Genomic DNA, 144179 nt, shown 5'->3' on the forward strand with positions numbered 1-144179 from the left:
CTACATTGTTTCACTCAGTAGACTTTACATCAATTAGTAACAATTCGTGTCCTCTCCTCTCACTACAGATTCCCTTCTCTCTAAGGATAAAACTAGAGGTGGTAAAATAGGCGGGATGGGCGGGATTTGCTTGAGTTTGAGATAGAATCGAATCATTGTGTTTGGGCCAACCTTACCTATATGTGTTTTGGGACTAATTTGGGCGGGATCACTTTGGAATGGGTTTAGATTGATCCCGTCCAATACCCAAATCTATTTTCTACATATTTTTTTGCTTTAATTCATTTTTTATTTTTTAAATAACTTTAATATTTTTGATTTATTAAATTTCTTTTAGTCTTATTGTGAATTTATATTTTCATGAATTCATTTTACACTTTAGAATGATTTCCCACCTAATACCCAAATCTATTTTCTACATATTTTTCTTCCTTTAATTCATTTTTTATTTTTTAAATAACTTTAATATTTTTATTTATTAAATTTCTTTTAGTCTTATTGTGAATTTATATTTTCATGAATTCATTTTACACTCTAGAATGATTTACACTCTAGAACGATCAACAATTACTTCAAAAAGACGTAACATTTTGATAAGAATGAATATATCTTCTCCCTGGACAAAACCAAAAGAAAAGTTGAGAGGGCTTAGAATGAATATTTTAATCTTTTCTACTTTTTGTAGCCCAAATGACAAAAGAAAAAGGAAAAGTTGAGAGGGCTTAGAGACCACTCTATCAAATGATAAGAATGAATATATAAGAAGAGCAAATTGCGCGAAATGTCACTTAACTATTTCGAAATGCCGGTTCTGATCACTAAACTTTTTTATTAGCCAAAAATGTCACTGAACTAGTAAATTTGTACCATTTTAGTCATTCCGTGTATTTATGCCGTTAGGAGAGACGGAAAATCACTTTTTTAGGGGCAATTTCGTCTACACCTGTTAAAAAATTTAGACCCTCCTTCTTCTTCGTCCTCATCTTCTTCCTCAAAGTCACAGCAAAAATTAGACCCACCTGAATTTCTCTGCCCAATTTCTGGGTCTTTGATGTCTAAAAATCAAAGACCCAGACTCCCTGGGCAGCCCTCTGAACCTCAGACTCCCGTGACTTAGTTAGTACAAAGCTGCCACACAATTCTCACGTGTTGATTCGGACGAGTCAGACTCAATTCCATCCCGCAAAATTGCCACCAGGCTGGCCACCGCGCCGCCATCCAACAACGCCGACCGCCCCTCCAGTGACACCGCCAAATTGCATGAAAAACATTCCCTTTTCTCTTTTCTTCTTTTTCCTTCTTTTCTTTTTTTCTTTCCTTCTCTTCTTTCTTCCTTCTTCCTGCTGTCCGCCGCCGCCCCCATCGCGTCACTGCCCGCCGCTCGATCTCCACCAGCCGCGCGCCACTCCAGTCGCGCGACCAGCGCGCCACGCTGCCTCCCTCCAGCTCCAACCCTCCGCGCGCCCATCCTATACGCCAGCGGGCAGCGCGCAGTAGCCGGCCACCTGGTCGCGCGCCGCCGCGGCTATCAGCACTCACACGCCGCACGCCAGCCGTGCGTCTCTTCCGCGGCCAGCGCGCGACGTCTCCCTCTCTGCGCAGCCAGCGCGTGCGAGCTCCAGTACCAGCAGCCATCAGCAGCTTTCTGCGCAACTCCACCGTGCGCAGATCCTCGCCGTGCGCAGACCCTCGCCGCCGCGCCTCCAACCGAGCAGAAAACAAAAATGGAGGGTTATTCTCTAGCCCTCTCAGCAGCTCCGTTTCAGAAACTGAAGGTTCCTGTTGAGAGGCCGTTTTTGCTTGAACAATGGTGGTTTCCATGGAAGAATAATCAGGTGGGGAGGGGATTTCGACACGGGATTGTCGACACCGGTTGATAATTGAAGATTTAAGAGCTAAATTAGGAATTACAGCGAAAAAATCAGGGGTTGAGCCATCGGATAAATTTGGGATAACCCCTAAATCCTTGCAAACTTGAACAGCAACCCGCTCTAAAGTTTGGCCAGAAGAAATCACCACAGGATCAGACATCAAAGACCCAGAAATTGGGCAGAATAATTCAGCAAGTGGGTCTAATTTTTGCTGTGATTTTGAGGAAGAAGATGAGGACGAAAAAGAATGAGGGTCTAAATTTTTTAACAAATGTGTAGACAAAATTGCCCCCAAAAAAGTGATTTTCCGTCTCTCCCAACGGCACAAATACACGGAGTGATCAAAATGGTACAGATTTACGAGTTCAGTGACATTTCGCGCTAATAAAAAAATTTAGTGACCAGAACCGGCACTTTGAAATAGTTTAGTGACATTTCGTGCAATTCGCTCATATAAGAATGAATATATCTTCTCCCTGGACAAAACCAAAAGAAAAGTTGAGAGGGCTTAGAATGAATATTTTAATCTTTTCTACTTTTTGTAGCCCAAATGACAAAAGAAAAAGGAAAAGTTGAGAGGGCTTAGAGACCACTCTATCAAAGGCCGAGCTCATTGGGTGCTGACTATTGAAGTTTGCTTAAAATTTTTGGATTTTAAAATTTTTTGGGAAGATATTTGGGCCCAATGGGTACCCAAGTATTTCCCAACATTTCTCATCAATTAATGGGTACAATTGGGATATGTTCCATTTTAAATCCAATATCAAATTACAATACCTATTCCGCCCAAAGTCCCTTTGGGTATGGGTAGCTCATTGGGACTCGGGACAAATTGTCACCTTTAGATAAAACAATAATTAATGTACTCCATTGGGCCAATTTCATCGGCCTAATCAATTCATGTACAGTACAAAGGGGTCTGGCTCACACCCCTAAAGCAGCATGGGGGCCACAGTTCGCTTGGGTGGTAAAAAATTCGCTTCATGAACTATAAACCTGCGAACTGTTTGCGATGTGCTGCTAATATTACTGCCAGAACTCTTTCTGAGCTCTCTCAAACTTTTACCGAAGCACAAGCTTAGTCAAAGATAGTCTGCAACATGACAATGACATCACATACTATCTCCAATGAAGATGCTTTACTTCTCACTGCGCTCAAGCTTACTGAGAGTCCAACAAAGAAATTTCACACAACAAATATCAAGTAAGATGCTTGAGCCAACATCTAGGATAAATCTCTACCTTTTGATATTCCTGAAATTTAGCAGGAAATATAAATATGCATCAAAGCTACTGACAAAACTTATCCAATAGGTATTTTTAACAGATAATGGATCCAGCATTCTTCACAACTAACAAGTTGCTTGGAATATGATCTATTAGATTTTGACCACCCAGACTCGATGCAGGAAATGTACATATTTCAACTTCTATAGGGCTACTTTTGGCTGGAATTCAATCCAACGGCATCTTGACAATCCTGACTTTATGTAGGAAATGTAAATATTTCACATTACATAACTTTACTTTTTACACAAACATACTTTTCATAAATTCTTACCTTAATAAACGAATAAACAAAACTCATAACAACTTTACTAGAAACTTCAATAACAAATTTACTACACATTTTGAATAAACGGTCCCTGACTCACGTTAGTACAAATCTCATAGAAAGATTAACAACAATCAACAACCACAATTAATAATAAACTAGCTATAAATCAAGTTTTCCTATTCCCACTTAAATCATGACTCGTAACACTTTGAATAGCCTTTTCTCTTCTTCAACTTCAACTTCCATCCATCAAGCAATTATTTGAAGAAATGGAAGCTCCCCAACATCTCCTAAAGCATTTTCCAACATAGCACTCTATTCAATAGTTCAATGGAAATGCTTGAACAGCTCACAAATCTCATTTCTAAGCGAAATACTATTTACAGAAGCTCAATCACTACCACAAAGATTGCCTTTAACACCAATATGGTGAGATAGATTACCTATAACACTAGCAAGTGAAACTCTGTTAAGCATCACTTGAACATTAGGATGAATATCTCACAAAACACCAAGACAACCTTGATTATAATTCATCTATACACCAAATATGGATGCAACTAATTAAAGAATAGAATGATACTAAAAAAAATACAAGCACAAGTTGTAAATATATAAGCAAAAGATATAACTGTATACATGTGAACCTATTACTTAACCTAGGGGTGCAACAATCGTGCAACTTGACTCGAGCTTGCCAGAAGCTCGGTCAACTGCTTGACTTGCACTCGATCAATGCCGAGTTCAAGTCAAGCTCAAGCTACTCGATTGAGGTTTCGAGTCAAGCTCAATTATATATATCATATACTCGAGAGCTTGTCGATCTCTATCGAGTACTCGGTGTAATATTTAATTAATATATTATGAATAATTAAATTGCCTTTTTAGGTTGATTATTTGCAATATTTATGACCCTAACCATTTGTCGAGCTCGAGTACTAGAGTTTGATATTGAGCTCGCCAACTTCTCGAGCTCTATTGGGTAGAATTTGAGCCTTTCCAATATTACGTCGAGTCAAACTCAAGCTTTGTTCAAACAACTCACTCAAGCTCGACCTCGAGTTTGAATACTACTACTAGGCATCGAGTTCGAGCTCAAGGATTGTGATATTCGAACTCAACTCGACTCAATATCACTCCTAACTTAACCTGCAATACAATCTAACTCACAACCACCACTCTTAATTATTTTGACTATCAAAGAAGGTGATCTAGACCAAAGAATAATTTCCTCCAAAACTTCCAATCTCATTTTTTTAGCAATAAAATCTAGCATAGGTAGGCTTCGTCCACCTCTCAAGACATTTTTCAAAGCATAGCCACCATCTTCTTGCCTATAAAACTCTTTAAAGAGATCATAAATTTCATTTTTCAACAACATAGTTAGCATGCATGTGAGCAACTAGCTCAGCAGCGTGATTTAGACAGCTATCTCCAGTAGGATAAGATGCAGTAGCACCAATCATTAACCTATGTTTTCAGACTCGGACCATATAGCAACTTGATCAAACTCAGGGGTCAATGAGTTCGATCGAGTTTAACCAGAGGTCGAATCGGATGACATTATAAATATATTAATTATATATAATTTAAATAATATATAAAAGTTTCCCCTAAATTAGTGGTTTACAGCTTTGCATAGTTATTTGATGAGTTTAGATTTAGTCTAAAAGGACTCTACTTAAATTGTTTTAAAAGCCATAAGCAAAAATGTAATTTGGAAAATATGATGGGTTAATTTTATATTCTAATAAAATGGTAAAAGGTTGAAACACACAATTATCAAAAAGTCCTAGGGCACTCAAAAGCAAATAAATGTTAAACCTATCTCCTAGTTGTTGTTTTCTTTGTTGCGTCGTCACTATAGGATGATGTATCCTTCAGTCGCTTGTTCTCCCAACGAAGACTTTTTCTCTCAAGTCCTGACAAAGTCTTTTGGTTGTTATAAGTTAATTTTGATTCATGGCTTCTGAGAAGGAAACTCACGTGGAAGAATAGCAAAGGAATAAGGAGGACGAGGATTTGGATGATAAGGCAGCAGCAACCATCGCTCTCTTTTCTTTTTTTTTTTCTTTATCTTCTTCATCTTTCCTCTAAACTACACCATAACTCTCTCTTTTCTTTTATTACAAAATAAACTCACATGGAAGCTCTTTCTTCTCTTTCCATTTTTGTTTTTTTTTCCCCTTCGTTCTCCTGTTTGATTGCAAATGTTTAACAACTTAGTTGCATGAGAAACGGGTTTAAAGAATTTAGATAATGAAAATTTTCTCCAAATCTAGTTTTGTAATATCATTTTAGATTAGTTTTTAGCCTCCAACCAAAGATTAAAAGAAGGGAAGAGAAGGTGAAAAAAAGTCACCAAAATACAAAAGTGGAAAAATCGGGTTTTATCCGGTTTCTCTGGTTCCCAGTCAAAAAACCCAGTTTCTGTGGTTCCCAGTCAAACCCAATTTTTGACCGAGTTTGACCGTATTTTTGAAATGAGGTTTTTTAAGTTGACTCGGACCGAATACTTGACCGATTTTTTATTCAACCGGTTGGTCCAATCTGAGTTTAAAAACATGGACAATAACCTATTCATTTGCTCCTCCAACTCTAAATAATAGTCTTGCACATTAGGAAATCGCAATGCGTGGTGTAATTTTCAGACTTGCCCAGAAATGCGTCGTAGGATTTCATATTATTCCCCATTTATGCCCAGCATGCAAATGCAAATGGAAAATTACTGTACATCGGAAGGTGAAAAAATATTTGCAAATGCTACCAAATATTCTCACTCATCCATTAACCTTGTGTAATCATGCCTATTCAAGCAACAACATGAAAGAATACAACTGCAAATTGGAACAATGAAGAACATCTCGCAAAAGTGCAGGTCTGGTCTGAACATTAGGATTGGACTCACAATCTCATCTTCGAGTATAGTCTATTAATGAGACTCGCCCAATGTAGTGCTCTTCTTCTCCCACTATTAGTTTAAATACCTAATATTCACAATTCATAAATTGCATCCAAATTAATTGACTATATAAGAATTATATCCGAATCCACAGCAATCATCATCAAAAATAATTATAACTACATAATTTTGGAATAGTTTTGGAAATTACATCTCATTCTAAAACCACTCAGGCCACGCTTTTCTCAATTGGATGCAAAGTCTACAAACTCACCAACAAACTATATTACAACCCTCGACAAAATTCACAAAGAAGTCCCGAATTACAAATGCTTGTAAAACTCAAGAGGACAGTCTTGCATGGTTCGTTTGGACATTTTATTGAACACTTGTATGAGATGAAAGTGGCATAACAAAATATGCATGATGAATCGCCCAATCTTTCTCAATTTTCATATATATATATATATATATATATATATATATATATATATATATATTTAAGCACTAACATCATTTTCCCCCAAAACTATACAGTTTCAATTTCAACACCAGGCAGTAAAAATAAAATTTCTTGACCACAAGGTAAAACATCAATGAAAAGAAAGTACCCAAACAAAAAGGAGAAAAAAGAAACTGTTAATAGAATACTGCTTGTAATTGCACCGATAGGAAGACATATTGATCAAGAAATAGTGAGAAGAATAGATGCAACTTACAAGTGGGTAGAGTATAGTCATAACTCCATAGCTAACCAGAGGAGAAAAAGAATACAGCTAGAATACAAGGGGATCCTAAAAGACAATTATAAAAATACAAACGAATAATCAATAATGCATCTCAAAAAAACAACAAAAGACTAAAATAAATGTATTCTAATTGCTTTGAATTTCAAAGCATCCCTCACAAATTAAAAAATTTTCTTCTGCCAAAAGGCTTCAGCTCCGTGTATTCATCAAATAAAATCTTCCTTGTTTGCTATGAGAGACTGCATAGTGGCTTCAGTGACTAAGAGCATTAGTACTTTCACATCTTTTGTCAATAAAAAAAACTTTCATTTAATAGAAACTATTCGCATAAAAGTTTGACAACCTCAACCATTCAGCCGTGTACAAACCAAACTACCAATGCAGGCGAAGGATATAGAAAACAAAAAACAATGATCATCCATATGACGCAGGTAATAATTTACTTAATCACCAACAAATCTGACTGAGAAATCCAAATTACCGTGCAAGCATTAGAAAGGGAAGAACACACACCAAGACCTATTTATACACAAAGACAGAGAATCAACGCCTAAAGCCCCACTACCTTTAATAATATTTTGTCTAGGAATATCATCCGGAATTAGACTTCTTATAGCATATCACAAAATAAAAGAGGCGTGCAGGGGAATTTTTTATTGGGGGCGGGAAAGGGGAGAGGAAAAAGAGGAACAAGCTGGGGCAACAGGAATGCGGTAGTTTCAAGTTGAAAATACACAGTTCAATGACATTCTAGTAATTGTAAACATGTTAATAGTATCATCAAATAAACTATATGTAGTTTTCTGGAGTGAAATTTCTAAAGGAGAATTTGAACTCCAATTAGATTTTAGCAATATGTATTGAAACAAAAGGAAAATAAAAAACAAAATTTTACCAAAACCAGCAAAAGAATCCAGTTTGATTCAAAAAGTCCAGCCTCTAGTCCAAACTCAAATCCGAAAGATTCCATTCATATCTAAGAAACATAATATTAAGGACACGATCTTTTATCTAAATTACAGCAGATAGGACACAACAAATAAATATTAAAATTCCACCACGTACTCAAAACAATAGTAAGCATACATCCACGAAAGTCGCAAAAAATTTACTGCCTTTCCAATATAGGGAATAAATCCAATAACATAAACTTGTAGGCAACCTAGAAGGCAAGAGCTAATTATCATTAAATCACAAGAATTGAGAACTTTATCTTCTTGAAATATTAAAATCTATTTCACCTGGAAGAAGAAACTTAATAGGAGTACTGAGCAGACAAAATCTTCATCATTTGCACTTGCAAAACCAGAAAAATACATTTTTAACAAAAATAAATTCATAAAAGAATAGAAAAGAAGAAAATTTGAAAAATAGAAACCCAAGGCTAAGAAATATGTGCATGTCACCATTTAATTTGAGAGCAAGAAGAAGAAACACCAACATCATAACAATCCCTAAATGTTCCGGAACACTTGACTCACATTTCATGTTCAGTCAACCTCTCTTGGTCCTAGCAGTATGCAACAAAATTAGCGAAGGCTACAACAACACATTAAGGATCTTACCAGGAGTGAACAAGGGACAACTTAATTCAAATTTTAGGTTGTCTATGATGTGGTGATTGACATGACGATATGCCCCTTGTATCCAATGCTCTTTGCAATTAGGAACACCTAAGAAAGTGCTTAAAATGTTAAATTTGCACCTAAAAAAAAAGGACTTGGGAAAGTGCAACACTCACAAGTGTGTCCGCAGGGAAATTATCTTGTGTAAGATGAAACAATAAGACACATGGCGCCTATTTAGCACAAAAGTTTATTAAATCCATCGACAAACACCAGTCCACATAATTATTTCTTGAAAGGTTTGGATTACGAGCTATATTATAAACCAAGTACTTTTATACCATTATGGTCCATTTTTCTCCACAAATTCGAGTTCTATGGACCTTACGGGTGAATACACAACTTCACAAGCACATCTTTGTTCAAAATCCATTAGTTCTAAGAAGAAGAGACATTATCACTTGTAGAGCAGCATGAACCGCATCATTAGTATATGCCTTCTTCTTACCTTTATAGCTTATAATAGTTGATAAAGTATATAACTTTTAGCTATCCACTTGAAAAACAGAGGGACTTGCTTAGGGAAACAAAAAACATATATAACAAAATTAAAGAAAAATACATGGCTGACAGCTAAAATCTAATTAAATTAGACAAAGGAGAGAGAGATCAAAAGACCCCAAATATCCCAATATGCACACAATAAAATGCAGTATAGCCCCAATCTTCTAGACTCGTGGGAAAGTATCATAACTCCTAAAATAAGATTTCGACATCTTTTTTGTTATTTTGGCTTCAAAAAATTCTGTAAAAAAATTTCACCATTTTAACAGATGAAGAAACTGTAAAGATCAACAAACAATTAAATTGCAAAATGAACTAACTGTAATTTCTCGTGACCCCTCTCTCTTTCTGGACCCAGCACAATCACAAAAAACAACCGGTAAAATCAAAATAACCATCAAGTGATAATTGGAGACTAAAACTATAAGGAAAAAAAATAAAGAATCACAGCCAAGAAAAATATACACAATAATAGAAAACAAAACCTTAGAAGTCACCTGATTACCATGCACAAGTTTGATTTAGTCAAAGTGAGTGCGTCAGTGAAAGCTCAACTGCAAAGGAAAACAAAAAATTTTAGAGAAAGAAAAATCAACCAATAAGTTTGCTGATATTCTCTTGAGAGCTTTAGCTCATAGAGAGGGCATTTAGAAAAAAAAAAAAAAAGGAATAGATTTGCAGGTGCCTGAAAAAAAGAGAAAAAAAAAAGAGTAGCAAATGTTGGGTGTTCGAGTGTTGTTTATCTGTTCTAAAATGATTCTTTAGAGAGGACAAAACTAATTACATAGTAAGAGAAAAGAACACAAAAGTTCAAGAAAATAACATGCCTTCAATCGAATTTCTAATATCTGGGCATAGCGAATTTTGATGCAGACCATCTATATTAAAATTGGGGGTGTAAAGAAGATGTCTTTGGGACGAGTATTAGAGCAGATGGGTTCGAGGAATCATGCGCGGAAAGGGGAAAGAAAGGATTTTTAATATGGTTGAGTAATCTGAAGAAAAAATTATAATTGATTAACTTGAAGTAAAATAAATGTTTGCCTCCCATTCACTGTTATCACCTTGATCAATGGAGAGTAATGGAGCTGGAGAGCCACGAAGAGGAAGATCTGGACAGCAGCGAATCAAGGAAAGGGAAGAAGTAAAAATGAGAGAGAAGGAAAGGAGAAAGAAACCGAGAAGAAGGATTAGATAGGAAGGCGCAGAAGAGATTTTCGGGCAGCAGTTTCAGAAACCCTATCTATTGAATGCGGAGGTGAGATTTCAATTTTGTCCTCAATTCAATTCATCATCTCAATCAGTTGAGGACTACCATCAATCAGTCAAGTCAATGGAAGAGTGCCACGTCAGCAATTGAAAATCAATTGAAACTTCTTGCATTCCCACGTAGACTTATGTTTGGATAGTGTATTATTTGAAATATTATTTGAAATAATTACTGTAGCACTTTTTGTGATGTGATGTATGTGAGATAAAAAGGTGATTGGGAATATAAAAAGGTAGGTTGGAAAATGTGTTTGTGATGCAAGCAAAATATTATTTGAAATAATGGAGGTATCCAAAGGCCTCCTCCGAGCTTAATAAATATACTGGAAGATTCCCTCAAACTTAATAAAGCTTCTAAACCAAAGGATACTACAAAATAAATCAGATCTTGAATCATACCATACACACATGAACTTCTAACTCAGTCGAAATAGAATAATATGGCAAATAATCATGCACAGGTACCTGCATCTCGCGCATCGCGAGGAAAGCTTTTACTCGGATAAAAAATACTCCCTCCGTCCCGTTTTGTTAGTTTTGGCTTTTTTTTCACACAGATTAAGAAAAGTGTAATTAATTTGGTTGGAAACATAAATTTAGATTAATAATTTCCTAAAATACCCTTATGCTAATCACGAAGAGTGCCAATTAATATCAGTTACAGCTAATGGGTTAGTATTGGAAAAGCTCAATGTATTCAATGTAGTGGGTTAGTATTTAATAACAATGTATTAATAACAAGATATTTAATAAGGGTATTTTAGATAATTTGAAATATTACTACATTTCTTAATGGGAAAGTGGACTACAATTTGGGACAGACGAAAAAGGAAAACAAGACTATCAAAGTGGGACGGAGGGAGTATGAAACAAAGTTGAAGAAAGATAATCCAACAAAAAAGGAAAGGACCTCCTCCTAATCCAAATCCCGGTAGAACATTCACGTTTTTTGGTGAAGGGTCACGCATTTTTGTGAAGTACGTATTTTTTTGGTTCCCCCGTTCGTGGAAAGTTAATGAAACAAGAGCCAAAAGCAAACTCAGCTACATCCTCGTCCACGTGGATATACCCAACAACGCGCGTGGAAGACACTCACTACACCGTCCTCTAGAATCCTCAACTCTAAACCACGCGTCCACGCGCCACGCCATAATTTATAAAACTCCAAAATTCTTTACTTTATATCGTCTCCTTGCTCTCGCCGGCCGTTACCGCAAATCAACCCCCGCCCTCCAAAAAAAATTAAAAAAAAAAAAATAAATAGAAAAATTCCCCAAAATAAGAGGAAAAAATAAGAAGAGAAAATATACAGGAGAAGATCAGCGATTCTTTTATTTCTTTGATTAATCGTTTATTTGATTTTGATAGTATTTTGGATTCTCCGGCGATGGTGCGAACGATGGAGATGGTGGGGCCACCAGTGGTGACAGTGGCGCACAGCCTTACAGATGCGATGAGTTGGTGGGACCAAATTAACGAATCGCCTACTTGGCAAGACCGTACTTTCCATGTTCTTGCTGCTCTTTACGGAATCGTGGCCGTCGTTGCTCTTGTAATTTTGCCTCTTCCTTTTTCGTTTTTGGTTAATTAATCCTACAATTTGTATTGGATTTAGCGAGAAATTGAGATTTGATTGTTAATCTCAGTCGGATTCTTGTTAGTTTTTTGGTATATATTCTCTCAGCTTTTGGGGATTTGTGAACGAGGGTTTTTTTTTTTTATTGATTAATTTTCTGTTTCATTCGATTCGCTGTCTATTCTTGTGTGTTAAGATTGTGGATTTTTTTAATGTATTTCTGCTGAAGAATTTGAATGTGATTGAGATGCGTGAGTTGGTATTGGCTAATTTACAACGTGGATTTGAGAAAATTTCTGTTGGGTTTATGATAATTTATATTGCTTTGGGATTTATGGTATGTATAATGTAGACTTGAGGTTGTTGTTTCTGAATTAGAAATTTTTTTATGCGGGTCATCATTTTGCATTCAAACTACTTAAAAGAGGACATAATGCACTTTGTTTTGGTGCCGGTAACGTAAATGCATTGTTTTTATTACCCGGAAATAGTGTGATTTGCAATTTATGTGTACATTTGACTATTGGTGGATTCTTAGATGATATTGTGATCTTGGTCATTGTAGGTGCAATTGGTTCGTATTCAACTGAGAGTACCTGAGTATGGTTGGACCACTCAGAAAGTCTTCCACTTCCTCAATTTCTTCGTCAATGGGGGTTCGTCATTTGTACCATTCTCTATCGTTCCCTGAATAAGTAGCATGTGCATTTCGCATGAATGGTTTGATATCCTTGTTATGGTAAAACAATGCACAATTGTTTATTCTTTTTGGCTCTCTCTTTTCTGTTATGAAAATGTTCCTCTCTGTGGCATTATCGTCATGCAATATCTGTGTTTGTTTGCAATTCCGTTTTACCAATTTCTCTAGTTGCTTTGTGTATTGAATTTGTATTTTCCACTGTTCAGTTCGATGCTTGGTTTTTGTTTTTCGTCGGGACGTTCAAAGTTTGCACCCAGAGGTTAGAATCCAACATGGGAATCTTATCTTGTCTGCCTACCTTTGTTGAGTTGTTTCTTACTCCTATGTCCTGTTCATCTCATGAACTCGTGTTTGCCAGATTGTACAACATATTTTGCTTGATATGCCAAGTCTTCTGTTCTTTACAACCTATGCACTTCTAGTACTGTTCTGGGCTGAAATATACTACCAGGTTAGTGATTTTCGTTTCCGTGGAATTATGAATTTCTTTTTCTGTTGAATTTCTTCTTTTAATTTGAGCAGTATGTGGTTAAGACTGTCTGATGATGAGCTTCTGGCATGGAATTTCGGTAGGCGCGTGCTGTATCTACTGATGGTTTGAGACCTAGTTTCTTCACCATAAATGGGGTGGTGTATGTTGTTCAGGTGAAAATTTATATCCCTTTTTATGTTTATCAAAGCTGAAGATTTTAGCTAGCATATTGGTATGTGAGGATATGTTCTGTTTCATCACTATATTGCTTGTAGTTCATCATCTAACGTCCACTTTTGGTTTATTGCTTATTTTCTCCCACCTTGATAATTATTTTTATAACCTTGAGGTGTCCGGGAATTCATATTTTGCAGAAATTAAATTCTGTTGATTTACTTTATACGACTGACAAAATTATGAGCAAAATCTGAACTTGATAAGAACTACCTGATTCTGTTGACTTACTAATGTCCTACTCGTCACTGGTATGTTCGTAGGCTGCTCTGCTTGTGAAAAATATGCATTACTGAAATCTACCTGAGCAGTCCTTTGTGGTGTCTTTTCATGCCTATGTGCTATTCTATTACATATTTGGGTCTTCTATTTTGACTTTAAGAAAACATGATCTTAAACATGTTTTCCACCTAATTACACATTCCAAGTCCTGTGTACTAACATTCTGAACTTCTGATCATGGAAGGCAGAATGCATCATTAAGTTTGATGTGGGTTCTATATATGAATTTTTCTCTGGATAAGAGGTTGATAGTTATTTTGGTTTTCAATTTTCAGTTTGTAGGAGAATTCATATTGTAGTAGTGGAGATTCAGTAACTTGGTATTCTTGAACTTATTAATGAAGTGTATATGTTTATCTTGAAATTTTTGTGTACGATGCTTTGTCCAAGGGTGTGGTAAAATTGAAGCAGACAACAGGTGATTGATTCCCAATAGTGTATAGAGTCTAACATAAGAATCAAGTTATAAAAGGTAGAATATGGTTATCAACTATAAAATTTGCATCTATTGCTGGCTAAGGACAAGGTGTTCCACACTAATTCTGAGCTTGTTAGTTATAGCATTCCACTGTATTTTCCTCAAAAAATGTTATTGGCTAGTATGTCTCAGATTATTTCACTGACTATTTTTTCAAATTCTTGCAGATCATCTTGTGGCTTATCATATGGTGGAAGCCTGTCCGAGTTCTGATCATCTTGTCTAAGATGTTCTTTGCAGGTTTTTGTAATTTATCTTTAAGTTGAAATGGGAGCTTCTGTGTTATCAAAACTAACTTCTTCAATATGGTAATTTGTGTTTTGCTAGGCGTATCTTTGTTTGCCGCTCTGGGGTTTCTTGTGTATGGCGGAAGGTATATAATTGTCTGTTTTGGTGATTGATTCCTATCCCATATCTGTGAGTGTTTGTCCAAAGTGAATGCATGCAACTCAGCTAGCATTCACGTATAAATTGTCTGTTTTGGTGACTGATCCTTATCCATATCTGCAAGTGTTTGTCTAAAGTGAGAGGATGCAACTCAGCTAGCATTCATGTTGAGCTAGCATCTGCTTGAGTTTCATGTTTGTACAAGTGTTAGGTATTCACATTGACAAGTGTTTGTTCATTTTGCAAAGTAAAATAAGTTGTCTTAGTTGCTTCCCCCAGAAAAAACATCTTTTTGTTGTTGTTATTATTATTATCATTATCATTATCTTACCCAGAGAAGTATGATAAACAACTTCATTCTGGTGTCTCAATATATCAAGAAGCCCAAAGGCCTTACTTTCAACATTTCAAGTGTGAATTCAACTGTGTGTTTTGTCTATTGTGGAACATTATTATTATTATTATTTTTTGGTGTGGAACATTATTGTTATTGTTTCATATCTGGACTTTTGCTATTATATAATTGGCTTTTGCATATGTTTTTATTTTTCCCCCTTAGATTAGGCTCCGTGTCTTATGCCATGGTTTTAGCTATTTGGAATCTGATACTTGTTTTGTCATGGTGTCAGTTGTGACTCTGAATATGTCATTGTGTAGCCTAGGAGACAGTTTAGATCTACCACTTATAAGTCTTGTAGTCAATGACGTGAGGATGTTCATCTTGGACTGCTTTTCCATGAGCAAATTATGACTAAAATTGTGGAAGAGTTTGATCCCTTACACATCAGCTCATACCAGATTTCTGGGTGGAAAATTTTGTTGTGGAAGGTGAGAATCATGCGGGTTGTTGGACAGGTCATTGTGCAGGGATGGATACTTGATTTAGATGGCTGAACACAATATAAAGTTAAGAATAATTGATGGAAAATAATCTTTATTGGGGAAGTGTGAATAAAATGGGCATTTAACTTGGTTCCAAGTTCTATAAGATGAAACTGGCATTCCATGGAGGAATCTCAGGATTATCCTTGGATAAAGATTTGAGCTCAGGTGTTAAGGTAATTTTGTTGGTACAGCAACAAAGTCATTCAATGTGTTGTGACATGCTTGCAAATGCCAAAGAGATAAAGAACCTTAAAGCAAGTAGAAGTGGCACATAAGTGGTGCATCCAATTGTTAATGATAAGAAGAGGCAACTACTTCAAAAGCTTCATGCAATTTATATCATGCAATTTATATATGGGTGAAAGGTGGTTCTTAATTGGTGACAAGAGGGGCTGCCGGGGAGTGGGAGTGAAAGGAGAGAGAGATGTGTTTTCAAAAGGACTGTTTCAGTAGATACCTCTGAAAGGCTTAGTTTGCAATTCAGTTTATCAAATTGCGGAGTGTAGGTAATGTGGCATCCAAAGTTACTAGCTGATTAATCCTTTTGGCAGTGATTAATTTAATGCTGCTCTTCTCTTACCTAGATTGAGCATAGAGGTTGCATGTCATGATCATAAGGGTTGAAATTGTCTGTATTAAGCTTTAACAGGATCTCCATCTGATATTATTTTCACTGGCACACTCTTCCCTCTTCATTATGTGAATGATAGCAGGTCAATTTTGGTAGTTGACTGTTTGTCTGCTTTTTCTTGGTTCCTGATACATAATGATTAACATCTTGGAGGAGCGCTAATTTTTGGACGAATCTCGACTTTTTTTTTAATTGATATCTCCCTACTTTTCTCTTAAGCTTTCTTGTCATCCATATCCTTGCTTTCGACTTTTCGATAATCAGTGCTCTCATTCATTATTGAAGTATCAGTTGAACCTTTATTCTTGATTTCAGCTTTAAAAACTCTTTTGGCTGCTCTTCAGAGTGATTCCAACCATAGAGCCAGATAACACCAAACAATGTCATCTTTTAATTGTCTAAACCCTACCCAATTGATATTTTGTCTTTAAATATCAGCCTTGAACAGTTGGACTGAATCGCTAATATATCTGCAGACATTGGCTTCTGGAGCTTTATCCTTCATCACTTTCCCCCTCTTTCCATTCTCTACCTTTTTTTTTTTCTAAATTTTTACAAGTATTGTGTCCGACATGCTGTGTTTTTTCCCTGTACTCGGATGAAGATTTTGTAATGCATGTTTTGGTTGAAATAGGTATCTGATACTTTCCAAATTGTAGAAATGGAGGGGTCAGCTGCAATTTTTGATAAAAGTTTGTTAAAACTGATATTTTAGATTGGTGGATTTTCAGATTTTCTTACTGATACATAGGTGGGATGGGATTGTCTCTGATTTTCTTTCTGATATTTTAGATTGATGGTTTTTCTTTGATAACTGTTGGAGAGAATTAATTTTATGCAAAGGTGGGATGGGGTTGTCTCTGATTGTAGGCCCTAGTATTTTGTATTTCAGAATGCATTGATTATTCACGTGAGATTCCATTTTATTTTATTTGTATTGGACCTTTCATTTGCATTGAACCCTGAACTTTCTTCTTCATGCAGGCTCTTTTTAATGTTGCAGCGGTTCCCTGTTGAATCAAAGGGCAGGCGTAAAAAGTTACAGGAGGTAGGTCATCAGGAAATTTGTTTGTTCTGGTACTTCCTATGTTTTGGTTACTAAATGCTACATTTAATCTCATTCATTCAGGTTGGCTATGTAACCACTATATGCTTTTCCTGTTTCCTCATCAGATGTATCATGGTAAGTCCACTCTATAACTTACAATTCTAAACAGCTAAGATGAGTCATGGTTTCATGAACTCCTATGACATGATTTTGGATTGTGTAATGTGGTGAACAAATTCTTAGTACTTAAAGGAATAAGCTCCCTGAATAATTTCTTAGTCCCAGGATCATTTTATTCTGGTATTAGTCCTATGATATTTTTCACTGTTGAACCACTTACAGTTTTTTAATTGTTTTGTTCAATTACTGAAGCAGTCTAATTGGTGCAATCCTGGTGTTGGTCTATGTTTCTATATTCATATAACATCTCCTATTGCCTTGTTGGGTACTACAGATGTGTTTTGATGCATTTGATGAGGCTGCAGATCTTGATGTTTTGGATCATCCAATTCTGAACTTCATTTATTACCTCGTAAGTCTCCGTCCATAGCTGGAGTGATTGATGTTTTGCACTTGTGTTTGTGTCTGTATTTTGAACTCCTGTGTGTTGTCAAGTAAATGCCAGTAGCATTTCTCCTGCTTAAGCTTTTTAACTTATTCAGAACTTGTATTTTTCTAAATTTGCTTGTTGGTTGTGAAAGTAAATGGTTGCTTTTATCACGTCTTACCAATTTGGCACCTGATTTTTAAATTAGGCATATCGCTAAATGCTATGCAGTTCTTATCTGAATTTATACGATTATATGGAATTTGATAATTTTCATATCTAAAAATGTTTGAATTCTATGAATAACAAATACTGGAAAAGTAATTGGAGTTCAGTTTGTGATTTTCTTTGTTGTGGCTTAACTAAGTTTTTCTGGTGATTAAATCTTGTCACTATTAGTTTTAAGAAAATATAGATGTTTCTTGGTCTTGAACTATATGCCTTTGAGAATAATCCTATAAATATAAAAATACAATGATTGATAATGTTCCTTTCTTGAGAATATTAGGAGATTGCTCTCAATTATTGTTATTGCATAATATTGAATAATGCCTTTAATATTGGGCATGAAATATTGTTGCTAATAATTCCTACAAATATAAAAATTTAGTGTTAATTGATTAGATTGCTTTCTTATAGCTAGCTTGTTTGGATGGAAAGATTTGAACAGAAAAGATAAGAAAGGAGGAAAAGTTGACTTGTTAGATGTTCGGGAGATTTTCATGAGATAGAAAAGAAAGGAACGGAACGGAAGGATAAAACCTGTGCCTACAGTTTAAAAAATTTTTCCGACCAAATTCAGTGCAGAAAATGAAAGAAACTCGTTGAAAGCCTACTAATACTCTTTAAATACCCAGCTATTGCATGAATTTGTATTGACTTATGTGCCCAAAATCATTCCATTTCTTTTCAAAACTCCCAAACAACATTAGATTCACTTCTATTCTCTTTTCTTTTCTTTTCTCTCATAATTTTAGGTTTCTCATCCTTACCTTTCTGTTCTAAGCTCACAAACTAGTCATTAAGAATATTTGAGACGATTCTGTGTTATAGTGCTGAATAGTCTTGAACAATGTTTTTCATAACGGGCAAAAGATTTTTGCTATAGGTGTATTTTGGTGTTCTTTTGGTATTTTATCTGCTTGTTTTTTGTTTGTAATTCTAGAAATTTTTTTTTTTGGCAATGACTATTATTCTTTTTTGTTTTTGCTATACAGTTAGTGGAAATAGTGCCTTCTTCGCTTGTTCTTTTCATTTTGAGGAAGTTACCCCCAAAACGTGGGATTACACAGTATCATCCTATCCGCTAACGGAAGAGACCTGATAAACAGTTGAAACAAATGGATGAAATCCGGTAGTGCAGTTGACTCGTGGTACTTTCTGGCTCAAAGATGTGAAAGCAAAAGGGTTGCAAAATGATCATGTGTATGAAGTTTGGGATGGTTAGTAATTCTGAAATACTGGCCTCTCTTCTTACTTAGCAGATTGTAGATCTGTTTTGAACTGGTAGCTACTGGGGCAAGTTATATATGTTGTGATTTGGCAGTGCAATCATCTTGCTGTTGTGCCTATGGACGTGATCACTACTTACTGTTTTTTTTTTTTTTTCTTTCATTATTTTGGTGCAGCTTTATGAATGATAATTGTAAACAGCACTTATATTATTGCTAGAAATGATTTGGCTCGATATCAATTTTTCAAAAAATGAACCTCTGTGCATCGTTATGGTTTGCTTTTCAGGCTGCACTTTGCCCGGCTCCTATACTTCAGAAATTGTTAATTTGTTTTCAGTCCCCTCAAGTGAATGTATAGTTATTATGCAAAGCAAAACAAAAGGAAAGCAGCGATTAACTAAATCAAGAAAAAAGGGGCGAAAAACACAAAGCAGCGATTAACCAGTCAAGAAAAAAAAGGGAAGAAAAATAAAGTTCTTCCCAGATGATACTTCTCATCCGGTTGTGTGATTAACACAAGAAAGCAGCTCATACATGAGATTTGATGAATATTATCAGAAAAAAAGCGTTTCAAAATAAAAGGTCGAAAGAAATGTGTACCTGTTTACTCTGCGGCGGAGCTTTGTCCGGTTGAGATGCCGTTCAAAGAAAAATACATTATAGGCTCTGTGGTACAGAAGTTTTGCTCTTTGGTGGAATGGATGGTTGGTAGCTCTTTGGCTTGGTGAAGGCATATTTGAGCTATGATGAGTCGGCTGTTTTGGTGCTGGAGAAGTTGAATTGTTGGTGTCTAACGGCCATTCTTCATTGAGCTGGTCTTGTTTTCTTAACTACTAGTAATTAAAAAAACTACTAGTAATTTCATAAGTTTGAAAAAGTGGGAGTTTTGAACATTTAAGTCATCAGATAAGAAGAGGTTTGAACAAATGCAAATGTGCAATCCAATTGACCGTGATTGCAAATGTGACTGCTGTATCAGTTAATTAGGAGATTTTCTCCAAATATTGATTGCATCCATCTATAACACTATGCTGGACTAATTTTGTTGGCCAAACACCGAGTCCACAGAAAATTATGAGATTTTCAGTCTATATGCTTAAGGTCTGTTTGATAATATAAAAAAGTGCTGAATCTGAATTTTTTCAAACATTCAGATGTTTTGAGTGTTTAATAAATGAAAATTCATTTGCTGAACTTGTTAAGTAGTGCTGAACTTGTGTGTATTTTTTTTCAGCACACGAATCCTAGCTGAATGCTTAATTCTGATAAGAATCAATAGAATTACTTCAACTACCTTATTTTATCTACCAAATCTACCCTTGTTTATTAATTATGTTCAAAATTCTTATATAATTAAACAACCTAATATTCTCTATCTAATAATTTTCTATTTCTCTTTTCTCCCTTTTGAATTACTTTCACTCCTTCTCCATACTCCTTATATAATATAATTCATCTTTTATATTAATTTGATTTAAAAATAAATATTATCATTTTCATACCTAACATTTTTAGCTAATTAAAACATAGGTTCTATTTCTTTTTTGGATGAAAAGATATGAGGGCAAAATTGTCAAATTTAACTTATTAAGCATTCAGTTATAAATGTTTATCAAACAGTATAAATAGGTTTAGCATTAAAATTCAGACATTCATATATTTCTTTTCAGTGCTTAAAATTCAGTAAATTAATTGTTTCATTATTCAGATTCAGTATTATCAAACAGAATCTTAGTCAGAAATCAAGAATGAAGAATTATCTTCCATGTTAAAAAGATGAGTTTTTTTTTTTTTTTTGGTTATCACTGTAGGCATTCGGGTCTACACTCAACTAATCCCACAGCAGCAGCGGCTAGGTAGAGTGGGCCGGACCAATACCCAGGATGGTAACAACTGGAACTCGAACAAGAGACTTTGAAGTAAGATTCTGAGTGAAAATCAGTCAAGCCACTCCTAGCGCAGGCCCTTGTTCAAAAGACAAGTGATCGTTGCGATTGATGATGGCTCAAGTGCGGCTTATTTCAAATTAAAATCTTCCAAAGCTGAGTCCATTGGAAGAGTTTTAAGCATACAAACCATCATTTAGATCAACATTAGGTGATCTACAATAAGTTTAGGCAAATGATATTGACACTCACAAAAAAGTCTCGAACACTGGTCATTTCTCTGTTTAGTGCAAAATGACGATATTGTTCATCAATTAATTTTCTTTGTTCTTTTACCATCGCAATTGTTCTTAGGCTTTCCAAAAAAAAGCTTTTCATTAGAAAGCTTTTCATTTTTCCCCCTGAACTTCGGATGCAATTCCTTTGTCATTCTCTTCACTACCAAAGCCAGTGATCTTCATGCCCTAATAATTTTTATACAGATAAAATAAATATATATATGTGCTCATAAATAATCTGATAATAACTTTTTCGTAAACAAATCAAGTAAAAAATCACAATTCACCACTCTTATGATGACAACAAGTACAAGTCCAACGCTATTAGTATGGGTTCATCCACTAGTGAGTTTCCTAATACGAAATTATTCTACTTTGATAATTTGTAACATATTAGTGAGATTTTTGCACCATGTTATGTTATTAAATACATACTTTATATCTATCTACTTGCTATTACTAGCCGATGTTATTGTCATGTTATATTAGTAGAATTAAAACGAATTTATTTTGTTTTGTGCCCCTACTATAAAAATATGCTGGCTCTGCCACTAATTCAAATGGTTGAAACTTCTTTGAAAGTGCTAATATAAAATGCTTGGGTTTTACGATCAACCATCCATATAAGCTATAGGGCAACACTTTTTATACTGTTTTGTCGTTCCCTAATTTAAGTCTATAGGGCAACACTTTTTGTACTGTTTTGTCCTTCCCTAATTTAAGTCCATGTTGTTGAAGCAGATTCTGAGTCTACATTCATCAAAGGTCAAATCTAAAAAATAATAAGAAAACTTAGAATATTTTTCAACAAAATTAAAAGATTAACCAAGGTACTCAACACTCAAATTGAACACAACTTGACAGTAGCTCGTTTGAGTTTAGTTTGCCAACTACTAAAACTAAACACGATCAACATTCTATGTGTCGTAATTCTAGTTTTGCTTGATTAGCATAAAATCTGAAATTTACATGTAAAGTTCATGCTCGACTCAATAAAAATTTGTCTAAATTCGATTTGGTACATAAAAAAGCCACACTTGAACATCATTTTAAATTTGTTAAACTAAGCAAACAAGCCTGAAGACTTGGTGTTTTTTCCTTCTAATTTTTCCAAGTAAATATCATAAAAAAGTACCTCCTATAATATTGTAAAGAAAATCAAAGGCTTTTGACATGTAACAGGCAGCAATAAAACTTATACATAATGAACAAAAGTAAGAAAACTAACATGCTACATTATCAATTGACTTATACACAACACAATGAACAAATGTTTGAACTTGTTAACTGATTGATTGTTCCACTAAAAGCGATGGGTATGCAAATTAACAACAGTTCATCTAAAAATGCCAATACTTGTGAGCATACGTTTTGATGTAGTACGAGTAATTGTTTTTCCTTCTTGCCAATAATAAAGCAAAATTCAGTTAAACATATCCGTATAGATTTTACTGATAATGATATTCTTCTTTGATTTACTTATACTTCAATAGAATATTTGACACTGATTAACTCAAAGCGGCAGATCTGCATGATTGATCATTTCCAAGTAACTAGACAACTGGCTACCCACCCAAATCACACAATATGCATAATTAATGGGTTCTGCACCCGAATGTATCATTTATATTTAAGGGAAGAAACTACCTAACAAAATTTGACTTAAAGCAATTTTATTGTCATTTGTTCTTGCTTAAAGGACATTGATCATTCGTTTTCAATGCAATCTCCTTTTTTTTTTTTTTAACTTAGAGATATCTCAACCTTTCCACTAGACTAATCCTCTAAGACTATGTACAGCTTGATCTCCATGTTTTTTAGATTTGCCTTTTTTGACGCAAGAACTCACAGTTACAGCAACAAGAGCTACCTGTTTTTGTCAATACGATGCCAAAGTAGACATAGCACACAGAGCTGCCTTTTATTCTATCAACACAATGCCAAATTTTTTTAGGGTTGATATAGAATGTTTAAGTGAGACAAAAGTATGGAAGAAAAATCATTTCCACCCAAGTAGGCATATTTGTAGAAGTGTGAGGCCTTATATTGCCAGTGGCGGATCCAAGTGGGCACATTGGGGCGCAGGCTCCACTGCCCCGCTTAAATTCTATAGTACTTATAAAATTTTGATATAATTTCAAATGTGTTTTTGAAGCTTTCTTATGAAGGATATGAAAGAATTATAAATTTGTAGAAGTGTGAGGTGACGCCGCATACGGCACGTGGTAGAATGCATGTGGAGGCTATGTTTAAACATAATCACACTTCCAAACACGTTCTCTTTCTTGTCCAGTAGAATACATGAGGACTATGACATACAAGATTCAAATATTTTTAATTAATGGTTATTTGATAATTCACATTTTTTTAAAGTTATAAAATCTTTTGATGAGAAATCAATGATAAAATCAAGACGTTTAACAAAAATTAAATTTAATATTAGGCAGTAAAATTGATTTTGCCAATAGCTCCTTGGGTGATTCAATATGAATATGCTGACCACTTCAAATGAAACAGCTTTCCCATCTCATTTGTACATTTACAACATTATGTTGTATATGTCAAAAAATCATTAGTACTCGAAATCTTTGTTTATTTTTTATTTCTAAAGCAAATAGGTATTCAAGAACCATCATTGAATATTTGAAGTCTTTCATGTCAATGAAGATCTCACTACGAAGTATACATGCGTGGTGGTCTAACTTCAAAATACAAGCATTCGTGTAGAAGATTAATGGTATAGATAACGTAGATAGTACATAATTTCAAGTCAAAAAAATTAGACATCAATATCAAACTTAATCGTTAAATTATTACTATAATGCACGTATATAAAGGTTGTCTAATTTAAGCATATGTACTTGAATCATCATAGTCTCCTAAAAATTTAATAAAGATGATATTGCAAATTTGTTGAGAATACTTAAAACTAATCTTGTTTCGCTATAATACTATTAAACCATCTAAACAGCATTACGATGAAAAGCCTTTAATTCTTAGGTATTGGATCTTCCCTGATATACCTTTTTTCCCCATTTTACGTCAAGACACAATTAGATATTTGACATACGAACAATTTGGTTATGCATGGTCTAGAATTTTATTCCTTTTAACTTGAATAAACACTTAAAATATTTTATTTCTCAGTGAAGTCTTATTACAGAATGTTGCTAAATCTTGTCCCCCTTTTTTGGTTCAGTAAATTCTTATTTTGTGTGGTTTTGATTTTTTTTACTTATTCAACATTCTCTTGGGGGAGGCATGGATTAGGTGGCACAGAAGAAAGGAACTAAAAAAAAAAACACATTCCCCTTGTTCGTTCCATGAAGTTGTTCAACATCTTAGAGTACTCGTATATGCAACCTCATTTCTGTCAAACATGTAAATCTTATAGCTCGTATTTTTTTTTTCCTATGTTCCTGCTATATGAGAAATATACAAATTATCAAGCCCATAAATGAAGTTTAAAAATATTAGTGCAATGACACATATTATAAACTTAATTTTAATTCTAAAACCTAATGGTGCGTTAATTTTTTTCCTCTCCAAAATCGTCTCTTAAGTTAATTGAATTCATAATATAAAGTGGATAAAGAAAAATAAACCTAAGCATAATAAAACATGTTGATGTCTAATTACAACTAATATGCATTTATTTGCTGTTTGTGTCCAAATATGTTGTGTTTGTATGTGTCATGTGAGCCAACACACAAAGTTTATTTATTTGTTTATTTATTTTTTGTGCTCTGATAAGTGTGGAAAAGTTTATATTGTTTGTTCTTTCACAACGTTTTTTTGATAAGACTCAAGGAAGTTTTTTTTTTTGTACGTTTCTTTCACACTTGAACCGATTAGGGTTTATTATCAATCAAGTTGCCTGCCACAGCTGGCAAGAGGGGCAGTCAGGTTAAATAAATTAGGTCTTCCCTCTCTCCGATTTCTTAAAAAACCGTCTGCGTAACTGGCCTAGGCTCCGTTTATTGTAGTAGAACAATCAGGAAAGGGCAATTCCAAGACAGATGCGAGGGGAAATTCGCATGGACAGGAGATGGTGCACTCGTACCAGTTGCTTGATAGCATGTGATATTTTTCTTGAATTTGGGTTTGGTAGCAGGGAGATTCGTCTATTTATAAGGGGAAACTCTAATAAAATACTTATTTTTAAAAAAAAGTTGAATTTACTAGAGATGTAACCAAGGATCCACCGTTCAATTTACAATAATAGTCTTCAATTAACAGGAAGAAGTAAGAGATTTTTCTGATTATTGTACAAATATATATATATATACCTTTATTTGTATGCCTTGAATACATAGAGAGACAAAAGGAAACATTAGAAGAAAGAAGCCTATTAATGAGGCAAAACTTACTTCCCAAGCAAACATTTCAATGAAAATTTATTAACTGTATGCCATCTTTATAAAAATATCATGTTTAAGAAGTCAATTTAAGTGCCAAACTAATATTTTAAAATGTGTCTAACTTCCTAAATATGCTAATTAATAGTTGTCCAAATGCACTAATCAATCTCAATCTTGTTGGAATATAAATAACAAAGCACTCCATAAAGCATTTCTCATTGGACTGTTTTGCTAATTCAGTTTGCAAAAGTCAAATTATAATGAAAAGGAAGAGCCTAATTCGGTTGCTTAAGGAATTATATGGAAAAGACTCGTCTAAATTAGAAGGGTGTGGGCTTGAACACTTGCACACAAGTATAAAGACTCAACCAACAGCTTAGGAAGGAAATTTAAGTTCTACATGGTGCTCAACTTGCCCGTAAATTATTTAGTTTTGTAAATTGTCATTCTTTAATTTCTGGATATAACGACTCCTGTGCCAAACGAGCTCACATCTCAAAACCAACAAAACAATTTGTTCCCGGGATGAAATGGTCCTTCAGAAAGAAATCTGATGAAAATAGACCACATTTCCACTGTGTGTCCCTCTTTGGCCAAAATTTAATTATCTATATATTTAATCTGCTTGTGTTGTGCGCACAATATCAGTTCACATGGGGCTATTTCTGCTAAATAACAAGGAAAGATTAGTCACAGAACTTTTCAACATAACCTTGTTTTAGGATTTTTCTTTCCTCACAATACTCAAAACAACCATCTATAAAATGGGGAAGCACTCCTATATGTGGCAGATGCTTAAGCAACCATTTAAAGCTATCTACCTTGCTTTCAAATAGTTTGGCGTGCATGGTAAATATAACTTGGGGATAATCTCAGAAACCTCCCTTGACGTATCTGACAATTTCACAATTTCACGAAGTTTCCTTCTAATTTTTTAAAATTACACACACCTCTCTTATTGGTGCAAAAGTACTCTACTACACCTCCAAAAATACCTAGCAACATTTACTAAAAATGAAAACTGACGAATCAAAATAAAAACTAATTCTTTCTCTTACATGCCGCTCTCTCCCTCCTCATGCCCTCCCAGCTCCTCCTCTTGCGTCCCCTCCCTTCTTCCCTTCTTCTATGTCAAACTTCCTTCCACCATCCCTCTACCTCTAATCTTTTGGTGTTTACTAGTGTCTTTCTTGACTCCATTGCTCTCTTTCCCTCTCCTTTATTATCTTCCCTCTGCGTCTCTCCCTCTCTCCCTCTCTCTCAAATTTTGGGTCATGTTGATTGTGGGCGGATTTGGTTGGAGATTGTTCATTTTCTTTTCTTTCTTGAGGTCAAATCCTAGCACCACTGATGCTGCATTAGCAGTTTTTTTTGGTTGAGTATATATGATTGAATGGGGTGCTGTAAAAGATCAAGTGTTGGGTCCTTTATGAGGTGGATAATAGGCATTAAGAATTGGGTTTAAAAAGAAAGAAAAGGAGGTCGTACGCATGCCAATTGATTGTGGATTCAGAGAGAAAGATAAGAGGATATAGGATGTGGAATTGGTTTATCTATTGATGTTACTTCTTGCCTTGTAGGCAAGCATTGAAAGTTGAACTTTGATGAAGTTTCGGTGCAAGATTGGAGGAGTAAAGAAGGAAGAGATAATAGATTTAGGCTGCCACAATTACTTGGACTGGCGTGTTTTTGGGAGAAAAATTGGATTGGGTTAGAAAATTTGGTTGCCTAATGGTAATAGTCTCTTTGCTATGTAGGCAAGTTGAAGAAAGCACTCAATAGAATCTTTTTTTTTTCTTCTTTTTTCATTTTACAAAAAGGGTAATTTAAGTTTTTTACAAAAAAATTTAGCCTAGCCAGCCGAATATGTTATGAATGTAGTTCAAGTAAGAGAGGCAGTTGTAATTTCTAAAATTAAAGTGGAGCATCCTGTAATTGTCGAAAACCTTAAAGGAGGTTTATGAAATTATCCCTATAACTTATCAATTCATTTAACAACTTATTTTTGAGATAAATCTTTTATATACTTATAATGTATGTACTATTGTATCTAGATAGATGCTACACTACATATGCGTAATTTGATATTCAAATTCAAATTAAGATAATATATACATTGATAGTGTAAGAAACATGAATCCATAATTATAATAAAAAGTACTGCTACACTTTATAAATGGTGTCCCATTTCATCTATATAGACATCCTCGATACATTGGAGTCAAGTAGTCAGAACCAGCGTTCTCACGACAGGCTTGAGGTGTGCCTGAAATAGGAACAAGACAAAGTCCTCGATTCTTTAAATCCAGCTTTGCCTCTCCACTATCATTTCTGTCCAATCCTCCCCAAAGGTCCTGCAGAATGATAAATATAAAAGAACAAAGATTATTGCTTTTTCTGGTATATATTAGTTTCAGATGAGCTAAACCCATATTCATAATACATGTAAACAAAGGGCATTTGACATCGTTCTATGACTCCTGCGACATAAATTTAGTTTTTTTTTTTTTTTGCTTTTGTCTGCCTACTGAAATTTCTGTGCGTTCAGTGTAAAATTATTTTTCTTAAGGTTGCTTAGAAATTCAGTATGCAGATTTTTATTTTGTTGATTTGTATAGAAAGACAAGAATAGCCCTTTATCAAATGTCTAAAAGATTTTAAAAGAAAAAGACACAATCTTCCCAAAGTGGGAAAAAAATGGAGATTAATGATAAAGTAATACGTTTCCACTTAGAACTGCACTGTTTATTGACTTGACTATAAGTACAAAATGCAGTTCTCTTTATATTTCTAGAACTAGAGGATTCTTCTTTGACACTTTTAGTTTTTTTTTTTTTTTTTTTATATATGATTCTTTTCAGCATATATGTCAAAATATAATCACCAGAATTGCTAATACCTTTATCAAAATCGTTGTTGACAATTAAAGTTTATTGGTCTTGTTAGAAATAATCATGTATATACTTCCCGTATAAAATGAAACAAGCACATGAAATATAGTGCCCATAAACAAAATAAAATTGGAAAACCAGTAATTAAATTTCTTAGAAAGTTCGAAATATTAAAATCGGTTCTTTTACTAACCTTACTTGAATTGCCCTTCATATAAGGACTGCTCAACAGCTGCACAGAACAACATTGTTTTAAAGGAAAATTCTAATAAAAAATAAAAATACGTAATTTATACAACACAGAACATCTTTCTTCATTTTATTTTTTCTAACTCCTAGAAACCATGAATTCATTCTAATAGTTTTTTTCTTAAAAAAAATTATTCCAACAATATGCTTAAAAAATAAGTAAAGTTCACGAAATCTTCTTCTTTTAAAGCATCAGAATATCCGTAAGGGCGAGGTCTTACCTGTATTTGCTCCTGAAGAAACCTTATATATCCAATTGCTTCCCATAGTACGGATGCTGTGTCAGTCTAACGATTAACAGAAAAAAAAAAAAAGTTATCTTAGAAGATGTATTACATGTAATATTCCATGTTTTGTGATTCATAAAGACTTAGCTATGCTGTAAGTTCTCAATTTTTGGAAGACATTCCTATTTTTATTAGATATATATTTTCCTAAAATATCCAATTGGGCTTTAAAATAATCCTATATCAGGATTCCAATCAGATTTTAATGGGGTGCTATCCCTTCGGTGCATATGGTACACTCGAGAAGTGTTGTTGACTAAATAAGCATGCTTCAAAACGTTCAAGAACTCAATGAAAAGGAACAAGTTTACTCATTGTGACTGTAATTAACAACAATGTTGGTACTAAACAGTATATTTATTCAGCTCGTACAGCAGATCTAATACTTAACCACCAAAAAATGCTAGTGTCACTTTTTGCTGAGAATATTGATAAAAACCATTTAAACAAACTTGAACCAATTAAACAATTTAAACGTCAATTAAACAATTTTAAGGACTGTATAGTTGAAATGTAACATTTAAAAAAACAAAAACAAACTTGAACCAAAATTTCAACAGAGTTGTACCCCTTGTAAATCTTAAGTAAATTATGTTTCTAACCTTTCCAAATGGTGATACAATTTGTTGGAGGGCAGTGATCTTATCTGCCAGCTTTGCTTTTGGAACCTGCAACTGTACGAATACAAGTTTGTGAGTGTTAAGGAATTAAACTCCAAGTTCTCTTACCCGACCAAATAAACATTTAAACCTTTTGGTCATTTACTTGTACCTTTGTGGTTGAGATTGTACTGCCTTCCTGTTTAGCCTTCTTCATGACTGTCTCCGGATTCTCTTCGGATCTTTTCTTCTTTCCTCCACTCAGCAGTGCCTGTGTCCTTCTATTGTTTCTTGCAAGTGTGCTGATTGTTGATATTGGAGTTGGGAACTTTGTAATTGAAAAGAAAAAGATTGAAAACAAATGAGGCGACTAAGAAGTCAGTAGATAGCCAAGTAGACATCAAACCCATTTGTGTACATGGTTTCTATACTTTTTAATCATCTTTTTATTTCACAAATATATTTGTCAAAAAGAGTGATAAAAAAGTATTTAAATTGCACTAAACTATCACAGCTACAAAATTTGCAAAAAAGGTCAAAATCCTGTCAATTTTGAACGTAGTGTCTAAATTAAAAATGAAGAAAATTCAAGTACAAAAGAGATAGAGAGATCAACTTACTGGAGAAGTTTGGAAGACCTGCTTCTTGAAGCCTGATAAGTCTAGGGTTTTAAGGATGGGCTTAGATAGGTTAGTATCAAGCAGTGGCCTGCTTAGATGACCAACAGGGGAAAGAGCTTCAGTTAAACTTCTTGAATTGGAGCAAGGACGAATATTTGGCAATTCAAGAGAGTATTTGCGCTTATCTCCCAAAATTGTGCTACCCAAAGCATTAGGGTTCCCAACCTTGTAACTGTCAAATGACCTTCCATATTCCTCCACCATTTTCATATCATGACCAAAACATGAGATTGAACCCATAATTCTATCCATACTTCGCTTCCCCGGACCAAGATCAGAAAAGGGTTCCTTAATCATGGAGTTAAGGGTTCCTATATCGCTCTGCCGGGGCTCAAACTGTTGATTCATGTGCTCATCTTGGGATGGTATAGACCAGTTTCCAACAAAGTTTGACAACTTAGGGGTATTGAGTTGTTTCTCAAAGTTGAAAGGTCCCATACTTGAGGATAGCCAACTATTGTCAATCTTTTTGGTGTAGTCACATGCAGGATCAAACATTCCATTTGAAATGCTCTTTGGTGGCAAATCATTGAGTAATTGTTCTCCAAAATTTTGACTGTTAGGCAAGTCTCCGTTGTTGCCGCCACCTCTGCAAAAATTTATTTGAACAATTATAGTTGAAATTGAGACTTGTGAAAGGAAGCATTCCAAAATAAATAAAAGTTAATATATAAAACCCCACGAATTAAATTCCCACTTTGGATCAAAAAGAAGTTTAGCATGAATATTTGGATGGTGCAAAGTGATATTAGTTCATATTTATTGCTTTAATTAATTACAGGATCTGATAATTATTTTACCCTTTAATTCAACTCACACAAAATATACTAATAAAAGCATTAATGTGGTGTTGGGATCTATTTAAATTTCAAGTTCTTTTTTTTTTAATTACATCTTGCGTGTGTAGTAATCTACCCTAATTGCTCATCTTTTGTACGGCTTAAGTAATATTTATTTCCTAACAAATTTGCGAATTCCAACTCAAAAATTGGATCATTCAAAGCTGATTGTCTCCAAAAAAATTCTGACCAGCAATAAAACTTTTTCAAAAAAGTTCGGATATATAAAGTCACTTTGTGTGCTTATGAAGAGAGCACAAGAAAATTAAAGAGACAAAATAATAATAAAAGAAAAGCAGCCCCTAAGTGTGCCAACTTTGAAAAAGAAACATTATCTACCTTCTTTGATACAAATTTTTTTTTTGGAACTAGTGCCACTGAAATCTAACAAACTAGATTCGATTGTCAGGATCGATATCGAGCTACTTGGTGCTCACCACGAAATTAACATTTTTACACAGACAAAAGAAAAAAAATAGATGCTAGCCATGGCAAAGGGACGTGATAGACACATAGTTGAACACATAAACTTACATGAGAACATGGTTCCAGAGATGACCATCAGGAACTGTTTCTCCAACGAATTCATGGGCTGAAGCACCATCAACCAGTACTATTCTTGAGGATTCGACAGTCAAACCGGAATGATTAGAAGCATTGGTGAAAGATGTGGAAATGGAAACACTTTCGTCTCCAGAGGACTCAGAATTGTTGTTAAGTTCAGAGTACTGCCAATTAGGATAGTTATTGGTGCTCCAAGAAGATACAGAAGAACCATGAAGATGATGCTGAGGCCACCAATTATGTATAGAGGAAGTGGTAGCTAAAGGGGTTGTTTCAGTGCATTCTCCAGCCATATCTCCACTGATGAAAATTCTGGTAGTTGGGGTTTTGCTTTCTTTCTTGTATAGCCTTTGTTGGAGTTTAGAATTTATGGCCTAGCTTGTTGGTAGTGACGTACCAAAGTAGGTTGAAGAAATTCTAGGGCAGACAATAAAATATGCAACATGAAGGCTTTCCACTAAGTTTGTGCGCAATTATTTTAGGTGATAGATGGGCCACATGATTTTTGTTTAGGGTTAAAATTTGTTGTTTCGACGATAAAGAAGAAACCACTTGCTAACTCATCCTTCCCCCTCCACAAGTTAGAAAATTAAGGTAAAAAGCAATGATGCTTTAACCATTTTGATATTACTTGGAAAGATTGGTTTGATGTGACAAAATACAAAGTATGTCAATGTATCATGATAGAAGAGCTGGTAATAGAAACTTCCTTTACCAACCAACGTACAAAACTAAGAATTGTCTTTGTGGATGGTTAATTTGTGAATTATAGAAGTATTTCACTAATTTTGAAAGTTACAAATATACACACGAATTCGAATAGTTACTCGCCATGGCATGAAATTTTATACAGTCGTACAAGTGTTTATATAATAAGGGCTTGATATACCTAAATTTCAGGGGTAATAAAAAGAAAAAAATAATAATGTTATATTTTTTTTAGGTTAACTATTTATTTGACTCATTTCTATAGTATGATTAATGGTTGAAAAGCTTCTACAACTTCCACAATCACAGGGTTTGCTATTTTCCTTACCTTAATAAAAAACAATCCATGGTGTGGCTGGATGCTTAATGTGGTCAATACTTAACTGGACTTGTGAATCCTCTCAGACAAAATGTTGGTTTCATGTCTGTGATACATTGTCTCACAGGGTTGGTGGCACGAGTCAGCTGAAGATTTTGCCGGATTAATGATGCCATTGAACTAAAATTTTGGCTTGATAACACTTTTAGTTTTCAAATTTTTGGTTGTTCTTATAATGTCCTTTACTTCCTTAATTTTTTTTTTCTCAATAGTCTCATACTCCATGTCCAATATTGGTAATTTTCACATTGGCACCTGTGAAATTCTGCTTGACCTCAATCTTGTGCCCTTGAACTAAACCATTATGAAAATTTACAAGTAAAGTTAAGACTCTTGGTTAATAAGTGAAAGAGGAATGAAAAATAAAAAAAATAAAAAAAAGGTGAAAGAGGAGTAAGTAAAATATAGAATGAACACATACAAAAGAAAATAAAGAAGGGGAAATATGAGTAAAAAGTAGGTAGTTATTTTACACTCGCAATAACCCATTTTCCAAGGTTTATTTCTTGTTAATTTATTGTTTTTTACAACTAAAGTGGCCTTCAAACATGGAGGATGTTGGCATTTTAGTTATTATCACTTTTTCTTCTAGAGCTATAAGAAATATTTGAACACATGTAAGAGAAAACTTATTTTGATTTATTGGTTGCCTCTGAAATCTAATTTATGTGGTAATTTACAAAGTATAATAAAAAGATAAGAAAAAAATTTCTAAGCCAACTAATAAAATAATCTCTTATTCTTTTATCTTTGAATATATTCTCTAAAATTTTAGACTTTTTTTTTTATTGAGAAATAAATTTCACATTACATCAGCAGATGCCAAACAGAGGTGCAAAAACATCCAAAACAGCAAAAAGAGAGAATTGCTCAACCGGAGAGCGAAACAACAACAGCAGCAACAGCGCTGCAACTGAAGAAATGATAAGCATGGGAAAAAGGTAATGACAAAGAAATGGAAGTAAATTTTCATTTGAATTGGTATAAATTTTTTCATGTTATTTTGGCTTCTTTTATGTAGTTTTTATGTTGAATATGCTTCTTTTAAACTTAATTTGTAATTAAAACCAAGACATCGTAATTATATGATAATTGGAGGATAATGTACTGACGGGTTTTTACTTTAAGTGCAAGTTTAATTCCGAATTTACACCCGTTGGACTGCAAGTATACAGGTCGCAATTGTAGTACAAGATGTGTATCGGGTCGATCCCACGAGGAGCAATTAAAACAATTATTAGATACTAATTTACTCTATTATTTAGACTTACAATTAATTTGAGCAGAAACTTCAGATTTTAATTCAACTACAAAAATTCTTAAATAGATACATGCAATTTCACAATAGGAGTAGAATTCACTAAATATTAAGATCTAGGGATGTAGATTCCACATATAACACAAAAGATCTAAAACGAATGAATTTAACACTTGTTACTATTCTTGTTTAACCAAGGATTCATTTCCAGCAATACCAAAATCACATTTTCATGATAATAATGGGTTAAAACAGATTAGTTTTTCCTAATCTCTTGGAAAATACTAAATCTGTTTTGTGCATACCTGAAATATAGATTTTATCCACTTGAATGTATTTCTATTCTCATGAATATACTACTCAAGCTCTACTTATGTCATTCCATTATTTTTACCATTTCTCAATGAGTAAAAACAACTATAAACTTGCTATTGGTGATCAAGCAACAACAAGTAATCCAACATACACAAGTAGATAAGTTAATACAAGACATAACAAGCATAAATCACAATCACTTCATATCATTTGGCCATAAGCTTCATCTACTCCCTAGATAAAGGAAATTAGCTACTCATGAATGATTTAACAATCAAACTCACAAGTTTATTAATGCAAAACATCATGAAGTACAAGTATAAGAAAGGTAAAAGAAAGCTTAGCCAATTGAAGGTAAAGCTCTCCAATTCCTGCTATGTTCTTGTACAAGATGGTTACAAGTGAAAAACCAAATGCTTCTCTAAGAACTCTAGAGAGAAAACTTGTTGCAAGAAGGAAAACTAGCTACGTATGGTGATGCCAGGCTTCTCCCCTGTGTTTCTGCATAAAAGGTGGTAGAAATTCCATTCCTCTCACTTCATAATTTCCTCCACTCAGATTTTGTAAAAAGAAGTCAAAGATATGATGTTTCCTTTTTGTCCACACTCATTTGGTCTTCTCTTTTATTGCAGAAACATGTGCACCAAATTCCCTTGCTTCTTATAGCTGGAAAGTGGTATGAACACAAGAGAATTGACTGAGTCAAATTGCAGAATTTCGGCTATAAAACGCGCCTACACAAAACGCGGCATAAACTCGCGTTTTGTCTACTCGCGTTTTCACTCTGGCCTTATTTCAACTGCGATTTTCTCCATGATAAAGGCCAAACTAGCTTTTGTGCAAAACACAAAAGTTGTAGCCCTTTGAGCTAGCTTTCCAATGAAGAATCATCCAAATCGGAGCTTTGTAGCCTGAGATATGATCGAAATACTGTCACCTGTTCAAATCTCTGTTTTAACTTCCGACCACAGAATGCAGCTTCTGTATTCCAACGTTTTGCCCATGAAGATGGCAGAAATGGATTTCGATGTCTTCATACGAATTGTAGGTCTCTTTCTTAGCTTTAAAATGGTATAAAGATCACCTCAATCCGATAAGTGTAGCTCCAAATATAGTCAAAATACTGAAGAGTGTCAAAACTGACTTGTATTGCATTTCCTCACTTGAACGTTTTTCACTTCATTCTTCTTGTTGCCACTTGAATTCATCACCAAATCTTTATTTTTTACCTCATTTGACATCCTTTGGTGATTGAATCATCATTCCTGCATAAAAATGAAGTTTTTACCATTAAAATCAATAGAAATGCAATATTATCCACTTTTACCAAAAATATATAATTTTACCAAAAACCTCTTTATTTTATTTATAAAACTAAATAATCACCTCAAAATTAACTAATAAAATGCACTTAAAAATACGTAAAATAAACTCTTATCATGTACTTCTAAATTTGTGTGATTAAAGTCATCCTTTAGGGGAACAAAGTGAAAATAACGATGGATGTGAGGTACATTTAAGCATAGCTCAAATGAAAATGAATAAATTATTTGCTTTGTTGTACCTATTAAAAAACATCTCATAACGTTAAAGGATCCAATCATAGGTAGAATGAAAAGCTTATATATAGACCAAATGATGACACGTAAAAAGTTTAGAAACAATTGGCAACATTAATCTAGCATTGTAGAAATTTTCTGAATGGTTGCAATTATATAAATAGCAATAGGGCATAATTTTACGGCATATGTATTATATATGGATTGATCAATGTATCTGAACCTGATTATATAATAAAGTTTATACAGAGCTCGAAAAAGGGAAAAAAATAAAGTCTATACAAAATTTAGTGGGTAAAAGAATAATGCCTTTCTCCCTCTAACATTCATCAACATTTGATATAGGGTATTTCTATCTAGTGCCGATTGAAAACACTTATTGGTGTATTTGTTTTTACACACAAATTATCATATAAATATACACATTCACATTTATTGGCTCTCCTTGCACTTATACATTGTCTTATTAGCTTCGACTTTTCAAAATTTTAATACTTGAGATTTCTTTTGGCGAGTTTTCATTAAATACGGTGAGACAAACCATATAATGTATTAGAGCGGTCAAGTTTGGGATAATGGTCTCAGAGAAATTTTCCCTCTTGTTTCAAAGATACGTAATGACCCATGATTCATTTAAATTAAATCAGTTGGCTCTCGATCCTATTTCATTCTTATGTCCAAAAAAATTGTTAATAGATTCAGGAAACATGTAATTTGTTGTTGATTTCATATTCAGACAAATACTATACTTCAATATTTTCCATATGAGATTTCACATAGTAGAAAATTCAACACAAATAGGCAAACCCTACTCATCATTGTTAATTGAATAATTTGATACCTTATATGTCCAATTTTCTAGTGGTGCTTTCGCAATGAAAATGACATGCTGCATATATGTAGTCTCATAGGCTTCCCATCCAGCATGCAAAGGAAACCTTTAGTCAGTGGGTTGCTGACATGCTTGTTCTTTCTCATATTTTTTTGTCGTCGCCACTAGCATGAGAATGGCAGCATTAACCAGAAAATATAGTTGAGGTTAATTTATTTTAGGGTAGGTTACTTCAGATTAATTTCTTGGTCTATTTTCAGTAAAAAGCAAATCCAAAATTTAGATATGCTTGAATTTCTTGAATTTTAAAATTAATTTCGATACTAACATAACATTCATGTTTGTTTCCATTCTACCCATGGCTTTGAAGGTCCTTAAATATCTGCAAAAAGTACTCAGTGAATCTTAGTCCACAAACTTAGTCCATTTAGTTAGAGAATGATTATCATAAAAGGGCTCATGAATATAAATATGTTTTTGCAATGAAACAATTGAAGTCTAAAAAAAAATTTGTAGATTATTTTTCTTTTATTTCCTTATAAAAAATGTAAAGGCAGATAGCTACTAGCTTTTTGAACTTTGAAATTGCCTCAAATGGTTTTGATGCTAAATTGTATTCCAGTATTTGAGTATTTCAACCATGGCCTAAAAGATTTTTGAAATATTTTTTAGGCAAGCAACCATATATGCAAAATCATATTACTTACAAGTCAACAAAGACTATAGGATTATGAGAAAATTAAGTTGAGCGAAAAAAATGTATTGATAAAACTAGTTAAGTTTTATTTAATTGCCACAGTAGCTTGCTAATTGTTATTTTGCAATCACATGCAACTTGGCAAAAGACATTTTGAATTTCCATGTTCTGCAAGAAATTCATAGAAAAATAAGTAAAAAAGTGAACAAATTCAAGAAATCAAAGTAGACGAATTCAGGACAAATTTTGATATGGGAAAATTTATTTGGTGAATTATTTTACCAATGTTAATTGATAATGCTAACTAACTAAAGTTAAAGGTGCTCTATAAGATGTTTATGAGGTCTTAGAGTTGCTAAATGAGAAATTTACAAATTAAAATTGCTCCCGGTAATTGATACTCTGTTAAGTTATTCCAGAAATAAGTAGATGAAGATACTTTAATCAATTTGAATTAAATGGCCTTCGCATCTGCAATCCTTGTAGATTAAACTAATTGAAAACATGAATATCATCTCAAACATCTTGTAGTACCCAACCTAAAAGTTGTGATTTTAACGAACATCAACTATCAACACATTAACGTGGGAAATTCTGGCTTGAAATTTTAGGCAGTATGATTTAATGAACTTTGTCAATTATCTATTTAATTGCATATTATAGTATGAGATCTTTCTTCGTACTAATTTCAGATTTACTATACCAAAAATTTGCATTCCCATTCTGCTAATGGGCTTTTGAGAAAAATTACAATTGCTTGGCCTCAAAAAAGTACTTGGATGTCAGGTATAGATTTAAAATAGTCCAAAAAAAGAGAAAAACCCAAATACAAATATTATCTTCATCTAAGAAACAATAGACAAAGGAATTAGTACATAGATTGTATCTTTAATCCTCATAGGAAATCATTGAGAAGTTCATTGTAAGGAACCTAACAACTTAGCTTCTGCTATTAAAGCAACTTTCCATGAATGAAATTGCTAAAAGTTTGAAATTCATGAATGCAACAGGTTTAAATAAAGTACCATGCAATTGTATTAGGTTTCTACAAACAAATATCCACACTATTTCTATATAGGACCATGCTGCCATAATTTTGATACAGAACAAGAAACCCATGGTTGTTCAACCTATCGTTCTGTATCGTTAGGGCTACCATAGGTTAGTTACAATTGAATAATTGCCGTAGTTGTAATAGTTTTAGTACTATTTTTATTGGTTGTCTTAGAGTTTTATTATTATTACTAGCATAGAACGAATTTGATATTTAGGAATAATGGACAAATGATATTGGACCCTCTGACTGGTCTTATATTAGGTGTCAAATATCATCCCAGCCAAATACGTAGGTTTGTTCATTTAGGGTTCTCAGTATGTTTTGTTTCCTTTTTACAATAGGATACTCATTGTAGCCTATAAATTGTTAAAGTTTGGGCTTTTGTAATCAGGCTTTTCCTTCAATTAACATATATCATTTGTTGGTTTTACAAATTGTAAGAGTTTTCTCTCGTTTTCATGAGTTTTTGATTCATGGCTGGATTTCGTTCGTGCAACGATTCTGGTTTGGAGAGTATTCATGAAATCCCTTCTATTCCTATGCTTTTGATACTGCACCAAGTGGTAGCAAAGCAAGCTTCTTCTATGATAAACCTTGGTGCATCCCACCTTAGCCTAGAGGGCCTTGATGCTACCCTAGATCATTTTGAATGTCTTTTTCATGATCTAGGCAGATGGTTTGAAGCAAAAGATTACTTCAAGAGATCTACATGCCAAAGATGCACAAGCAGGAGATTCGCTCTTAACAACTCCGATGTTCGTGCAGTCTCTCCGAGATCTCATGGTTATTAGATTTATAAGGATCGTCGATATGGAATCACTCAATATCAACATCTGATCCGTGAAACTACAAATACCAGTTGTTGTGGGAAATTTTGAGGCTGTTGAAGTATTGGAGCCTGAGGTTGAGGATGAGTAGGAATATATTTGTGAACCCAAAGGTGAAAAGGATGAGTTTGTCTGTGACGTTGATGGTTAAGAGGCCAAGTTTGTTCCATCTTTCTCATCTGACAAACCCAAGTCAAGTTCGAATCTACAACCATAAGGCTTGAGGGATTGGATGAATTCTTAGATATCGAGATTGATGAAATCTTCATTGATCCATCACCAGATTTATCTTCCATCCAATTTGTTGTCTCTGTCAGTATCCTAGACCAAGAAATTTTTAGCATTGGTGAGAAAGTTATTTTTGAGATGCCTTTATCTATTAATAATTTTCGCACCAAGGATAGGCAGGTGGAGTACTATATCCTCCAGGAAAGTTTGTCTTACTTGTACTGACAAAGGTAGATGATGGGATTGTTGGGTTTGAGATCTTTTGACGAGCACGGGGCATGTATATAACATTTAAACTCATTCCATAGTCAAGTTTTATATTATAAAATTCTAAATACCCCACACGTGATTTTTTGCAAGTATACAGGTCGAGATTGAGTAAGGTATTAAGGGTCGAACCCACAGGGAAGAATGTTAATTACCGATGATTTTCAAACTTCTTTATTATTTATACTATCACAAGTAAAAGAAATTAAATCTACACTATAACATGAGATAAAAGTAATGAAAATAACAATAGAAAACTCCTAGAGGTATGGAATTCCTTACTACTCTTGCAAATGAAATTATCGGTTTAGTGCATGCTATTATCTTGGATAGTTATGGCATAATTTCCTTATGTATGTGAAACTTGCTCTCGTATTGAATCAACTATACTTGTAGCTAAACTATACATACTCTCGTGGTTATAAAATAAACTACAAACTCATTTCTTCTATGAAATTACCTGAAACAAGTCACTAAAGCCTCAAAGTGCACATCTACTCTCGTGAATGAACTCTCAAGGTTTATCACTTCCTTAAACTAGTGTTAACTTCCACTTCTCATTGCAAACTTAACACCTTAAAATTATCACAATTAATGGCCAGTTAATCATGATTATAAAAGCAAAAGTGATCAATAACTTAAAATAATATCACCAAATAACCAAGTAAACATAAAAAACAAGATATAGAAAATTCATCCATAACTCTAGGCATAAACTTTAGCAAAACATGAAAGAAAACACCAAACTTGTATTATAGCTAAACATGAAGTTAAATACAAAAGAGAAAGTGATAGGAGAGAAGTCACCCTTCATTCAAATCTAACTATAAATACAAAAAGGATAAACTACATTAACTATACTAATTTAAAATTTTTGAGCTAAAAATTACTTTTTAGAGTTTTTCTCTCCCTTCTCTCTAAAATCTTTCCTCCTTTGTTTTTTCTGCTAAAACATCTTTGTTGGTTCTAAATTGAATGGCTGCCCTTCAGCCATCGGCTGAGGGGCAAGGATCTCCTACAAAAAAAAAATCTTTCTCCCAACTCTTTTCACGGCCTTCAACATCTCCAATCCAAATTCGGCAGGCGACTTCTTATAAAGGTGAAGCGGCAGTCATTTTCTCCAGAGCAGATGCGGAAAAACTTGCGGCGCCGTTTCGATGGACTTTGGTTGGAAAATTTTCTCATGGGAGACCTTCGTTAGAGGATATTCGAAAGTTCTTTGCTTCGTTAAATCTAAAAGATCACATTTCCATTGGATTGATGGACTATAGACATGTGTTGATCAAGTGCTCTGCTGAAGAAGATTTTAACAGGATTTGGACGAGAGGAGTTTGGCATTTGAGCAAATATCCAATGCGTGTATTTCGTTGGACCAGGGATTTTCATGTGCATATAGAGAATCATCTCTAGTACCGGTTTGGGTTGAGTTTCCAAATTTACCTATTCATTATTTTGATAAACACTCTTTGTTCTCCATTTTATCTCCAGCAGGAAGACCATTGTTCCTAGATTCAGCAACAGCCGCTGGAACGCGTCCTAGTGTGGCCAGGGTATGTGTTGAGATTGATGTAGCGAAGCCTGTTCTGCAGAGGATCTGGGTGGCTGTTGAAGAAGAATCAGGTTTTTGGCAAAAAATTGTTCCACAGAACATGCCACCATATTGCTCATCTTGCTGGAGATTGGGTCATTTGTCTGATAATTGCAAGAAGAACTTCACCGACGATGGATATCGCCAGCAAACTAATCAAACCAAACGGCTGCAACATGGTTCAAAGTTACTTGCGAATAATCAGCATGGGGTAGTTATTACACCTGTGTGCAACCCAAAAGCTAAAGGGAAAGTTACAATGGATGTCATTACAGCTCCTGAACATACACGACTTCCTGGTACGCTTGAAGGCGAAGGTACGTCAACAGGTGCAATGGAGATTTCTGCTGGACAAGCTCGACTAGTCGAGGAACAGGAAACAATACTATCCCAAGAGGATAAACTCACCTACGTTGCTGCCGAACATCAAGTAGTCAAGGAGACAAAAGCTTCCGCTGCTGATGCGCATGGACAGTCGGATATTCCTACCGATGTTGAGGAGGAAAGAAAAACAAAAGCTTCTGCTGCTGATCATGGACAGTTTGTTGCTGACGATGACAAGGAGGGACCATTGCATAATGAGCATACGGGAATTGCAACCCAATTGGAGGTTGTCCATGGTGATGGGTCCCAAACGGAAGTGGAGAAAATTGTGGGAGAAGTTCAGCAGCAAATGTCCGACACCAATGAATTGATAACCGACAATATCAATGGCAATGTAATTAAGGGGTCCCAGACTATTGAGCAGCAGAATTTGGGAAGTGCACACCTACAAAAGGCCGACACTAATGAGTTCGATACTCTCTATGTCGAATTGTGTGGGGCTGATGTAGAAGATTCCACATCCAAGGCGTCTGCTGAAGTAGCTTTGCCAACTATCGCGGGAAACTTATCTCCAAGATTGGTTGAACCAAGTGAGCCGTCAGTGGAGCCATTAATAAACACTTTGAACATTGACCAATCTGTAGTTGATGAGAGGAATTGCCGACAAGAAAGGGTAAAGGGTGTGCGAGCATGTATCCCATCCGACAGACAGTTACGTTCAGCAACATCATCACACAGCTCTATCCAGGTTTTTTCTCATGATTAGTGGTCTATTTTGGAATATTAGAGGGGTATCTAAAGCCCCTAATTTAAGAAGATTGATTAAATTAGTACGTATTCACCAGTTCAAGTTTGTTGCGATTTGTGAACCTAAGCTACACCTGACCAAAATTGAGTCCATTCGTCTACGACTATTATTTGATTCTACCTGTGTTAATTGCTCGGGTGATATTTGGATATTCTATAGTAGTTCTTTTGTATGTTCCATTGTTGGTAGTTCGGATCAGCATATTTCTATACATGTTCAAAGTCAATTGCTTTCTACTCCAATAGTCATGTCTTTTGTCCATGCGAAGTGTTCAGTGGAGGAGCGTCGTGTCTTATGGTGTTCCTTATTAAATGATAAGCCAAATTCTCTTCCTTGGTGTATTGGAGGTGACTTTAATGTTATATTAGCTCCTCATGAAAAACGGGGGGGTCGTCCATTTGCTATAGCGGAGGGGGCGGATTTCATGTCCTTTATGGAAGAAGCAGGGATATTTGATGTAGGATTTTCAGGAGCTAGCTTCACGTGGTCTAACAATAGGAGAGGGAGAGCTCGGGTTTCAAAGAGGTTGGATAGATTTTTAGTCAATGGGGCTTGTTTGGATTTCTCCGACGTAATTTCTGTGCTTCACCTGGCAAGACATCCCTCGGATCATGCACCCTTGAAAATTTCATTTGAGAATCGATCAGAAAATAAGCCGCGGCCTTTCAGATTTTTGAATGTCTGGACGACTAGACATGACCTCTTGGAGGTGATTCGCCAGGCTTGGAATCAAGATGTGGGTGGATCTCCGTTGCGTGTTTTGTGTTCTAAATTATTGGCAACGAGGAGGGCTATTCAGACATGGAACAAGCAACACTTTGGGAATATATTTGATGCAGTTCATTCTGCGGAATTGGAGGTCCAACGTGCAGAGGAAGCTATGGATCAATATGTATCGGAGGAATGTCAAATTGAGCTTAGCAAGGCTCAGGCAGAGCTGCGCCATGCATTGTCAATTGAAGAACAATTTTGGAGGCAAAAATCCAGGGTAAAATGGCTCAAACAAGGAGATCGTAATTCAAGGTATTTCCATGCGGTAGTCAGGCAAAGACGGGTTCAAGGAATGATACACCGCATCAAAAAGTCAAATGGGGTCTGGGTGGATACAAATGCTGATATAGCAACTGAGGCAATATCATATTTCTCTAACCTCTTCACGGGCTCTTTGCAATCAGCTTCTGATATGCAGCACTTAATTTCGCCCATGATCTCGGAAGAGGATAATGCAAAATTGGAGGAAGTGCCTTCGATTGACGAGGTTTATCGAGTAGTGCGATCAATGGATGGGGATAGTGCTGCTGGCCCAGATGGTTTCACAGGTAAATTTTTTACATTCGCCTGGGAAGTTGTCGCCCAAGATGTCTATAATGCGATACTTAGCTTTTTCTGTGGGGCAGAGTTACCTCGTTTCATCACCTCTACCTCCATTGTGTTAATTCCAAAGAAGCCAAATCCTCAGGAGTTTTCTCAATTTAGGCCCATCAGCTTATGTAATTTCTTCAACAAGTTGTTATCCAGGATTTTAGCTGATAGAGTGGCTTATGTTTTGCCAAAAATCATTTCACCCCAGCAGACAGGCTTTGTGAAGGGCCGTAATATAACAGATAACTTTCTGCTAGCTCAGGAAGTAGTATCGGGTATTGCAAAAAAGAATAGAGGTGGGAATGTTGTATTGAAGCTAGATATGTCTAAGGCATATGATCGGGTAGCATGGCATCATATTATTGGTGTTCTTAGGAGATTTGGCTTCGGGGAAATATTTATTGACCTGGTATGGCGATTGATCTCTAATATCTGGTTTTCGGTTATTATAAATGGGGCTTCACATGGTTTCTTTAAGTCAACGAGAGGACTACGTCAGGGTGACCCATTATCGCCTGCATTATTCATTATTGGGGCTGAGGTATTATCTAGAGGCTTATCTAACCTTTCTATGCAATCAGGTTTTGTCAATTTCAAAGTCCCATATGCATGTCCCTCTATAACTCATTTGGCGTTTGCGGATGATATTCTCATTTTTGCAAACGGATCGTCCTACTCTCTGAAAGCTATCATGCATGTGCTTGAGGAGTACCAAAGATGTTCAGGACAGCTGATAAATGTGCTAAAAAGTTGTTACTTGGTTCATCCATCTTTACCACCGACAAGACGAAGGGTGATTGAACGTATCACAAATTTTACCTGGCAATCATTTCCGATTCGGTATTTGGGATTTCCACTTTACTTTGGGAGATGTAAATCGTCATATTTTGGGGAAGTGTGTCAGTCTATTCTAGGGAAAATAATGTCATGGAAATCAAGGATGCTTTCCTTTGGAGGCAAGATAGTTCTAATCAAACATGTGCTAGCATCGATGCCACTACATCTGTTGTCAGCTGCAGTTATCCCGAATAAGGTATTTAGAACTATAGAAAAGGCCTTCTCGACCTTCCTTTGGGGGTCATCATCTGAAGAATCGAAATTTCACTGGATAAAGTGGTCTCAGATGTGTTATCCGGTAAATGAGGGAGGCGTTGGCTTCCGGAGGCTAAAGGACATCTATAAAGCCTTCTCATTCAAGCTTTGGTGGAACTTCAGAAAGGGTTTGTCGTTGTGGGCTGCATTCATGAAAGCAAAGTACTGCAGACTGCTACATCCTTGTCAGGTAGAAATCAGGACAACAGACTCGGCACTCTGGCGGAGAATGGTCAATGTTAGTCGACAAGTGGAGCTCTCTATGCTATGGGTTGTCAAAAACGGAGCTTGTCACTTTTGGTACGATAATTGGTTGGGGAGTGGTGCTTTGTTCCTCCGAGCGACGGTTGTCCCTAATCTATCATTTGATAATGTTTTCATCAATGGATATTGGGATGTGAATAAGTTATATCAGACACTGCCAAGGGAAATGGTGCCCTCCATTTTAGAGCATCCGGTTCCGGAAGAAGGGGGTGAAGCCGAAGTCATTTGGATGCCCACGACATCTGGAAATTTCTCTCTAGCATCTGCATTTTCGGAAATTAGGCAAACCCGCAATAAGTCTATGGTTTTTGACAGAATTTGGCATCCTCAACTCCCTTTGAAAGTTTCATTCTTCATGTTACGATTGTTGTTGGGGAGGCTGCCCCTACCGGACAGGTTATGTAAACTTGGCTTTCACTTACCGTCAAAATGTTTTTGCTGCTATTCGGCATCTGAGGAGTCAATTGAGCATTTATTTTCCAATGGCCATATAGCATCCACAGTTTGGAATTATTTTGGAGCTGCATGTGGACTGGCCTTTCCAGGGTCATCTTTACGGCCCCGCATAGTGGGTTGGTGGTTGAGTTCACAGCATTCTGAGATACGACGATATATTGGAAGCATTCTTCCCAGTGTAGTTTGTTGGAATATTTGGAAATCAAGAAATAAAGCAATGTTTGAGAATGTCCACATGAGTTCGCCTGCCATTTGTTTTGCCATTTTCTCGGATATCCAAAACATGGTTGAAATTCATTTCAAACAAGTTTTCCGAGTACAGTCATTTTATGATTTGTATGATTGGCCGTATTCAGCTAATATTGAGTTTATATACAAACTTGTTCGTTGGGAAACGAAGGAATCCGGTCGGTTCATACTAAATACGGACGGTTGTTCTAAGGGTAATCCAGGATTGGGTGGAGGTGGTGGAGTTCTTCGAGATTCAAATGGCATACCTTTGATTGGTTTTTCGGCATATTTTGGGGAAACTACATGTCTATGTGCAGAGGTTCGAGCCCTCCTTATTGGTCTTCAAACATGTGTGCATAGAGGGTTTGGGAATCTCTGTGTCCAGTCGGATTCTTTGGTATTAATTGGAATTCTTCAGCATCGCATTCAATGTCCCTGGAAGATTCGACGTGACATTAGGCAGATTTGGCAGTTTGTTAAAGACCCACATCGTTTTTCGCATTGTTACAGGGAAGCTAACAAAGTAGCTGATGCATTGTCCAATGTGGGAGTATCTCATCCAGAGCATCAAGTCAAGCTATACGAGTCCTTTAATACATTCCCAACTATGGCTCGTGGGGCAATTCGCCTTGATAGATTAGGGATGCCATCAATTCGGAAAATTAAGCGTATGAAGGGCTGAGTAAAAAGGAGATTTGAAGTGAGTTGGCTATGAAATGGGGCAAGGAGGTTTGTCTTTGATTTATTGTCTTTAGTGTTGTCTGTTGTACTTTGAAATGGTCTTTTTCCGTTTGTAAAATTTGTTTCTATTAATAAAAGTGATACGAAGTTGTTGAAAAAAAAAAAAAAAAAAAAAAAAAACTATACTAATTTACCCTAACTAATGACCTAAGGAAATTCTAGTGAAAGTCTACATTTTTGTGTAGTTCTCTAGACTTCCAAAGTTGTCAAAAATGCTCTCCAAAGGCCTCTATTTATAGATAATTTAAGGTCCAACTGAGTTGTTTCTAGTTGGCAAAGTTGGCTCTTGAAACTCCCAAAAGTTGTTTCTACAAGATTCTATACTTGTTTGCTCATATCTAGCCGGAATTCTTGCAGAAAAGTTGGTCAAAAAGCTTGTATGAATAGAGCACAAGTTGTAGAGCAAGTTGCAGTCACAATTGAAGAATACGCGCCCTTGAAAACGCGACCTACATCACGTATTGACCACCTGTTTTGCTTTTTTTTTTTGCAGGTTTGCTCAATCCTGGTTAATTTTCATCCTTGCTCTGTTTTTGCACCAATTTCAACTGATATTTCTAGATGATGAAGGCTGAACTAACTCTTGTGAAAAACATAAAATTTATAACCCTTTGAGTTAGCTTTCCAATGCTTCCAAAATCATCCAATTTGGAATTCTATAAAATGATAAATGACCAAAAATACCCTTGACTGGTCAATCCACTATTTCAGTTTTTGACAACAAAATTGTACTTATGTATTTTGATATTTTAACTAGGAACACTCATAAAATGGTTTCTAATGTCTCTATAAGAAATGTAGAGCTATGTGCTAGCTTCAAAATGGTTCAAGAATCACCTCAATTGGATGCTTGTAGATCAAGATATAGCCGAAATACCGACAGGTGTAAAAACTGAAAAACTCCTTTTCTTTATTCTTGATTGCATTTCCATTTTTTTGCACTTCATATTCTCTTTTAAAATCTTTTAAATCATCAAAATCATTCACTTGTATTCTCAACTCACTCCAATTGATGATTGAATTCTTAAACCTACAAACACTTTTCACCATTAAAATCCATAGAAATGCAATTGTTCACACTTAAACCATAAAATGCATATTTTCACTAGAAACCTAGTTCATTAGCTATAAAAGTGAATAAAACATACCAAAACTAAATAATAAAACACATTTAAAATACTCAAAATACACACTTATCATCTTCTCAGGATTTTGTAGTGTTTGTGGTGAGATGCAATGTCCATGATATTATTTAGGTCCTACAAAATTTGTGGGAAGATCATCAGCTTGTTATCCCATGCTTGTGTTGGAATTCCCTATAGAATTCGAAAGCGAGATCTTATTAAGTGGGGAGTTTGATACAAAATAAGAAACTTCTAGTTGTTCAATTTATTGTTCTATATCGTTAGGGCTACCCGAAAGTTAGTCAGGACTGAATAAATTGGGTAGTCGTAATAGCTTTAGTACTATTTTATTAGTTTTCTTAGAGTTTTATTATTGTTACTAGCATGGAATGAATTTGATATTTAGGAATAATGGATAGACAACATCGGCCCTGATAAGTGAATATTTAACGTATATTTTGTACAAAGTTTGGCATGAATTTTTGGTATGTTTTGAAAAGATTAAAGCCATATTTGAACTCTTTTGGTGATAATTGATTAAATATTGTTTAAGTGTTCAAAATTTGATAAGTAAGTAGATTAATGTGTTAATTTTGTGAAATTATGAAGGATATTGATATATGGAATTCATGCACGAGATGAAGGAATTGTAAGAATTGTCCTGAGGATAAAGTACAAGAGAAACTAGGAGCAAACATGAAGAGAAAAGAGAAGAAGTAAAAAACTAGAAATTCATCAGCACAGATCCGACCTCGGATCCGTGTGAGTAAAGGGTGATCCGAGGGCTCGTCTGTACTTCTGAAGCAGTGTATCCGAGGTCATACGATCTGAGCTTGGATCCATCAGAGAAAGTCCTCGGATCGATCTTCACCCCTCGGATCCAAGGCTCAGATTTGCCTCTCTCTTCAGCAAGTAGCACAACCATTTTTTCTCACTTTTCACACAACTTTCCTGCTATCTTGGGAGAGAAAATTCGGTGGCACATGCTTCTGCAACAAAAGAGAAGACCAAATGAATTATTGACTAGTCAAAACAACATATCTTTTGACTTCCTTTACAAAATCTGAGTGGTTGAAATCATGAAGAAGAAAAAATATGCCTTTCTACCACCTTTTATGCAGAAACACAAGGGAGAAGCCAGTCATCACCTTACATAGCTAGTTTTTCTTCTTGTAACTAGTTTCTCTCTAGCTAGGAGTTTTTTGAGAAGCATTTGGAGTTTTCACTTGTAATCATCTTGTACAAGAATATAGCAGAAATTGGAGGGTTTCACCATCAATTGGCTAAGCTTTCTTTTATCTTTCTTGTACTTATACTTTATGATGTTTTGCATTAATAAACTTGTGAGTTTGATTGTTAAATCATTCATGAGTAACTAAACTTCTTAATCTAGGGAGTAGATAAAACTTATGGCTAAATGAGATAAATTGAATGTGATTTACACTTGTTATATCTTGTATTAACTTGTCTATTTGTGCATGTAGTAATTACTTGTTATTGCTTGATTACCAATAGCATGTTTATAGTTGTTATTGTTCAATGAGAATTGGTAGTAACAATGAAAACATATGAGTAGAGCTTAAGTTGTATGTTCATGAAAATAGAGATACACTTAAGTGGATTACTTAGCATTTCATGAAAGAAAACAGAGTAGTAGTAGTATTTCACCATGAAAATAGGGAAAACTAGACTACTCTAAGCCATTTTATCATGAGAATGAAGTTTGGTAATATAAGAAATGAATCCCTGGTTAAACAAGAATAATAACAAGAGGTAAATCCATTTATTTGTGTTGTTTATGCCATAAGTGGAATCTACATCCCTAGATTTATCCTAGAGTGAAAATTCTCCATTTGCATTTAGCATTTGCTAAACTAGATTTGTAGATCAGATTTGTAGAAAATAGCAATATGATTTCTCTGCTCAAATTCATTCATAAGTCTAAATAATAGAGAAAACAAGGACCTAGTAATTGGTTAATTTGCTCCTTGTGGGATCGACTCGATACATGCCCTACATTACAATTTTGGCTTGTATACTTGCAGTTAAACGGGTATAAGATCGGATTTAAACTTGTATTGATATAAAAATCCCATCAGGCCCTATGACTGGTCCTATGTCCGGGAGTTAGACATCATCCCAACCAAATAAATAGCTTTGTTTGTTTAGGGGTTTAAGTGTGCTTTGTTTCATTTTAGAGTAGGAAAGATTGTGGCTTATAAATAGGTATAGCTAGGGTTTTTGCAATCAGATTTTTTCTCTAACTAGTAATGGAGAACGTGTTTTGCACATGAATGTGATGCTTTTAGATGTTTTCCTTTAAAATTTTAGAAAATCAATTATTTTGAAGAAACAAATGTAATTGAGACAAACAAATGTGGTATTAAATATTGATATTATTTTATATATTTTTTGAACTTAGTTTGTCCTAGCCAATATAAATGCACAAGCAATAAATCATTCTTTGTTGCAAGAACACTTTTATTTTGTAACAGTATCAATATTTTTGTCTTTCAATTAAATTTAGATGGCCTAAATGTTCTTTTTTTATGCTATTTCAGTTTAATTTTTAAAATTTTTTGAATAATTTGTTGCTCCCTTTTAAGTCATTCTATGAATTGTTTATTTGTTTTAGTGAGATTTTCTAATTATTGTTACCTTTTTGCCAACGATGTATTGTAAAATGATCTATAGTACTATTGCAATTATAATAGTATCTAAATATATTGAAATCCCACCGTTCAAATTTAAATAGCTACACTTTGAAGAGAAATGTTTTGATTCAGAGAAACTTATTTTGTATTTCTCACTGATGACATACTTTATGATTATAGAGTTTATATGATTAAAATTATAAGATGTTAAGATTATTTATTACATAATAGTCAAACTAAACTTGGATATATTTTTATTCACCTTTGAAGTACTCCTTGAAATTGATATTTTATATAAAAAAAATATTTTTTGGCTTAATTTGCCATAAATCAAAGGGATGTTCACTTTTGTAATTGTTATTTTAATTGGATTGTAACTTAATACTATTATTTGTTAGAAGAATATGATTGATAAAGTTCATTAAATTTAATCTTTATTGCAATTTAAAAAATTAAATTCCCAGCATAAAATTCTATGCCTACCTTGGTACTCCATTTCCCATTATATTTTGTATTAAAGGTTTTCTACTCAATACTAATATAAACATATTAAAAATGTACTTTTAAGGCTTAATTTACTTGTATCCAAAAAATAAAAAGATTTGTGGTACTTTTAAGAAACTCATAGTACCAATTTATTATGTTTTGTTTCATGTTTGTAGTACTCTCAAAACTTGGATTTGTAAATAAAATTTGTTCTTCTTTCTTCTGGTAAATAAAAAAAAGTAAGGAATCTTTCATTGTTGTCATTTGCTAGCATGTTTGATATTATTTATTAATGATGAAATACAATGCAATTTTTCCATTTATTAGAGAGGAATGTAATTTTGGCATCACAAAAACTAATATCGTTTTTGGTTTATGCTATTAACCACTAAATTTCACTATATTTTTTATAATTTATAAATAAAATTTATTCTTCTTTTTCGATTTAATTCACTATAACTCAAGGGAATTCTTTTCATTCTTGTAGTTGTTAGCATAGTTGATATTAATTATTGATGAAATGTAATGAATTGGTTGTTCTTTTTTGGTTTAATTCACAAGAATCACCACAATTTAAGGGATGTTTCTTTGTAATTGTTAGCATAATTCTTATTAATTATTGGTTGTTCTTATTTTCTTTGTAACGACACTTCGCCTGAAGAGCCCATTAGCGCGGGCTGTTTGTCTCCTCGATTGCTAAGACCACAGGCTGCTGTACCAGAGTGCTCGCAGACTTTGAGCGACCACCTAAATGTAGACAGTTAGGGGTACTGGAGCAGAGACGTCGGCTAGCTCGGGGTCGTGGCATACTGGCTAAGTTTCCTTCGGATAGAGAGCTCAGGTCAGTGAAACACCATTCTCAAAATTCTTTTCACGCTTTATCTGATGATTAGTGCGCTTTTTTGGAATATTCGGGGTGTTTCTAAATCTCCAAATTTATGAAGGCTGAAATAATTAATTGTGCAACACAAATTGTCGGTGGTTGGGATCTGTGAGCCTAAACTCTCGACAAGAGACATGGAATCAATTCGTGTGCATTTGAATTTTGATCATGTGATCTCTAACCCATCAGGGGACCTATGGGTTTTCTTTATATTTCCTTTTACCTCCATGGTTGTTGGGGAGTCTGACCAACACCTGTCCATCTCGTTTGGTCATCCCCACCGATCCTGTCCTATTATTGTCTCCTTTGTTCATGCTAAGTGTACTGCTGCGGAAAGGAGGAGGCTATGGCCTGCTTTGCTTCGCGACAAGCCTAGTCACGAGCCATGGTATATTGTGGGGGATTTTAACCTTATTTTGTTTGCGAATGAGAAGAAGGGTGGTCAGCCGTTTCAGCCATATCAGGGCTTAGAGCTTTCCCAATTTATGGGAGAGACTGGTGTGCTCGATGCAGGGTTCTCTGGGTCCAGCTTCACTTGGTGTAATAATAGACATGGGCGAGCAAGACTCTGGAAGTGTCTGGATCGGGTATTACTTAACATGGCATGTTTAAACGATTCGGCCTCGTTGGTTGTCTCCCACTTGGTACGGAAGCCCTCATACCATGCCCCGCTTCTCCTCTCCTTCTTTACCAGGCTAGACAAGAAGCCTCGCACTTTTAGATTCCTTAACGTGTGGACCTCTAAGGATAGTTTGTTGGATGTGGTAAAGGTGGCTTGGCAAGGTGATGTCAGCGGCTTTCCGTTTTATCACATATGGACCAAATTGAAGAGAGTTTCTCAAGTTATTCAGCAATGGAATAAGGAGATGTTTAGAGATGTTTTCCTCAATGTGAAGAGAGGGGAGGCAGCGGTGGCCCGGGCCGAGCTTCAGATGCAGGCAGATAGCTCGGAAGAGAACTTTGTTGAGTTGCAATGGGTGCAGGATGAATTGCAGAGGGTCCTAGCTGTAGAGGAACAATTCTGGAAACAAAAAGCCAGGGTTAAGTGGCTAACAGCACGGAGACAATAATTCTAGGTTCTTCCATTCAGTGGTGAAACAGCGGAGGTATCGGCCAACAGTTCACAGGATTCGGGACTCCCACGGCGCTTGGGTTACTGATGATGACACAATCGGGGCGGAAGCCGTGAAGTTTTTTGACAACTTGTTTTCGGCGGAGTCTTCTTCGGATTTCCGATTACTCCAGGTTATTCCCAACTTGAGTTCCGAAATTGATAATAGTTGTTTGGAAGAGACCTCTTCTTACGCCGAGGTTACAAAGGTGGTCTTCTCTATGGATGAGGATAGTGCAGCAGGCCCAGATAGCTTCACTGGAAAGTTCTTTACCTTTGCTTGGGAGGTGGTCGGTCCTGATGTCTATCAAGCGATTCTCAGTTTCTTTTGTGGAGCCGAACTTCCTCGATTTGTCATAGGTACGTCAGTTGTTCTCATTCCAAAGGTCCTCAATCCACATTCCTTCTCTCAATTTCGTCCTATCAGTGTGTGCAATTTTTTGAGTAAAGTCATCTCGCGGGATTTGGTCTGTCGGTTAACTCCGATTTTGCCTCGGATTATTTCCCCTCAGCAAAGTGGTTTTGTTCAGGGTCGGACTCTATCGGATAACTATCTCTTTGCTCAAGAGTTGATTACAGATATTGGAAAAAAGTGTAGGGGACGGAATGTAATGCTTAAACTGGACATGGCGAAGGCATATGATAGGATGTCTTGGGTGTTTATTATTAGGGTTTTGCACCGCTTTGGATTTCGGGAAAGGTTTATTGATATGATGTGGCAGTTGTTGTCCAATGTCTGGTTCTCCGTGCTTGTTAATGGAGTTTCGTATGGTTTCTTCAAGTCTAGTCGGGGCCTTCGGCAGGGCGATCCCCTGTCACCGGCCTTATTTATTATTGGAGCTGAGGTTTTGTCAAGAGAGTTGAATTTATTATACTCTCAATCGAATTTTGTACAGTATAAAGTGCCAAGACACTGCCTCCCATATCCCACTTGGCCTTTGCGGATGACGTTATAATCTTTGCCAATGGGTCGGCCTCTTCGTTAAAGAAAATTATGCGGGTGTTAGAGCTGTATCAAAGGGCATCGGGTCAATTGGTGAACACTAGTAAGAGTGGGTTCCTGCTTCATCCAAGCGTCTCAGTGGTTCGTCAGGGTGTCATCGAACGAGTTACTAAATTTTCGAGAAGAGGATTCCCCATTCGATATTTGGGACTTCCATTGTATACCGGCAGGTGCAAGGGATCTTATTTTGCGGATCTGTGCCAGCGAATGGTTGAAAAAGTGCTCTCCTGGAAGACTCGGCTCTTGTCATTGGGTGGGAAGATCATTTTGATTAAGCACGTGCTTTCGAGTATCCCCATTCACCTCTTGGCCGCAGGAGTAATGCCAAAAAGCATCTTTCATACGATTGAGAGGGTATGTGCTAATTTCTTGTGGGGGATGACTGAAGAGTCTATGAGGTTTCATTGGGTGCGGTGGAGGGACTTATGTCTCCCACCAGAGAAGGGTGGTGTTGGATTTCTTTCCATTGATGACACTTATAGGGATATCTCCTGCAAGTTGTGGTGGACTTTTATGCAGAATCTCTCCCTGTGGGCTGTGTTCATGCGAGCCAAATATTGTCATGACACTCACCCTTGTCAGGTTGCCCTGAGGTCTCCTAGTTCAGCAACATGGCGCCACATGTTGGATATTAGAGGATTTGCGGAGTTGTTTATAATTTGGAGACCTTATAGTGGCTTTTGCAACTTCTGGTATGATAACTGGACGGGGTCAGGTGCATTATATCTTCGAGCGGAGGTACAGGATCATTTGTCCTTCCATTACTTTATTGTGGGCGGGGCATGGGATAGCCGCTTGTTGTCTCATGTCCTTCCGCCTAATTTAGTCCGAGTTGTGCTGAGCTTGCTAATCCCTTCTTCGGTGCACAGGATGGTGTGGACCGCGTCATCTTCTGGGAGTTTCTCATTATCCTCGGCCTTCCAAGAGGTGCGAGAGGCTAAACCCTCGTCCTTCATGTTCATGCAGGTTTGGCATCAACACATTCCTCTAAAAATTTCCTTCTTTATGATGCTATTGTTGCGGGGACGGTTGCCTTTGGATGATATTTTAACCCGATTTTGGGTTCATTTACCGTCTAAATGATTTTGCTGTGTGGAGCCCACGGTTGAAAAGCTAGAGCACGTTTTCATGTCGGGTGATGTCGCACAAGCAGTTTGGAAGTATTTTGGGCCTCTCGGGTCTCTATCTAGTCTTAACTTGGCGCAGGAGCATTTAAGCGTATATTTGGCGAATTGGTGGTACATGTCTACTAAGTCCGCAAGGATAAAATTTGTCTTTCGGCTCCTACCCGTTTTTGTGTGTTGGAACTTGCGAAAAGTGAGGAATTCAGCAGTGTTTGAAGGGGTTTTCAAGGATGTCCAATCCATTTGTTGAGCTATTTTTCAAAACTTGAAGGACGCTTACTGGATGAAATTTGGTGAATTACAACAGGTCGCATCGTGGCCCCAGTTCTTGAGATTGGTGGAGCAGTGCCCTGATGTGGTTAAGTTTCGTCTGGTTCATTGGCAACCTCCTGGGCTGGCAACGTTTAAACTTAACATAGATGGGTGCTCCAAAGGGAACCCGGGGCTGAGTGGTGGTGGGGAGATTCTTAGGGATTGCTCGGGGAAGTTCATCTTCGCTTTCGCTAGTTGCTTTGATGTTGATATTAGCTTGCAGGCCGAGGCAAAGCGTTAGTGCTTGGGCTGAGTCTGTGTGCCCAGAGGAACTTTTTATATCAGTTGGTGGTTGAGTCGGATTCGCTAGTGCTAATACAGATTTTGAGGAATGTTTACCAATGCCCGTGGACGATTAGTTATGACATCGAGCAGTGTCGCAAGTTCTCTCAGGGGAGTATGCAATTCAAGCATTGCTATCGCGAAGCCAATAAGGTAGCGGATGTTCTAGCCAATGTGGGGCCTTCGTTGAGTCGGTATGTATTTATGAACATTTCAGGGACTTACCACGTGTAGCGAGAGGCGAATATTGGCTGGATAAGCAATCGTACCCGTCTATTCGGCGCCGTCGAGTTAAGTAAGTAGGTGTCTTATAGTTGGCTTGTATCGTTGAGGTCAGACTTATGTCCCCCTCAAGAACTGTTTTGAGGCAATAAAATCCTTATTTTTGAAAAAAAAATGTTAAAGAAATGCAATGTAATCTGCTATTTATTATTGTCAAGGGTAATATTGGTATCACACAAACTAAGATTAATTTTTGTTTACACTTGTACTAAAGACTCATCATGTTTTTGTATAGTAATAGATTAAAATATATTATTTGTTGGTTTTTATCAATTGTGAGAGTTTCCTCTCGTTTTCATGGGTCTTTGATTCATGGCCGGTTTCGTTTGTGCAACGATTCTCGTTTGGAGGGTGTTTATGAACCCCTTTTGTTCCTCCGCTTCTACTATCGCATCAATTCTTTTTTTAAATGTGTTAGTTGAATAAGCCAATAAATATTGAACCAGCAGAGACCACTTGCTTTAAGAAGTTGCATAAAGGGAATGGGAATAACTTTTACTTAATCTTTTTGTGAAACCAATGGTGTGATGAGTAAAATAAGTATGCATCATCACCATTATTAGAACTTAAATAAAAAAATTCGCTAGTCTTCTAAATTAATAAATAAATTTGTACCACCCATAATTGAAAATTTCATTTTTCTCCAATCCTAACACTTAAGAGAATAGTTGAATTATCTGTTCAAATGTGACTAATTATTATTATTATTATTATTATTATTATTATTATTGTTATTATTGTTATTACTATTACTATTACTATTACTATTACTATTACTATTATTACTATTACTATTATTACTATTACTATTATTACTATTACTATTATTACTATTACTATTATTATTACTATTACTATTACTATTATTATTACTATTACTATAATTATTACTATTACTATTATTATTACTACTATTACTATTATTATTATTACTATTACTACTATTACTATTATTATTACAATTATTATTACTATTATTATTATTATTATTATTATTATTATTATTATTATTATGACAAATCCCATACACGGAGGAGGGACACCACCCCTAATTTATTATTAAAATGATGAAGAAAAAGGAGAACATAAACCATATATCCAAAACAAAAAGCAAAATTAAACTGGAAACGACGAGTACTACTTCCTTGCAAAGTTTTTGACCAACACTTCCAAATTGAAGGCAAACCTATCCTGTCTAATTTATAAGCTCCCCGAGCCAGCAATGGAAGATCCGCGGCAGGTTGAAGGCAAACCTATCCTATCTAATCTATAAGCTCCTCGACCCAACAATGGAAGATCCACACCAGATTGATAAACCTCCAAAGCACCAACATTGTAAAGAATATCAGAAACTTGATTAGCTTCTCGGAAGCAATGAATAACTAGAATAAAATGAGAACTTAATGCACGAATCTAGTGTATTTCATGATATATACTCCATGGACAATCTGCCTTATTGAGGATTTGAACTAAAACCATCGAGTCCAGTTCAATCTGAAAGTTTGTGAACCCGTAAACAACAATACACTGTTGAATTCGAACCAGCAGCGCTCGAGTATCTCATTGAAAACTTGTAGCAGTTCCAAAATGAGAAGAAAATGCAAGCAACAAATCAACATTGTCATTCCTAAGCAGCACCCTCCTCCATTGAGACCTGGATTCCCCTTCGAACAACCATCTGTAATCAACTTAATTGTATCAGAAGATAGGCACAACCACCTGACAACTTTGTAAGTAAATTGCTGTTTAAAGGAAGTGACTTCATCATAGAAGTGCTGCCAAGAAATCGACAGACAACTATGCTTAGGAAATTGCAAAATAAACAGCCCCTTAATATCCTCGAGTATTAGCCCACATATTAAGAGTTATAACCCAGAACCATTCATCTATTCTCAAACCCAAAACCATTTGGCATTGACCTTATTGCATGGCAAAACAATATTATCTCAAACCTGGTTGATGCAATTTTGTTCAGCTCGAAAGTCAACAAAAAGGAGTTATTGCTTAAACATACAATATACAAGTAGAATATAAATCACAGCCACATGTTTTCAGATTGAATAGACTATATAAGTAAATTGTAGTACATTTATATGCATAAGTTGCTAGTTAACTATGTTATTTGACCTTTATTTTGAATAGAAACTACTTAATAGTGTCTTATATTGTTCTAGTAGGTGAAGAGTTCAATTGAAAAGAAAACGGACAAAATAATTTTGGCACAAAGAAGCAATGGTAGCAGAAGAAATGAAGAGAAAAGGATTAGCAGGAATAATATATTTCAGTATTTTAGTGATAACTTGAGTTACAAAAATTTGATTAAGATGATTTTGTTATTTATTTTGAAGTTAATAGAATGATCTACAATTCTTATGAGAATCAAAATTCTAGTTCTCATATTCTCACAGCTAAAAGTTCAAATTACTGAAATTTATCTTTGCTGCAATCCTCTTGCGACTAGTTCTCAGTATTTTGAGCATATGCCAATGTCTAGACCTCCAAATGATATTATTCTTGTGGCATTGAAAAATTAATTCAAAGGACTATAACTTTTATGCTTATGCAAGAGCTAATTTAGCCTCTTTTATAGAGTTATTTGGCTTCAAATAGGGTCCACGGATGGATCCTTCAGGATCTTCATATAGATCCGTTATATCAGGCGCCAATTATTATTTTGGAAATTACACCAAATTTGTTCGGTTTTGATCAAGTTTTGTACTTTGAAACAACTCTGACACCGGAGTTTAGATCGGAATTCACACTGGAGTCATCGGAATATCACCCAAACGTGACTTGTTTCAGTTCCAGGAAGGGTAATCCTACCATATTTGGGATAGAACTTTAGAAAACTATAAATAGGGGCTATTTAGAACATTTTAGAGCTTAAAAACATTAGGGTAGCATTAGTTCATCCTTTTGACATCTTCCTTTCTTGAGAGATCAAAGAAGAAGCATGGAGGAATCAAAGAGGAAGATCAAAACGAAGATCGGAGTAAGAGCAATTGAGAAGTTTTCTTTATTTTTATCTTCTTATTTGTATCTTTTCTTTGAATTCTTGCATTTATCAATGATTATGTTAAACTAAATTGTGTCTTGGATTAAGGTTTTGTGAAAGATATTTGATTATTTATTCCAATTAAATTATTGACTTTCTCTTGATTTAATTATATGTTTGTCATTGGCTACCATAAACATACTCTTAAAGTTTGTATTAAACTGAGAAGGGATATACAACCGTGCAATAAATAGATAAACATACTTAGTCTAATCACGAGGGTATGTTAGGATTGGTATGATGTAATTAAAATCACCTAAGATTTTAAAGAGTTTAATTAAATACATATGATCTCGAGAGAAATGTAAGATTTAATTAGGCACAATTTTGATGTATCAAAAGATAATTTAAAGTATCTTTGCATGATTTGTTCTCGGCATGTTCAAAAATTAACTGGATAATTAATTCTAACTCTGGATGAAAATCTAAAACCCTAGTCTTTGTTAATTGTTTTCTCACCTTTATTTATTAGATTTGATTGTCTATCTTCTTCTTAATTAGTTAAAAATAAATCCTCTACATTTTGTAGAGAAAATTAACTCATTTCTGGGTTTGACCTCTAGAATACTCCTGATGATTTTATTACTGTGATCAACCCTATTCACTTGTGGGAATTTGTGGATCACACACAAAGTTTATGTATCATTTTTTCCCTTTTCAATTCGACAAGTTTTTGGGTACCTACGGACACGATCTAGAAACTTAATTTTATTATCAAACTGATTATCATTCATGGCGATTTGCAACTGCAATAATCTCATGGAAATTGACACACACTCATATTAATATAAGATGGCAGTCAGCATCACCTGATATTGAATCTCTGCTAAAGGGGTTTCTACTAACATATGCTATTCTTTCCATGAAAATATGTGGTGAAGGACTTGTTGATTCTGAACTAAAATAGCCATATTAGTGACAACAACTTCTTCAATTAAATTCAACAAGAAAATTAACAAAAATTCTTATACCTCAATATTGCATAAAAATGCAAATAATTTATACCATTAAAGTACGTTTAGCATGGGTTGAGACGCGGATTAGATCACTCTTTTTAAAACTATTCGTGCTCCTATGGACTGTAATCTGATGTAGTAGGTTTCAACACGTCATCTCCAGAATATAATAACCCAATCATTTTGTCACTGTAGTCCATTCCAATCTACACTATTGGAGTAAGACAAAAACCTCACATAACACTGTTCTTTGCTTTAAAAACTCTAATAATAGTAAAAGAAAGAAAAGTATAAGATAGACTAGAGACAGCAAAGTACATGTATGATTTGGTTGATAGAATCCTCTATTTATAAGATGAGAAATGTGGATTACTAAAATACCAACATTAAGAGGAATTAACACCTCATATTTTTAGCTACAAAATTGAAAAGGTTTAGAGTCATTGTATAACCGTAAAAGTTCACTAAATGAATTAAGAAATAAATCTCATTTTAAAGACTTAAGTTACACTTTTGAATGATTGAATATGTAGCTGAAATTCATTAAAGAATTTGTACTTTATTGTGTTTGAATGCAAAATAAACATGTGACATTTTTTTTATTAAAATATCTAACAAGACTTCTATACTTGTTACCCATAAATATAATTTATAATATATGCATTAACACAACAAATGTACGTACTAACACAATGAATTTATGAACTTAAAAAACAATTGTGAAGCAACAACAATTTCTTACAAGCTATTGGGATTTGTGTGGCAAAACCTCTTGTTACTCTAGATGTGTTGTAGCTCATATATTTATTGTTGAGTACATACATTTTAGAAGGATATAATAATCGTTGATAATTGTATAGATCCTTAACCCAAAACTCTGAGTTATGATGAATCTTTCAGAATTGTTTATGCAATAGTCTCCTGTCCATGTCTACACAATCATATACTTTACATTTCATTGTTTTTAATAGTTTAATTCCACTACCATCATGTACAATTCGTCAATGACAAAGACAGAGGCAATTTTACATCAAATTAGGTCGCGATGGAACTTGGAAAAGTTGTGTTATCAGTGATAGGTTGGGTGACTGTAAACTTCTTTGTTTGGTCAATTTCATTTATGAAAAAAATGAAAATCAATACCAAGGACAAGCGCACTTCAATACACACTCAACCAATGACAAAGATAAGACATTCAGGCAAATAAGGTCAGTCAGCATAGTCTAAATCTATGAAGAAATGCGTACTCGGTTATATGTATAAATTTGGGTTAATCCGGTCAACACGGACAGTGAATACACTAAGCCGGTCTGAATGCATGACAGCATATTTTGATTTAAATTTGACTCCAAATTTTGTACATGTAACATATATTCAAGTCCGCTATGGTATATAGTCAAGTAGGGAAGATTAATCCATAAAAATCAATTTTGAAGACAAATTAAAATTCAAATAACGTTCTTATCTTTCAAATAATTCTAAAACTTTCTATATTTTGGTGTAACAGCAAACAATTAGCATTTGTTTAGCAAGGTAATGAAAAGAAGATGAGGATGTTATTAAATTTAAGATCGATTGAAGGTCATAGCAGTGATGAAAAACAAATAAAATATTTACTGGACTCCCTAGCATAATTTATGTTAGGTTTATGAGTAAAGAATTATGTCCCACATTGGTTCGAGAAATAGAAATATAACGGTTAATATGTAAGGATCCAAGATCTAATAGTTTAAACTTTTGGGTCAGAGTTGAGTTCCTGACTTGCATATTAGGCTTTTTGATGGGTTCTCTCGAGTTGGATAGGTGAAAATTCCCTTGGGTTTGACAACTACTCATAAGTAAGTGGATTCTTTTCGGAGTTGGACCAGTGAAAATTTTCTTGGGTTTGGTAGGGGAACTACTCATGATCTTGAGTGTTAAGGTGGATTTGCGTTGAGTAATAAAGTGGGTTCGAAGAAGAGTTTGTAAATTTGAATTTAATGTGAGGGGGAGACTTGTTAGATTCATAAATAAAGGATTATGTCTTACATTGATTCAAGAGAGCCCTTAATATATAAGTAATGGTTTAAAATGTAATAGTTTAAACTTTTGGATTAGAGTTGGATTCCTCACTTATATATTGGGTTAGAGTTGGATTCCTCACTTATATATTGGGTTCTTTGATGGACTTTCTCAAAGCATTTCTTCCTAACAATTTACAATATTTTCAAACTTGAATCTTGACCACTGTCTAAGTCTAATATGGCATACAACAATTTGCATTTCATTTCCTATATATTGCTGCGTTCTACTGTTTGATGTAAAATTTGCAAAATATTGCTTGAAAATTCTTCAATTTGGCTTAAGACAATGTAATGGCTTTGCATTTTAGAGTAACCAGAACTCAAAATACCTGAACTCCTGAAGCCTTAATTGTGGTCATCCTCAAACCTCTATGTTGTATAAAGGGTTTGAAACTAAGACACAAAATTGTTACGAGCTTTTATAAATTTATCATATGAATTTTTTATTGTTAACGAAAACTACAATTTATTTTCGTTGTTTGTTGTTTTCCTAAAGAATTAATCTACCTTTATTGGCTTCTTATAAAAAAAATTAAGCAAAGGGAAAAGATAAAGAAACTTCAAGAAAATAATACAGCATTATGTGTATGTGTTTGTGTCTGTCTATATGTATATTTAAATACATATAAAAAAGTATATCCAAAATTCTATCAATACTTTCACTAATTTATGCAATAGAGAAAATTTGTTATTGCATAAGAATCATTTACCTTAAAAGGAAGAATATACATTTTAATCATTTCAATTTTAATGTACACTATTATCAGGCGATACATTTATAGGCAGTTGCTTATGAGGTACTTCGAAGTTTGTATTACAACTTATAATAGTTAGAGAGACTGAGATGGTTCAAGCTCAACATTAAATGGTCTAGGGTACTATATGTGAGAACCCTAAACCTTTTATATTTTCTCAGCCTTTTGGTTTATTCTCATTTCCCCTTTTTAAGTGAAAATTTGTTAACCAATTGTTTTAAACAAAGGAAGGTTTTGTTATTTCGTGTTTTTGTGTGTGAGATATGTATATATGTGTATGTGTTGGGAATGCGGTTGAGCGCGGCAATCGAACTCGGAAAGAGGAAAATTTTTGTGACAAAGCTGAAGGGCCAAATCCGGCAGCAAATCCGGCCAGTTCTTGGCCGGATTGCCAGCCGGATTGTTGAAGGGTTTTGAAAAAAAAATGTGTTTTGCCTCTGCCTTGAATCCGGCCGGAAATCCGGCCAGATTCCGGCCGGATTGTGACGTAGCACAGGCGGCCACCAACTTTGACCGCCTGTTTTCTTCTCTTTTTATACTGTTTTTAGCCCAAAATATCTGCATTTTTGCTTCTTGCTCAGCCGTACACCTTGAGAGAAGAAAGAAAAGCTCTTCATTTCTTAGTTTCAATTTTTGCTTGAATCTTGAGATTTCACCGTTGGATTTTCAAACCCCTCCGTACAAGTGATAGCTTAAGGGGATTAAAGGTGTTAGTGGAGTTGTTTTTGGAGGGAAAGCTTTAAGTTCCTACCTTTTTTGAGTTGCAAGGTGAGTTGCTAAGGAAGTTCTTGTTTTGTTTTAATAATGGTATATTGGTGGCTTGTGAAGGTTAAAGATGCTATATTGTGGATGATTTCATGGTTTTAGGTCAAGTTGGACCATTTTCTGATTTATTGGGGATTTTTCCGATTTTATATTATAGTCATGGATTGGTTTTGATTTGATAGCTCTAAATGGTGGTAAATGGAACTTTTATGCGTTAATTGCGATCGTTTGCGGAAAATTTACGCTTGTGGGGATAATTTCCGATTTTAGGGTTTCAATTTGGGGGTTTTCTTATAGTTGGCTCTTAAGCTTCTAATTGGCTTTGATTGAAGGGTATTGTCGCCTAATTGAGTGTGTTTTATTGCTTGTTAATCATATATGTGATAATGGTTAATTGCTATGAGTAATGGATTTTTTATTGTAGGGTGAAAGTGAAGAAAATTAGGGGAAATGCTGTCCGTTTATTTTCTTGTTTTGTAAATGAGTTAAAGTGGTTTTTGAAATGTGTTTTGTGTCGAGTTGGGCGTATTTCATGGAAAACTACATTTGGTACTCTCGAAGGGTGTTCGAGAAGCTACTTTCTATTTGAACCCTTATATTACCGCTTGGTGAATATCATGACCATTCTACCATTTGAAAACATGATACCTCTTTAGTTTCAAATTCCAAATGGTTACTTACTCCTTACCAAAATATAGAGGTATGATTTAGGATTTTCTCGGCCACAAGTGAACCATTTTTAAGTGAGGGTTTAAGTGTGAAAGTAAGGTGGCGTTGTCCTCCTTTTCATATGATTTGTATCAAGACATTTAGTCTATACTAGCTACTTGAATACGAGTTGATTTTGAACTACATAAACAATCCCGAAAACAGTATTTCTCCGCCTATGGAATTGGATTCCGACTTGTCTTAGGTTCAAGTGTTTTTCGCCGAAAATTTTAGACCCCGTTTGAGTTTAGTTTTACGTTTGGTTGGTGAAACTCTTAGTTATTTCCACCTTCCGATCCAAATGCCCTATTTTCACCTTTAAAGGCCTCTTTATACGTTTTACTTGTAATTAGTCGGGTTTCTTTGATTTCACTTCATTGTTTTGTTAATTGCTAGATGAACTATAATATTCTTTCTCGTTGAATCTTAGGTTTTCTCGGTGACTGAGGGTAATATCCGGGAGGATATTTTACACGTTATTTTGCATAACTAGGTGAGTGTTCCTTGTTTGCTATCTTTTTTTGACTTCAGGACTTGTGTTATTGTTTGATAATGTGTTAAGTGTTTTCAAGAATTTCCAAAATAAGTTTTCTAGGCGAGTGTATACTTTATCGCGCTCGACCTAAATGAAACGTAAAACTTTCAATGATTTAATGATTAAACGTTACATGTGCATGATGTAAGCCTCTTGGCTGAACTGGGCCCTGCTCTTCGTTACCGATCGACTTGAGCCAGAAACGGTCTTGGTCGGGCGATATGGTGACCCTGGGTGTGAACGTTTGGTATACTCAAGTATTACCTTGTATTCTGGTGGAGCTTGACCAATTTCCAGGAAGGGGTTGAACGAAACAAACGAATGAACGAACGAACGGGGGTTTTACTTACAAAAACGCATTTTCAAATGAAGGAGGAATAAGGGGAATGACAGGAGAACGAACGAACAAACGAACAAATGGCTCCCTGTGAGCCCGTATCCTTTTAATGTATGTGTTATTATCGCTTTCCATTATTGATACTCTATGTTTAATGTATTGGATTGATGGTTTGATTATGTGATCGGAACCTCACTGAGTTTTAGCTCATTCCTTTAGTTTTATTTTCCGTAACAGGGGAAGGCGAGCCAGGACGGGAGCTTTGTATAGACTAGCTTAGGTTAGATCTCTGATTTTGTGATGTTTCTCGCCCTAGTGCTTGGCACGGGTTGGATGTATTGTGGATTGAGAACCTTTGTATATTCGATGTTGTATTTCCTTTTGAGATAGCGATGTATATAATTTTGCTTTAAGTTTTGGATCGTTGTTATATTTTCCCTTGTGGGCTTATTCTGGTTTTGGTTGAGGTTGAAGTGAACAACTGCGTCCCGGCGAGAGTTGGGCAGGCGGTCCGCCGAACCCTTTGGTTTGCCTTAGGGGGAGGTGGGGCTGTCACACTATATGAAGAAAAATTTGGTTCATTCTCAAATGTAGTGTTAGTATATATGTACAAGCTCTCACGAATAGCATATCCACAAGCTCATTAGGTGGTTCTCAGCAGAAAGGTCCAATAATACAAGACAACGATTGGTTTCGAAAAGTTCTTAAAATCCAGGCATTCATCCACAAGACTAAAAAAAGCTAATTTTGTCTTTAAATTTATTTATCTGACATTATCACTACAACAAAAATGACCTTTACCGGCATTTAAAAGTGTCAGTATAGATCATCTAACCTGACATTTTACCTTTCCTCATACCTAGGATGAGTGTCGTCCCTTCCAATATGGGGATAGCCTCGTAACATTGAAATGTGTCAGGAAAACTATGCTGTTATCGCATCCCGTCTGCCAACAAAAATCGCTTCTCGTGATAATCAAAAGTGTCAGGATAGGTATAGTACATCAATAGGATATCGAATTCTAAGAAGGCATCTTGAGTTGTCTTAATATATGGCTTTTAAGGACACCTAACCTAGTCAATTTACATTATTTTGGACGACATTCCCATGTGTCATTAGATATTGTTTTAAAAGCTGAGCTATGCTGCCACTTTTAATTGCCAGGAGTTTTTTTATATTTTTTTTTATATGGAAGCAACCTGCAAGTAGTGCTTCCTGCTGTACATTCCATCAATCAGAAACCCAAAGAACTTGTAAAATTATCCCAAAGAGCAGAATGCATATAGTAATTTAAAAGAAAAAGTCAATACTCAAATATAATTTGTTAAACTAAAAGTCGGTAACAAGTACAAAAATAGCAAGTACTAAAATCCCAAACAAGTACTAAAACATTCTCATGTACACAAACTTGAAATACTCTCTTGTGCACAAACTAAAAGATTCTCATCCCTAACAAGTTGAAAGAACTAACAGTAGCTTCCAAACTTTCCAATGAAATGAGAGCCTTCAGTCATAACCACGAAGTACCTATCAATCTTCAACTAGTTCCACCTATGCACAAAGTTTGTGGGAATCATTAGATCATCATACTAACAAGAGCTTTCCAGAAAAGCCACAATGTATTTGCTAAAGATCAAATTAAATTGCCATGATTCCAGAGGCGAAGCCATTCATGATGAGACCTAAGAGCCATAATGTAAAGACATGAACCCCTTTTCCACTACTCTGGGTTAGGCCACGAGCCATGTCATTTTGTTTGATTCAAAGTTAGGAACCATTCTAAGGATTTAAATTTGTTCAAATTTTCTGTATTCCACGAAATAATCACTTCCAGGGGGAAATTTTGCAACCCACTCACACTTAAGATCATCTGCTATCAATGAAAAACTAAACTTTGGATCCACTCAGTAACATAAAGTCAACTGCTAACAAAACTAGTAACATGCATTTCATATCGGCAATTACAAGGCAGATCAATGCATAAAGTTAAAAGCTTTCAGAATAAGTATTAGCAACTCAATGCCCATAAAGCTAATACATAAATGTGCAGCAGTTGCTAATCATGAAGCTTTAGTTGCATTTACTTCTTAAATATTAGCTAGAGAAAAGATCATAACGTTTCCCACCTGGAAGCTTTAATTTCATCTATTAATTACCACCTCATACTTGCCAACAACCATAATCACACCACTCATCCTCTTATACCAACCACAAAGCCCAATAAACCCAATCTCCTGCCCCCGACCCTCCTCTCCCCCACCCCCCCGCCCCTAAAAAAAAAAAGGAAAACCAAAAAAAGAAAGAACAGAACAAGAAATGGTTCTTGGAACATTTACAATTTTCACAACCCTTTCACAACAAATACATGGAAAGCACTAATGAACATCATCTGTAGGCCCAATTGAATCAAACAAAACTGACTACTAGTCCTCAATTTACTGTACAACCACTAACCACCGACATGATTACTACCAAACATGCAGCTACAAAGCAGAAGCAACCTCTTTAATTCATAAAACAGAGTACAAAATCAACCCATTTTAGTACTCAACTTCCATCCTTAAAATCCAGAAAAGGCCATGCAACAACCTTAATCTTCCTCACAAAGACTAAAGACCATTCTTTGATCAGCTTATACCAAAAACCCACAAAGTTAAAACACATATTTTTCAGTTTCAAGAAAAATCACGAGCCAAGATTTACCTTTAGAGAAGACTTAAAGCAACCCTTCCGATACTTAGACTGGAAAACTTAATGATGTATTGTTGTCCTATCCTTGACCAGTTCCGTTTAAATACTTAATGTAATTACCTAGTAGATCAAGAATTTAGTTTCTTTTTGGTGTTAATGTTTTCCACATGAATGAGGAGTTTGTTTTATCTATTCTTGGCTTCCTCATGAATCAAGGAATGTAGAAAATGGAAACATAAGAAAGATCACTCAATAAAAAACCTATACTAGGTTGTTTTCGTATTTATGGTGAAACCATATATTACCTAATAACTTTTCAGTACATCAAATTGCAATCATGGACAGCAAAATGTGCATTGCATCCATTGCTTTCGCGAAAAATTTGAACTATATTAAACGGAATGCCTTAAAGTTTTTACCTCCAAATGAGGGAAGTTCTACATTAGTTCTCAAAAGAAGCTGTGCTTTGTTCTTGTGCAGAGTCTCCATTTCCTTTCTTTAAGGTAAAATTGTTTGGAGAGGCGTTCATTGCTAAAGTTTCTTGATACAAAGCCTGTAAAATAGTTTCCCCAAATTTTAGTAAAGACAAAAGCGAGGCTAAATCAAATGCTTGTATGATATTTTACCATTTATCATTGCTAGATATACTCTCATTGCCCTACTTCCTAGACTGCAATTCAACTTTCAAAGCCTTAAGAAGGTCATGCATTTCAATTTGTTGGTTTTACATTTCAGCTTGTCAGTTCTCCAGCCTTTGCATAAGTTGCTATTGAGTTTGGACTTGAATTTCCAACTCAGCTGAGCGCTTTTCAGCTTGTTCAGCATTTTTCTTAAATTTTCCAACCATGTCAGGACGAATAATAACAATTCATTAAAAAACAAGACAGATTATGTCCCATCACAGAAGATGCAAAAGAAAGCTCCAAAGTCTGAATTATAAGTTGTAAGTGTGATTATAATTTCAAGCTAGTCCTAAAATTATACATCTCAAACTACACAACATCAACTCCCAAGTCTGAAAAAGAATAACCAAAGGAGATTTCAAGTCATGAACAATCCCTTCATATGATACATACCCAGCCTACTCAATCAGTGACCGGTGTCGAGCCTGTGCAATAATAATTACTAAAAAGTCCTAATTACCACCACAATTAATTATAGAACAAATCCAAGTACCGGAGCAGGGACCCTAGGTGTGCAATGGGTTACTTGATTCACCAAAATTGTCTATAAAAGTATTAAATTTGTTTACAATGGCAAGTAAGGTCGATTCCACAGGGAACGGATAGGAAGTTGTTTCTTTCCAAGTCAATAGAACAAAATTGGGAGATATTTAAGGGAATGAAGATAAAAATAAAATAAACAAAATTCAAAAGCAAACTCAACAAGTACAATTTACTAAACAAAATAATTAATAAAATTCTACCCAAACGATCAACTTTTCAGGCATGGTCCAATTAAATGATCATTGAGGCAAAGATATTTCATTTATTCATCACTAGGTTGGTTATAACTAACAACACGCTCTGACAATCAGTTTTTCCTTACTTCTTCAACAGCCAAGGTACGACCGTTGACTACTTCTCTAACCAGAAAACAACCCTAGGTACGACCGTAGGGAATTTAATTATCCAATTGCATTAAATTTAGAAAAATCCAACTCTAACCAATAAACACGCTAAGAGGGTTTATTTAAATTAGATCTTACGTTTTCTCAATATAAAACCAATTATGGTGGTTGTCACTAATTATCAACTAAACGAATAATTACGAATTCAATTTAGTCAACGTGATAGTAGGTTATTAGATTAAATTAAATATTCGGCCGTTGATACTCAATTAATAAAATAACCATGAACAATTAATCCAGGAAGCGCACGAATAGTAACAAATTGGAAGAAATAGTGAAAGTTCGATTAGATTTCACAGATGTTATGGACTGCGCCTTCGCGTTAATCCTTGGGTAGAGAAGAAAACTACCCGCTACTCATCGTATCAATCTCGCGTGACTTGATTGATTCCATCCATACAATTACCAAAGAATTGGGGAAGATGAATTAATGAAGAAACAACAGAGACACGACGAATAAAAACTCAAATTGGTTCACTATTGGGAGACACGACGAAGGCATGATTTGTAGAAAGCTAAAGAGGGTTAAATCCTAAATGCCCTTATCATTTCAAATGCATTCAGTTCAACAAAATATGGCCGACATGTATAAAATAGCAAGTTCTAGAATGTCAATATCATGTGTGATACCCACTCAATAACACAAACGAAGTAGACAAGAATAAGGTGCTTGTGCATGGCTAAAAAGCTCCCAAAAGTTTTAAGAATGGGTCAAGTCCAACATATTCAACATTCAATGATATTACCAAGGAAAATCAAAATGCATAGTTAGCATATATGACCACATATCCGTTCACCCTGATTATGCAATCTATCATAGCAACATGCTTTAACAGTTAACAGTTGTAGAACTAAAGAAATCAACTAACTACATATTTTTTTGAATTTTTTGTTTGTTTTTTGTTGTTTTTTTTTTAAACAAAAAGAAACAATAGAAACCATCCAAGCAAAAAGAAATAACAGAAATCACCCCCCCACACCTAAAACCTACATTGTTCTCAATGTAGCAAAGACAAAATAAAGTGTAAGGTTAAAGGGGGTGCAACTTCCCTGACTACCGAGAGGGTGCAGCGAGACATTAAGGGGGAGGAGGATGAGGCGGCTGGAATCCAATATGAGCAAAGAAAGCTGCCTGATTCTTCGTCTGAATATGGGCAAAAGCCTGCAACGCTGTAAGACGGTCATCGAGGCCCTCAACTCGCACCCCTAGTTCACGGACAGAATCTTGGAAGAAACGATATTGGGAATCCTAAGCAGGGGGAGCATGGTAGGAGGACGAATCCGCCTGATCAGTGTGGGGCGGTGAATCAGTAGGAGGGACAGTTGAAGGAACTCGAGGTCGCGGACCGCCATCTCCAGGGGGCGTCATATGGTATACATCTTCCACTTTGCAAATAACCCCCATCCTCTCCAAGCTACGCAAGGCCAAGAGCTCAATGGCGCGAGCTAGAGTGAATTTGTGTTCTTTGTCGAGGTCAAGTAATCCCAACCGAACAGCCAAGTGAGTAATGAGCGACCGCATAATCACCAGCTTATGCCGCTTCTAAATAACGGACTGCATCTGAGTGGCCACCCAACACCCAAAGTTAACATGTACCTTGTTGCGCATGTACCAAAGGAAATAGAATTTAACCTTGGTCAGGGTGCCGGAGTCGTCCTTCCGGCCCGAGAAATTGTAGGCCAAGAACCTATGGATGATCTTTAAGATCGGATCCTTAAGATAAAAGGTCTTGGACTGACTCAGATCATAAAGTTGAGGGTCCGTGGACCACTCCCTCCATATGTCAATGTGATCACCAGAAAAGGGTCTAGTGTAATCACACACACTGTTGATATACGTCCCGGAGGAAATAGTATCCTCACTAACAAACCCCAAAATCAGATTAAACTCATTAATGGACATATCCTGTGGGGTACCTCTTAATCTAAATTTAATCACCCTTGCTCATCCAAAGTGATGAATTTATTTTTGGTATACTCAAAAGTAGAGTAGAATTCATAATACAACTTATCAAATGTAAAATAGTCAATAACCAGATACTGCGGCCAACCAATAGCCGAGAACAACTGTTCAACTTTTCGTGCAATTTACAAATGATCCAGGATTGGTGCATGGAAACACTTACACGGAGCAAAAGGACGAGGCAATAAGATAGTCAAGCGGTTCTTTTGTCCCTATGTAAGGTCAGTGATAGGTTCCTCCCAGTTTTCAGAAGATATAATACTCTTAGAGAGACCTAAACGGGACCGAGTGGGGGTTTGAATTGGGACCCGCCTCTTACGAGGTTGGGACCCAGATGGCCTAGAAGCGGTTGCCTTTTTCGGAGGCCACAGAAACGAATATAAAGTGGCACAGAGACAGCGAAGCAACCACCAAAAAGGACAAGGGGACCACAGTCAATCAAGAAAGTCAACAATCTAATGGCAAAGAGAAAACACAATTAACCCACCAAACAAGAATAAGACAAATCGACACAAAAATCCCCCACTGTCGTCATTGGGTAAATAACAGTAAAGATAACATATCCGAGACCCCACCAATGAAATTAACAGTCAATTATATCCCACAAAGGGTGAATCACTAGCCACGTATACCGAATCTCAGATTCACCAAAATCCATAGTTATAGCAAGCCCAAATCCGAGTCAAATATAGCAACAAGACTCCAAATGTGAAGACCAGTTGGTAAAACTATACGAAAAGAGAAGTACCACTTTGCCATGTTGGAGGAGACTGCGGGAGAGACGCACGGCGGGAAAGGCGAACGAGGGAGGTACGTGCCCGCTGGGCAAGGCGCGCGGTTGACGGGCGAACGGCGCTTGCAGCGCGCTGTGAAAGGTTCTGGTCGCGCGCTAAGCGCACGAGGCGCGGTCGAGATGCTCGCGCCGCTAGACTGGACTCGTACGTTGAAGGCTCGCGCGCCTACTGGGGTTCACGGGGAGATGCGCGAGAGGCAGGCCGGGCGGTTGCTGGAGACACGCGTTGGTTGGCCCGCTGCTCGCAGGCGTGGCGCACGATGGAGGAAGGCACGCGATGGGAAAGCGCGCAACTGAGGCACGCGGCTTGTGCGGGCGTCTACTGCTGCGGTGGATCTGGTTGGCGGCGGAGTGAGCAGCAACGTGCGGTCGGTGGCGGCGCGGGTAGCTGTGGCGGATAGGAGGATGGGGCGGCCTATGGCGGCCTCAAAGAGCGAGAGAAAGGGAGAGACGCGCGGCCGTGGCTAGGAGAGAGGCAGTGGCAGCAGCGCGAGGTGGAGCGGCGGTGGAGGACGAAGAGCGATGGCGGCGGCGGACAACCAAGAAAAGAAAAAAGGAGAACTGGAACTAAAATAAAACAAAGGAAAGTGACAAGCAGAAACTAAGACGAAGGCAATTGACAAGACCAAACAAGACAAGGAAAAGAGAAAAGTGGGGTTAGAGAGGTCCTGGTCGATTTTGACTTTCGTTGTCGCACGGGTTGGAAGGCATGGGCATGCCTTGGAGGTTGTAGTCTTCTGACCATCGCATCTTAATAATGTTCAAAAGCATTTCTTTCAAGGCGTGGGCACGCCTTGGAACCAATAGTCCCCATTTTGCACAGTGCTCTTGGCGTACTCCTTAGAAGACGTGGGCATGTCTTGGAAACCTCAGTCTTCTGATCATCCAATTTTTTTACAAACACCAATGTGTGACGAATACAAGACGCGGGCACACCTTGTAACATGAAGTCCTCTACTGACAAATTTTTGCTCCCAACCTAGAATAAAACTGCACAGAAACACCCATGACCTACAATACAAGTTATTTGTTAATAAGAACCTAAACCCACTGATTTTGAACACACAAATATGAAATAAAATACAATTAAAATTCTTGGATTACTTTCCAAGTAGCACATTTCTTTAATATTTTTGGCTAGACTCAGCAATAGTTAGTTAAGTCTCACAATTTGGATCATCAAGATATATGACCTCCACTTGCTCACTATTAAACCACTCATAATAGGGCTTAAGATATTGACCATTTACCACGAACTTCTTCTCAGTCTTCAAACTTTGGATTTTCACTGCATCATAATGAAAAATATTAGAAATGACAAATGGACCAATCCAATGCGAATGCAACTTACTGGGAAAAAGCTAAAGTCTCGAATGATAAAGGAGGGCTTTTTGCCCTACTACAAATGACTTTCTTGAGACTTGTTGGTCGTGAAAGATTTTGTTCTTCTCTTTATAAATTGCTGCGTTCTCATAGGTTTCATTCCTTAGTTCTTCCAATTCTTGTAATTGGAGCTTTCTATGTCCCCTGCCATTCACAAGGTCCACGTTACACCGCTTAATCGCCCAGAATGCCTTGTGTTCAAATTCTACTGGGAGATGGCATGATTTCCCAAAGACCAATCTGTACGGGGACATTCCAATTAATGTCTTATATGCAATACGGTAGGTCCATAGAGCATCTTCCAACTTCAAACTCCAATCTTTTCTATCGGGCCGCACCATCTTTTCCAAGATTGACTTAACCTCTTTATTTGACACTTCAGTCTGACTATTCGTCTATGGATGATAGGGTGTGGATACTTTGCGGAGTACGCCATATTTACGGAACAAGGCAGCGATCGTTTTATTGTAAAAATGAGTGCCCCTGTCACTAACTACAGCTCTTGTCATTCCAAAGCAGACAAAAATGTTATACTTCATAAATTCTGCAACCACCCATGAATCATTAGTCCGGGTGGCCTTTGCCTCCATCCATTTGGAAACATAATCGACAGCAAGTAAAATGTACAAGAAACCAAAAGACGAGAGAAAGGGACCCATGAAATCTATACCCCAAACATAAAAAATTTCAACAAACAACATGGGAGTTTGAATCATTTGGTCTCTACGAGAAATATTTCCCACCCTTTGACACTTAGCACAAGATTTACAAAATAAATATGCATCCTTAAACAGAGTATGTCAATAAAATCCACTCTCCAACACCTTACAAGCCGTTCGTTTTGGCTCAAAATGCCTTCCACATGCAAATGAATGACAATAAGTTAAAATAGAATGGAACTCACTTGCACTTACACAACTTCTTATCACTTAATCCGCGCACTGCCTCCATAGGTAAGGGTTATCCCAAATATAATATTTGACATCACTTCTCAGTTTATCTCTCCTAGCCTTTGGCCAACCTGCAGGTAATCGATTCGTTATCAAAAAATTGATAATATCAGCATACCAAGGTACTGATGAATCAATGGCTAGCAATTGCTCATCGAGAAATGATTCTCTCAATGGCAGATCCTCTTTATTTGTAAGCAACCGGCTCAAATGATCAGCCACCAAGTTCTCAGCCCCACTCTTATCCTTGATCTCTAAGTCGAACTCTTGCAAGAGCAAAATCCACCTTATGAGCCATGGTTTTGCATCCTTCTTCGCCAACAAGTACCTCAAGACTGCATGATCAGAGAAAATAATTACTTTTACACCCAATAAATATGACCTAAATTTTTCTAGTGTAAAAACAATAGTTAGTAATTCTTTTTCTGTCGTGAAGTAGTTAAGTTGGGTTCCACTCAATGCTCTTGACGCATAGTAAATCGTATGTGCTGCCTTGCCAATCCTTTGCCCTAACACTGCTCCTACGGCATAATCACTCGCGTCGCACATGATTTTAAACGGTAGGCTCCAATCTAGGGGTTAAATGACGGGCGGCGATGTCAACGACTCCTTTAATTTATTAAAAGCCACCTTGCATTCATCGGTGAAATCGAATGACACATCCTTTTGCAGTAACTTGAACAAGGGAGCTCCGATCTTTGAGAAATCCTTGATGAACCTCTTATAAAACCCTACATGGCCCCAAAAAGGAATGTACTTCCTGTACACATACGGGGTAAGACAAAACAGAAATAAGATTTATTTTTGTTTTATCTACCTCTATTCCCTTAACCGACACAACGTGCCCTAAGACAATACCATGCTCTACCATAAATTGATTTTTTTTCAATTAAGAACCAAATTCGTTTCTATGCACCTTTTCAAAATTAGAGCTAAATTATCGAAACATTCATCAAAACTATCCCCGTATACACTGAAATCATCCATAAACACCTCAATAATCTTTTCTATATATTCGGAGAAAATACTTATCATGCACCTTTGAAAAGTTGTTGGGGTATTGGAAAGACCGAAAGGCATTCTACGGTAAGGGAATGTACCAAATGGGCAGGTGAATGTGATCTTTTCCTAGTCCTCCGGTGCTATCGCGATTTGAAGTACCTCAAAAATCATCCAAGAAGCATTAGTAAACACAATCAATTAATCTTTCTATCATTTGATCAATAAAAGGGAGAGGAAAATGGTCTTTTTTCGTCACAGAATTTAGTCTCCGGTAGTCAATGCAGTGGCGCCAGCCTGTAGATTTCCTGACTGAAACCATCTCACCCTCCTGGTTTTCCTCTACAGTCACTCCCCCTTTTTTTTGAGACCACTTGAACAGGGCTCACCCAAGAACTGTCGAAATAGCAAAGATAATTCCCACCTCTAGAAGTTTAAATATCTCCTTTTTCACAACTTACATAATTAGTGGATTCAACCTCCGCTGCACCTGTCTTTCCGGCTTCGCATCATCCTCGATCCGTGTCCGGTGCATGCATAAGGACAAGCTTATTCCTTTGATATTTGTTATGCTCCACCCAATTGCCTCCTTATGATCCTTAAGGACTCGCACTAGTCTGTCCTCTTGGCTTGGAGATAAGTATGCAGAAATGATTAGCGAAAGTGTTTCTCGGTCTCCCAGGAACGCGTACTTCATATGTCTCGGGAGAGGTTTAAACTCTAATTCCGGTGCCTGCACAACTGAAGGCAACAGCTTTGTCTGAGTTTCTGGCACAAACAAAGAAGTAAGCTCATACCTTAGAGGAATGGTTGGAAGTGAATGTAATGCTTCAACTGCACGGTACAACTTATCTCTTATGTCCACATTAAGGGTTACTCCCAATTCAAGATATTTGGTCAAGGCCACTTCAAATGTGTCTTCACCATCCAATTCGAAAGTTTCATGTACAAGGGACTCAATAACACTCAAAACAAAGATTGAGTTAGATTCCTCTGGATATTTCATCGTCTCAAATATATTAAAATTTACAGTTTCACCATCAAACTCCATTGATAAAGTACCCTCATTCACATCTATTTTAGTCCTAGCAGTGCTAAAAAACGGTCTACCTAACAGAATAGGTGACGGATTTATCAACTTCTCATCTCCCATATCTAGAATATACAAATCTGTTAGGAAAACTAACTCATTTACCTGAACCAAGACATCTTCCACTAGCCCCTCTGAATAAGCATTGGTGCGGTCAGTTAGTTGGATTATGATGGCTGTTTCTTTCAGTGGCCCAAGATTCAGAGAAGTATAAATGGTTTTTGGCATTACGTTGATTGATGCCCCTAAATCTAACATTGCTTTCCTAATTGGTGTATTTTTTATTTTGCAAGAGATCGTGAATATATCTAGATCTCCATACTTGGGTGGGAGCTTTCTTTGAAGTATGGCCGATACGTTTTCTCCCACCACTACTCTTTCATCCCCTCTCAACTTCCTCTTATGGGTGTATAAATTCTTAAGAAATTTTGCGTACTTTGGTACTTGTTTAATTGCATCCAGTGAGGGGATGTTGATTTTCACTTTACAGAATACGTCCAAGATCTCTTTCTCTTTCTCCGCCTTCTTTGTCTTCTCTGACCTGCATGGAAAAGGAGGTAAATTAGATTTAATGGCTATTGATGGAGTAACAGTTACCTCGGGATCTCCACGAATGTGTCCTTCTTCAATCTTCTTTTCGATCTCATTTTTACTTTTACTCTTCAGGTTCATAGCCTTGGGCCCCTTCACTTCCTTGCCACTCCTCAGTGTCATGGCATTCACATTTTTGGGGTTTGTCTCGGATTGCGATGGCAATTTTTCAAAAATTTGGGATTCCAAGCGATTAATTGCAGTTGCCATGTGACTTATTTGAGTCTCCAGATTTTTCATACCCGATCTAGTCTCCTGTTGGAACTAAGCAGTATTCGTGACCAAGGATTTAGTTTCTTGCTGGAGTTGAGTGGTATTCGTGGCCAGACTCTCAACAATATCTTCCAAAGAGCCTCCTGAAGGACGAAGGTTGAGGCTTTGGTTGCCATGGTTGCTGAAATCCTGGTGGACGATTTGAGAATGAACTCTGTGGCCTGTTCCCATAGCTGAAGTTGGGGTGGTCTCTCCAATCCGGATTATACGTGTTCGAGTATGGATCGTACTGCCTACGAGGCGCGGGCACGCTTCCAGACATGTTTACTTGTTCAGCCCCATCCTCTTGCAAAATAGGGCATGAGTCAGTGGGGTGGTCCACGTTTGTGCAGATTCCACAAACCTTTGCTTTATGCATGTTTCCTACAGCTAATTGCCGAACAAAAGATGTTAGCTCCGATAGCTGCTGCTGAATGGACGACGTCTCTACCTCGTTAACCCTATGGGTAGAGTTACTCTCGCGAAAACCAAAATGTTGAGAATTTTCTGCCATAGCTTCAATAAGCAATCATGCCTCTCTCGGTATCTTATTTGCCAGTACTCCCCCACTCGCAGCGTCGATGATACTCCTGTCGGTCGACTGGAGTCCCTCATGAAAATATTGGATCAATAGTTGTTCACTAATTTGATGTTGTGGGCATCTAGTGCACAACTTATTGAACCTTTCCCAATAGTCATATAGGGATTCTCCAGGAACTACTTAATACTGCATATCTCCTTTCTCAGACTTGTAGCCTAGGATGCAGGAAAGAATTTTTTCAAAAACTTCTTTTTCAGTTGGGCCCATGTTGTGATACTACATGCAGGTAGGTAGTGCAACCAATCCTTCGCCGCATCCTTTAGGGAGAAAGGGAATGCTCTAAGTTTGATCTGTTCTTCAATGATCTCTGGAGGCTTCATACTAGAATATATCACATCGAACTATTGGATGTGTTTATGGGGTTCCTCACCTGAAAGGCCATGAAACGTAGGTAAGAGGTGAATTAATCCTGACTTCAGGGTAAAAGAGATATTCTCAACTAGAGTTGGAAATGTAATGCACAAAGGCTGTTGGGTCAATTTCGGAGCAGTCAATTCCCTTTGTGTTCTTGTATTCGCCATAAGGATGTCCTCTTGACCTGAGTCACTTGAATTATCACCACTCAAATCTATTGATTCAACCTCAGGATTCAGTCTCTGAAATGCAGTGCTGGATTGTTCCTCTATGAGTTGTCTAGACTCTTTTCTAATTCGGCGTGCAGTTTTCTCTACTTTCGGGTCGAAAATCAATTCACCTGTACGAGAAGAATGAGGCATAAACTAGAAAAATGTCAGATAGATCCAAAGAAAACAACTTAGAAAGAAATAAAATTAACTAAAACATTGTTCCCCGACAACGACGCCAAAAATTGACAGGTGTCGAGTCTGTGCAATAATAATTACTAAAACATCCTAATTACTACCACAATTAGTAATAGAACAAGTCAAAGTACTGGAGCAAGGACCCTATGTGTGCAATGGGTTACTTGATTCACCCTGTTCCCGAAGAGTTTGCTTGATCCGATATACCAGAATTGTCTATAAAATTATTAAATTTGCATACAATGGCAAGTAGGTTCGATTTCACAGGGAACGGATAGGAAGTTATTTCTTTCCAAGTCAATAGAACAAAATTGGGGTATATTTAAGGAAATGAAGATGAAAATAAAATAAACAAAATTCAAAAGTTAACTCAACAAATACAATTTACTAAAAAAATAATTAATAAAATTCTACCAAAATGATCAACTTTTCAGGCATGGTCTAATTAAATGATCATTGATGCAAAGATATTTCATTCATTCATCACTAGGTTAGTTATAACTATCAACACGCTCTGACAACCAGTTTTTTCTTATTTCTTCGACAGCCAAGGTACGACTGTTGACTGCTTCTTTAACCAGAAAACAACCCTACGTACGACCGTAGGAATTTAATTATCTAGTTGCATTAAAACTTGAAAAACCCAACCCTAACCAATAAACACGCTAAGAGGGTTTATTTAAATTAGATCTTACGTTTCCCCAATATAAAGCCAATTATGGTGGTTGTCACTAATTATCAATTAAACGAATAATTACGGATTCAGTTTAATCAACGTGACAGTAGGCTATTAGATTAAATTAAATATCCGCCCATTGATACTCAATTAATAAAATAATCATAAACAATTAATCCAGGAAGCGCACGAATAGTAACAAATTAGAAGAAATAGTGAAAGTTTGATTAGATCTCACAGATGTTATGGACCGCGCTTTCGCGTTAACCCTTGGGTAGAGGAGAAAACTAGCCACTTCTCATCATATCAATCTCGCGTGACTTGATTGATTTCATCCACACAATTGCCAAAGAATTGGGGAAAATGAATTAATGAAGAAACAACAGAGAAAGTCCTGGCTTCGTCTCTCGTTTCGTGTCCGATTTGAAAAAAAGTAAAAGCAAAGGTCTTTTTGGGTTTTGTGTTCGTACTGGAGCAGAAAAAGTAAAAGCAAAAGTCTAGCCAAAATCGTACAAAGCTAAAAGCAGAGAGTCCCCAAATTGTCTACAGGGAAAAGAAAACTAAAAGCTAATCTAATCTATCACACATGATTCTGGCTTTTTAGCCAATTCCCTCAAAATATAGCTGTCGAAAAGAAAGCATCCCCTCTCCTATTTCCTCTAGGGAAAGAGTTTTAATCCTGTGCACCTTCACTGCCCACGAGCCCTCTTTGGTTTCCTAATTTTTCACTTTTTCTACCAATCCCGCGGGGTCCGTCCTTCAAGTGTATCTCTTCAATTTCTGGCGTGGGCATGCTATGAAATAAAGGGTCTTCTGGAAATTTGTCTCAAGAGATTACTTTTAACACCAACCACCTACAATTTACACAAATATGAAATATGAGCAAAATCTCAATTCTTAGCACCATGAGTAGCCAAAATTAGGACAGAATAACAATGCAAAATGTGTCCACTAATTGCTCTATCAATCAGATTGAATATGAGGAAAAAAAATAGGGTCAGATCAAGCACATAACATCCCATCTGTTCCAATTCTGCGTACCCATACAAAAGCTCCAATTAGCTTGCTGGATAAGCTAAATCAACCCCAAAAACTAGTGGCAAAACACATCTAATTTATAAGTTTGTTGGGTAGGTTTGTCTAATAAGGGAAAGAAGCAGAAAGTATGGTCAACATTTTACACTACCAACGGCAACAACCAAAATTTTCCAACCGCTGGTCAATTTTTGTTCAACTCTCCCCTTGCCATGTCCAGCCGTAGCTGGGTTTTGTGCAAAAAATGGTTGGGAAGTAGCAAGTCCTTCTCAAGTGGGCCAAAAGGCAGATGATACAATTAATCTAGGGGATTCATGATACAATTTTTTCCCCGAAGTTAAAAATTAGGGCAATAAAATTCTAGGGATGAAAAGATTAATCATGTAAATAACCATAAAATTACACCCTAAATGCAGATTCGACAAGAATGCAAGTAGAAATTTTCAGAAAAAAAAAAACAGGCTTAGGGCCAAAATATTTGCAAATTATTTTGGAGAGAAAGAGGAAAGGGAAAGAACTAACCTTTGCTGCAGACACTTGGAGAATTACTTGGTCTTCATGCTAGAGACACATGGTACTTCACTGGTCTTCAATCGTCGGAGAGATTGAGATTGCAGTAGTGAGGTGGAGGTAGAGGTGAGAGTGGGCGTATGAGTGAAAGTGAGGTAGAGGTTATTTGTGAGAGAGTTCAACACTTAGAAAAGCTTTGTTTTGCTTCTACACAGTAAAAGACAATTGGACAAGAGTCTGCCACTTTTTTTGCCTTGAATTTTAAAATTTGCACCATTTTTTTTTGCCTTGAATTTTAACTAGATTTGGATCATAATTCATAGGTGGCAAAATTTGTTAATTTCATATGAGTGAAAATGTACTTTTATTACATTTCTAGTAGTTCTTATAGGTGCTAAACTTTTATACAAATTTCTCATAATTGCAAAAATAGGATACATCTTATTATAGAAAATAATGATGTTCAAATTATATGGCAGTCAAATAGTTTCATTATAAACAATCCAATGCTATTAATAATATATTGCAGCATTTGACAAAAAAAAAATATTGCAAGAAATTGTAAAAAATTGAAGACAATTTAGTGACGACAATATGTTATTACTAATATATTGAAAGTTATAATGACAACAATAAGTCATCACTAAACAAATATCAGTGACGACTAGAGAAAGTCGTCAATAAACAGTGCTAGTAACAATGATGTCACTAAAGACCAATTTTCTTGTAGTGATGGCTACTTGTCTTTGTCTGTTTGTTTATAATCAATCCAATTTCGCAAAAAAAAAGATGGTTTTCAATATTAGCCGAGGGACAACAGTTGAAGTTAGATAGATGAAGCTGGTTTTCAAGGTGCTTGGACTCCTACAACTTTCTTTTGGCTGAGATAGCTTGTTTGAGGAGAGGTGAGAGAGATGAGAAGAAGAAATTTTTCACTACGTCTTTTGGCAGCCAAAATGAAACTTTGGAGTATTTCACTAAGTGTTTTGGCAAATGAATCTTCCGCCAAAATCAAACGCTGTCATTTTGTGTCTCTTTTTTCTTTTTTGTACATCTCACATATTCTCAAGTGTCATGATAGGTAGTCTAAATGCACATTATTATTTTTATATTAGATAAAATAAAAAAAAATTATAGTATATATTATTGAGTTGATAATAAGTGTCATGATAGGATTGCTATAATGACACAAACCAAAAAGTGTCCTTATAAGTATGTCAGGAAAGGCCATTTTTGTTGTAGTGTATTAGTACAAAAAGAAGTACATAACGGAAGTAAAACTAACATATTGAATTTCGATAGATTAAAAAATAAGCTCACATTTCACAATTGAGTGGATGAACAAGGATAAAAGAAAAGGAACCATAAGAAGAAGACTTGGAGCAAAATAATAGTATTCTATTATCTTAATATCGGCTGAATTTGCTAAAATAAGAACAACTGACCACAATGCCATTAAATAGATACTATACTAATCAATTCCTACGTAGACTCTACCACTATCACGTAGACAACTTTCTAAACTAACTACGAATCCCAATTCCCCTGCAATTTTAACAATTAATTAAATCCAATACAATCTTGACATTAATATATAACATAACTAAAGCACTAATATAGAATTCTAATTCATTTGGTTTAAATTAGTCCAAGAGACAAAATGAAATAATCAAGTCTCACTTGTCTTTCTATGAACATCCCACACTTTGAACAAGTGAAGCCCTCGCTTCATATCCCTGTGCGGGTGTCTGTACACATCCACTAGCTTACCCGCTTCAAATACATTTTTGAAGCCACAACTTTCATTGGAGGTAAACCTAGGAAGACTATGTAGGAAAAGAAATAGATTGGATGGTATAGGGAGAGAATGTGTAAGTAAGAGACTTCGAATTTGAAACTTTTCATTTATACAAAAAAAAAAAAATTTAAAAAGAGCCACACTATGTAGAGAGTGGGCAATTGTCCTCTCTCAACTTTACAAAATTTAAAGAGTAGTCTTAAAACTAATACAAATTTTTATGTTTTTTTATCATAATTGTACCCCTTAATTTTTGGAAAATACATATTTCCCTTTATATTGCCCTCCTATATTATGAAAAAGTTTCATTCCGCACATATTATCTCATTAAACAACCAATTTTTGAAGCATCTTTCTTGTAATACAAATGCTTTAAAAGCTATTAAAACACAAATTGATTACTACTTGAATAAAAAAAAAAAACTTCAATAATTTCACAATACAAAAAATTCATAATGAAAATATTATGTTTAATTAAATAACTTTTCGCATAATAGCTACATCAATTTAGGTGTACAATGTTGTCTCCACTGGCTATATGTCATGGCTCCGCCACTAATAATGGTATAATCATGTTCAAACTTTTTGTTTCTCATAATCATTTCAAATGCCACGTTTGAACAAAACATAAAACTTGCGTCAACATACAATATTTCTTACGTACGGGAGACTACATGATCATCAAGTGTGCCAATATATAACCTGTATACATAGAACTTATAGTAAATTTAGCTTACGTGAACAAATTGATTTTAGCCATTTGAATCGGTTTGATGCCATTAGTAAACTTCTCAGGCATTCTCAGTGGACAAGGGAGAAAAAAAGTTATCTTTAACACTTGGAAAGTACTTTAAGCCTATCTCTTGGAAGGTAGCCTGTCTTGATGTGGACAATTAGAGCTTAGCCCTCGAAGAAAATTATATGTGCAGTTTGGTATAAGGAACGTGAAAATATGTGGTGTAGCTTGATGTTGATAAAAATGTAAGGAGAAAAATTAAATTATGTTTATTGAAATCTTTTTGCTTCTTGCATCGGGAGAATGATCGAATTGAAGAACAACCTACGTACTTTACCTTTTTTTTTAAAAAAAAAAAGAATTTAAGTTTCATATTCTTAGCATCTACTTATCACACTGGTTATCCATTAGTTACTATTTTGATATAAAAGATAGCAAATTGTTTTTACACATTTAAAGCAATTTAAGGGAAACAAATTCAAGCTTTCACCTTGTTTCATCAGTATTTTCCACTGTTTCAGAGAAGGTAATCAAGTGGCCGATTGCTTATCAAATGTTGGTTGCAATGATGGGAGTGACAGAGTCTATTATCAGTTTGCAGATCTCCCTGCTAGAGCCCGAGGGGCACTTAGATCGGATAGGATTGGTCTCCCTTCCATTAGAAAACGCTATGATTGTTTGAACTGCTGGGAGGTAAGATCTGTGTCCCCCTCCTTGGTTTCTTTTCTTTGATATAAATAAAAAATAAAAGTTTGGCAAAAAAAAAAAAAGAGAACCAAATTCAAGCTAATTATCCTTATCAGAACTCCAGACGATAAGGGAGACTGAGGATTTTATTTCATCAGTTAATATATCTGAAATGTTGAAATTCAATATTCCTATATATCAATCATAATGTGCCTCGAAAATTTTTTTTATCCAATTAATATTCAAGAACACAAATAGTTCACATTAATAGGAAAAAAACACAAGCACATTACAACTCAACAATATGGTATTAATTCACAATTGGGTTCTAATATCTGGGACTAATTATGACTTAAAAAGTTGACCTGTTAGCCGCCCAGCTTATCATCTTCATCATATTTTAGATACTTGCAGATAGTGTACATCAATTCTTCACAATTAAGAACAGCTTATCATCTTCATCATATTTTACTCCAATCCAATCTAAAAGTTTCTTAAAGATCATAGAAAAAGGTGATGACTGAATCACTGTTTTTATTTGTCTTATTCATAATTTTTCAAAGTTTTGACATCATAGAGAACACAGAGTCACAGACACATCAGCCTGTCAAATGCCCAATTAGATTAAGTTTCTTCAATCTTGTAGTGGCAACCATTATAGTGTATTAAACATACTTTAACTTAAAAAAAAAAAAAGCACTTGAGGCTACAAATACGAATATCTTGACAGGTGTAAAGAGCAGAATGCAACCATACTGGTGTTCATTATATCTTACTCCAATTGGACCAAATAACCACTGAAAGGTGGAAGGGAGGAACATCCATTCTTTAATATTATGTAACAACACTTAATTTTTCGTCAACGGATTGATTAATATACACCCAAGTGGGCTTAGCCTCTTTAAAGTACTTTAAGAACAGTCCTATTTTATCAGCCTATAATAAAAGGTGGGATGTGTGTTACTTTGTTTTCAAAATCTGTAAAATTTATTAGTTAAATTGTTCAAAGTTCAGAGATGAATGATTATCGTAGAAATGAGTTGGGCATTAATTACTCTGTTTTCAAAAATTGTAAAACTTTTTATTTAAAATTTACAGCATTCATAGATTAATGGTAATTTTTAGAGGTTTCTTGGCGGGGCATTAGCCTTTGGAAAAAAAAAATTGATATATATCTTTTTGTAAAGGACAAAACAAAAGAAAACTTCCACACGCTTACCACATCTTATAATATTCAGGTATGGAATTCTTAGTTGACACCCTTTTCTCCTAGTCCAATTCCACTACAACTCATGGTCCCTTCTCCAATAGCTTGAAAATGCGGCCAATTTTTGATTAATTAGCTGGCTACTTATCCATCAACTTTTACACGCTTTATAAGCCCAACCGTATGAGATAATGACGTTATGATTTTTTTGTTCACCTTTTAAAAATTAGGTCGGGTGATGTTTTTTCCTGTGGGTCATACTTCCATGCCCTAGGTTTGAAGCCAATTGTAAGTATCAATTTGATGATCAACTGGTATCTAGGTTTACATTAATCCTTAGTTGGGACGCCGGAATGTTCAAAATGAAAAGTGATTTTTCACTCAAAATATATTTTCACCCAGAATGATAGGAAAAACATTTATTATTCTATAGTCCGGTACACAAGTTAGAATAGGATGTTCATTCAGTTTTTAATATTTGGTATAACTAATATTTCAATGTTAGAATGGAATATTGTAAATACAAATTTGACTTATTTGCTCTAGATTAATTAATAGGACATAAATATTTAATGCCTTTTGTTTTATTTGTTCTTACAATAGTATTTGTTTATTTACGTGAAATTTTGACATTTTTTACTTTAAGAATAAATGAGGACTGATGTCAAAATTCTTCAGTTGTAACACTTGATTCGTTATAACAATTAGATTTTATGTTAAAGTTTTGTGTCCTTTAAAAAATATAATTAGCAACGTGAAATATATTTACGTAAACTCAAACAATCATAATTTATATTCTAATAAGAAATTCTTCCACAATTGCTCAAAATACAAGGAACTAAGTATCTTAAAACATTCATTTCCTAGTAAAAAAGAAAGAACTATTTTAAACACAAGAAAACTACTTGTTACTAAAAATTACTTTCAAATATTAATTAACCTTACAAATAGGCTAAAATATGGTAATATCAGAATAAACTTGACAACCTACTCTTTTGGCATTTCGAGTTAAAAGGGAAAAGAGCTTGAGAAATATGATTCCAAAAAAAAATTGGAATAAATATTTTAGAGAGAAAGGACTTTTTCACTTAATGATCTATACCAAATACTGGAATGGAATGAATAAGTTAGAAAAGTCTTTTTCTTTTAAGTTATTCCTAGGCACAAAACAAGGGGTAGGGGTATGTTTGAAGAGGTGGATTTGGATTTAATGGAAGGATATTAAATAGGGACTCAAAATATGTGATTTGAAATCCACATATATTGAAATATATTGTTTGCCTGACAATTACGACATGGAGGCTAACTATGTCAATTAAAACATTCTTTGGTATACTTTTGGAATTTTGTCTTAAATTAAAAAAAGCATGATAATCTTATGGTTAACGTTTTCTTAGACTTAGCCTTTTCGGGGGTAAATGTTGACAATTACCCCCGAAAAGGCTAAGCCTAAGAAAACGTTAACCGTATATATATATATATAAAGGTTAGGCTTTTGTCACTTACTTTTGGGAAAGAGTACCGAGTGTGGGTTGGTTCATTTTAGGCCATAAAAACTACAAACAAGTTCCTGTTGATTCACTTATTATAGTTAGCTTAATCTAACTTTTGAAATCAATGCAACTTCTGTAGCATATGAAAGAACTCTTGTGAGTAAAATATAATATTGTCTAAGAAGCTAAGAACTTGTCATTGGCTTACTAATATATATGCTCAAATTGAAGCAGCTCAATTTTTGTGGTCTCCGCAATAAGAAAATTCAATTTGTCATTAATAGTCAATTTTTCAAACATTCTACCGCAATTGACACTGTGAGGTACTAAAAGCATATTAAACATATAGTGGAATTTATAGGAACTACAGATCAACTTGATCCTTAATGTCTTTCACTTGGATTTTTACTTCATTTTGAGGGATTGGGTCTCCCACCTCCACCTTTTTTCAGGAGCTAGTGATAAGATAGAATAAATACTTGGATGTTTACTAGCAATAGAAGTATTTCTAAAGAAAGGTTGGATTGGGTGATAAGGGAAAAGGATTTTAAGTAAGAGGTTTTGGATTTAAAACCTTCCACTTTCCAAAAAAGGGGATTTTGGGGGGCAGGGGGGGAGAGAGAGAGAGAGGGAGGCAAAGGATGGTTGGATGGTATGGAGGAAAGTGTGTTAGTGAGTATGGTTAATCGTCACGGGTTGCATTCGCAGTTATTCTATATCTGTCGCATTATATCAGGTGATACGCGCATTATAACACATAAAAGCTTTCAAAAAATCTAAAAAAAAATTATTAAAAATAAAAAATATCATAACAAGCACAATTATCAAATTAGATTTGGTGAATACCTACATCATCATATATTTACTAACTAATAACGAAATAAAGTGATGCTGCTAACTATGGACCTATAGCATTAAAAGTAAGTCATTATACTAGCAAAAGCACCTTGTATTCCTATTATCATTAACAAATTAGCACTAAATGAAACACGAAATTTAGAGCTTAAGATGGAACTACTTAGTAAGAATGAAATTGAAAGTAGGAAAAAGTGATCATCCCTTTTTTTTTGTTACTCTCTCTATTTTTCACATATACTCACCTTAATTCCCACACTAGAACTATTCTTCTCCCATTTCTTCACCTCCCTATTTCTCTCTTATATACATATAATTTTTTCCTTCTTATTTTTCTATGTTCACACTCTAAATTCTATCATGAATTGGGGAATCATTACTATGCTTATTTGATTTATTGTTGAAAGAGACCCTAATTTTGATTTTTATGCAATTAATGGTAACCAGTTTCCAATCTAGTCCTATTTTAGCTGCAGCTTTTGTCCCTCTACAGCCAAAAATTTTTGTTCCATTTTCGATACAACTCAATTTAACTTACCGATTTCTCAACGACATGCACCGCAACCGTTACAACTTGTTCGAACTTGGATATAGTTAAATTTGTGATTCAAGAATTGGTATTGTACTGATTCCCATTGTTCCAATTATGTCTCAGTCGAGTCATCACAAACTCAGCTGAGATGGTAAACCATGTAAGTGTAGTTTTTTGGTCGATAGAGAGCAAGGTCTGCATCTAAAATTGAGAGAACAAAGAGAGGAGGTAAACTTTTCTCTGTACAAGTTCATCAAAAATAGATCTAGAATTTTTTGCGAACAAATGGCTGCTTCATTTTAAAATTCAAAGAACTACCATACTTTCCAAATTTAAGAAATCTTGGAATAAAATAAATATCTCATCAAAGGGTTCCATGATTCCAATCATTAGATTCCATGCATTGGACCATCTTGATAACTTGACTAAATCATCCTCCAAGACAATGTGCCAAGAATTAAATTGAAGTAGAGCCTCTTAGTTTCTTACCAGCGATGAATTTGCCTCCATTATTCATAATTTCGATGCCAACTCCTGTGAAACCCATTTAAACGCTTCTGCACACTTTTCATTATCTCTGTGTCCAAGTCCGATACATTGTTGTTGGAAGTTCTCAAACCATACTCTCGGGATTGATTTTCTCAGGGAAGAAGCAACCCCACTACATTCCCGGAAAACATAGGTATAGTAGCTTCCTGCACAACGGATCTGTCTTTTTGGTACTTACACATAACTGATCCAGGAGGGTAATTTATGAGGAGTTCCTTGATATACACCATGTTCGACATGAAACCCCATGTCGTCAAAGCTTTTTGAGGATGTTGAAGGAATGTTGCTGGCTTGTACATCATCAGTTAGTGGAGGCAAATGTTAACACGCTAATTGATCATAGGAACCAAACTGCAGCCATGGTTCAAAGTCGTGGTCGCGGTCACGGTCGCGGCCCAGAACGTTCCACATCGGTTTCAGCATATCGGTCGCGGTCTTGGTGAGTTGCAAATTTTAAAGTATTTAATATTCTAAAAATTATTAATAATATAAAAAAAGTATGCTAAACAAAAATAATAAAAAATAGCAAAAGAAATGGCCAAGTCAATCCGTCACGGTGTAACTTGGCCGATTTCTCGTCTTGACTCGGGATAACTCAGAGTGACTCGGTGTGACTCGGCCGCGTCAATCCGTTGCGGTGACGTCTCGGCCGATTTCTCGGCGAGTCAAGTATCTCGGTATCGTTTCGTCACGGTATCGTATCGGTAGGGGCCGAGACGGTGACGACTCGGCCAAGTCGTCTCGGTCTCGGCCTAGACTTCGAACCATGACTGCAGCAGGCCATTTAGCAATTGTTCTATTGGGACTTCAGCGAGGAGACTCTCTAGATGCCGATCACGTGACTTTTTTTGTGGTTTTCTTATCAAAGGAAGGGTGTCTGGAAATTCTAGCAACTGTCCTGGCACACCTACTTACAAACCTATCATCAAAATGGATGAGGGGCTGTTGCAGCTGCTAGTGCAATGCGACACAGGGTACAATTGATGGCCAGACCTGAGTCGTTCAATTCAAAAATGAAAAAAAAAATCTTTTTTGAAAATTTGAATTGGATGGCTCAGAGCTGACCAAATTCAGCTCGGCCAGATCTGGCCATTAATTATGGGGTGCACTTGTCACTGGCAACCGCAGAACCCTCGAATCCCACCAAGATAGTAGAATATACCTTTTGGGCCATCAAGCAACAACCTAGTAGAGTTGAGCCATATTTGCTGACTATCTAATCCTCGAGAATACTCATGTTTTACTAGGCATTCTAGCAAACCTACGATGGAGGCAGAATAACCACCAATGCAAGTGCCTGCATTGCTAGTTGCCAAGAATTTGGTTATTTTCAGGAATGATATCTATAGGTCATGAATTACCTGTCTAGCATCAATATTGTTGATTGGTTACATCACTTTAGCAACCGATGATATTCCATGCACTATGACACCATAACTAGGATGTCCTCTACACACTGAGGGAATTAGGTTGCTGTACTCCTTTACCGGAATGAAGGGCTGTAGAAGAAGTATTTCTGAAGCCCAAGCCTGGGGAAGTTGACGAGTCTTTTAGAAGAAATATACTCTCTGAAAAAAGAAAATATTTAATAAAAGTTGTTGGTGCAATGTTTACAAGGTTTATTCTCATTTTACCCCTAACCTTTATAGTTACTTATATTAGTTTGTCTCCTAATATTATCTTTTAATTAGTTTACTCCCAAGACTAACGGTCAAAGCAAACGGCGTTATATGATTTAGATGAAATGAAATATGTAGCCCAAAATAATAGTTGATGACAACAATGCCTATTTGTTCCAAAATTGCATTGGGTGGGAAAATGACACGTTACACAGGAAAATAAAAGGCTTAAACTTATGAAAAAGTTTAGATAGGTTTAGAAAAATTTCATATTATAACCTTGTAGCTGAAGCAGCCAAGAAATTAAGAGAAGAAGCAAGAAGTAAGAAAAAAAAGAATTAAAAAAATTAAGGGATTTGTGAATAATTTAAGAATAAAAGAGAATAAAAAAAAGGCTGGACATCATTTTAAGAGAAAAGGAATTTAAACAAAAAAAATCAAGATAGTTGCAAATGTTATGAGCAAAAAAGAGAAGAAACAAGGCTTAAGGGTATTTTCATCCTAAAAATTAGTAACAATATAGGAAAAAAAATCACATGGCCAACTTTTCAATCAACTTGCTGAGTTGGCTAATAGAAATGGGTATACTGACTAAAAAATAATATTATGGGGTAAACTGATAGTAAATATAAAGGTTAGGGGGTAAAGTGATAATAAGCATATTTACTACTTATTGGCAACATTCATTTAAAGCTGATTGACAATCGATATGATGGCTAATATTCATCAAATATTGATTTAATCACAATTAGCATATAGGAAGCTATTGGGAACATCTATTTGAGACCGATCAATAATCAGCGTGGTAGTTGATATTCATGCACCCATCGGTATGAAAGAATATATGCTGATATGTGTAGATTTAAAAAGGAGATAGGAAACCAATTATGCTAGTGAATCTATTTAGGCCTGATAGTTCATCCATAGTCGTCATAGAAATAATCAATTGTATCATAAGGAGCTCATCAGTTATGACAAATGAAGGTCACGTGAGGGACTTGATTGATAACTAGTCTTTGAAAATTGGCAACTAGAAATCAATCAGCAGCATCGGTTCAAAGTTGGTAAGGGGAAGCGGTGAAGGTATTGTATGAAATCAGCTTTAATGACTGATATCTGCGTACTCATCGATCCATACAGATACATGCTAATACATGCTTGTCGATGTGTATAAATGCTGATGCAAAAGGAGCTGATAAATTGATGGTTTTGAATCCTCTGTCCCCAAAGTAGTCTCTGTCCACTTTGTCCCTTATTTGTACAGCTGCCACGTGTCTCTAGTCTTTTGTTAACTCAAACTCAAATAAATCGATAATAATCAGTTTATAAGTTTACTCTTCTTTTTTTTAACAATAACTTTATTCCATTGACCAAATAAAAACTTTTACAAATCGGCCGGGAAACCCGACTTAACCAGAACATAGGCTAGCCTACTCTTCTTCTCCTGATTGATGGTACGCCTATCCTATCCAAGCGGATTTCCCCTCACGCCAAGCGTGGTATGTCATTAAAATGATCATAGATGATGATGCTCCGGTACGATCCAGCAACGCCCACATTAGCCAAACTATCCGCCACCCTGTTTGCCTCTCTGTAACAATGCGTAATCTGTGTCGTGTATGGGACCATGGCCCTAATCTTCTGGACTTCTTTTCGAACCCGCCATGGACACTGGAACCTTCGCTCAATTAAAACAGATAACTCAAAACTTTTTTTATTTTCTTTTTAACAAAAAAGAGTCTTGTTGATCATAAACATAGAAATCAACTAAAACTCTTCTTTATTTTTTACCCCAAATCAACAAGACTCTTTTTTGTTAAAAAGAAAATTAAAAAAAGTTTTGAGTTATCTGTTTTAATTGATTTTGAGTAAACTTATAAACTGATTATTATCAGTTTATTTGAGTTTGGGTTAATAAAAGATTAGAAACATGTGGCAACTGTACAAATAAGGGACAGAGACTACTTTGGAAACAGAGGATTCGAAGCCTAAATTGATAGGGTATTGATAAGGGATAAATCGATGAAGCAGTTGGTAGAGGAAGGATATAAGCATCAACTATGGCCTGCAAATTAGGGAAGTGGTGGTTGCATCGTCCCTTGAACATAGGAGCGAGTAGTTACTAATACCCATGATCTAGCATGATGGGCAGTTAAATACAAAAATGGGCCACCAAGGAAGAAATGGGTTTATTATCAGAAGTAAAGGGATAACCGTCAAACATCTTCAACTATAAATAGAACGAGAAGACAAGACAACACTTTAACTCCACAAACATGACAAATATGATGTTTCTTTCTTTTTAACAGCTTTCTTGAAGTTATAGGTTAGAATAGGATTCCAAGCTTTTCCTAGAATCATTAGGCTAAAAGTTAGGATTTCTTGATTTTTATGCAGCCATTTCTTTCCTATTTCATGTTTTCCAAGCAAGTTAATGTTATTCTCAACAAATTTTCCTTAGAATTGTTACAAAATTTCTTTGTATGCAAGCACTCGTTACATTTTCAAGCAATTTTCATGAATTTTTAGCAATCCTTACGTTTCTTGTTGAGTAGTTTATCAACTTTCATTTGCACTTTCTTAATCGGTTGATACTACCACGAATTTAAAGTCCTTGAGGCTGTTCAAGGCAAAATGAACAACAGTCATGTCACAGGTCAGAAATTTAGGGACACAATCTCCTCAGCATATTCATGAGGTTTTCCTGGTTTTGCTCATAAAAATTAGGTGGCGCGCTAGTGATTATCAGTTCACCGGCAATAGCTTGTTGGCCGGAAAAAATCGGCGCAAACAGAAGAAATTCAACAACTAAGGATTGACAATATCCCTACGGTTTGGGAATCAACAAAACATCGATTCTTGTAATTCCCCATCCATTTGTCAATTAATCTCAATACATAAACTCTACTGGCCTTTTTTTTAACAGAAAGTTTTATATATATATATTTACTTATGAATTGTAATCTATTTTAACTCTTTAATTCATATTCTTTAAATTTGTCAACCTTTGATTTCTTTCTACAAATTCTAAAATTTTAAAATTTACTTAACTAAATTATCTGAAATAACACTCCATCTATTGACGACTTTAAACTAAACTAAATTGTGCCCATTTTAATCCCTAAAACTTTGGTTAAAACGTAATAATATTAATTTAGTAAGTGGAACAAAAGACACGTAATTCTTTTAAACAAAGGAAATTTCTAACAAGTACCTCATAATTTATATGTATAATATTTAAATTATATATTTAATATATTTATGACATCACGGATCAATTACAATTGGCCCAACGGTTGAATCATTGACTCTTGATCCAATGATTTTCCAGGTTAATGAACAGGTTAGGTTTCCAAACCTTTCTCTTACGTAAATCACCCCACCATTTGACAATGTTACTGGTTGAACCGCAAGAATGGATACCAACTTAAGAAGTGCGGCTGATTTAATCTCTTACTATAAGCTTTCTGAGACCTTTAGATCCATAGCCTCTTATTCCAGCAGGTGACAGCAGGAGTAAGGTCTACTTGTGAGGGCTGAGATTAGGCAAAACAGTGAGTTGCTTGGCTCTTCCACTAGCTAATTCGAAGTTCTTTCCCCAGGCAGGTCAAAGAAGAGGAAGTCGAAATCTAGTATTATAGATTTTTTGGACCATTGGAGGGAGATGCCTATTCTATACAAGTGGATTCGGTTCGAATTTTCCTATTGAGACACTGGTATTGTTATTACTAGGTTGTGTAGAATGCATTGTATTTCCCTATAACTAGCGAAGGCTAGTGTAAGCTTGTCATCTAGTAAGGAAGCAATGACAAGTATTTTTATTTTTATTTTTATTTTTTTCATCCCACCCCTCCCAATACCCTTTCCTTCTCTAACTGCTAGACACAAAATTCAAATGCTGAAATTGACAACGGAGAAAATCATAAAAGTCCTTCCTTCGCCACTGAAAACTAATGACAAGCATATAGGTTATTATTATAAAAAGATGGGGAATTACAAGAATCAATGTGGAACGGGAATTAGCTGAGAAAACAGAAGCAAGATGGAAGAAAAAGAAGAAGAACTAGAAACTATAGCAGTAGTAGCAGGCCATGATGAAATATTTGTATTTAGTAATGATGCTTGTATCAATATTACTTGTTATGATAAGGATTGGGTCATTGACTCGTGTATCTTATCATGTTGCCCATGATTCTTCTCCTCAACCTCTACATCAAAGGATATTTTAGCTATATTAGCATGGAAAATGAAGTCTCATTCAAAGACATTGGCTTGAAAGATATTTACATAACGCATGCAGGGTGCTAGTTGGTTTTGGCAAATGCAAGACATGTTGCTTATGTTCACCTAAACCTTATTTCTACCCCAAAAATAAAAAAGGCATGATGAAGAGGGTGACCATATACCCAATTAGAGACAGATGAAAGACCAAGAGGGAAGAAACAAAGTACTCTCTACTTGAAGCATGTCAAGTTGAAGAAGGGGGAAGCGATTAATGCTGCTCAAGACACCTCCATTGACTTTGGTACAAGCAACTTACACACATGAGTGGAAAGGAAGAAGACGCTTGTTCAAAAATACATTTTTTGTTAAGTCAAAAGATATTGCATTTAAAACTTGTATTCGCCGCATTTTAAAAAAAAAATTGCATTTTAAAAATTTTCTATTAGAAATGGGACTTTCCCTCACATTTATAAACTAACAACCCTGCTCTTCCATAATCAATGCAGGATAAATCAACTTTCACTTCACTTGTTAGGCTCTAGGTTAGATCAGATCATCAATCTTTCATCCAGTTGTAGTTGATGCTAGTATTGGGTGTTATTAGATTCTCTAACTCTAAAAACTAACTCTAGAGATACTTTTTTTTACACTTACAAGCAAACATCTGTCTGTTTGGATTGTGAATTATTAGAGATATTTTTACTGTAGCATTTTTTGTGATGTGATGTATGTGAGATAAAAAGGTAATTGAAAAGGTAAAAATGTGTATTGAAAATTGTAATGATGATGTAAGCAAATAAATTTGGGGAAATAAAGCCCAATCCAAACAAGTGAAGTGTGGGATGAATCTAACACACATCAATGTAAAACCGTAAGATTGGGTCAAACAAATATTATGGTTTTACCATTGCCCACTCAAGAAAAAAGAAACTACTTGACAATTTCTTTTTGTATTTCGTTGTTGGCGTGTCTTTTTACTAATGGTTAAGTAGCCATTTAGTCCATATTTTTCTTATACCACAGATTTTCTATGTTCTCTAGGGTAAAATATATTCGGATATTGATGTGATAGTTATGATTTAAAAAAGAAGGGAAGGTTCTTGATATTGTCAAGAATCAAGATACGGAAAAAAATGCCGCAAAGTAACAAAACTGAAGCAGGGTTGGCTGTATTTGCATGTATTTTGTTGTTACATGAAGGAAAAAAGTAGAAGGATAAGAATTTAAAAAAGAAAACGAAATAATTACTCTGTGGAAGGTTTTGTAGCTTGTATTGCATTTGATTCAATTTCACATTGGCTCGCCTTCATCATGCAGTTTCACTCCTCTATTTACCTGGTTCTAGTTTAAACCCAAAAAAAAAAAAAATTTGGGAATTTGAGATTTGAAAGGTACTAATACGAGTAATATTTCGAGTCTATGAGTAGAGTTCAAGAATTTTACATTGGTTTTTGCACTTGGTGCTGATAAGTATAAGGGAAATTTTGAAAGAAAGAGCAGTGGAAAAATATTTAACTTCATTTGTGAACTTGAAAATCATGGTCCTTTAATGGCAGACAAATTGCTGACTCTTTAGGTTATGGCGCGGCTCTGTGGCCAAAACTAACTGTAATTTCATAGTTTTATATTTCTAATATATATATATAGCTTGTAACATAATGATGAGAGACAAAGATATAACTTACGTTGCAAAAAGAACTAAATAACTTAAATTAATTAACCACATAACCAAAAAAAATGTAAATTTAGTTTCTGCAAAGAAAAGAAATTCGAAAAGAATGGTATACAATTAGAAATGAGGGAAACCCGGATTGAACAGAAGAATTGAAGGTTATAATTTAGTTCCATAATATAGCAAGAAAACAATATCCATTTATCAACTGGTAAACAAAAAAAAAAAATCATTTCTACCATTATTCCAATGTTACAACAGCATAAACAACTCAGTTACAACTAAAATTGAGGGGGAAAAAATGCAAGAGTAGACATGCTACCATAGCTTCCACATCTCCCTACTTTTGGAAACACAAGGAAGAGGTACATTTTGGAAAACTCACGAGATATTCATATTCAGTTCCAATAATAAGAGTAACTTCACCAAAAATCACTGTCGTCTTCAAAAGATCAGTGGGTTAACAAAGCAAGTGTGAGTTGGGAAAGTTCAGCGTTCATGGAGCTAAGCGATGGTGATGTCAAACAGCTGCAGGTATCTTATGTTCTATTGACTTCAATACTTCTTCACCCATCTCCTTGCATCCTACCAATTTCTGGGGGCATGAGAAAATGAGTCAGGCACTTCGAATGACATTTCATGGAAAGAGATCAGCAGGTAATGTCTATCGAAAATATGATGTAATTTTGTACAATATATGGTAATATGAAGCTTATCAAGTTAACTTCTTCCTAACAATCTATACAAAAGAAACTACACATCTACTTAGCTTTTGAAATTATATCCACAACATTAGCCAGATTTCTATTTGTGTTGTTTCCTCCGGCATGTTTGTTATATGTCCTATGTTATTGGCCCAAGCGTGAAGTCCTACCAGTCTGCTCTTTTAACTACTGACAATGCAATGAGTTACTGTACATACATATCCAGCTGAGTGTATATCACCAGTACGGAATCCTTTGTTTAAGGCATCAAGTACAGCATCCTCAATTCTTTGGGCAGCCTTCTCCTCTCCTAAGCCATACTTCAGAAGCATAGCAGCACTCAAAACTGTTGCCAATGGGTTTGCTTTGTCCTAAAACATTACAATTATAAAACTCAAAACACAAAAACTGCCCCAATGCTCCCATTTGCAAGTGACAGAGCAATTGATATCCATATGAAATGTTACTGAACCAACCTGTCCAGCTATATCAGGAGCAGAACCATGTATAGGCTCAAATAATCCAGGTCCCTAGAGAAAACACAAAGATAATTTGACAAACCCATGAAATCAAGATCAGAGTTGTGCTTAAAAAAAAAAAAACAGAGAGAGAGAGGGAGAGGGAGAGGGAGAGGAACTTGTCTATACCGATTCCCCAAGGCTAGCAGATGGAAGCATCCCAATACTTCCAGTTATCATTGAGGCCTCATCAGATAGGATATCACCAAATATGTTATTTGTCACAATTGTGTCGAACTGCAATTTTAGGGAACTAGACATGTCAACTCTGTATACTCTCCAAACTTTGTGAATTTGAAATCAACAAGATAACAAAATGCTAAAAACCAATGTAAAGACATTTAGAAAACCTGCTTCGGATTGCGAACAAGCTGCATAGCAGCATTGTCAACATACATGTGTGAGAGTTCAATATCAGGGTACTCAGAGGCTAAAGCTGTAATTCTCTTCCTCCAGAGCATTGATGCCTGGTTATTAGTGCAAAAGACAAAACTCATTAGCAATAACTAGTGGTATAGTTGAGATGAATGGAGTCAAGTATTCAGTTTATTGAGCTCGATCTTGACACAGAACAAAAAACTTGAACTTGATCAAGGTCCTCAGCCTTCTTGAGCTTAAATGTTAGCTTAAATATTGAATGTTTCTCCTTTTAAGTAATTATATGCATAATGAATAGTTAAAAAAATATAAATCATGTAAAGCTCAATTTAGCTCATCAAGATCGCATGTTGAACACCTAACTGTTGGAGCTACACCAGTTTACGTAATCAAGTAACTTGATCAGGACTCCAACTCAGCCAGAGTCAACGAAAACAAGCATTATACCAAGCACCTGAGCTGCTCACAATAGTTACAACCCTAGTTTTTACTGTTAAATCAAAATGAAGCCATTTTCAAGTTATAATAGAATCACCCATGCTTAAAACATTGTGCAAGGGTCATAAAATTCCCCATAGACATCCTTTCATAGATGAGTTATATCATTCTTCATGCTAGCATAATGTGCAGTTAAAGAAAGAGGTACTGGAAACTGTAGATTAACATTTCAAAAGTCAAACTAACAATCACGTATGCTGCTGTTCCATTTGAATATATGAAATCAAATTTAATTATGCTACAGAGTTTGGAATATTTTACCATCAGAATGCAATCAAGTTTCAATCTTCCACATTCCAAGGATTCATAATTCTTTCCACTTTGTTTCAACCTTTGAGTGGCTTGGAATTTTAACATGTAAATGCCAAGCAACTTAATGGAAAAGATGTTTAATTTATGTTACTGTACAAATATAACAACTGGTCTACAACTTATGCACAGCCTAAAATTGTTAAACAACAGTTTAAAGCCTTAGTTCTTCCCTGTTACAATCGCTGACAATCATTTGTAAAATATGATGGTCAGAGTCTTGTAATCTTGTTTTCATGGACATTCTATGCAACTTCTGCTGGTAGTTATACTTCATAGTTGAGTTTGAACGCTTATACAACAGATAACATAACAACTTTTATTAGATTGAGCTTCATAAACTACACAGAAAATAGAAGTGGTCAATCCCCCAAAATTAATTTATATAAATGGATCATGCCATACCATACCTTATTTGTGTAAACACAAGATTATTTTTATCTTCTGGAAGAGAAGTATAAGATGTCAAATGAGACCTGTAATTCATAGTTAAACACATTCGATAGACTGAAGCATAAGTGAAGATGTTCACCGTAGCATCTATTTCACCTGACGGGTACATGTGACTACTATGGCAAGCAAGAAGAGAACTTCAGTCTTACAGCACCACAACCGGACTCAACTTCAAGGGAGAACAGCAAATATGGTATAAAAGGAATTGAAAGAACAATAAGGAAGGAAGAAAAAAGAAGAACCCCCAACGAATCTGCAAATTAATTAACAACAATAAGAAGATGACCTCCTAATAGAGTTGAAGGCCAATGCATGTATGGGAAGAATCATAATTAAGGTTGTAACTGACAGAAAAACCAATCTCTGTTCAAAAAATTACCTCCAAAACATTTGCTTTATCAACAGAACAGAGTTTTCCATGACGTTTCCGTGCCGTTTCAAATGCAATACGAGCAATGCGATCAATCTGGCAAAGGAATATCACCATAAGAAACTTAAGAGGTTAAAAATTGGAATAGCTCCTAAATCTATTAGTGAGAGTGCTATGATAGTAGTTGGCCACCAAGAGAGCTTTAAAGCTCTACTTGGGTGTAGGTCAAGGGATCGAATCCCTTGGCCTGCATTCTATAAATCCAGGATTTCCTGAAATGTTCCGTCAGTGGGTGCATAGGCACCCGTCTGAGCCGGTGGTGGTTCAGTCCCCGTTGGGTTCCCCCTTGACCCCTTTGGGTCCCCCCTCCCCCTAGTATAGAGCAGGCGTACAATAGAATAGGAGTAGGTGTAGAATAGAACCTATCGTGTCCGACAAAAAAAAAAAAGTGTTATGATTAAGTCGTGCTGTCAAGTTCTTGAAAACAGAGACAAAGATTCAAGCTCATCTTCATTTTCTTTTCTCTGCTGTAGGTAATAAGAACTGATTCATTTTCTATGCTTGTGAAAAAAAAAAAAAAAAAGATGGTTATCCACTTCCCCTCCCACAGTCCACATGCATAAAGCACGGAAAATCAGCAAATTACGAAGTGTCGTTGAACTCAAAATGTTGTTACAGCCCAAAGACATGGAAGACATACTAAGTAGACTACAAACCAGTGTATTTTTCAAAAGGAATCCATCTGGTGACAAAATCTTGATCAAGTAGTTACCTCAGGAGCAGAATACACCTCAGTGTTGAACCCAATTTCTTCACCAATATCATTTGTGCTAAAGCCCCTTGGTTGCCCAAAATAAATACCTAAACTTAAATTAAAAACTATGGAGATTAAGTGCAGTATCACAAAAAAAAAAGTTTTTATAAGAGAAATAAGCATAAAGACCAAACCTCCTGTAAGTTCCCTTACAACCATTACGTCTACACCTTCAGCAACTTCTTTCTTCAAAGTTGAAGCTTCTACTAACTGGAATGAATGAAAAAGAAAATAAGAACATTCTATGAGCTTACAACGATTAGCAGTTTCAGTTCAACATATAACAGACAGCAAAGACATGAAAAGCATGAGACAAAAACACAAAATTGAACTGCAAACTTCACACAAATGGCTCAAACCAACTTACCATTGGCAGAACAGTAGCTGGCCTCAAATTAGCAAAGACCTTAAGCCCTTTTCGAAGCTGAAGCAATCCAGTTTCTGGCTTCAAATGTTTCTCATTATTATCCCATTTATACCTTGATCCAAAGGACAACAACGATCAGCATTTAGGCAATAAAAGATTGCTACAAATAATAAAACTATAATGAGCTTCTATATTCTTACCCTCCAATAGCTCCAAGAAGAACAGCATCAGATTGCTGTGCAGTAGAAAGAGTCTCTTCTGGCAATGGCACTCCTGTCAAATCCAAGGCTGCCCCACCCATTGGCATCTCCTTGAACCCAAAATCAATCCCTATTAAATCCCCAATTTCATCCAAAAAATCAATACTTAAACCCATAAAAATCCCACAATTTTTCACGAAAGAAGCAGCTATAAAGTTGTTGCCTTTACATCTATAACTAAAACTTGATTCTTCATTTCTTTGAACTTAAAATACAAGTGAAAATTAACACGGGTACCTTCAAGAGAGCCGGCAAGTTGGAGAGCGGTCTTGGCGACGGAGATGACTTCTGGGCCAATTCCGTCGCCAGGAAGGAGAGTGATAGTGTACCGTCTGGTGGATGGGGTAGTGGCAGCGGCACAGCGGATTGTGGCCCATCTGGAGCAGTGTCTGGAACAGGGTTTGGAGTTCAATTGAAGTTGGTGGTTTAGGGGCTTCACGTTGATTTGCAGGGTTGCCGCCATTGCTGTAGACCAGCCTGAAGTTGATCAGCTGGTTTGGATGGAACGATTCAGAGAGGAAGAAGAGAGGAGAAGGAAGGAGGAAGCTTTTCTGTTCTTTTGCTGCTTGAAGTGGAAAGCGAAGGTTTAGGATGATGAAATAACAAAAAAGAATTTTTCCTCAAAACCTTTTTCATTCCTAAACGAGAAAATCATCCTCAATTTGATTTACATTTCGCCGAATGAATTTTTTCTCTTCCTCACTATTAAATATTGATTTTTTGGTGAAAAAAAGGTAGGTTAAATTTGCTCTCAACCTAAATATGTGATGATTCTTTGGCTTGAATTTATTTCCTTTAATATTAAGATTATATAATTTTACATCATGTAATTTAGAAATTTGATCCCAACCTAAGTTGTATCTAGGACCGCAAACGAATCAAGTTGTGTCAAATTTTGGCTTAATTAAGTTAAGTCTCAACATAATTTTATGAAATTCGAACTCGAACTCAAATTCGACGAGATCAGAATGTCAAGTTTGAGTTCAAGGTTGACTCGAATTTGAATAGAGTTCGAACTCAAAAAATAATAAAAAATAATTATTATATTATTTTTAAAAATAAAAAATAATAATTTTTTCTTAATAAATAATAAAATATTAAGGATATATATGTAATTTTACTATCAAAATAAAAATAAAAATATATATAATCAAGTTGAACCGGCTCGAGAGTTAACAAGTTTAATATTTTTGACCTCAAGTTCAACTTGGTCAGGTCGAACTCAACTCAAGTTCAATGTTGACCAAACTCGAATTCGAACCGCTTGCGATAGGCTCGCGAGCAGTTCAATTTATTTGCAATCCTAGTTACATCTCAAGATGGTTTAGTTTAAATACACCACGTGACCTATTATTTGCTATGATATTAAGATTATATAATTTCACATCCACATCATATATGAATTTAAAAAAAAAAAAAAGTCGAATCATGTTGATGATATTGCTTAGGATATAACCACAAATTAGAACGTTATTTTTGTAGCACAAGCAAAATTAAAAAAAAGCTAGAAAAATTAATCAAAATGATAATCAATAATCAATAATATTTTGATTCTTGAAAACTCTTATAGACAATGGAATTTTAATTAATTTAAAAAATTACCATTGGTCTATAAATTATTTTTATGGCTAATTTCAAAAACCTCCTCCCTAGGTTTTTTATAATATCACTCAACTTCCATGAGGTTTTAAAATTCTCACTTACCTTCCTTGGATTGACATTTCTTGTAACATTTTAACCCTTTTGGAAGAAATACAAGAAAGATAAAACCTTTATTCCAATACTACCCTTATGTTATCCTATTATGAAATTTATAACAACAATAAAAAATAAAATAAGGCTAAATTTTTATAAGGTGTAAATTTCTTGACGTAAACTATTCATTTTAATTGTATTTGAATAAAAAAAATTTACACCTTAAAAAATTCACATATATGAAGAAATTGTTTTAGTTTTCAATACAACTTAAACTACACCATGAATTAAACATATGCTTCCAACAAATATCTTAACTTCCTTAATTGTAACTTAACTGTTCAAGGTATTAATTACTCAACAAAATCCCCCTAAGTGGTTGACCTTGATTATATTTAATTTATCCATGTCTTTTACTACCCCACCACGATCCCAATATAAAGAAATATGGGCCATTATTAGCTAGCAATTTGTTTTGTTTAATTTACATTTTTCGATTTTAAAATTTTATTTTGTTTTGGCTTTTTGGTTAAATAGTTATTAAGAGTAAGGGTAATGTTGTCAATTTGTGACATTTGATAGGAATATTTAATCTTATCAAGTTGACGGGGAGGTAAGTGAAATTTTAAAATATTAGAGAAGTTGAGTAATATTATGACAAACCTTAGGAGAGGTTCTGAATTTATCCCTATTTTTGTTTATCCAATTAGATATTGACACATGCTATACACACTTGCAAATTTGATTATTCCACAGCCAATCATGTCTCTATGTATGTCAGGTTAATGTGTTCCGACTAATTAAAAATACTGAACTATCTCTAATCAAATTATGCCATGTTACACGTCTTTGATTTGGCAAAATTATCGATAAATATCTAAATACTTATTTCTTTATTAAAGAAATAATACTTAGAGTTATTTAATCTATATATATGTCTTATATACTGCGATGGTTCGTCCAAATAGATGGTACCACGTCATATGTCCCTATGGCCAATCAAGAAAATATTCATTAATATTATCTCTTTATTAATAAATACAAAGTAAAGAGATAATATTTGAAGTGGTATAGTCTTGATATGACTGCATGTCCTGCAATACAAGCAAAATGGCATATATCGTCTTCAGTTTCTACCCTGTTCTACGCCTAGGGTCTCTCCACAAGCTCCAAGGATATGAAAGCTCTGCATCTTCAAGTTCCTCGTATCAAGACTTGAATATTCAAGTATCTGAGTTCATCAAACTCTTCTATATCAAGATTTGAAGGAATTGACAATCGATCCAAGAACAAGCTGCGAATCTCTTTGATTAACATTTAAGAAAAGGGGTTGACGTTTAAGGAGAAGAATCGAAGGAAACTCTCTACAAATTAGAGAAAATTTCGAACATTGTAACTCACATATTTTCTAAAAATTCATAATTCATATTTGTCGTACATTTCTTGAAGAATTGAATTTTATCACGTACAACTCTCCTTACCAAAAGACAGATAGCAGCTTGCTAGACGTTGAGGTCTTCTATTTGCTTATTGGTGTCTAAAAGAATGTGAAAGCTTTTATTCATTTCAATGCTAATTCCTAGCAGAACGTGAAGTATTATAAAGATCTAAATCAAATTAGTGATAAAAAGATGTAGCATAAGACGTTGGTTTTATCTAAGGTCAAGTGCACATGACTATACCTGGAAAGGGTAGTAACCTTGCTAGTTGCCATATACTCTATGTGGAGGCATTAATAATCCGAGACCTGCTCCATTCTTGCTTCTTGGATGAAAATTTGGGAAAGGGTTGCCGTTGTTAAAAGGACATTGGGAATGTTACATGCATGCTTCTTTCTTGGCATATTTTCATGTACATTTCAAAGATTGAATGTACATTTTAAGGGTACAATCAACAAAAGTGATTTCTCTACAATTGTCAGAGTGATTGCACTCATCGAAAGTGATTTCTCCACAATTGTCAGTGCAATTACACTCAACAGAAGTGATTTCTCAACAATTGTTAAGAGTGATTATGAAGAACAATTAATGATCTATATTGAACCAAACTAATATGATTCAAATCAGGACCATAAATCTGAAAGACAAAAGGACAAACTAATTTTTTTTGTCTAAATTTTAAAATGAACTGTCCAAATCGAATCAATCTAATGTAACTCAATCACACACCTCACCCTGCAAATGCCAGTGGCCATTGGAGTTGAAACTTTTGATGTTAGGACATCTGCCATACTAAAGCAAATATTAACACGTGCATCAATATACGAATAACACTTGCTCTAAATTGCAGAACCTCGATTTCTTCAGGCCAGTTTTATTCATTTCTGGTCTCTTTGCCTGTCCTCTCTTAGTCTCTTTCTCGAGCCTGTTCCAAGTGTTGATGCAGGCGACGCATTGCTTTTAAGCATTCGATTCACTCAGACCAGGTGCACCATTAGATACAAAATCACAGGTTAAATTTGCTTTAAATTAAATTTGAAGACAATTAATGCTGGTAAACAAGTTGAAGTCTATTTTGTGAGTGGAAAGGAAGCCAAAAGAGTAATTATTCCTGTGGATCTGCTAACACTTCAATGATCGCTACATTTCTACAGGATCAAAAGCCAATGCAGCTTTATACTTTTACCATCACTAAGATATTTGACATCACTACAAGCCAACACTTCGCTCCTGCTCCATATACCATTGGAAGTTGGATTTCTTAAGGATCATTTACAAGTTCTAAAAGTCAGATTTACACCAGCTAGATATTCAATTTACAATGCATGCCAAGTACTAAAGATCCCTCTGCGATTCCCACATTCCATCATAGAACGATCCAAGCATACTTAGCTGAAATACCTACCAATCAAAGAATGATCCAAGCATGCTTGGCGCTTGTTGGGTTACTTGTCCTGATGGCCACTTAACCCCTATTCTTTGAAGACGATCTATTGGAGGCAAGGCGCTGCCATCTATACATGATTTGAAGTTGGTGAAGGTTCCGCTGCATTCCCAATTTCTAAGCATGTGATCAAACTGCTCAACTGCATATGTTTACCAAATTCATCAAAGGCTTGTAAATCAACAACTGAAACCAGCAAGAGAAAATATTTGACCCAAGAATGTCCTTTACCTCTTCCTGCAAATCTTTTATCCTCTTATCCTTCAAATTCAAAGCCTTCTTATCCCTAGAATCCCAAAAAAAAGAACTTTTATACGAAACTGCATATTCATAAGAAAATGGCTGAAAATCTGTAACTGAAGAAAGATATGATCATCCCCAGCAGAAAAAGCAGAGACGATAGAACCCATTCAGCCAATTTAAATCAAAATGCTATTGTAATTGTTCAATCTTCTAGAATAAGAAGGAATATAGATCAAACACAGAGAAACTCAACTGTAAAAACCCAAGACCTATAAATACTTGTTCCCTCCAACTTTTGGTGAGTGTTACTCCGCCCCTTTCACTTCTCCTTTCATGACACTTGCACCCTCAACAAAACAAATAACGAAAGGAAACCTACCTCTATGCCCAACTCCGGATGCTGTACATAACTGAAGAAAATGTTCAGACAAACTGAGGTAGCTCTATACCTCCAGCTACAAGGCTACGGTCAAGACTGGACCACATAAATTGGAAAAGCTCTATGGACCAGATGAAAACCCTCATGTTGGAAATGAGTTTATCTTTTTGTTTCCAATAAATCACAACAGTTGATTAACAATGTACACACCCAGAAATATATTGTCCCCAGGTATTTGCTGAAGACAGCTTAAGGCTGTAGCTGCTTTAGAAGACTTTAGGCACCATACCAGTATTTAGAACCTCCTGTAGGCTTCACACTCATTCATTTAGGACTTACTGCAGAACACCTGATTGGAGGATCACTTTTTTACCCCTAGAATAATTTTTCTTTTCACCTTTTACATGAGTTTACTCAAATTGAATCAGACTCCAAGATCAAATACTGTCCAGCGATTTCAAATTCCAATATCAACTCCAGTGAAACCGAAAGAACAATGCTTTTCAGTGACATCAGGTTTTCAGAAGTGTCGTAAAGAACAAGTAGAAGGGACAGACTGAAACACCAATGGCAAATAATCTAATCATTGCACGAAGATAAACCGAATGCATGCACAGACTACAAATAGAAGATTAATATAGCAATATGTTACAAACATTAAATAACACCAAACTTTGTTTCATGTGAAAATCTAAGAAATTTATCTTCACAAAGATTATAAGCCTATTCAAATTGAAACATTTGAAGTATTCTTAAAGAAAAATTGTGAATCTCCACTTTTAGACATGACTTACTGGTTTATTCTAATTTATTTTACGAGCTACAAAACATAATCAGAATGAGCTGACATATACACCAAAATTTTCCTCACAAACGTTTTCTATTTGGGAACAACATTTGCAGTTTGATTTCAGAAATTTGTATGAAGTTAAGTTATTTTTGTCAGGAGCAACCAAGAGTGCAAGTTATACGAAAAAAAATCTGATCTGCCATAAGAAACTAGTGACTAAGGGTCTAAATACTACCCTCCCTAAAAAGAAAGGGTGGGGACAGATGGAAAAAATTTCCAGAACATATTCTTACCAGAAAAGAAAAAAAGGACAATCATTAAGTTTGGCATACCTTTCTTCGATTTCTGCAATCTTCCCTTCCCATATCTCCAGGTTCTTCAAAAGATTATCATTGATCTACACATTCAATCAAAAATCTATTGAGATTTCTTCCGTTGACAGATTTCTTCGCATGAAACATACAAAAAGCAAGACACAGTGCATAACTATACTGACATCATCGAGGAATTTCTTCTCTTCAACAAGTTTGTCCAGCTTAGCTTGCAGCTTGAGCAACTTTGGGTTTTGGCTGATGGCTTGTTCAACAGCCTTAGAGATCCCTTGTTCAGTCTCTTGTTCAATATTTTCAAGTAGAGACTCAAAATACTGGATAAAAGCAGATGGTGTTAGTACAACAAACAAAGATTTCACTATCCTAAATTATTTGCAAGATATGTTTTGCTTCAACAAACCACTAGAACATCAAGAGCATTAGATGAGAGGGAAAATTTGGAAAAAGAGAAAAGGAAGAATTTGTATATATAACTAGGGTACAACTTTCGGAAATTTGCAAATGTGGAAAAAGTTACTGTTTAACACAGAAGGGAATAATTATTTGCAGACTAAAATTACCTAAAAGTCCCTAATTAGTCAGCAGTCCTAAACTACTTCACTGCTGAAAATTACTTCAAAACTGCATAGGAAAAGCAGAACTACATGTTTAAAAAAAACCACAAATTGAACAAAAAGTTCCCACGTGGCCTGAATTACTTCAAAACCATGATAAAATTTTTTTCAAAATTGTACAAAAAGTACCACAGTACATATACACAGTAACAGGAATAACTAAAATTGATGAAAATTTTATAGCAAGGTGGCAGTCAATGATGGTGAGGTATAAAATATAATTCTAATCTCATGAGACATGCACTGCAATCTTGGCTTGGGTGAGAAAGACGGCGAGGGAAAAAAGGATGGAGAGATTAAAAAGAGAGAGAGAGAGAGAGATGAGATCTAAGGGGAAAAGGGGTGATGTGTTTGTGTTGGTGTATCGGTAATCCTAGTGGCTCTGGTGGTGAAATGATAGTGGTGGTGGTGGAGGTGAGAGAGGACAGCCTAGTGAAGAGAAGAAAGAAAAATAAGAAGGAAGCCAAAATCAAGGAGGAAAAGGGCGGTTTTTTTTTTTGTTGTTTTGGTGGAAGAAGGCGGTGCTGGTGACTGGTGGCAGTGGTTGTGGTTAAATGGTGGTGGTGGTGGACTAGTGAGAAGGAAGAAGGTTTTTCTAGTAGTTCTAAAGGTCATATAACATCTTCTGAATTTAATGAATAGTACTCTATTCCATTTCCCAAATTGTGCACAAGTGATTCCCTCAAAAATGTTCCATGCTCCACCCACATATCAAAAATAAAAGTGCATACAATTATCATAGAACAAAAAAATATCCACCAGCACTTTTAACACCTTACAAGAAAAGGAACTAACCATTTTCTGGTTCTCCAGTTGTGTAGTAAGGAGCTCATTGTATTCGTTCACAATCTGCATTTAACCATATTGAGGATCAGAAGAATATATTAACTTGGACAAACTTAAAGAACTAATGAAATACAAAGGACTACAAATTGATCAAAGTTTAGAGAAAATACAGCTTCGACTTTACTGTTCAATAGAGCATCACCAAATCCAGGTTCCAAACCACATTCACAGGTACCACATCCATCATTAGCCCGAGCACAACGGTGGTTCAATGCAACTAACTTGCCATCAGTTTTAGATTGAATTAACCGGTGAACATAATTATCTCCAGCATAGTCCCAGACACGACGTGTTTCCAATTCAAGGGAATAGCAGTGTTCTGTCTCTTTCCAGTGTCTTATAGCATGCCCTTCTCTATACCTATATATTAGCTTCAGTTAATATAAATATGTTTCATAATACGATAATTGCTCTCTTCTATTCTATTGACAGAATAAGATTGACTCCCAAGAAAAGTCAAGACTTTATAAATAAAACAAGAAAATGTTATACCTCCCACAACCAATATAACCACAAATTACACACATCCAAAGATTTTCTGAAGTTTGACAGACAAAACAGCTTGATTTCTCAGGTTGCTGCTGGCAAAATCGGCAAACCTGAATTAAATTAAAAGAAGTCAATTCCAAAAACAGAAAACAAAATATACACAACCAAATGTTCTACATCATAAGTAGAATGGAAAACTTCATTGACCTGACTAATAAGATAAAGACCAGAAAGATAGAATCCAAAATATCTAAATATTGGTGATGAGGTAAAAAAGGCAACTACTTCAACATCTACTGACCAAAATGTGTGATGATGTCAGTATTTTATTGCTCCTATACATTGTGTTTTAACAACTCAACTTTTATAACAAGATCACAGAAAAGACAAGGCAGAAAAATAGAGGAGATTCAGGATACTTGTGCACACGAGAGAGAGAGAGAGAGAGAGAGAGAGAGAGAGAGAGAGAGGGAGAGGGAGAGAGAGTTACAACCCAATTTTTGTAAAATGATTCACAGAAAAGAAAGGAGGAAGAGACGAGAAGACGAGAATTAGGGAACTTGAGAGAGAAAAAGTGAGAGTGAGAGAGAGAACACTAAGGATAGCTCTTGCATTCATGAAGTCTAAATTGATCTTAGGTTATAAAATTAACAATGGTTAATAGTGAAATATGAGAGAGAGAGAGAGAGAGAGAGAGAGAGTTACTCTTGCAATTGGGAAGTCCACATTAATGTTAGCTTTTAAAGTCAGAGATAATGATATATGAGTTAATAAATGGACCCTTTGCAGGACATAGGCTACAGTTATTGTCAAGTATCACTACTTAGAAAATTTCAATTTGTCAGACATGCTTACTAAAGAAAAAATAGACGTTACTCCAAATGTCGGCAAAATGATCATCAGGACAAAAAGAAGGTTATATTGCAGATTTGTCCATATGTTGCTGTGAATTTAGAAATCTCAAAATTTTCATCAATGAAAACAAAAAGGCTTTACTTGATGTTTCCACCAAATAACAGATTCAGGATAAGAAAAGTCTTATGGTTCCACAAAAAAGTATTTAGTAATCTTTTATGTGAGATAAGAAGAGATGATTTTGCTGTAGCACTAACCGGACACGAAGAATCGGTCCACTTAGAGATACATGAGCAATGGAAAGAGTGATTACAAATAGTTGTGAGAATTCCACCCATGTCCTGGTCCAATCTCTCTGCAGAATCAAAGCAGCCAAAAAATATAAATATAAAAAATAAGTAACAAAACAGCCAAACATTGTAAAAGGATCTGAAAGTTTTCACATTGATAGCCAATGGATGTCTGCTATATAAATGATACAGGAGACTACAAATTTGACCATGACATTTCACCTGACAGTTTTTTTAATGTGCAATCATGTATTATACAATCAAGTACTGATATATTACATACAGAATTGGAATCATCTATGTTAATGCACTCTTAACTGATTCACATCCATGACCATTATCCATATGAAAATAATTTATAATTGATAGGCTTGCTAAAAATGTCCATCAAAATTTGTCCTCCTTTCTGTTGAAAAAGCTTTTTTCATGCTACCCTCTTAGTAAGAACACAAAATTTTTCCTCCTTTTTTTAATACAACCCCTATTATACCACCACTACACCTATCAAAACCAGAGTTGCACGGAAGTGTGGATGCAATTAAACTGGAAGCATCAACTGCACATAGTGGTTACCACAACTATAACATACTCAACATTTCGGTAAGAACACAAAAATGCAATAAATGCATCAACTAATGCAAAAATGCAATAAGTATATCTCTGGTCAAGCATAAAACAATGACATCGAGATTATCTAATGATTTGACAAGATGATTTAGGTAAAGATTGTCTGTGACGGGACAAATAACTAACGTCAGATGAAATTTATTTCGCAAACAAGATAAAAAAATCAAATTTGCAATGGTTCATGTTATATTTTGAATATTTATGAATTACTACATGCATGTTACACTATCTCAGAACTCCACCACATGTATTTTTATGACTGAGTTCATTAACATACCAAGGCACACTGGACATGAAGGCTGTTCCATATTGCTAACAGCAGAAGCCTGTGCATGCTCAATTGAACCAGTGAACTGCACATCGACTGTGAATAGTACGCGGCATATCTCGACCTGTAAACATGGACAAAATTGTAAGCATATGCTAAAAAGGGAAACAGTAACAATTTTTAAATGCAAAATAACTGAAAATTGGAGAATAACATACCTCAAGAGATGAAAAACATCTTCCATTAAAATGTTTGTAAAAATTGTCTGCTGAGCTCTGATCATCAAACCTAATCAAAACACTGTAGTTGTCCTCCATTCCATCATTTCTAAGTAATCAGACAGGACAACATACTAATTAGAACCAAAAATTTTCTATTATGCAGAAGTTATATAAACATATATTCAGCCAAGTAATTATGTTCATTGCAAGAAGGGATTAAGTTGTATCGAATCAAACCTGACAATTCGCATTTCCAACATATGGTGAATGAATGAACCACAAAATTGACAAAAGTCTGCATATGTCATGTGATTTGGCACCCCAAGAACACAAAGTAGAGGCTTTCTTTCAACCTAAGGAACAAAAACGCAATTGAAAGTCTTCAACCTTTGCAAACATTATCCTAACCTCTATTTTATTTCATAGATTTCAACTTTCCAAGATAATCACCACATCTGTACTAAATCAATGAAGCAATAAGTGAAATCAAAAAGCAACTCAATACAACAACAATATCTAATTACCAAGACAACTAAATCCACTTTAAGTCATCCGACAAAAGTCCAAAACATCTCTCAGCATTAAAAGCTCAGAAAGGATAAATACCATCAATTAAAACCTCAAAACTACATGTTTTACTAGCTCGCAAATTTCTAAAACCCCAGAGGTAGGAGGACAGAATTTTTCACTACTTCCAAATTGCAACATTTCAACACTGAAAGAAAAAAAAATCATCAGAGTTTAGTCCATTATACCACCCAAAAATCAACATAGTTGCACTGACTACGATTCCTACATTTTTATATAAACCACATTAACCACTAATTGATAATAAATTACTAGTAGACTACACGCAAATTAAATAAGAACAGGTTAGCAACCAAAGGTATTGAGTAAACAAGCAAGTTTACAAATTCAACATAACATAAAACGATCAAATTTGACTAGAAAAAACTACCATTAAGGATTTAACTGCTAATAAATTCACTTGCCACTAAAAAAATCAATCCTTTTTTTTTTCCTGAGATTGATTCGCAGAATCAAAATTGTGCATCTCAGATAATCAAAAACACTTACGCAGATGTAGAATTTGAGCTTACAGGAAGAATAGAGCTCGATGAACCGACCTCGTCACGGAATAGATGCATGACACCCCTTGTTTCTTCAATTCTAGGGTTACCGGAAGAGAAATAGAAGGCTTGCGTCAGATCATCGTGTTCCATGGCGTCTTGCAAATGGGGCAGAGAAGGCCGAAGGGGGGAGAATACGGGCACTGCAAAACACAAGCTGGGAGGGGTAGGGTGTTGCGGTGATGGAAGTTTGATGATGGGCTAATTTTTCTAAATTATCTAAATTTAGGTACTTATTTTGGAATATTAGAGAAACCAGAACGACGTCGTAAGCGAGTTCAAGGCGGCGGTGAGTCGGTGACACTATACGGAGAAAGGAATTGGAGACGTGAGGCTGGCAGATTGGCTGAATGGCTCTCCAACTCTTAGGTTATTACGTCTAGGCCATCTCACTATTAAGCACGTATACCTTAGGCGCTCAAAAGGTTTTTTTTTTTTTTTTCATCGACACATGGAAAGTCCAATTGAATCACTATCGAATCAGACAGGGGTGCATAGCCTACTCTTTTACTCTATTCTATTCTAGGAGCAGGCCCAACTGGAATAAGAGGAATCGACAGGAGTTGAATTACCATTAGATTAGATGGGTTATTCTAAAGGAAGGTCCAATCGGATCAAGGGAACCAATATGAACTGAACTACCATTGGATCATATGAGTGTACTGCACACTTGCATGGATTTAGAAAAGCCACATTGAAGCCTATTCTGAGGGAAGGTTCAATTGGGTCAGGGAAATCGACAGGAACTAAATCACCATCGGATCAGATGGGCGTATTATGCACCCGTATAGATTTGGGAAAATCACATAGTGGTAAAGTGATAAAAAAAATAAGGTTTAAACTTTTGAGCTTTTATCTCTATCAAGACTTCAAGTTATTGGTGGTGGCCAACGGACAAAACGGCTATTGGTTTAGGCGCTCAAAACTATACTGTATGCTTTTAACCATTTCTGTCGATTTCAAACGTCATGGATATCAAAAATAGCCATATAAATCATATATTCCGATATCCTCATAATATGAGCAGCATAGTGGTATAAAATATTAGAGAAGTGAATACCTACTGAACCCTAAAGAAACGATCATGGTATACAAAGTTATACAGTGGAAATTTAAAATACATCCAGCTAAGTTTCTCGATAATTTCCACTCCTTTTAAGAAACACATTGATATAATATTACAAATATGCGTGGTAGAACTACCATAAGTGACTTTAGAATCTATTAAAATTTGCTAAAGATTGAGACTGAATTGGAATTTATTTGAAAAGTGAAGTGCGCAAGTATAATTTTATCGAAATTTGATAGCTTAATAATTTTTTATCAATTGGGCAGTTAGAGTATGTTAAACGTAAATATCGGTTGTCACAGACTTGAGAAATCAAAATTCAAAAGTAAGCCATTAGGTAGAATTTGTTAGGGTTAAAGGATCAAATTGAGAAAAAGGAAAGTTTTATAGGTTTAGGGACTTCTATGATACACTCAACAAGTGGAGGCCCAAAAATACAAGAGTTCGAGTGTCATTAAACTCATTCTCATTTACCTTCAATAGGAGAAGTAAACATTTGATTTAAATAGGCATGAGTTCAACTGTATTTACACACTCATCACTGATGTTGTCCTTAATTACAAATTGCCCTTTACCTATTGGATTGAATCAAGGTTTGTAAAATCGGGATCCCACGTCGGATCGATTTTAATTTCATAGAATCGGATCGTAGAATCATAAGATCCCACCAAAAGCTCCTAAATTTACTAAATTAATGAATTTGAAATTCATATACCATTTTGTACATCTTAAAAGATATCAAATAAATAAGTTACTCATAAATATATAGTATTTTTTACTTACTATTTGACAAGTAATAAAGAAGAGAATATAAACCTGTTATCTATCATGATTTAAAGTCTTAAAACCAAATGCTTCACAGTTTACACAATGATAATTTCAAATATAAAATAATCATCAACCTTCACAAATACTAAAAAGCCAAACATCCAAAAAGATTTTCAAGATCAAAATTAACTACTAGAATGTCATCTGTCAAGTTTAAACAAACATGAAAAAATAAAAAATAAAATAGCAACAATTCATCATTTTCAAGTATCATAATAATTCAGAAATAAATTAATTTATAACCAATCATTTTCATCGTTTGAATCAAATTCATTATTCCCATAATCCACATTATCAAAATCATTATTTTCCCAATCATCTTCACCATCCCAATTCTCTTGAAATTCATCTTCGGCATTATCGTCATCACCATCCAAATTAGTATCATCCAAATCATTAGTTCCCATTTGAACATCATTTTCGGGAATCATATCAAGATAATCATCATCTTGGCAGTCGAATTCAGTTGCAGGCCCATCATCCTCATCAATAACATGAATCTCTTTCATTTTATTAACTTGTCTTCGACGGACATGGGTTTGACGATCTTCATGATCATCTAAATAAACAAACAATAATAATAAAAGTTACCAAAAACAAGAGAACTTGCAAAAGAAAACTATAAAAACTAAAAAAAAAAAAGATAAACTTTATACTTAAATTGGAAGAAAGAAAGAAACTTACAAACTCTCTGCACATTTCTTGTAAGTATTTCAATTTCATCATCTTCATTTCCCTCTTCATCTGAAGTGTCACATTTGGGATTGTCATCTAGAACTCGTGACCAGCTATTTTGTGAGAACCTGAAAATTTTCTTATTTTTATCTTATTTTACTGGCTTATTTAATTATTTATTCAACCGTTTTTTTCGAATAATTTATTTCAATCATTTTAAATCCATTTACTTGGAACAATGTCTTACTCGTATTTTTAAAACATTCCGTTAGCAAAATTAATTTTCTATGACTCATTTAGTAAATGAATAGAAAATACACATTTTTCGAGACAATATTCGATTCGAGAGTGCAATAATCTTGGAGAATTAAGAATGGTCAATAGTGGACTAAGAAAAGTTAATTGAGGGATTAGAGGTGAGTGAATTCAAATTTTCGCTTTATCGCGCGCGTTGCAAATTTCTCGAAAAGTCACACCGCGCGACTAATTAGAGATTTGAGAAATTAATACTAGACTCGTAAGAGTGAGTAATTACAGTGTTAAAAGAAATTACATTGGAGGATTAGTGCACTAGTGCAACAAACAAGAGAGGAAAGTGGTGGTACGAAACACTATGCTGACAACTATTCAAAATTGACTTTGGCTAGTCTTTTTGTTCCTTTTTCCCTCCAATCTTCCCTCACAAGCCAAACACACCCAACACACTCTCTTTCTCTCCTCGTTGGTCGGCCAACACAAGAAAGAAAAGGGGAGGAAGAAAGCTTCACAAATCTTGCATCAAACTTGCTCCAAATCTTCACCCAACTCACATACTACTTGGAGATTAGTTCTAGCTTGGAGAAAGACATCACCTAGTGGAGCTTCTTGGAGGATTTGTGGTGAAAAAATTTCTGGTTTCATCTAGGGTTAGAGGTAAACCCATCAACTCTTCTAATCTTTCTATTATCTTCAAGAATCATGGTTAGTTTTGCATGGGCTTGAAACCCTAAGCAAGAAATAGGCTAGAGGACTTGAGGTGTTTCATTTCTTACTTTAATCTCTAAGCTAACGGTCTTGAGGTGGATTATAGGTAGCTGACTTGAGGATTAAATGCTTGATTAATGTTGTTTATGTGTTATATGGAAGGTTTACAGTTAGAATATGGAGAGAAAGTTGAAAAAATTTTGGTGAATGAGCTGGCCGAAATTCGGTCCTTTTTTGTCCTGTTTTAATTCAAAATTTTGTTGGTTATTTGACTATAAAATTGATGGATATATGTTGTATATTATGTGTACAAAATGCCTTCCAAAAATTGTTTCATTTGGTTGCACAAAACTTGAGTTTTGGCAAGAATCAAATCTGGAAAACGTATAGCACGGGTACTCGAACAGTGCTCCTTTATCCGAACATAAATTTTTGTACAAAAGTTGAAATTGAGTGCAGTTAGTGGCATTCAAAACTAGACATTCATAGTTTTTGAACGGTATAAAAATCACCTGCTAGTTCGAATTGAGTGAACCGTAGTGATCCAACAAATTTGATTGTCCTGTTGTGACTGTCTGTCTGAGAGGAATGGAGAAGCTGCATATTGTGGCTCAATTTTCTCTCACTTGTGAACTGATTTTGGAAACGACTCTTTTCGATGAAATGTACCATTTTGAACCTAGTTTCCAACGCCACCAACCATTCCCAATTTGAGTTTGTATAGAATTAGATATGGCTTCATTTTGAAAATGTGACAAAGCTGGAAACTGGAAAATTTTTCTTTTCATGCTGACCGAATGGTCAAACCTGTTTTGGGAGGTTATATTTCAAAAATTTTAGTGTTATTTAACCATCAAATACTTATTAAATGTTTCTAGAACCTTGGTTTAAAAAATGGAGTGAATTGAGATTGATTTCATTGGACAAAAACTTTGGAAAGAAAGAAAGAGTGGGTTGGTAGATTTGCCTTGAAAATTTCACAAACTTTAGTCGTTTTGTTAACTGCCTTCCCACGTGAGTATTTGCGTAAAATTTGATGGAGAGATAGTCCACATATGAAATTTTAAGTGTACCAAATTTGGTGGAATTTCAATACCATTTCGATATTCAAATGATGCCCCAAAGATTGCTCTTCAAATCTGGAAATTCACTGTTCAAGTAGTGAAAATCGATCGAATTTTGGCTGTTATATCTTGTTGCTCAAAACTCTGAATTTAGTTCTGTTTGTTGCATTTGAAACCTTGTTTGGAACTCTTATTGTGTTATGAATTTCAAAGGCTGATTCGTTTTCTGTGAATTTTGCCGAATTTTCAAATATCGCCGAAAACCAAGACTGGTTCTGTCTTGCTTGTTTAAATCAGCAACTTTGAGTTGAATTATGAATGTTTTCTAGTTGGAGTCTTGGAAACGTGTCTTCTAGGAACTTTTAGTACTTGGAGTCTTGGAAAAACTTCTTTAACTTGACTCGAACGTGTGACTTGGAGAGTGAGTAGCGAGAAAATGTCTTTCTTTGTAATCTTGGTCGAGCACCTAGGTAATTATAATTGTATATGTCTCAGGTGGTCACGAATACGCCGAAGAGCTCGTCTGACTACTTGCTTCACTCTTATTTTGCCCTTGGCTAGTGGTGAGTGTCAAATGCATGTTAAATACTTATGTGATTAAAATATTAATTGTACAAGTGTTATACATGATACGTAAACTTGCCGAGATTAGGGTGTACTTTATCACCCTCGTCCTCTCTCTCTTTTAATTACGTGATACTTATTACACGAATACATATAATTGGTAATTGTACGTGAATATGTTTAACTCGTGAACTCTGAGCGGATGCATGTACCATACCAATTCGGGTGGGAGGTACCTCTCATGTCGACTCAGAACCATAAACAATTTTAAATCGATTGGAGCGATGTCTCATCGACCCGGTTCTGTAAACGATAGCATGTACCACACCAATTCGGGTAGGAGGTACCTCTCATGTCGACTCAAAACCATAAATAATTTTAAATCGATTGGAGTGATGTCTCATCAACCCGGTTCTCTAAGCGATAGCATGTACCACACTAATTCGGGTGGGAGGTACCTCTCATGTCGACTCAAAACTATAAATAATTTTAAATCGATTGGAACGATATCTCATCGACCACTTATACTTCTGGGGGCATCCCAACCCATTGGCCAACCATGTAATTCGGGCCTCGGTAAAGCAAGTAAAAATTAACTCTTGAAAGCTTCCGTATCCTTTTTTATTGTGTTTTATTTTCCTTTGTGAGTTATATGAATATCATGGCTGTCTTCTTGTATAAACTTTAATACTAGTTGTACTTATTTGTTTGCCTATTTTTCTTGGTCTCACTGAGCGTTAGCTCATTCCATTCCATTTGTTATTCTTTAACAGGAGAGTGACGTGAAGAAAGTGATTGGAAAGTACTAGTGAAGGTTAGTCTTTTATATAGTTTGGTATTTTGTAACTGACGTTTGGGAAATTTTAAGATTTGGAACTCGATGTAGTTGATTTGAGATTTGTATCCTTGGATGTACTTGTGCAATGAAATATTATCGTCGTGTTATTATTTTGGCATTTTTAGATGTAATCATTGAATTGATCTGCTTTTCATTTAAAGATTATAGTGAATCCCGGCGAGAGTTGGGCAGGCGGTCCGCCGAACCTTTTGGTTCGCCTTAGGGGGAGGTGGGATCGTCACATATTTTCTCTTGGAAGAGTTGGATTTTCTCTCTCTGTCACCCATTCATCATTTGAAGGCAAATTCTCAAAAGGAATTTCTTCAATAACACGTTGCTTTTGCCTTTGTCTCTCTCTCAACTTCAAGTTGTACATCACAAACACAAGATCATTCATTCTTTTTTGAGCCAAACGGTTTCTTCTCTTAGAATGTACCTATTGAAATTGAAAGAACTTATACAGTTATACTACGAACTTAAATTCAAATGCTAAACAAAATATTATATTGAATGAGATATTATATTATATGAAAACATTATTACCAATTCAAATGCGCTCCAATTTCGCTCACATCCAGAAGAGCTACAAGTTAAACTGAGAATTCGAATGGCAAAATTTTTCAACTTTGGACACTCATCGCCATAAGATTCCCACCAATCAGCTGTAGGAAATTAAAATAAATAACAAATTAATAAAGATTTTAAAAATAAAAACACAAAGTTCAAATAGTAACTAACCAGGAGATTTTTTGTTTCTTGTTAGTATAGCATTTTCATGACCAAATAATCCATTTGCATGTCGAAAATCATCTAATTGCAAATCAATCTTCACCCTTTCACCGGATTCGGGAACCATCTTAGCAATGCAATCATAAAGACCACGTTTTATATTTGCATCCGACTGAAAATCTAGACTATATTGAAATTGAGGATTCAAATAATAACCTGCGGCATGTAAAGGATGACTCAATTAATCTTCCCATCTTTTATCGAAAATAGCAAATACCGATTCATATCTAGCATATAAACATGAGTTTGGTTAAAAAAAAATTACTAAAAAAAATCCATTCTACTATCCAACACAGAAATTATAAATGAATTCATAATTAATATGGCAATTTATTTTAAATTTACCTCTTTCGAACATTGTTCACATTTTGTTTGATTTCTTCTTTTGCCTAATCAATAGCTTTATAGAGAAAGCCCATGGCTAGTTTTTCATCAGAATCAACCATCCTCAATACTTTGATAAGAGGCGAAACTATCTTTAAACATAACTCCATATTTGGCCAAAATTGTTGATTATAAAAAATGATGCTCTCAATTTTTTCTCTTTTTTTCTCCTAGCATACACGCTTGTTTTCCACTTATCCGAAGAGAAAAAGGTAAACAAATTTCCTTTCAGCTTGCTGAGACGTCTTATGGTCAAGTATGAAGTAGCAAAACGAGTAACTCCAAGTCTAATCAACTCCTTGCCATTAGTGAGTTGTTTCATCCAATTAATAACTGTACCCCATGAATAAATATATGTAACCACTGATATCGCTTTTTGTATGGCAACTTTGTGGAGAGAATCAAACTTTTGAAAATCTTCTAACATTAGGTCAATACAATGAGCAACACAAGGGGTCCAAAACAATCTTTTTCTCTTTTCCATCAATATTTTTCCAGCTGCCTTATAATTAGAAGCGTTATCGATGATGACCTGCACAACATTATCCTCTCCAATTTTTTTCACAATACCATCTAACAATTCAAATAATTTTTGAGCTATTTTTGAAATGTCAGTGGTATGTACCAGCTGGACTATTCACAAGAAAATTGTTCATTGTTCTTTTTCTTTGATCAGACCATCCATCGGACATAATAGTACAATCAGTTTTTTTCCACTCTTTTTTGTACATATTGAGCAAATTCAATGTCCCTTGTACCTCTTTTTTCAAAAAAATCACTCTCATTTCATGGTATGAAGGTGGTTCAAGTCTTTTTCCATATTTTCCCAATTTCCTAATCATTAAAGGAAACAATGGGTTATTTACAGCATTAAATGGAATGGCGCTTGTATAGAACCACCTAGTCATTATTTGATCAACTTCATCTCTATCTTGTTTCTTCCATTTCTCATTTATGGTTGTTTGTCTCACATTCAACCCCCCAGATTTTTTTACAACAAAGTTGTCCATAGAACATTTTTTAGCCTGCTGCTTAACTTCTCCTTCTTCTTCTTCTAAATCATACATGGTACTAACCTTTTGTTTTTTTTTCCATGATTCCTCAGAACTTGCACTTAGTAAATCAAACATTTGGGTTATAACATCTTTAGGAACGCTGGGACATGGCTCAACATTTGTATGTGTACAAGCTAAATGATACTTAAGCCTATACACACCACCTGCTCGAGTAATCCCACAGTATTTACACTGAACTTGTTTTTTATTACATCAATTTCAATTCCATGATCCCACTCGGTATCCAATCGAGCACCCGGTGCATTTTTTCTACTTTGTTTCTTTGAAACGGATGAAGACATTTAAGCACTGCCAAATATATTAGAATATTCATAAGAAGCCAACCATGATATAGAGGAAGAATAGTTAATAAAGGAAGAGAACTCGATACCAGCACAAGGCACACATTTATGTGATCAGATGAGATCAACATCAAACTTAATAAAAAAAAAAGCTAACAGTCAGATTGGAGAAGCCAGACCAGTCAGCTAGCAGGTAGTTTGGTTCAAAAAAAAATTAAAGCCAGACCAATCAACTAACAAAAGAGTCTACTTTACTTTCATTTCAAATTAAACTTATAATTAACAAAGTAATTGAACTTTCAGACATTCAAGAAGCCAAATAAATACTCAACTCAGAAGACTAATGCAGAAATATCAACTCTTTAGCTAGAAAACTAATGCAGAAATATACTGCACGAAATCAAAGCACCAACAAGAAGAAGAATTTGATTAGCCATCTCATGTTTATCAATCTACAATATCACATTTTACATTACATCTTAGAGAGTAGACAAGACTTCGCTGAGCTGTTCGGGGGTCTCGCTTGCCAGCCATTTAATTTTCAGACTTAAATTTTACTAATTCTCCGTAATTTAATTCTAATATTAAGGAAGTAACCAATCAACACAACATGTGACTCGACTACCATAGACTACCATAACCATATTTGAATTTTGAAGCACTGCTCAAATCGATTGATAGTAAAATAACCAGACTCACATGTGACTTTAATTGAAGTATTGGTGCTGAAGCTTCAGTGTGGTGGCAGCAGGGAGTTTGGAGAACAAAAACTTGACGGATTTTTGCTATACATACAAGTTAAAAAATCCAAAATACACTCGTTTCACTGCAAGTATACAGGTCAACTAGTAGTTTAGGGTATATATCGGGTCGATCCCACGAGAAAGATTGAACAATTATCGGTGTTACTAAAACTTCTCTATTATTTAGACTATCAATGAATTTTAAAAAGTAAAATCTACTGAACTTATACAAGAAAATAACAAATGAAGCTCCTAAGGTTATGGTATCCCTAACTACTCATGCAAGTGCTATATTTGGATCACTGATTTCTACTATCTTGGTTAGTTATGGTGTAATTTCCTTATGCATATGAATCCTACTTTCGTAGTGAATCAATTATATTCATAACTAATCCATACATATTCTCATGATTATGAGATTAGCTACAAGTTCATTTCTTCAATGAAATTACATGAAATGAATCACTACAATCACATAGGTGCACCTCTACTCTCGTGAGTGTACTCCCTATATTTAGCACTTCTTGAACTAGTGTTAAACTCAATTTTCATTGCAGAAACAATACCTTAGATAATCACAATTAATGGTACCAAATTAATCATGATTTTAAAGAGATAAATTGCTAAATCACTTGCTCAAAATAATGGCATCAAAAAATCAAATAATAAACACTAGCAATCATAGAAATTTCAACCAAACCTAAGGCATAAACTTTAGAAACATATAATAACATATAAATCCATAACTTGCACATCAACTAAACTTGGAATCAAGTACAAAAATAAAGAGTTGGAAAGGAATGTAACCCTTGTCACATGAGTTCATCTCCTTGCCTTCTTCATCCTCCAACCTCTTCTTCATCTAACTAATAAACAAGATGGATGAACTAACTAACTAACTATCCTATACTATACTAACCTAACACTCAGAAAATGGAAGAGCTACATTTCTGCAGACTCCAAGCTTTCTCCCGTATGTCTCTTCTCAATCTTGCAATTGTTTTGGCTATATAAAAGTATCAAGAAATGAGGTTTACACCTCCCTTTTACAGCTGCAAAGTGGTTGTCATATATCTAACATCACATGTGACTTGTTGGAGGTGAAAATAACTTGTTCGCGTAGAGAGCAGTCGTTTCTGACCACAATTCGGCCAGAAATCCGATCAAGTTCCGGCCGGATTGCTACAATGACTTTTTGTGCAAGTTCTGTTCAATTTCCAGCTCTGGTTCGTTTTTGCCTCAATTTCAACTGAACTTTTCTTGATGATAGAAGCTGATTTAACTCTTGACCAAAACATAAAACTTGTAGCTCTTTGAGTTAGCTTTCCCATGCATCAAGAATCACCTCATTTGGACTTGTTTAGGCTAAGAAATGATTGAAATACCCTTGACTGCTCAATGTCCTGTTTCAGCTTCGACTAATAGAAATTGGCTACTGTAATTCGACTTTTTGACCTAGAAAACCTTAGAACTGGATTTCAATATTTTCACCAAAGTTGTAGGTCTATCTCTTATTTTCAAATTGGTTCAAGAATCATCTTAATCCGATCATTGTATCTCAAGTTATAGCCGAAATACAAAGATGTGTCAAAACTGTCAAAATGCACAAAATGCAAATAAAAAGTGATAATAACCTCATTTGATCACTTAAGAACATTTTTCACCAATTATAGCCAAAACGATTCATTTTCTTTCAATAATATAACCAAAGTGACTAAAAATAACATAAAATGTCATTCAATTATTACGTAAATTAGTCACTTATCAAATTCCCCCACACTTGAATCATTGCTTGTTCTCAAGCAATTCACACATAATCAATTACAATGATTCAAGAGGTGAAACAATATATACACTTTTTCAAATTTTAATTTCTTATAACTTGAAAAATAATCATTATACAAATATTCAAATTACACTAAATACTCATAATATCAAGTAAAGGAAAGATAATTATACCATAATTTTAACAAGTTAATGTTAATCTCTCACCCTAACCTAATTTCACACATTAGCAAATCACATAGTCAATTTTAAAAAATTTTACAAAATATAGTCTTCCTCCTCCTATAATCATTTTTTTCTCAAAATTTTACAACTAAGAGGGACTTATTCTTATTGATTTTACTTAAATAGTAAAAATGTCTTTTGACGCGAAAATCAACATTTTTAGATGAAGATCTCCGGTTACTCAACATTTCACTCATTTAAATTGCTATGTATACTCTTAATTCAAGTACCTTTTTATGCGAATGTTAATATTTGTATATACCAACCCTCGGTTATTTAATACAAAAATCATTGGAGTAGAAGAAAAACTCTTATTCTCTTTTTTTTCTTTTTCTTTTTTTTTTCTTTTTTTTTCTTTTTCAAAAATAAAGGACAATAAATAGATATTCCCTCTTAGAAAATATATAAAAATAATCAAAAGAGAAGTATAGCCTTTATTGACTATATCAATCACTTACTTGCAAAATTAAATAAAAAGGAGACATCTCATTAAACATGCAAAATTATAGGCATAATTTTCCTCATTTTACCAGATATACTTTCTAAAATGCAAAAATCCTAATTGCATCCTTTGCTCCCCTCCTTGCATTGTACCATGCTTCATTTTCGACGGAGGTGAATCGCAACCTATCATAAGGAACTTGCTCCTCTTGTTCCTCTTTTTGCTCCACTGGCTATTGAGTCTCTTCTTCGGATGATAGCTCGTCTTCAAGTACAAGGCGTCTACTTGCTTTTCTTTTTATGCGCGGTGGTCTAAACGTCGAAGCTTCTCCCCTTCTATTGGGAGGGGGAGATTTTACCCCAACTTTCTTAGTGCGAGCCATTGTACCTAAATTCAATTATTAAACATTAACTTCATTTAATAGGTACATTGCTAGATAAAGATAACGAACACTCATTTACCCTTATCTTTAAAGAGACAAACTTAACAACTTACTTATATAATAATTAGCAGTTAACACCATAAGTAAGCATCACAATTGATTATCAATTAACAAGTGCTCCTTTTATATTTTATTTGAAACATTTAAGCATATAAAACCCATTAGAGAAAGTAATAAAAAAATGCACAACTTACTCCCAAATGACCTAAATAAGCATAATTAACTGTTAATAACACCTTAACCATGAATTTTAAACTTAAAAGGTCATTAATTCTCCTTTTCACCAAAATTTCTAGAATAAACATGTCAAAAATCAAAGGTGTTGACCTTGTTCGATCAATCCTTGGTTTTGATGATTAACAAACCAAAATGTAGATTTGGTCTAATGTTTTTATGTGAGAAATTTGTTAGAATCAGGTTCAATGGTGTCAAGGAAAGAAAACCAACCAAATGAAGAAGCAAAATCAGGTCACTCATGTCGGACGGCCAAAAGGAAACTATCGGACGTCCGAAAGGATGAAGAACATCAAGAAGGAAACTCTGTCGGACGCTCGTGAGGAAGCATCGGACGTCCGGAAGGATCGGACGCACGCCTCGGACGCACATCGATCGCATCGGACGTCCGAGAAATTTCGCAAAGATTTGATGACTCTCTGCCTACGTTCGGACGCAGGGTTCGGACGTCCGACAGGTGGTTCGGACGTCTGACAGGCACCTGTCGGACGTCCGACAGGCCAACGGCTAGTTTTGACAGCAATTAATATTTGACCGTTGGAGAGTCTTTTGGAGCCATTTCTCACCTTCTATAAAAACCCCAAAGCACAAGAAGACTAAAGACTTTTGCCAACACAAAATACAAGCTTACAAGTGAGATTTTTGAGTAGAAAGATTCTTTGTTGGTTGTATAAGGGGTTGGGGAAGTTGGGTTGTGAGGTTGCTCAAGTGAAGGTTACTCTCTTGGAGTAGTAAAACCTTGGTGAAGGTGAACCTTTTGATCAAGCTTAACCGCTTAGAGTAAAGATCATGGCAACCATAAAAGTTTCTTTTTTAGAAGGGCAATCTATTGATAGACCACCTATGTTTAATGGTTCTCATTTTAGCATGTGGAAACAAAGAATGATGATTTTCTTACAATCTGTTTACATTGAATTATGGTATGTGGTAGAAGATGGTCCTTATGAAGCTAGAATAGTTGACTCTATCACCAATTTGAGTAGATTAAAGACTAGACAAGAATTGAATGAAAAAGACAAGAGATACCTTTCTTTGAATGCCAAGGCCATGTGTATATTGTACAATGCATTAGATGTAAATGAATCAAGTAGGATTAAAGGTTGTAAATCAGCTAAAGATATTTGGGATAAATTGTGTGTATTTCATGAAGGTAATCAAGATATTAAAGAACAAAAGAAATCTTTACTTGTTTCTCAATATGAATTTTTCAAAATGCATCCTCTTGAAAATGTTGATAAGATGTGTAGTAGATTTTGTGACATTATTGAAGATCTTAAATTGCTTGGAAAAGAATATTCTTTGGGTGAGAAAAATAGAAAGATTTTGAATGCCTTGCCAAAAGAATGGGAAAACAAAATAAATGCTATAGAAGAGGCAAAGGATTTAAATTCTATGTCCATTGAATCTCTTGTGGATACCCTAACCTCTTATGAATTAAAGCTGGAATTCAAAGTGCAAGAGGAAGAAAATGCAAGAATGTGTAAGAGAGGCATAGCTTTTAAAGCATCTCAAGTGGGGGATAACCCATCCTTCATGGGTAATGAAATCATGGAAGTGGACAATGATATAACTCCTCACATCAAAAGTTTCAAGAAGATCTTCAACAAGAGATGTTCAAGAGGAGATTGCAAAATTACATGGGATGAATGCAATTCAAAAAGAGAAAAAGAAGAGTTGGCCCAAATGGCACTAATGGCCGTTGGAGAAGATGAGGTAAGTTCTTATCACTCTTCTTGTGATGAAGATAATGAAGATGATGATGTGAAAACTCTTATGATTAAAATGCATAAAAGTTTGAAAAAATCTTATGCTAAAAATAAAGATTTGAAAACAAAAATAAATGATTTGTTGGAAGAAAACTCCAAACTTTTTCAAGAAAACAAATGTTTGAGAATGGAAAATGATGATTTAAAAAATCAAAAAGGTGTTTTTGATTGCAAAAATAATTTGAAAAGGAAGTTGGAAGAGAAAACAAAGTTTTATGAAAAAATGTTGGAGGAACAAAATTTGTTAAAGAAAAGAATTAATGACTTGAACGAGGTTCTCCAAAATGAAAAACAAAAGTTTTCTCAAACAAAAGAAAGCAAATCTTTTCAAGGCACAAATAAGTTTGCTAAGAAAATTAGTTGCATTAAATCCACTTATGTGCAAAATACTTCTATCATGTGTCACTTTTGTTGCCAATTTGGACACATGCAAAATGATTGCTATGTAAAGAAAAATATGAGAAAATGTATGAAATCCATGTGGATTGCTAGATCATGTTGTAATAACTCCCAAGGACCCTATTATGGTCTTGACTTGAAAAATAAAGGGGGAGTTTGCTTTTTGATTGATGCCAAAAGGGGGAGTAGGATTTATTGAAATTTCTTTGCATGTTGGCACTTTCTAAGGGGGAGCTTTATTTGAACTTATTTGATAAAAGAAATCTTCATTTTGTTTGTCATCATCAAAAAGGGGGAGATTGTTGACCTTGGTCGATCAATCCTTGGTTTTGATGATTAACAAACCAAAATGTAGATTTGGTCTAATGTTTTTATGTGAGAAATTTGTTAGAATCAGGTTCAATGGTGTCAAGGAAAGAAAACCAACCAAATGAAGAAGCAAAATCAGGTCACTCATGTCGGACGGCCAAAAGGAAACTATCGGACGTCCGAAAGGATGAAGAACATCAAGAAGGAAACTCTGTCGGACGCTCGTGAGGAAGCATCGGACGTCCGGAAGGATCGGACGCACGCCTCGGACGCACATCGATCGCATCGGACGTCCGAGAAATTTCGCAAAGATTTGATGACTCTCTGCCTACGTTCGGACGCAGGGTTCGGACGTCCGACAGGTGGTTCGGACGTCTGACAGGCACCTGTCGGACGTCCGACAGGCCAACGGCTAGTTTTGACAGCAATTAATATTTGACCGTTGGAGAGTCTTTTGGAGCCATTTCTCACCTTCTATAAAAACCCCAAAGCACAAGAAGACTAAAGACTTTTGCCAACACAAAATACAAGCTTACAAGTGAGATTTTTGAGTAGAAAGATTCTTTGTTGGTTGTATAAGGGGTTGGGGAAGTTGGGTTGTGAGGTTGCTCAAGTGAAGGTTACTCTCTTGGAGTAGTAAAACCTTGGTGAAGGTGAACCAATCACTTGGAGTGGTAAAACCTTGGTGAAGGTTGCCTCATTTGTATAAAATAGTTCTTAATTGGGTGAGTGATCTTTCAAGTGTAGGTTGTTGAGGGTTAACTAGAATAGTTGTAAAACTCCTTGGCTCAACCAAAGAGTATTTGGGGTGAGGAAGGAGTGAGCCTTCACTTGTACATCTTGGTTAGCATCGCCATCAATTGAAGAGGCTATTGGTTTGATATTTGGTTTGCATTTCTTATCTTTTCTCTTTAATTAAGTTTTCTTTATTGTGCTTAAATTTGATATATCTTTGTGCATCATTGTGAATTTGTTTGTACTCATTGGGTTGCACCGGGCTCTTACAATTGGTATCAGAGCTTGGTCTCTTTTGATCAAGCTTAACCGCTTAGAGTAAAGATCATGGCAACCATAAAAGTTTCTTTTTTAGAAGGGCAATCTATTGATAGACCACCTATGTTTAATGGTTCTCATTTTAGCATGTGGAAACAAAGAATGATGATTTTCTTACAATCTGTTTACATTGAATTATGGTATGTGGTAGAAGATGGTCCTTATGAAGCTAGAATAGTTGACTCTATCACCAATTTGAGTAGATTAAAGACTAGACAAGAATTGAATGAAAAAGACAAGAGATACCTTTCTTTGAATGCCAAGGCCATGTGTATATTGTACAATGCATTAGATGTAAATGAATCTAGTAGGATTAAAGGTTGTAAATCAGCTAAAGATATTTGGGATAAATTGTGTGTATTTCATGAAGGTAATCAAGATATTAAAGAACAAAAGAAATCTTTACTTGTTTCTCAATATGAATTTTTCAAAATGCATCCTCTTGAAAATGTTGATAAGATGTGTAGTAGATTTTGTGACATTATTGAAGATCTTAAATTGCTTGGAAAAGAATATTCTTTGGGTGAGAAAAATAGAAAGATTTTGAATGCCTTGCCAAAAGAATGGGAAAACAAAATAAATGCTATAGAAGAGGCAAAGGATTTAAATTCTATGTCCATTGAATCTCTTGTGGATACCCTAACCTCTTATGAATTAAAGCTGGAATTCAAAGTGCAAGAGGAAGAAAATGCAAGAATGTGTAAGAGAGGCATAGCTTTTAAAGCATCTCAAGTGGGGGATAACCCATCCTTCATGGGTAATGAAATCATGGAAGTGGACAATGATATAACTCCTCACATCAAAAGTTTCAAGAAGATCTTCAACAAGAGATGTTCAAGAGGAGATTGCAAAATTACATGGGATGAATGCAATTCAAAAAGAGAAAAAGAAGAGTTGGCCCAAATGGCACTAATGGCCGTTGGAGAAGATGAGGTAAGTTCTTATCACTCTTCTTGTGATGAAGATAATGAAGATGATGATGTGAAAACTCTTATGATTAAAATGCATAAAAGTTTGAAAAAATCTTATGCTAAAAATAAAGATTTGAAAACAAAAATAAATGATTTGTTGGAAGAAAACTCCAAACTTTTTCAAGAAAACAAATGTTTGAGAATGGAAAATGATGATTTAAAAAATCAAAAAGGTGTTTTTGATTGCAAAAATAATTTGAAAAGGAAGTTGGAAGAGAAAACAAAGTTTTATGAAAAAATGTTGGAGGAACAAAATTTGTTAAAGAAAAGAATTAATGACTTGAACGAGGTTCTCCAAAATGAAAAACAAAAGTTTTCTCAAACAAAAGAAAGCAAATCTTTTCAAGGCACAAATAAGTTTGCTAAGAAAATTAGTTGCATTAAATCCACTTATGTGCAAAATACTTCTATCATGTGTCACTTTTGTTGCCAATTTGGACACATGCAAAATGATTGCTATGTAAAGAAAAATATGAGAAAATGTATGAAATCCATGTGGATTGCTAGATCATGTTGTAATAACTCCCAAGGACCCTATTATGGTCTTGACTTGAAAAATAAAGGGGGAGTTTGCTTTTTGATTGATGCCAAAAGGGGGAGTAGGATTTATTGAAATTTCTTTGCATGTTGGCACTTTCTAAGGGGGAGCTTTATTTGAACTTATTTGATAAAAGAAATCTTCATTTTGTTTGTCATCATCAAAAAGGGGGAGATTGTTGACCTTGGTCGATCAATCCTTGGTTTTGATGATTAACAAACCAAAATGTAGATTTGGTCTAATGTTTTTATGTGAGAAATTTGTTAGAATCAGGTTCAATGGTGTCAAGGAAAGAAAACCAACCAAATGAAGAAGCAAAATCAGGTCACTCATGTCGGACGGCCAAAAGGAAACTATCGGACGTCCGAAAGGATGAAGAACATCAAGAAGGAAACTCTGTCGGACGCTCGTGAGGAAGCATCGGACGTCCGGAAGGATCGGACGCACGCCTCGGACGCACATCGATCGCATCGGACGTCCGAGAAATTTCGCAAAGATTTGATGACTCTCTGCCTACGTTCGGACGCAGGGTTCGGACGTCCGACAGGTGGTTCGGACGTCTGACAGGCACCTGTCGGACGTCCGACAGGCCAACGGCTAGTTTTGACAGCAATTAATATTTGACCGTTGGAGAGTCTTTTGGAGCCATTTCTCACCTTCTATAAAAACCCCAAAGCACAAGAAGACTAAAGACTTTTGCCAACACAAAATACAAGCTTACAAGTGAGATTTTTGAGTAGAAAGATTCTTTGTTGGTTGTATAAGGGGTTGGGGAAGTTGGGTTGTGAGGTTGCTCAAGTGAAGGTTACTCTCTTGGAGTAGTAAAACCTTGGTGAAGGTGAACCAATCACTTGGAGTGGTAAAACCTTGGTGAAGGTTGCCTCATTTGTATAAAATAGTTCTTAATTGGGTGAGTGATCTTTCAAGTGTAGGTTGTTGAGGGTTAACTAGAATAGTTGTAAAACTCCTTGGCTCAACCAAAGAGTATTTGGGGTGAGGAAGGAGTGAGCCTTCACTTGTACATCTTGGTTAGCATCGCCATCAATTGAAGAGGCTATTGGTTTGATATTTGGTTTGCATTTCTTATCTTTTCTCTTTAATTAAGTTTTCTTTATTGTGCTTAAATTTGATATATCTTTGTGCATCATTGTGAATTTGTTTGTACTCATTGGGTTGCACCGGGCTCTTACAATTGGTATCAGAGCTTGGTCTCTTTTGATCAAGCTTAACCGCTTAGAGTAAAGATCATGGCAACCATAAAAGTTTCTTTTTTAGAAGGGCAATCTATTGATAGACCACCTATGTTTAATGGTTCTCATTTTAGCATGTGGAAACAAAGAATGATGATTTTCTTACAATCTGTTTACATTGAATTATGGTATGTGGTAGAAGATGGTCCTTATGAAGCTAGAATAGTTGACTCTATCACCAATTTGAGTAGATTAAAGACTAGACAAGAATTGAATGAAAAAGACAAGAGATACCTTTCTTTGAATGCCAAGGCCATGTGTATATTGTACAATGCATTAGATGTAAATGAATCTAGTAGGATTAAAGGTTGTAAATCAGCTAAAGATATTTGGGATAAATTGTGTGTATTTCATGAAGGTAATCAAGATATTAAAGAACAAAAGAAATCTTTACTTGTTTCTCAATATGAATTTTTCAAAATGCATCCTCTTGAAAATGTTGATAAGATGTGTAGTAGATTTTGTGACATTATTGAAGATCTTAAATTGCTTGGAAAAGAATATTCTTTGGGTGAGAAAAATAGAAAGATTTTGAATGCCTTGCCAAAAGAATGGGAAAACAAAATAAATGCTATAGAAGAGGCAAAGGATTTAAATTCTATGTCCATTGAATCTCTTGTGGATACCCTAACCTCTTATGAATTAAAGCTGGAATTCAAAGTGCAAGAGGAAGAAAATGCAAGAATGTGTAAGAGAGGCATAGCTTTTAAAGCATCTCAAGTGGGGGATAACCCATCCTTCATGGGTAATGAAATCATGGAAGTGGACAATGATATAACTCCTCACATCAAAAGTTTCAAGAAGATCTTCAACAAGAGATGTTCAAGAGGAGATTGCAAAATTACATGGGATGAATGCAATTCAAAAAGAGAAAAAGAAGAGTTGGCCCAAATGGCACTAATGGCCGTTGGAGAAGATGAGGTAAGTTCTTATCACTCTTCTTGTGATGAAGATAATGAAGATGATGATGTGAAAACTCTTATGATTAAAATGCATAAAAGTTTGAAAAAATCTTATGCTAAAAATAAAGATTTGAAAACAAAAATAAATGATTTGTTGGAAGAAAACTCCAAACTTTTTCAAGAAAACAAATGTTTGAGAATGGAAAATGATGATTTAAAAAATCAAAAAGGTGTTTTTGATTGCAAAAATAATTTGAAAAGGAAGTTGGAAGAGAAAACAAAGTTTTATGAAAAAATGTTGGAGGAACAAAATTTGTTAAAGAAAAGAATTAATGACTTGAACGAGGTTCTCCAAAATGAAAAACAAAAGTTTTCTCAAACAAAAGAAAGCAAATCTTTTCAAGGCACAAATAAGTTTGCTAAGAAAATTAGTTGCATTAAATCCACTTATGTGCAAAATACTTCTATCATGTGTCACTTTTGTTGCCAATTTGGACACATGCAAAATGATTGCTATGTAAAGAAAAATATGAGAAAATGTATGAAATCCATGTGGATTGCTAGATCATGTTGTAATAACTCCCAAGGACCCTATTATGGTCTTGACTTGAAAAATAAAGGGGGAGTTTGCTTTTTGATTGATGCCAAAAGGGGGAGTAGGATTTATTGAAATTTCTTTGCATGTTGGCACTTTCTAAGGGGGAGCTTTATTTGAACTTATTTGATAAAAGAAATCTTCATTTTGTTTGTCATCATCAAAAAGGGGGAGATTGTTGACCTTGGTCGATCAATCCTTGGTTTTGATGATTAACAAACCAAAATGTAGATTTGGTCTAATGTTTTTATGTGAGAAATTTGTTAGAATCAGGTTCAATGGTGTCAAGGAAAGAAAACCAACCAAATGAAGAAGCAAAATCAGGTCACTCATGTCGGACGGCCAAAAGGAAACTATCGGACGTCCGAAAGGATGAAGAACATCAAGAAGGAAACTCTGTCGGACGCTCGTGAGGAAGCATCGGACGTCCGGAAGGATCGGACGCACGCCTCGGACGCACATCGATCGCATCGGACGTCCGAGAAATTTCGCAAAGATTTGATGACTCTCTGCCTACGTTCGGACGCAGGGTTCGGACGTCCGACAGGTGGTTCGGACGTCTGACAGGCACCTGTCGGACGTCCGACAGGCCAACGGCTAGTTTTGACAGCAATTAATATTTGACCGTTGGAGAGTCTTTTGGAGCCATTTCTCACCTTCTATAAAAACCCCAAAGCACAAGAAGACTAAAGACTTTTGCCAACACAAAATACAAGCTTACAAGTGAGATTTTTGAGTAGAAAGATTCTTTGTTGGTTGTATAAGGGGTTGGGGAAGTTGGGTTGTGAGGTTGCTCAAGTGAAGGTTACTCTCTTGGAGTAGTAAAACCTTGGTGAAGGTGAACCAATCACTTGGAGTGGTAAAACCTTGGTGAAGGTTGCCTCATTTGTATAAAATAGTTCTTAATTGGGTGAGTGATCTTTCAAGTGTAGGTTGTTGAGGGTTAACTAGAATAGTTGTAAAACTCCTTGGCTCAACCAAAGAGTATTTGGGGTGAGGAAGGAGTGAGCCTTCACTTGTACATCTTGGTTAGCATCGCCATCAATTGAAGAGGCTATTGGTTTGATATTTGGTTTGCATTTCTTATCTTTTCTCTTTAATTAAGTTTTCTTTATTGTGCTTAAATTTGATATATCTTTGTGCATCATTGTGAATTTGTTTGTACTCATTGGGTTGCACCGGGCTCTTACAATTGGTATCAGAGCTTGGTCTCTTTTGATCAAGCTTAACCGCTTAGAGTAAAGATCATGGCAACCATAAAAGTTTCTTTTTTAGAAGGGCAATCTATTGATAGACCACCTATGTTTAATGGTTCTCATTTTAGCATGTGGAAACAAAGAATGATGATTTTCTTACAATCTGTTTACATTGAATTATGGTATGTGGTAGAAGATGGTCCTTATGAAGCTAGAATAGTTGACTCTATCACCAATTTGAGTAGATTAAAGACTAGACAAGAATTGAATGAAAAAGACAAGAGATACCTTTCTTTGAATGCCAAGGCCATGTGTATATTGTACAATGCATTAGATGTAAATGAATCTAGTAGGATTAAAGGTTGTAAATCAGCTAAAGATATTTGGGATAAATTGTGTGTATTTCATGAAGGTAATCAAGATATTAAAGAACAAAAGAAATCTTTACTTGTTTCTCAATATGAATTTTTCAAAATGCATCCTCTTGAAAATGTTGATAAGATGTGTAGTAGATTTTGTGACATTATTGAAGATCTTAAATTGCTTGGAAAAGAATATTCTTTGGGTGAGAAAAATAGAAAGATTTTGAATGCCTTGCCAAAAGAATGGGAAAACAAAATAAATGCTATAGAAGAGGCAAAGGATTTAAATTCTATGTCCATTGAATCTCTTGTGGATACCCTAACCTCTTATGAATTAAAGCTGGAATTCAAAGTGCAAGAGGAAGAAAATGCAAGAATGTGTAAGAGAGGCATAGCTTTTAAAGCATCTCAAGTGGGGGATAACCCATCCTTCATGGGTAATGAAATCATGGAAGTGGACAATGATATAACTCCTCACATCAAAAGTTTCAAGAAGATCTTCAACAAGAGATGTTCAAGAGGAGATTGCAAAATTACATGGGATGAATGCAATTCAAAAAGAGAAAAAGAAGAGTTGGCCCAAATGGCACTAATGGCCGTTGGAGAAGATGAGGTAAGTTCTTATCACTCTTCTTGTGATGAAGATAATGAAGATGATGATGTGAAAACTCTTATGATTAAAATGCATAAAAGTTTGAAAAAATCTTATGCTAAAAATAAAGATTTGAAAACAAAAATAAATGATTTGTTGGAAGAAAACTCCAAACTTTTTCAAGAAAACAAATGTTTGAGAATGGAAAATGATGATTTAAAAAATCAAAAAGGTGTTTTTGATTGCAAAAATAATTTGAAAAGGAAGTTGGAAGAGAAAACAAAGTTTTATGAAAAAATGTTGGAGGAACAAAATTTGTTAAAGAAAAGAATTAATGACTTGAACGAGGTTCTCCAAAATGAAAAACAAAAGTTTTCTCAAACAAAAGAAAGCAAATCTTTTCAAGGCACAAATAAGTTTGCTAAGAAAATTAGTTGCATTAAATCCACTTATGTGCAAAATACTTCTATCATGTGTCACTTTTGTTGCCAATTTGGACACATGCAAAATGATTGCTATGTAAAGAAAAATATGAGAAAATGTATGAAATCCATGTGGATTGCTAGATCATGTTGTAATAACTCCCAAGGACCCTATTATGGTCTTGACTTGAAAAATAAAGGGGGAGTTTGCTTTTTGATTGATGCCAAAAGGGGGAGTAGGATTTATTGAAATTTCTTTGCATGTTGGCACTTTCTAAGGGGGAGCTTTATTTGAACTTATTTGATAAAAGAAATCTTCATTTTGTTTGTCATCATCAAAAAGGGGGAGATTGTTGACCTTGGTCGATCAATCCTTGGTTTTGATGATTAACAAACCAAAATGTAGATTTGGTCTAATGTTTTTATGTGAGAAATTTGTTAGAATCAGGTTCAATGGTGTCAAGGAAAGAAAACCAACCAAATGAAGAAGCAAAATCAGGTCACTCATGTCGGACGGCCAAAAGGAAACTATCGGACGTCCGAAAGGATGAAGAACATCAAGAAGGAAACTCTGTCGGACGCTCGTGAGGAAGCATCGGACGTCCGGAAGGATCGGACGCACGCCTCGGACGCACATCGATCGCATCGGACGTCCGAGAAATTTCGCAAAGATTTGATGACTCTCTGCCTACGTTCGGACGCAGGGTTCGGACGTCCGACAGGTGGTTCGGACGTCTGACAGGCACCTGTCGGACGTCCGACAGGCCAACGGCTAGTTTTGACAGCAATTAATATTTGACCGTTGGAGAGTCTTTTGGAGCCATTTCTCACCTTCTATAAAAACCCCAAAGCACAAGAAGACTAAAGACTTTTGCCAACACAAAATACAAGCTTACAAGTGAGATTTTTGAGTAGAAAGATTCTTTGTTGGTTGTATAAGGGGTTGGGGAAGTTGGGTTGTGAGGTTGCTCAAGTGAAGGTTACTCTCTTGGAGTAGTAAAACCTTGGTGAAGGTGAACCAATCACTTGGAGTGGTAAAACCTTGGTGAAGGTTGCCTCATTTGTATAAAATAGTTCTTAATTGGGTGAGTGATCTTTCAAGTGTAGGTTGTTGAGGGTTAACTAGAATAGTTGTAAAACTCCTTGGCTCAACCAAAGAGTATTTGGGGTGAGGAAGGAGTGAGCCTTCACTTGTACATCTTGGTTAGCATCGCCATCAATTGAAGAGGCTATTGGTTTGATATTTGGTTTGCATTTCTTATCTTTTCTCTTTAATTAAGTTTTCTTTATTGTGCTTAAATTTGATATATCTTTGTGCATCATTGTGAATTTGTTTGTACTCATTGGGTTGCACCGGGCTCTTACAATTGGTATCAGAGCTTGGTCTCTTTTGATCAAGCTTAACCGCTTAGAGTAAAGATCATGGCAACCATAAAAGTTTCTTTTTTAGAAGGGCAATCTATTGATAGACCACCTATGTTTAATGGTTCTCATTTTAGCATGTGGAAACAAAGAATGATGATTTTCTTACAATCTGTTTACATTGAATTATGGTATGTGGTAGAAGATGGTCCTTATGAAGCTAGAATAGTTGACTCTATCACCAATTTGAGTAGATTAAAGACTAGACAAGAATTGAATGAAAAAGACAAGAGATACCTTTCTTTGAATGCCAAGGCCATGTGTATATTGTACAATGCATTAGATGTAAATGAATCTAGTAGGATTAAAGGTTGTAAATCAGCTAAAGATATTTGGGATAAATTGTGTGTATTTCATGAAGGTAATCAAGATATTAAAGAACAAAAGAAATCTTTACTTGTTTCTCAATATGAATTTTTCAAAATGCATCCTCTTGAAAATGTTGATAAGATGTGTAGTAGATTTTGTGACATTATTGAAGATCTTAAATTGCTTGGAAAAGAATATTCTTTGGGTGAGAAAAATAGAAAGATTTTGAATGCCTTGCCAAAAGAATGGGAAAACAAAATAAATGCTATAGAAGAGGCAAAGGATTTAAATTCTATGTCCATTGAATCTCTTGTGGATACCCTAACCTCTTATGAATTAAAGCTGGAATTCAAAGTGCAAGAGGAAGAAAATGCAAGAATGTGTAAGAGAGGCATAGCTTTTAAAGCATCTCAAGTGGGGGATAACCCATCCTTCATGGGTAATGAAATCATGGAAGTGGACAATGATATAACTCCTCACATCAAAAGTTTCAAGAAGATCTTCAACAAGAGATGTTCAAGAGGAGATTGCAAAATTACATGGGATGAATGCAATTCAAAAAGAGAAAAAGAAGAGTTGGCCCAAATGGCACTAATGGCCGTTGGAGAAGATGAGGTAAGTTCTTATCACTCTTCTTGTGATGAAGATAATGAAGATGATGATGTGAAAACTCTTATGATTAAAATGCATAAAAGTTTGAAAAAATCTTATGCTAAAAATAAAGATTTGAAAACAAAAATAAATGATTTGTTGGAAGAAAACTCCAAACTTTTTCAAGAAAACAAATGTTTGAGAATGGAAAATGATGATTTAAAAAATCAAAAAGGTGTTTTTGATTGCAAAAATAATTTGAAAAGGAAGTTGGAAGAGAAAACAAAGTTTTATGAAAAAATGTTGGAGGAACAAAATTTGTTAAAGAAAAGAATTAATGACTTGAACGAGGTTCTCCAAAATGAAAAACAAAAGTTTTCTCAAACAAAAGAAAGCAAATCTTTTCAAGGCACAAATAAGTTTGCTAAGAAAATTAGTTGCATTAAATCCACTTATGTGCAAAATACTTCTATCATGTGTCACTTTTGTTGCCAATTTGGACACATGCAAAATGATTGCTATGTAAAGAAAAATATGAGAAAATGTATGAAATCCATGTGGATTGCTAGATCATGTTGTAATAACTCCCAAGGACCCTATTATGGTCTTGACTTGAAAAATAAAGGGGGAGTTTGCTTTTTGATTGATGCCAAAAGGGGGAGTAGGATTTATTGAAATTTCTTTGCATGTTGGCACTTTCTAAGGGGGAGCTTTATTTGAACTTATTTGATAAAAGAAATCTTCATTTTGTTTGTCATCATCAAAAAGGGGGAGATTGTTGACCTTGGTCGATCAATCCTTGGTTTTGATGATTAACAAACCAAAATGTAGATTTGGTCTAATGTTTTTATGTGAGAAATTTGTTAGAATCAGGTTCAATGGTGTCAAGGAAAGAAAACCAACCAAATGAAGAAGCAAAATCAGGTCACTCATGTCGGACGGCCAAAAGGAAACTATCGGACGTCCGAAAGGATGAAGAACATCAAGAAGGAAACTCTGTCGGACGCTCGTGAGGAAGCATCGGACGTCCGGAAGGATCGGACGCACGCCTCGGACGCACATCGATCGCATCGGACGTCCGAGAAATTTCGCAAAGATTTGATGACTCTCTGCCTACGTTCGGACGCAGGGTTCGGACGTCCGACAGGTGGTTCGGACGTCTGACAGGCACCTGTCGGACGTCCGACAGGCCAACGGCTAGTTTTGACAGCAATTAATATTTGACCGTTGGAGAGTCTTTTGGAGCCATTTCTCACCTTCTATAAAAACCCCAAAGCACAAGAAGACTAAAGACTTTTGCCAACACAAAATACAAGCTTACAAGTGAGATTTTTGAGTAGAAAGATTCTTTGTTGGTTGTATAAGGGGTTGGGGAAGTTGGGTTGTGAGGTTGCTCAAGTGAAGGTTACTCTCTTGGAGTAGTAAAACCTTGGTGAAGGTGAACCAATCACTTGGAGTGGTAAAACCTTGGTGAAGGTTGCCTCATTTGTATAAAATAGTTCTTAATTGGGTGAGTGATCTTTCAAGTGTAGGTTGTTGAGGGTTAACTAGAATAGTTGTAAAACTCCTTGGCTCAACCAAAGAGTATTTGGGGTGAGGAAGGAGTGAGCCTTCACTTGTACATCTTGGTTAGCATCGCCATCAATTGAAGAGGCTATTGGTTTGATATTTGGTTTGCATTTCTTATCTTTTCTCTTTAATTAAGTTTTCTTTATTGTGCTTAAATTTGATATATCTTTGTGCATCATTGTGAATTTGTTTGTACTCATTGGGTTGCACCGGGCTCTTACAATTGGTATCAGAGCTTGGTCTCTTTTGATCAAGCTTAACCGCTTAGAGTAAAGATCATGGCAACCATAAAAGTTTCTTTTTTAGAAGGGCAATCTATTGATAGACCACCTATGTTTAATGGTTCTCATTTTAGCATGTGGAAACAAAGAATGATGATTTTCTTACAATCTGTTTACATTGAATTATGGTATGTGGTAGAAGATGGTCCTTATGAAGCTAGAATAGTTGACTCTATCACCAATTTGAGTAGATTAAAGACTAGACAAGAATTGAATGAAAAAGACAAGAGATACCTTTCTTTGAATGCCAAGGCCATGTGTATATTGTACAATGCATTAGATGTAAATGAATCTAGTAGGATTAAAGGTTGTAAATCAGCTAAAGATATTTGGGATAAATTGTGTGTATTTCATGAAGGTAATCAAGATATTAAAGAACAAAAGAAATCTTTACTTGTTTCTCAATATGAATTTTTCAAAATGCATCCTCTTGAAAATGTTGATAAGATGTGTAGTAGATTTTGTGACATTATTGAAGATCTTAAATTGCTTGGAAAAGAATATTCTTTGGGTGAGAAAAATAGAAAGATTTTGAATGCCTTGCCAAAAGAATGGGAAAACAAAATAAATGCTATAGAAGAGGCAAAGGATTTAAATTCTATGTCCATTGAATCTCTTGTGGATACCCTAACCTCTTATGAATTAAAGCTGGAATTCAAAGTGCAAGAGGAAGAAAATGCAAGAATGTGTAAGAGAGGCATAGCTTTTAAAGCATCTCAAGTGGGGGATAACCCATCCTTCATGGGTAATGAAATCATGGAAGTGGACAATGATATAACTCCTCACATCAAAAGTTTCAAGAAGATCTTCAACAAGAGATGTTCAAGAGGAGATTGCAAAATTACATGGGATGAATGCAATTCAAAAAGAGAAAAAGAAGAGTTGGCCCAAATGGCACTAATGGCCGTTGGAGAAGATGAGGTAAGTTCTTATCACTCTTCTTGTGATGAAGATAATGAAGATGATGATGTGAAAACTCTTATGATTAAAATGCATAAAAGTTTGAAAAAATCTTATGCTAAAAATAAAGATTTGAAAACAAAAATAAATGATTTGTTGGAAGAAAACTCCAAACTTTTTCAAGAAAACAAATGTTTGAGAATGGAAAATGATGATTTAAAAAATCAAAAAGGTGTTTTTGATTGCAAAAATAATTTGAAAAGGAAGTTGGAAGAGAAAACAAAGTTTTATGAAAAAATGTTGGAGGAACAAAATTTGTTAAAGAAAAGAATTAATGACTTGAACGAGGTTCTCCAAAATGAAAAACAAAAGTTTTCTCAAACAAAAGAAAGCAAATCTTTTCAAGGCACAAATAAGTTTGCTAAGAAAATTAGTTGCATTAAATCCACTTATGTGCAAAATACTTCTATCATGTGTCACTTTTGTTGCCAATTTGGACACATGCAAAATGATTGCTATGTAAAGAAAAATATGAGAAAATGTATGAAATCCATGTGGATTGCTAGATCATGTTGTAATAACTCCCAAGGACCCTATTATGGTCTTGACTTGAAAAATAAAGGGGGAGTTTGCTTTTTGATTGATGCCAAAAGGGGGAGTAGGATTTATTGAAATTTCTTTGCATGTTGGCACTTTCTAAGGGGGAGCTTTATTTGAACTTATTTGATAAAAGAAATCTTCATTTTGTTTGTCATCATCAAAAAGGGGGAGATTGTTGACCTTGGTCGATCAATCCTTGGTTTTGATGATTAACAAACCAAAATGTAGATTTGGTCTAATGTTTTTATGTGAGAAATTTGTTAGAATCAGGTTCAATGGTGTCAAGGAAAGAAAACCAACCAAATGAAGAAGCAAAATCAGGTCACTCATGTCGGACGGCCAAAAGGAAACTATCGGACGTCCGAAAGGATGAAGAACATCAAGAAGGAAACTCTGTCGGACGCTCGTGAGGAAGCATCGGACGTCCGGAAGGATCGGACGCACGCCTCGGACGCACATCGATCGCATCGGACGTCCGAGAAATTTCGCAAAGATTTGATGACTCTCTGCCTACGTTCGGACGCAGGGTTCGGACGTCCGACAGGTGGTTCGGACGTCTGACAGGCACCTGTCGGACGTCCGACAGGCCAACGGCTAGTTTTGACAGCAATTAATATTTGACCGTTGGAGAGTCTTTTGGAGCCATTTCTCACCTTCTATAAAAACCCCAAAGCACAAGAAGACTAAAGACTTTTGCCAACACAAAATACAAGCTTACAAGTGAGATTTTTGAGTAGAAAGATTCTTTGTTGGTTGTATAAGGGGTTGGGGAAGTTGGGTTGTGAGGTTGCTCAAGTGAAGGTTACTCTCTTGGAGTAGTAAAACCTTGGTGAAGGTGAACCAATCACTTGGAGTGGTAAAACCTTGGTGAAGGTTGCCTCATTTGTATAAAATAGTTCTTAATTGGGTGAGTGATCTTTCAAGTGTAGGTTGTTGAGGGTTAACTAGAATAGTTGTAAAACTCCTTGGCTCAACCAAAGAGTATTTGGGGTGAGGAAGGAGTGAGCCTTCACTTGTACATCTTGGTTAGCATCGCCATCAATTGAAGAGGCTATTGGTTTGATATTTGGTTTGCATTTCTTATCTTTTCTCTTTAATTAAGTTTTCTTTATTGTGCTTAAATTTGATATATCTTTGTGCATCATTGTGAATTTGTTTGTACTCATTGGGTTGCACCGGGCTCTTACAATTGGTATCAGAGCTTGGTCTCTTTTGATCAAGCTTAACCGCTTAGAGTAAAGATCATGGCAACCATAAAAGTTTCTTTTTTAGAAGGGCAATCTATTGATAGACCACCTATGTTTAATGGTTCTCATTTTAGCATGTGGAAACAAAGAATGATGATTTTCTTACAATCTGTTTACATTGAATTATGGTATGTGGTAGAAGATGGTCCTTATGAAGCTAGAATAGTTGACTCTATCACCAATTTGAGTAGATTAAAGACTAGACAAGAATTGAATGAAAAAGACAAGAGATACCTTTCTTTGAATGCCAAGGCCATGTGTATATTGTACAATGCATTAGATGTAAATGAATCTAGTAGGATTAAAGGTTGTAAATCAGCTAAAGATATTTGGGATAAATTGTGTGTATTTCATGAAGGTAATCAAGATATTAAAGAACAAAAGAAATCTTTACTTGTTTCTCAATATGAATTTTTCAAAATGCATCCTCTTGAAAATGTTGATAAGATGTGTAGTAGATTTTGTGACATTATTGAAGATCTTAAATTGCTTGGAAAAGAATATTCTTTGGGTGAGAAAAATAGAAAGATTTTGAATGCCTTGCCAAAAGAATGGGAAAACAAAATAAATGCTATAGAAGAGGCAAAGGATTTAAATTCTATGTCCATTGAATCTCTTGTGGATACCCTAACCTCTTATGAATTAAAGCTGGAATTCAAAGTGCAAGAGGAAGAAAATGCAAGAATGTGTAAGAGAGGCATAGCTTTTAAAGCATCTCAAGTGGGGGATAACCCATCCTTCATGGGTAATGAAATCATGGAAGTGGACAATGATATAACTCCTCACATCAAAAGTTTCAAGAAGATCTTCAACAAGAGATGTTCAAGAGGAGATTGCAAAATTACATGGGATGAATGCAATTCAAAAAGAGAAAAAGAAGAGTTGGCCCAAATGGCACTAATGGCCGTTGGAGAAGATGAGGTAAGTTCTTATCACTCTTCTTGTGATGAAGATAATGAAGATGATGATGTGAAAACTCTTATGATTAAAATGCATAAAAGTTTGAAAAAATATTATGCTAAAAATAAAGATTTGAAAACAAAAATAAATGATTTGTTGGAAGAAAACTCCAAACTTTTTCAAGAAAACAAATGTTTGAGAATGGAAAATGATGATTTAAAAAATCAAAAAGGTGTTTTTGATTGCAAAAATAATTTGAAAAGGAAGTTGGAAGAGAAAACAAAGTTTTATGAAAAAATGTTGGAGGAACAAAATTTGTTAAAGAAAAGAATTAATGACTTGAACGAGGTTCTCCAAAATGAAAAACAAAAGTTTTCTCAAACAAAAGAAAGCAAATCTTTTCAAGGCACAAATAAGTTTGCTAAGAAAATTAGTTGCATTAAATCCACTTATGTGCAAAATACTTCTATCATGTGTCACTTTTGTTGCCAATTTGGACACATGCAAAATGATTGCTATGTAAAGAAAAATATGAGAAAATGTATGAAATCCATGTGGATTGCTAGATCATGTTGTAATAACTCCCAAGGACCCTATTATGGTCTTGACTTGAAAAATAAAGGGGGAGTTTGCTTTTTGATTGATGCCAAAAGGGGGAGTAGGATTTATTGAAATTTCTTTGCATGTTGGCACTTTCTAAGGGGGAGCTTTATTTGAACTTATTTGATAAAAGAAATCT

General features: G+C 35.4%; 7 protein-coding genes and 4 long non-coding RNA genes across 13 annotated transcripts; 3 read left to right on the forward strand and 8 right to left on the reverse strand.

Moving 5' to 3' along the window:
• Positions 1-7046: 7046 nt before the first annotated feature.
• LOC140021644 (uncharacterized) lies at positions 7047-10542 on the reverse strand. The gene is made up of 2 exons (XR_011825548.1): positions 10274-10542; positions 7047-9763 (listed from the first exon to the last, which is right to left on the reverse strand). It is a non-coding gene; the product is annotated as an uncharacterized lncRNA (long non-coding RNA).
• Positions 10543-11641: 1099 nt separating this feature from the next.
• On the forward strand, positions 11642-19405 carry LOC113719184 (tobamovirus multiplication protein 3). Its single transcript, XM_027244308.2, has 11 exons — positions 11642-12030; positions 12620-12710; positions 12961-13013; positions 13113-13205; positions 13328-13399; positions 14388-14460; positions 14548-14593; positions 17108-17171; positions 17253-17306; positions 17626-17703; positions 18936-19405. Exons 1-11 carry the CDS (start codon positions 11866-11868, stop codon positions 19026-19028), a joined length of 882 nt encoding a protein of 293 aa, XP_027100109.1. The 5' UTR covers positions 11642-11865; the 3' UTR covers positions 19029-19405.
• An 8365-nt stretch (positions 19406-27770) lies between these two features.
• LOC113718850 (uncharacterized) lies at positions 27771-32149 on the reverse strand. The gene is made up of 7 exons (XM_027243773.2): positions 31777-32149; positions 30344-30992; positions 29896-30051; positions 29727-29798; positions 29059-29124; positions 28782-28820; positions 27771-28051 (listed from the first exon to the last, which is right to left on the reverse strand). The coding sequence occupies exons 1-7, from the start codon at positions 32097-32099 to the stop codon at positions 27887-27889; spliced, it is 1470 nt and encodes a 489-aa protein (XP_027099574.1). The 5' UTR covers positions 32100-32149; the 3' UTR covers positions 27771-27886.
• A 10751-nt stretch (positions 32150-42900) lies between these two features.
• LOC113718354 (uncharacterized) lies at positions 42901-46740 on the forward strand. The gene has a single exon (XM_027243264.2). The coding sequence runs from the start codon at positions 42901-42903 to the stop codon at positions 46738-46740; it is 3840 nt and encodes a 1279-aa protein (XP_027099065.2).
• A 5340-nt stretch (positions 46741-52080) lies between these two features.
• LOC140021323 (uncharacterized) lies at positions 52081-70731 on the forward strand. Its single transcript, XM_072072087.1, has 6 exons — positions 52081-52986; positions 53048-53902; positions 54046-55026; positions 55492-55725; positions 55818-55972; positions 70563-70731. The coding sequence occupies exons 1-6, from the start codon at positions 52081-52083 to the stop codon at positions 70729-70731; spliced, it is 3300 nt and encodes a 1099-aa protein (XP_071928188.1).
• Positions 70732-76100: 5369 nt separating this feature from the next.
• Positions 76101-77534, reverse strand: LOC113718355 (uncharacterized). Its single transcript, XM_027243265.2, has one exon. The coding sequence runs from the start codon at positions 77532-77534 to the stop codon at positions 76101-76103; it is 1434 nt and encodes a 477-aa protein (XP_027099066.2).
• Positions 77535-80124: 2590 nt separating this feature from the next.
• On the reverse strand, positions 80125-81306 carry LOC140021064 (uncharacterized). Its single transcript, XR_011825042.1, has 2 exons — positions 81172-81306; positions 80125-80468 (listed from the first exon to the last, which is right to left on the reverse strand). It is a non-coding gene; the product is annotated as an uncharacterized lncRNA (long non-coding RNA).
• A 15377-nt stretch (positions 81307-96683) lies between these two features.
• On the reverse strand, positions 96684-101800 carry LOC113719141 (3-isopropylmalate dehydrogenase 2, chloroplastic). The gene is made up of 11 exons (XM_027244221.2): positions 101440-101800; positions 101143-101272; positions 100943-101054; positions 100710-100785; positions 100534-100622; positions 99771-99857; positions 98104-98220; positions 97883-97990; positions 97712-97765; positions 97454-97606; positions 96684-97126 (listed from the first exon to the last, which is right to left on the reverse strand). The coding sequence occupies exons 1-11, from the start codon at positions 101663-101665 to the stop codon at positions 97052-97054; spliced, it is 1227 nt and encodes a 408-aa protein (XP_027100022.1). The 5' UTR covers positions 101666-101800; the 3' UTR covers positions 96684-97051.
• Positions 101801-105385: 3585 nt separating this feature from the next.
• On the reverse strand, positions 105386-113066 carry LOC113717744 (BRAP2 RING ZnF UBP domain-containing protein 2-like). Of its 3 annotated transcripts, none has more exons than XM_027242542.2 (12): positions 112835-113066; positions 111972-112087; positions 111732-111840; positions 111523-111637; positions 110586-110683; positions 109477-109583; positions 109095-109344; positions 108934-108987; positions 107689-107838; positions 107525-107589; positions 106012-106066; positions 105386-105922 (listed from the first exon to the last, which is right to left on the reverse strand). In XM_027242542.2, exons 1-12 carry the CDS (start codon positions 112955-112957, stop codon positions 105851-105853), a joined length of 1314 nt encoding a protein of 437 aa, XP_027098343.1. In that variant the 5' UTR covers positions 112958-113066; the 3' UTR covers positions 105386-105850. The 3 variants fall into 3 exon arrangements, with proteins under 3 accessions (XP_027098343.1, XP_027098344.1, XP_027098345.1); XM_027242543.2 differs by having other exon boundaries at positions 105652-105922; positions 112862-113066; XM_027242544.2 differs by having other exon boundaries at positions 105652-105922; positions 112812-112949.
• Positions 113067-115251: 2185 nt separating this feature from the next.
• LOC140021062 (uncharacterized) lies at positions 115252-115537 on the reverse strand. The gene is made up of 2 exons (XR_011825038.1): positions 115446-115537; positions 115252-115320 (listed from the first exon to the last, which is right to left on the reverse strand). It is a non-coding gene; the product is annotated as an uncharacterized lncRNA (long non-coding RNA).
• Positions 115538-119203: 3666 nt separating this feature from the next.
• LOC140021074 (uncharacterized) lies at positions 119204-119527 on the reverse strand. The gene is made up of 2 exons (XR_011825053.1): positions 119409-119527; positions 119204-119301 (listed from the first exon to the last, which is right to left on the reverse strand). It is a non-coding gene; the product is annotated as an uncharacterized lncRNA (long non-coding RNA).
• Between the last annotated feature and the right edge of the window lie 24652 nt (positions 119528-144179).

The sequence above is a fragment of the Coffea arabica genome, chromosome 11e, assembly GCF_036785885.1.
Source record: "Coffea arabica cultivar ET-39 chromosome 11e, Coffea Arabica ET-39 HiFi, whole genome shotgun sequence".
NCBI classification, from domain to species: domain Eukaryota; kingdom Viridiplantae; phylum Streptophyta; class Magnoliopsida; order Gentianales; family Rubiaceae; genus Coffea; species Coffea arabica.

Excerpts from the sequence above, each read along its gene's own strand:
- LOC113717744 (XM_027242542.2), bottom strand. The coding sequence starts at position 112,957 with ATGGAACACGATGATCTGACGCAAGCCTTCTATTTCTCTTCCGGTAAC. Across the intron at positions 107,590-107,688 it reads AGAAGAAATTCCTCGATGAT|ATCAATGATAATCTTTTGAA; the intron begins GTCAGTATAGTT and ends TTGAATGTGTAG. Across the intron at positions 106,067-107,524 it reads ATTGCAGAAATCGAAGAAAG|GGATAAGAAGGCTTTGAATT; the intron begins GTATGCCAAACT and ends TTGGGATTCTAG.
- LOC113718355 (XM_027243265.2), bottom strand. The coding sequence starts at position 77,534 with ATGGCAACTGCAATTAATCGCTTGGAATCCCAAATTTTTGAAAAATTG.
- LOC113719184 (XM_027244308.2), top strand. The coding sequence starts at position 11,866 with ATGGTGCGAACGATGGAGATGGTGGGGCCACCAGTGGTGACAGTGGCG. Across the intron at positions 12,711-12,960 it reads CAATTTCTTCGTCAATGGGG|TTCGATGCTTGGTTTTTGTT; the intron begins GTTCGTCATTTG and ends TCCACTGTTCAG. Across the intron at positions 13,014-13,112 it reads TTCAAAGTTTGCACCCAGAG|ATTGTACAACATATTTTGCT; the intron begins GTTAGAATCCAA and ends CGTGTTTGCCAG.
- LOC113718850 (XM_027243773.2), bottom strand. The coding sequence starts at position 32,099 with ATGGCTGGAGAATGCACTGAAACAACCCCTTTAGCTACCACTTCCTCT. Across the intron at positions 28,821-29,058 it reads TTCTTCAGGAGCAAATACAG|CTGTTGAGCAGTCCTTATAT; the intron begins GTAAGACCTCGC and ends TGTTCTGTGCAG. Across the intron at positions 28,052-28,781 it reads TGAAGGGCAATTCAAGTAAG|GACCTTTGGGGAGGATTGGA; the intron begins GTTAGTAAAAGA and ends ATCATTCTGCAG.
- LOC113719141 (XM_027244221.2), bottom strand. The coding sequence starts at position 101,665 with ATGGCGGCAACCCTGCAAATCAACGTGAAGCCCCTAAACCACCAACTT. Across the intron at positions 100,623-100,709 it reads TGTAAGGGAACTTACAGGAG|GTATTTATTTTGGGCAACCA; the intron begins GTTTGGTCTTTA and ends ATTTAAGTTTAG. Across the intron at positions 99,858-100,533 it reads AGGTGTATTCTGCTCCTGAG|ATTGATCGCATTGCTCGTAT; the intron begins GTAACTACTTGA and ends TTCCTTTGCCAG.
- LOC113718354 (XM_027243264.2), top strand. The coding sequence starts at position 42,901 with ATGTCTTTTGTCCATGCGAAGTGTTCAGTGGAGGAGCGTCGTGTCTTA.
- LOC140021323 (XM_072072087.1), top strand. The coding sequence starts at position 52,081 with ATGGAATCAATTCGTGTGCATTTGAATTTTGATCATGTGATCTCTAAC. Across the intron at positions 52,987-53,047 it reads TCTGGAAACAAAAAGCCAGG|CGGAGGTATCGGCCAACAGT; the intron begins GTTAAGTGGCTA and ends GTGGTGAAACAG. Across the intron at positions 55,027-55,491 it reads CGTCCTTCATGTTCATGCAG|GTCGCATCGTGGCCCCAGTT; the intron begins GTTTGGCATCAA and ends GAATTACAACAG.